At 34.8% G+C, this 134,891-nt stretch overlaps 4 protein-coding genes across 5 annotated transcripts; 1 reads left to right on the top strand and 3 right to left on the bottom strand.

The window, feature by feature from the left end:
• Positions 1-32,091: 32,091 nt before the first annotated feature.
• LOC123564516 (uncharacterized) lies at positions 32,092-43,458 on the bottom strand. Its single transcript, XM_045358162.2, has 2 exons — positions 43,357-43,458; positions 32,092-33,136 (listed from the first exon to the last, which is right to left on the bottom strand). The coding sequence occupies exon 2, from the start codon at positions 33,123-33,125 to the stop codon at positions 32,271-32,273; it is 855 nt and encodes a 284-aa protein (XP_045214097.2). The 5' UTR covers positions 33,126-33,136; positions 43,357-43,458; the 3' UTR covers positions 32,092-32,270.
• A 209-nt stretch (positions 43,459-43,667) lies between these two features.
• Positions 43,668-49,800, bottom strand: LOC123564517 (agrin-like). Its single transcript, XM_045358163.2, has 6 exons — positions 49,781-49,800; positions 49,393-49,527; positions 47,577-47,759; positions 46,535-46,641; positions 44,196-44,376; positions 43,668-43,778 (listed from the first exon to the last, which is right to left on the bottom strand). Exons 1-6 carry the CDS (start codon positions 49,794-49,796, stop codon positions 43,711-43,713), a joined length of 690 nt encoding a protein of 229 aa, XP_045214098.2. The 5' UTR covers positions 49,797-49,800; the 3' UTR covers positions 43,668-43,710.
• A 7,241-nt stretch (positions 49,801-57,041) lies between these two features.
• LOC123562884 (ovoinhibitor-like) lies at positions 57,042-67,536 on the bottom strand. Its single transcript, XM_045355472.2, has 6 exons — positions 67,382-67,536; positions 62,198-62,362; positions 58,615-58,821; positions 58,078-58,196; positions 57,646-57,823; positions 57,042-57,223 (listed from the first exon to the last, which is right to left on the bottom strand). Exons 1-6 carry the CDS (start codon positions 67,398-67,400, stop codon positions 57,156-57,158), a joined length of 756 nt encoding a protein of 251 aa, XP_045211407.2. The 5' UTR covers positions 67,401-67,536; the 3' UTR covers positions 57,042-57,155.
• Positions 67,537-80,621: 13,085 nt separating this feature from the next.
• Positions 80,622-111,619, top strand: LOC123564514 (isatin hydrolase-like). 2 transcript variants are annotated; one of them, XM_045358161.2, is made up of 5 exons: positions 80,622-80,926; positions 94,515-94,713; positions 95,172-95,365; positions 105,478-105,659; positions 106,275-111,619. In XM_045358161.2, exons 2-5 carry the CDS (start codon positions 94,529-94,531, stop codon positions 106,584-106,586), a joined length of 873 nt encoding a protein of 290 aa, XP_045214096.2. In that variant the 5' UTR covers positions 80,622-80,926; positions 94,515-94,528; the 3' UTR covers positions 106,587-111,619. The 2 variants fall into 2 exon arrangements, with proteins under 2 accessions (XP_045214096.2, XP_045214095.2); XM_045358160.2 differs by lacking the exon at positions 80,622-80,926 and adding an exon at positions 87,377-87,507.
• The last annotated feature ends 23,272 nt before the right edge of the window (positions 111,620-134,891 follow it).

Genomic DNA, 134,891 nt, shown 5'->3' with positions numbered 1-134,891 from the left:
AAAACATCCGACCTTATATAAATTATTTTCAAACTTGAAGATACTGAAGGGATAACGCAGGTTTTTTTCGTGTTATAACATCTGCAGTATTCCGAGGGATTGGTTGGTATCCGAGCCCGTTAGGGCGAGGGTACCAACGATTCCTGAGGGATTCTGAAGATGTTATAACACGAAAACAACACGCGCTAACGCTATTCTAACATAAAACGCATTAAAATCAGGTAAATGAATATTTTGTCCCTCAACGTCGTTAAATTTCCGTGAAAAGCGTGGTAAAGTCTAAGTTGTTTTTCACACCGACATCATTTCCTTTTGAATTATCCGTTTTGGGGCGGCAATACGTTTACACATTGCCATGGAACGCGCATATATAAAAAGGTGTTATAACAGCACGTGGGCGCGAGAATCTCTCTGTTAACACAGGTTTTCTCTCCTGTTAAAACACCCCCGAAAAGTGACAATAACAGCAGTTTTATGCTAGAATATATTTTTACATGATTCATGTGGTGTTACCATTTGAACTTCTGGTGAGTGAAAAATACAATAAAGAGTAATGCAATTATACAAACTAGTTTTATTTACCCATCAGAAAGGAACTATTTTTGTGCTTTAAGATAAAGTTTTTGTAAGACTTCTTACCAACGATAAGCGAAAAGAAAAAAGGATAAGCTTGATTTAAACAATTCCAAACACAAATAATGTCATTATATCTCTTATCTAGATACATACAGAAACAATGCGTATGAAGAAAGAGAGATAGGTAATATAACCTTCTGTAATTATTAGCACTTGGTTCCTTTTGGCAATTTTTTATATAACAATAATGCTAATATATTCCAGCCTTACCAAGTCCGAAAAGAACAAATTAAAGACATCACTACATATCTGAAAACAAAACTAATGACTGTAAGAAATAATCAACATACACAGGTCTCAGATTATCGGTGCACACATCGTGCAAACAAAGAGTAAAGCGTAGTGACCAACTGTAAAAAGGCTGAACAAAAGTGCTAATGCGTCGATAGTTGAGTTGACTACTTTTCACTACAACGCTCAAAAAGCATTTTAATTTACCAGATAATTTAGAATTCTAAATTTCAAATTCAACATAAATTCACTCTATGAAATACTATATATGTAGTATGAATGTTCCTTTTACTTTGAACACGAAATAGAAATATTCAAGTTTGATACTTTTTTCTAAATTTAGAATTGCGGTAATTTTACTTTAAATATTATTGTTATTGCTAATTTTATTATTGAAAACCTTAGACATGCCTACGAAATTAAAGTATTTAAGACTTAAGAAGCTCAAAACAAACCAAATCAAATATATAAACAAAACGAACTATTTTTGTATTTTCAGCAGCGGCATGCCTATACTTAATACATCACAAAGTATGGTGGCTGATTTCTGTCATTTCGTGTTTTCGTGTTGGCGAGGCGATAACACGACAACACGACACATTTTACACGAAAACACGACGTTAAGAGGGCGCCGACACGACACATTTATTTGTCGAGTTTTCGTGTTGGCGGTTATGAATATGTCGTATTGGCGCCTTTATTTGTTGTGTTGTCGTGTTTTCCGACGCGAAAACTCGAAAAATTAGGTATTTGCAGAGTTTTTGTGTTGTCGTGTTTTCGCCCCGCCGACACGAAAACACGACTAATAAATTATTTGTCGAGTTTCCGCGTTTTCGCCCGCCGGCACGAAAACACGAAAACTCGAAAACACGACAAATATCATATTTGTCGAGTTTTCGTGTTTCCGCTTTGGCATCTTCCGTTAGACATGCGCACAAAAATTACTGAACTGAACACAACATAACTGCATGCTAGAAAATTTATGTTTAAGAATAAAAATTGACTCGTGTTCTATGTATATTTCGACCGAATACCATTTTGCTACATAAAAAGATATCGAAAGACGAAGGTCGAATATCAAAATAATATCTTGTCACAATTTAGACCCAAAAATGCATTAGAGGCCACCTCTGCATTCCTATATTTCAAAAATGTCCTTGGACATACTATCTGACCCCCTAAATAGGAGGGCATGACCCCCTCACGTACCTCAAATTTTGGACAAAAATGCAGCAAGACCACCATTTCATACCTATATTTAAAAAATGACAAGGGAGAGACCCTGTGATTCCACTGCCAGGAGGGGGTTAATCCCCGTACCTCAAAATTTGGACTCAAAAATGCAGCAGGGGCCGCCATTTTATTCATATATGTCAAATATTTCCAGGCGGACACGCCCTGGCCTATCTAACATGAGGGGTTATCCCCTTCCGTACCTAACCCCACTAGGCTCGCCGATGCCGCCTTAATTCTTTAACAGTTGCCGCTAAACGCACCCAGTGGAATATTTCTGGAACAGGGTCTGTTATACAAACACTTTGTATTCTTAAAACGATAACTGACATATTATTGTATTGTTTTATAATCTTAGATCTCCTAATGTAGCTTTAGTTAATATAAATAAATTCTGAATTGACGGTTCATTTGAATAGAAAGAAAAATGCTTCTAAAACCCTTTGCCACTGGTTTCAGAATTATTCTACGTTTTATAAGATATATCTGTAAAGTATTTGTCTTCGTGTTGGCGGGGAGAAAACACGAAAACTCGACAGATAAGGTATTTGTCGTGTTTCCGTGTCGGCGGGGCGAAAACACGACAAATAAAGGGCGCCAACACGACATATTTATACCCGCCAACACGAAAACTCAACAGATAAATTTGTCGTGTCGACGCCCTCTAAACGCCGAGTTTTCGCGTAAAATGTGTCGTGTTGTCGTGTTTACACCCCGCCGACACGACAACATGAAAAGACGAAAACTCGACAAATTAGGCATTTGTCCAGTTTTCGTATTGTCGTGTTTTCGCCCCGCCAACACGCCAGCAAGAAATGGCAGAAATCAGCCACCATACAAAAGTGTAAAGTTCCTAGGTCAACTGTGTCTGAAAGAGTTAACGGATCTGTTATATGAGGAAGAGATGATTGGTGCTGTCATTAAACGTGCTGAGAAAGGCATCGGCTACTAAAAGTTCCTCTTTACGTTTTGTGGGGGTTTTCTCTGAAGAAAAGGGGAATCCTTTCAAGCATTACAGGCCATCTGATATGGTAACATGATCTGAAATAAAGAAATCATGCTTTCTCGCTTCGGTCACCTGAAGCAACGACAACTAGTCGCCACAGTGCAATGACACGGAAAAGGATCTCGAGCTAACTGGATGACCTCAAGCAAATGTATGGCCAGAAGGGCTTACACAATCTTCCTAGTTGAGTCTGGAATACGGAAAAAACTGAAATTAACTTGTCACAAAAACCCAGCAAGGTTATTGTTGCTAAAAGAGACAAAACTGTCCATGGTAAGTCAAATGTCTCACTAGAGAGAATTACAGTAATTGCATGTGGCAACGCTGCAAGTAGAGCTATTCCGCCTCATTTCATTATTCCAGGCGAGACGTCTGAATAAAACAAAGAAATTGACTTGGATAGTGTTAAAAGTAAAGAGTCGCTTTTTAGTGGTGTCAATTCTGTGAGTGATTTTGGCTGGACTAAGAAACGTTTTGTAAAGCTTTGGTTTAAGAAGACGTTCTTACCAAATATTATTGATCTTTGACATGTATGGCTCTCATAGAAGTAGTTTTTTGAAACTATCTTGTCAAGAAAATATTATACCAGGTGAGCTGCCTGGCCATGCCAGTAATTGGGCGCAACCATTTGATCGTGAAATATTTAAATAATTGAAATCTGCCTGGAACGCAGAAGTCGACGAATTTGTTAAGCAAACGCGCAACACATTAGTCCACTCCCTGTATATGAGGTTATTTGGTAGAGCATGGGAACCATCATAGCCTTAGAGAAAATTGTTAATGGGTTCAGATCAACAGGGATATTACCCTTTATTATGGAATAGAATTAGGGCAAAAACTGCATTGTGCTTTCGTATATCCAATCTTGCGATTTACATGTATGCATTTGTGATTCTTATCTTCACATGCTTCCTTCTGACATCCCATTTTGCTTTGTTACATGACCATTTGTGCATCCTATGTTTGCGTGTTTCTCTCTGATATTCATACATGCTTAATTCTGAGAAATGATCTGTGCTTGCTTCTTTTTTTCCAAAATATTCGTGTTGCTTCCGGACATGCTATAATCTGACAAACTACATCCATCATTCGTCTTATTTACTAGTGGTTACTTGCATTGTGTCTTCTTTGGAAGGTCAATGGTGTATGCTAACTGATGAAAAGAACGTAAGTGGTTCCTTAAATGTTTAAATGCAAGGCGTTTTGTTGCTTACATATGAATTTAGCTGTGTGTTATGATGCGTTGTGACAACATACATTTTTACATTCTCAAATTCTTGTTCAAGTGGAGATAACCCCCTTGTACTAAAATACGGAAACACACGAACTGTACCGAGAGTGTTAAGACTACACATCCGGTAACCGGGCAAACAACAAAATTATATTGTTATCTGAATCCAAGTGAAATAAGCATTGTTTCCGAAACACTACCTTTACTATTGTGTAGTTAGCAGATATTTTAGCGCGCTTGAAATAGCCTACACAACAAAATTATGTCAATTGAATTAATTTTCTCCACATACGCAGACGAGCGTATATTTGGTAGCCTTAAACTGAGATGTATTATCCAAATGAATATTAAACGTACAATTTAAGAAATGTAAATCATTTTTGATGTCTACCTTGCAATGGAGCTGTCGTGACACAAAAGTTGCTTTTAAATGCTGCATTTAACAAGAGCTGCCCGTAAAACAGCCAATGCTTGACTATTCAAATTGTTGTCCCAGAAGCAGGAATATTACCCTAAATGTTAAAATATCTATAGAGTTTCAATCCAGTATCTGCATTTAAGATTTGGAGGTAGTAACTTGTAGGCAAAACTTTAACCAGGATTTTCTAAGTCTAAAAAGGGGATGATTTGGCCAAAATATACGTCAGAGTAATGGGACTTGATGCTATCACCTAGTTTCATAACCCCGAAGACAACTGTGAAGTTTCAATTCAATATCTGCATTAGTTTTAAGTCTAAAAGGGGGCATAATTTAGCCAAAATACATGTCAGAGTTATGGAACTTGACCAAGTGAGGTTGGTAGTTGACCTACAAAAAAAGGTTTCAAAGCTATACGCCTTAAAGTAATAGCTATATGTACTTTGCAGGAAAAACTTTAACCAGGATTTTCTAAGTCTAAAAAAGGGGAATAATTTGGCCAAAATACATGTCAGAATTATTGGACTTGATGCTATCACCTAGTTTTATAACCCCGAAGACAACTGTGAAGTTTCAACTCAATATCTGCATTAGTTTTAGAGATAGTAACTTGCCCGCCAGACTTCAACCAGGATTTTCTAAGTACAAAAGGGGCATAATTTGGCCAAAATGTATGTCAGAGTTATGGCACTTGATGCTGTCACCTAATTTTATAACCGAAAAGACACAGGCTAAGTTTCAATTCAATATCTGCATTAGTTTTGGAGATAGTAACTTGCATATAAGACTTTAACCAGGATTTTCTAAGTCTAAAAAGGGGCATAATTTAGCCAAACTACATGTCAGAGTTATAAGACTTGACCTAGTGAGGTTGGTAATTGACCTAGAAGAAGGAAAAATAAGTTTCAAAGAAAACTTTAATCAATGTGTGACGCCGACGCCGACGCCAGGGTAAGAAGAATAGCTAGACTATTCTTTGAAAAGTCGAGCTAAAACGAATGGTATCTCAATTGACTTAATGCAATAAATAAGATGCGTACATATTTAATTATACACAGGCCTTTTCGAACATGATTACCGGACGCCTAGACAAATCAAACAGGTTAGGTCCGGTCACCGGACTCATAGCCAAAATGCGCAGTGTCGTACTTTTTCCATGACTTAGCGGAAGCTTCCGAGTACGAATATAAAAGCACCCTTTGGTATCATAATGAGAAATGTACATTATGGTAACCTCATTATGCTTAGTACTATGCTGCATTCTGCATTTTGACAAGTGAGATTGCGTTTGTTTAGAACTTTATTAGCTATTCATGCGTACGAGTAAGCACATTCAGCCTGTCCAGGAGCCACTTCTGTCCATATTATCAGCATATAGACAACATAAACACACGGGGAAGGTGTGTCTAGGTTAATCACAAGCTAATACACCGAGTGATGCATGTCACATTGCAACATGACCTAAAGCAAGATAATGTCATAGACTAATGAAGAAGTAACCATGATATTAAAATGAAACAATTAAGAATGTATGAATGTCAGAAAGGAACGCGTAAACATAAGATGCACAAATGGTCATGTAACAATGCAAAATAGGATGTCCGAAAGAAGCATTTCAACATGAGAATAAGGAATGCATATATATATATATATATATATATATATATATATATATATATATATATATATATATATATATATATATAAAGATTGGATATACGAAAGCACAATGCAGTTTTTGCCCTAATTCTGTTCCATACTTTATTCCAGAAGCTTTTCCCGACTCTGCGAAGTGAATACTGTAATTATACATCACTATCAGAATGTCAAAACGCACCCAAAATAATTAAGCCACAACTCAGTTAAATGATGTTCCGGAGTACAACTGAAGAAATTGAAACAGATCTTATACATACTGAGTCTGTGTGCACACCTATCAGATTTATATCGTCTATTTCTGCGGTTTCAGAAGACATACACACACTTCTTCAGGAAAACGGCACGAATCCCTTCCTTCCGATATTATACGACCTTCACATACCTACAGACGAAACACTAACGTCTGTAATATAGAAGTCGTAGATTTGCCTTGTGCTGTTGATTCTACCAGCGGGATGAAGAGTACCAATGAAACAGACATGTCTGTTGAAAATTTCACAAGCATACCTGGTCTAAAAGCTTTGGAAGTCATTGAATCATCGTCGTCACCGGAAATACTTGCTAAGTACTGTGAGGCCTACTTGAGCGGCATCAAATCAAATGAGAAACTATTTGAAACGTTGAAAATGTACAAGTTAAAAGGTAATACATGTACACCATGTCACCCTTTGACATCCAGCAAAGTAATGGAAAATCATTTACCGATACCCAAGCTACCTGTATACAAAAACACGAAAAAACGCAAACAAAACGGCCCAAAGTATTTTATTATTATATCGGTCGACGAGGAGAAAAAGGGAAAATTGAATAGAAAAGAAAATGAAAAGCAACAACGTGTAAAAAGAAAAATGCTTATAGCTATACGCTCCAACAGCAAACATACAAAGCCCAAGATAAAATTTCCCTAAATGAAAACTAGATACACCAGAGCTCACGCCGAAAAATAGTAATTTTGTATGATACACTATTTTCGTGCTGATTATACATGCAAAGGGGAGCAATAGTCTGACTATTTCTGGTAAAATCAAGCTAATCCTTATATCATAGATATAGAAAACAGGTAAATATTTAATGGATGTCGTCAAGGATGTGTAAAATCCTTGGTAACGTGATAGAATTGAAATAATATATCTCATTTAGTGACTTGCTCTCGAATAAAGTCATTGTTTGTCGTTCAGATGTGTATTATTATATCACGAGGGCCAATTCTTTCGCATCTGAACTCCAAACAATAATTTTATTCAGCGACAAATCATTGAATGAGACATATTATTTCATAATTACACGCCACGTACCCGGATAATCTTAACTCTGTTCAGCGACCCTAACTCAGTGCCAACATGGCTGACAGAAAGACGATGTATGTAGTTAATTTCCTTGTCTTTTTTTATGTTTTTATGTGAGTATGCAATGTTAGCGTAAAACTTTTGATAGTCATAATATCCTGTATTGATAACATGTTTTGTGTACTAAATATTTCAATCGAAATGTCACATTATGTGGCTGGAATTCATTAAAATGTACTCAAAAAAGTCTTCAAAATGAACATGTTTTATGTTTCTAACTGTTTTAAAGTACCAGAAATTGCAGTAAGACCTTACTTATTAAATGTATTAGTTCCATAAATATCTCTTTGATAATGTTTAACAGTATCAAAGTTTGAAATTGATTTTTATAGCTTAAAAATTGTATTGATTATGAGGTGGGTTTAAATTTGCGGATAATTCCTAACTGGTATAGGAAACAGTGCTGGATAAATACGAACATAGAATGGATAAACACCTAACCAAACGAAAACGGCTGTTCGTCTGTGCTTTTTTATGGACTGTTGATGCTCGAAGTTCTTTGATCTACCCACCCCTGCAGGGATGTGGGATTCCTATGTCCAACTTATCCGACTCGTGAGTTGTTTTTTTTTTTGCCGGCGGACAAGTGCATTTTTTATTCTGTGTGTCTGCGGACAAGCATACTTTTTCAGGTATAAAATGAGAAAACATAAAATATCATTTAGATTGTGTGTTGCTTCAAGTGTATGGAGGTGATAAAGATAATGGGTTTTTTGACTAGGTCTCGCGCACACTGTAACTCGGTGACTATGATAAAATATCAGAGAAGATTTAGATACAAGAAGATTTATTTAACGTCGGATAAGTATGAATATATAACACTAGCTTAAAGCTATTTTCCGGCAAACACATGTAAATAAGCTCAACATAAGTAAATCAGCTGTAATAAAATGCAAATATGTTAAGCACATTAAAGCAAATAAAGCACCTGGCGCTAAGTAGATAAGAAACAAATCACAAATTATCACATACATGTTACAGCGCATTAAAACAAAATAGCACTTAGGTACTAGCAAATAAAAGGGAAAAGAAGTTTACCACATACAGCTTTAGCACATTTAAAGCAACATGAAAAAAGATTAGCTGACACTACACAAAAATAAGAAGAGTCACATTTTACAACATGCATTTAAAAAAAAAAAACATAAAAGAAGAAATCATATACATGCTAAAGGGAACATAAGAACTACTTAAAGTAGCTGAAGAAAAATATTTGCATCGTCAGCATATAGCATTCTGTAACTAAAACTCAAAAAGGAAAACAAGGGTTACACACAGAGAACTAAAAGGACATTTAAAGACATCAGAAACGTAAACAACTTTAAAAAAGTATTATGACAAATTTGTAAGTAGAATTCCAACTGCTGAGACAATAAGTCACTGTCAAAGGAAATATTTGAGCCAGTAGTCAGCCAAATTAAAATCAAAAGCACACTGAGATCGCAAGTATGACTAAAACAAGTCGGAACGTTTTAAGAGTCTTTCTCTGAATTCATCTGGCTTTGCAACATTGCGTGGGCAGTGTTTCGGGCATGACCTCAAAAGATCCCGAACACTGCTTACGCGATTTCAGACTTTTATAAACGTTAAAAGGCAAATATTTCAACAGCTTATTTTTTACCACAGTTACTGTGATATGCTTTTCTTTTCATTGTCCTAAATAAAGAACTCGATCTCCAGTCTATTTGCGCTTTCATGAAGGTTTAATATTACAAATCAGAGCAAGTGAAATTTGACTATGGACAAGTGGATTTTTAAGTTCCGTGGACAAGTGAAAAATGTAAGGACACCCACACCCCTATCCCGTCAGTCCATGCATCACTCCCCCACCCCACCACACCACACCACACACACACACTTTTCTTCCCTATTTACCGTCTGAAAAAATATCATATTTAATAATTAATCATATATCTAATCCCATTTAAACAATTTCAAAAATATTCCATTAGCACCTCTATAAAAATCTCTTACACTATACGATATACAAGATTTGAAACAAACACAATTCTTCTGAAACAGTGTATGTGTGTGTGTGTGTGCGTGTGTGTGTGCGTGTGTGTGCGTGTGTGTGCGTGTGTGTGCGCGCGCGTGTGTATGCGTGTGCGTGTGCGTGTGTGTGAGAGAGAGAGAGAGGGAGAGGGAGAGAGGGTTGGAGACTACAGAACTTCGAACATCGGTGGTATTAAATAATTTCTTATATAAATATAATAATTTTGACTTTTATACTGAGTTATTTTTGAGGGTTTATCCAGATTTTTCCAAACATTGCTATTTGCATAATATTAAAATTATGAAAAAAATATTTGACTGTAGTGGGCATACATATAACATCTTGTAAAATCAATGACAAAGTTTGAAGACAATACCGCTTATAAAGTAATGTTTACAATAATCACACCATGTACATGTCAACTCATTCATTTCTATAGAATACTAGTCAGTTAGGTGTTTATCCGTCACGCAATTTCGTGTAAGTTAGGTTTTTATCCATTCCTCATGTAAACTGAGTTCGGTTTTTATCAACTCAAAGTTAGGTTTTTATCCCTTTTCTCGCTGTCAGTACATTTGAACATGTATTGCGTCAACATGTAGTGGGTTAACAACATAGTGTAAACGGGCCTATAAAGCAGTATATCTTTGCTTTCAAACAACAAAATAGTCGAGGCATCAAAAGCGTAGAAGTATTTTTAAAGATTTTTTGTAAAAGTTTTCATTGAAAAAGTTGCCTTGTTCGTCGTTTTTCCACCTGAACACAAGGGTTGATATATTTAACATGATGCATTTTGAAATAAACATACACTTGATCAATGGAGATAGATATAACATCAGAAACATTCCTTTATACATCGTAATTACACAGAAAACAAAGTTGTATCGGCTTTACATCCGCCATGTTGGCACTGAGTTAGGGTCGCTGAACAGAGTTAAGATTATCCGGGTACATGGCGTGAATTATATCTATTCCAAGTACATGTATACATGTTATCTTCCTGATTAAGGTGAACAACTTCTATCACCCAAGTATTTAGCCAAGTAATTAGCCAATCTAATCAAATAAAAGAAATTGTTCTATTTCACTGCTATCAAGTTAACATGGGGAAACACTTGTTAAGTTTTTCAGAACAAGAATTTGGTCACCTTTCAAGGAAAGTGTTTCCGGTAGGTACTTCATAGCAGCGTTTATCCATTAGCTTATGGATATTATCAAAGAAGAAATGTTTATATATCTAAGTTAGATAAGACGAGCCTAAACGTAAGGCAGTCTTAATGATGCGACAATAATGCGCTGATGGCATTAACCAAATTGATATTTCCATTTAAAGTTCGATTAGGGTGTAGACTGCATTTGTCATGCGATTGCCATTGCAACAAGGCGATAATATACCTTCTTGCATACCAGATTGTGGTTTCTGGTGATTACAACGATGCAGGAAAACTCCATCTTACACCCCGGGGTGCAGCAATTATTTTTACGTTAATCCGGATAAAACAAATACATTGATAGTTCCTCTTTGTTTCTCATATTATATTGTAGGGATAACGGATGTTTTTTCATGTTATAGCATCTGCAGAATCCCGAGGGATTGGTTGGTACCCGAGATAAGGGCATATCAGAATCGAAATCATGTATAACAAAATCGTGTTTTACCTAAATTAATACACTCAAAATCGGTTATACGTCGCCAGAATAAATCACTCGGGCTACAACCTCGTGAAATCATTCCGCGGACGTATAACCCCTTTCCATGTATTAATAACGTTAAAATACGGTTTTTCTATACATTATTTCTTAATTTCACGTGGGCATGGCTCGAATTCTAATATGTCGTTTATTTTAATAAGTAGATGAAATAGGAAAACGAATGTATGGCGCCAAATATAGTAGGTCGACGTGACGTCAACGCGTAACTGTGTTTTCACAGTGTTAAAATTCGGGAAGTAACACATACCACGGAATAACTTAGGAGTGAGCAGGCATCCAATGAGTTATTTGTGTGTGCGTGCGTGCGTGCGTGCGTGCATCGTGCGTGTGAGTATGTGTGTCTTTGGGGAGGGGGGAGGGAGTGCTCGTGTGTGTGTGTGCGTGTGTGCGTGCGCGTGTGTGGCACTATTCTGTTACATCATTTCGATTCTGTAACCCTTTTTAAAGGGATTCGATCCTAGTTATATGAGCAATATTTGCTAATTTCATGTTTGTAATAACTAGAGATTTAAAAAGAAAAACGTTTAAAAATCTTCATTATGTGCTTTTTGTAATGTTGTTGATTTCTTGGCCCTGGTTTTGGATATTTAAAACAGGTTTACCGTTTCCAAGAACAACAGAATGGTAATTAAAATTGTACCGGAATCGTAAAGTCATCACATACGAAAACAATACATTTAGTCGTCGTGTATTTTTTATGCAAGAATAGCGACCTTCGGTCTCGGTCACAAACAATCCCGCGGGCTTCTGCAGACGTTATTACACAAAAAAACGTGTATTATCCCTACAATCTTAATCTCTGTCAGTGCGAGTGTACTCGGATGATGTATTTATCTAAAGGTAACTAAAATATATACACGGAATGGTGTTTACTTATCACCGTTTCCGTATTAACTAACACAAAATCAACAGTTTCAACAACATAACGTTCAGCGTCGAAGCCACTGCGTGACATCACAGGTCAATGTAGATTTCTACCATAGTTTGGCAAATGCCCGTTTCCCGTAATACGGTATAAAGTACAAAATTGCGAATTTTGCCATAGCAAAATTGTCATTTACAACACAATTAACATCAACCTGAAAAAGGTAATAACACCCGAAGTGCCAACCGATGGTTTTATAATTCTTCAAAGGTTGACAATATCCTATATCACCCAAGCAGCCATATGTTATTTGTTTTATTGTACTGAAAAACACATCTTGAGATATTTACAAAACTAAAAATTTAGCATTAAAAACCTTCAATAGCAACAGCGTTTGTTTTCTTCAAAATAGGAAAAGCTCATTAGTATAGCAGCATCTGAACCGCCTGATCAACTCATCGGAAACAAATAGGGTCATACGGCTAGGTCAAAGATATTAAAACAGTTTTATAGCATAAAACTGCTGCTCTTGTCACTTTTCGTGGGTGTTTTAACAGGAGAGAAAACGTACGATAACAGAGATTTCTTGCGCCACGTGCTGTTAAAACATCTTTTTTTATATTTGCGCATTCCGTAGTAAAGCGTAAACGTATTACCTCCTCAAAACGGATAGCACAAAAGGAAATGACCTCAACGTGAAAAAACAAAGTAGACATTCCCGCGTATTTCATGAAAATTTAATATTGTTGAGGGACATTCTAGCATAAAACTGCTGTTCTTGTCACTTTTCGGGGGTGTTTTAACAGGAGAGAAAACGTGTGTTAACAGAGAGATTCTCGCGCTCGCGTGCTGTTATAACACCTTTTTAAATACGCGCGTTCTGTGGCAAAGCGTAAACGTCATTCGGCCACAAAACGGATGATTCAAAACGAAATGACGTCAACGTAAAAAACAACTCCGACATTCCCGCGCATTTCGTGAAAAATTAATGACGTTGAGAGCCATTGTATCCATTTATCAGTTTTTATGCGTTTTATGCTAGAATAGCGTTAGCGCATGTTTATTTCATGTTATAACATTTGCAGAATCCCTCGGGATTCTGCAGATGTTATAACACGAAAAAACATGCGTTATCCCTTCAATATTATAAGATTCTTTTACTGGTTGTAGGTGCAGATTGGAATTTCCGGCCTCGAGGGTAACTGTTACCCGAGAGGCGGATATTCCCATCTGCACCTATAACTAGTGAAAGAATCTTTTTCTTGCATACAGATTTCAAAAAATAATAATAAAAATAAAATCAATCCGGCGAACGGCTTTCTTTTAAGAACTATTTCCTATAGCAGCATATTTAAGCGCGGGAAACTAACGTCCGTAAACAGGAAAGACGTCGTGACGTTTCAAAGACAAAATAACAATGTTTAGTTCCGGTTTTGTTTTATCAGTTGCAGCGTAACGTTATGAATTTTTGATAAAATATTGGATTTTATTCCGTTTTTCGAAATAAAATATAAATAACTACATAAATCTTCTACATATATGTAGTTCGTAATACGTCATTTAAAGCACGAGAGTCATCTTACACCCCGGTTTCCAGCACCGGTAAAATACCGGAAATCCCCGTCTGGTATGCAAGAAACATGTTAGCTTTTGGTTTAAACATATTTTATTTTGCAATATTTACAACATGATTACAAATATACAATAAAGGATTGGACAGGAAGCTTTATAAGCTTAAGGTTGTCCTCTCCCTTTTACAACAATGTGCATATATAGTTCATGGCAATAGAAACCTTCAAATGCATGGAAAAAATTACAAACGTTTACTAAAGAATATTACACAGGCGTAAAGTAACTATTTATAAAGTTATCCGTAGTAGGAGATACTGGTATAAAAAAGAAAGAAAAAGGAACAGAAATAGTAAGAAATTGACAACAAAACTAGAGACAATTACATGATGGAGTTACTATCACTTAACACGGTTAAAAGGGTTTGATATGCTATTTTCCATGTAAGCTATTTCTGATATGTTTACTTCTTGTAGATCAAAATCGTTTGGATTTAACAATGTAGCACTGAACAGCAGTAAATATTTCTACGTTGGAATCATCTGATAGGGCAGGACTACCTTGTAAGATAACATTTAATGTTGGAGTACAAAACTGGGATATGATATTGAACAATTGTATTCTTAAGTTAGAATACCTCGGGCATATGAAAAAATAGTGATAAGGCGTTTCTACATCCCCGCAGTCACAATTTGGAGACTCAATAATGTTTTTAGCATAGAGCTCAGAAGATAGAGAGCTGCATTGCGTACGTAGCGTTGTATGAAGTATCTGAGATTTTCTTACTCCTGCCAGAAAGTACTTTGGAACAGTAGGAATGTCATTATTTAACATACGCTTAAAGGATGCTAGAGAACAAGCATTACGTATTTCGTTTGGAAGAGCGTTGAAGTCCCGTATGACTGATGGAAGGAAGGAATTGTAATAAAATGCAGGATGTGTGAACATAGTCTGAATATTTTCAGCATTTCTAAGAGGGTATCTGTGGTCTCTTCCTACATTAGATGGAACAAGGTCTGAAAGATAGGACGGTGTGAGGTTATTTTTCATTTTATAAAACAGCACTAACTTATGTTTTTTCCTTCTGTTTGCAAGGGTTTCCCAGCCAACTTCAGATAAAAGTTTGTCAATAGAAACGAGTTTCGTTGTTCCAGTTACTATTCTTGCTGCTTCATGCTGAATTTTTTCAAGTTCCTGTTTTTCATTTTGAGTGCAATTGTCAAAAAGTACGTCACCATATTCAAGAATAGGTCTAATGAATGATTTGTAGATTACCTCAAGAGAATTTCTGTCTAGCTGAAATTTTAACTTTTTCATGACATTTATTCGCAGCCAGGCTTTCTTTGTTATGTACTCAATTTGTGTAGTCCACCTAAGATCATTTGATAGAAAAATACCTAAATGTTTATGATTATGGACTTCGTTTATTTGCTGACCCTGCATTAATAGTGGAGGATGATAGACTCTATTTTGTTTGCGGGATATCAATAACGACTCAGTTTTAGAAGTTAACTAGCCACTTTGGTTCCCAGTTTGAAATTTTATCAAGATCTGAATTTAAGATAGCAGAAGCAGTATTTAGATTTTCAACTACAATTGAAAGGCTCGTATCATCTGCAAATAACCTTATATGAGCTTGAATATCTAGGACTATGTCATTGATGTAGATTAAAAATAAAAGGGGGCCAAGGATTGATCCTTGGGGAACCCCTGCAGTGATTACTTTTTGAGATGATTTGAGGAATACCAGGATAATAAGGACCCAGAGATTCCAACAGACTTAAGTTTATAAATGAGACCCTTGTGCCAAACACGGTCGAATGCCTTACTTATGTCACAAAATATAGCCCTTATCTCTTTACCAGAATCAATAGCTTGTGAAAATAAATTGTGGATATATGTAAGTTGGTTTACTGTACAGTCACCCGGACCAAAACCAGACTGCAGGGGAGAGAGGATGTTATGTTCATGAAGAAAATTGAAAGTATGTTTGAACACGATTTTTTCAAACACTTTATTGACATTACTTATGAGAGAAATAGGACGGTAGTTATTTACAAGAGAGGGGTCTCCAGACTTAAAAATAGGTGTAACATTAGCTTTTTTCCAACTGTTTGGAACTGTAGAAATACGCAATGAGTAATTAAGGAGGTCACACAAGGGTCCGGATAGTTCTAGAGAAAGCTCACGAAGGATACGATTATTTATACTATCAGGGCCTGCAGCTTTACCTAGTTGAAGAGATTGTAAAACAGATATTACTTCATCTGGGGAAATAGTAATACTAACAAGGAGGTCGTGATCAACAGGTTGTGGGTGTGGCAGCGGGGGTGCTGAGTTCTCACCTATACGTGTTTGACCAACAAAAAAGTCATTGAACAAGTTGGCTTTACCAGGCATATCTTCAATAATTTTATCATCATATGACAAGGGAGGAATAGAGGAGGAGGAATATGGTTTTATGAAAGATTTCAAACAAGACCACCAAGTTTTGTTGGTTTGAGATTCTGATTTTAACTTTTTAGAAAGAAGATCCATCTGTTGACTCTTTGCAACACGGATTTTGTTAACTATAAGATTGCGGAGGTTTCGAAATTTTTCCCAGTGATACGGAGTATTTCTTTGTCTTGCCTTTCTATAGTAACGTTTACGTTTCCTAATTAGTAATCTGATTTCATTCGTGAACCAAGATGGTTCACCCTCTCTGATCAGTACTTTTCTGTTCGGGATACATATTTTGGCATTCTCAATAATTTTATTTGCAATGTTTTCCGTGTACTTATCAATATCCTCATGTTTGAGAGAGTCCCAGTCAAATGTAAATGTTATTTGCCTAAGTCTGTCGTAGTTACCCTTATCGAATATCCAAACGTGGCGGTAAAATGGTGGAAATTTTGTCTTTTTAAGGTTTAAAAGTCCATAAACTGGGCAGTGGTATCTAACGTTTTGAGGAAGAAAAGGGTCACCAACGCCACTTATGTGTATTAAGTTTTTATTTGAGGTAAAAATTAGATCAGTGATTGAGGATGATGTCTCAGTGAAATGTGTAGGTGTATCAATTAACTGCGTCAAGGAGAACTGGTCACTTATACTACTGACTTTTTTGTTAGAAACCTGGTTGGCTATGTTAAGATTAAAGTCACCGGCAATAATGATGTTTTCAATACCTGTATCAAAAGCAAGATGAATAGAGTCTAATATCAAAGAGTGTTGAAAGGCATCAGTATTTGGTGGCCTATAAAATGTACCAAAAAGAATATGTTTGTTAGAAACTACTATTTCAATCCAAAGACATTCCACACCGTTGATTTCAAGATCACGCCTTCTTCTATAGTATAGATACTGTTTTACATAAAGAATAACGCCTCCACATCCGTCTGCTCGGTCCTTTCTCTCAGGAAGTGAAAAAGACTCCAAAATTAATTTGTCGTTAGGAAAATCTCTATGTAACCATGTTTCTCAAAAAGCTAAGATATCGAAGTCCTTTAGCTCTGCATAAAGGGAATCTAACTTTAAAGCTATACTTTGAACATTTCAGTGGATAAAGGAGATGTATTTGGAGAGATCAATATGCTCCGTAAAGGTCGATAGTGAGGATGACGACGATATGGAATCATTCGATCCTGGTCCTGGGTTTAGATGTACATCATCTGATAAAAGTATAAGTGAATGAATAAATTTGGACCGATATAAACAGTATAGCAATAGAGCCAAAGAGCAAGGATGAGAAATATATGTTTTTAATCTGCTTTTGGCTGACTGGGTATCTGCGACTGTTCAACTGAACCTTAAGGTTGTGTAATGTTGTATAGGAGAAGAAAAGATCCGAAATTATAGCAAATGGCAGATAACTATCTCAGCAAGAATAAAACAATAACCATACCAGAAAAAGAAATCTGAATTTAACAGGCAGATAAATTCCTCTCATGGTGGTAGATGACTTACGTTTCATAATTACGTTACTGCAGAACACAGCAGAAGAAACAATAGGAAAGCCACCATGAAAGAGAAAGTCCTGGTAAAAACTTTAGGATAACATATCAACAGGTAGTACAATACAAAACAATACTGAGTTGTTGTCAAAACAAAGGAGAAAAGAAACCAAAACAAAAAACAAGAGAAAAGTAAAATCATATTTGTAGAGAAGGAAGATAGATTATACTGGAATCAATGCAGTTGACTGATATTTTAAGGAATAGGATTAATTTTGTATAAATTAAGGATATAGTGTGAAATTCAGCCGCTGCAGGTCTATAATGCATGGTGTTTTATGATGTTTAAGTTTTAGTTATGAAGTAAAAGTAGTGAATAGAAAGTATTGCTCCTGTTCTGTTAGATCATATGATTAACGTTGATAATAAAAAAGAAATCGGCTTGAAACTGCAGAATTAGCCACAAAAAAAAAATAAAAGAAGACATACCATACATGACCTCGTAGTTTAAGCCTTATGCCATTTTTTTGAGTTACAGAGATTATTACTTTATGTAATCTAGTAATTATTGAAGTTTAGACTTCTGATGAAGTAAACTTTTTGTGAACAATACTAAAATAAAATGACAAAAGTGAAATTCTAAATAGGAAGTAAAGCTTATATAGTGTTCTATAATAAGTAACAATTAAAGATAAAAAAGAAAACATCTTGAAACAAGATGTGCCATAACAGAAACATACACAACATATGGTCTTGTGAAATGTGCCGTTAGTTAACAATATGGGGTACAAGTAGTTTTTAGAATAAAAACAATGGATATTAATTTTTGTAATCTAGTATTTATATGAACCTTGTTTTGTAAAGAAATATCATTTTAAGCGAACAAACTTTATTTTGACACAAGTGTGGAGATTACTAAGAAGTACAGTTTCATACAATTAGCATCTGATGATAAAAGGAAAAAGAAGAAAAACATTGATACAGACTTAGCCATGAGAGAAAAACAGTAGACCTGGCCTCTTGGGATACGCTGTAACAACATTTTTACTGTTTTTCCCCGAGTTTCAAAAAATATTAACCTATTGTAGTGCATCAGTTGCTAAAAACCATGATTTTGTAGTGAAATATAAAATGTTAGCTTTTCCTGCCGAAGCATAAAAATTCTACTTTCTTTAACTATTATAAACAAGTCAATTTGACCAACGTCTCTGATACTTTAAACGACGTCGACGTCAAAGCTTTATTACAGTACGGTAGTGTATTATCAAATTTATGCATTGGCTGTAATTCACTCCCGTGACGTCAAACATGTGATAAATTCATTTATTTGGGTTTTACGCGTTTCATGCTAGAATAGCAATAGCACATGTTCATTTCGTGTTATAATGTAGGGATAACGCATGTTTTTTCGTGTTATAACGTCTGCAGAATCGCGAGGGATTTGTTGATATCAACGTTTATTTTATGCTAACTAATGAAATACTGCATTCTATCAGTTAAATATTTTCATATCTCATCACTCACACTGTGAAAATATGAAATCTATATTTTCACACTGTGAGAGATATAGCTCCACCCCCTCATTACATTGTGTATGAATTTTAAATTATTTGCTTAAAACAGGATGAAAATTGTAGTCGCACTTTGTTCTTTGTTGTTTATTTCTCGATTCAAATTATTTTACTTAAAGAGAATTCCATAACGTTATGCAGCAAAAAATAAAATAAAATGGAACTTTATGTTGTATGCGTCTTTATAACGTCACAGCACGTCTGACATCATGTCTGTTTACGCGCGTCTTTTTCCCGCGCTGAGGGGCCTCCGTGGCCGAGTGGTTAAAGTCGTTGACTTCAAACCATTTGCCCCTCATCGATGTGGGTTCGAAACCTCATTTGGGGCGTAGAATTCTTCACGTGAGGAAGCCATCCAGCTGGCTTACGGAAGGTCGGTGGTTCTACTCAGGTGCCCGCTCGTGATGAAATTATGCACGGAGGGGCACCTGGGGTCTTCCTCCACCATTAAAGCTGGAAAGTCGCCATATGACCTAAAATTGTGTCGGTGCGACGTTAAACCCAACAAAATAAATAAATAAATTTTCCCGCGCTGAGATTAAAATAGTTGCAAAATGCAAATCTCAACGTAATTGAGCATAAAATAAAAAGAAAATTTGTTTGTTTTCGTGAATATGGAATATATCTCACCTCGAAATGAGAAAATTTTCACATTTTCACTCGCGCTACGCGCTCGTGAAAATATTTGAAATTTTCTCATTTCTCAGTGAGATATATTTCATATTCACGAAAAACAAACAAATATCCTCTATATACCGAGGGATTCTGAAGATGTTATAACACGAAATATTTACATTCGCCCTATTCTTTTCCATTGAAGCTTTTGACGTTCATTTCGTATGAACAGCAAAAGGAAAGGCGCGAAAGTTACGTCATCTCTGCTTAATAATAACCGACCGCTGTTTTGACGACGTCCGGGTATAGTCAGGGAGAACGTTCCTCAGATGACGTCGCAGTTGTTCCATCTGGTGAACAGAATGGCCGGGAAGATGATTTAAATGTTAAATGCTACAAATTTTCTTGCATACCAGACGGGGATTTCCGGTATCTTTACTGGTGCTGGAAAAATCCATCTTACGGGTGTAAGATGACCCTCGTGCTGTAAATGACGTGTAACGAACTATATATATGTAGACTGAGATTTATGTAGTAATTTATATTTTATTTAAAAAACAGAATAAAAATTCAATACCTTGATAGTTCCTATTGGTTCCTGATAGTACATTTCTCGATTCAAATCACGTTATTTTATCAAAAATTCATAACGTTACGCTGCAACTGATATAACAAACGGAACTAAACATCGTTGTTTGTTTTGAAACGTCATGACGTCTTTCCTGTTTACGGACGTTGGTTTCCCGCGCTTTGTTTAAATACACTGCCATAAGAAATAGTTCTAAAAAGAAAGCCATTCGATTGATTTTATTTTCATTATCATTTCTTGAAATCGGTATGCAAGAAAAAGATTATATCACTGGTTATATGTGCAGATGGAAATATCCGGCTCTCGGGTGACTGTTTAGGCGGTAACTCGACAGGGAGCCTCGTTACCGCCTAAACAGTTACCCTCGAGGGCGGATATTCCCATCTGCACCTACAACCAGTGAAAGAATCTTATTATATGCAATTCACAATGTTAAATAGTTTACAAATGGAAAGGAAGTATAATGTAAATATAAGAAATGAAACTATTTTATTCGGTGTTCATGCGAAATGAACGACAGAATAGGATCGGCAAATTAAACATGAATCGCTCATTCTGTCGTTCATATCGCATGAACACCGAAAAGAATCATTTCATTTCTTAAATGAACATGCGCTAACGCTATTCTAGCATAAAACGCGGAAACAAAACTAATAAATGAATACATTCTCCCGTAATGCGTTTACGCTTTGCCACGGAACGCGCATATATAAAAGGTGTTATAACAGCACGTGAACGCGAGAACCTCTCTGTTAACACGTTTTCTCTGTTGTTAAAACACCCCCGAAAAGTGACAAGAACAGATATTTTATGCTAGAATGTAAGGGTAATACACGTTTTTGTGTATTAACGTCTGCAGAAGCCCGCGGGATATGTTTGTGACCTCGACCGAAGGTCACAAACATATCCCGCGGGCTTCTGCAGACGTTAATACATAAAACAAACGTGTAGGGTCGCTATTCTTTCAGAAAAAAACATTACACGACGACTTAATGCATTGTTTCCATATGTGATGATTACGATTCCGGTACATTTTTATTTACCATTCGGTTGTTCTTGGAAACAGAAACATGTTTTAAATATCCATAACCAGGGCAAATATATCAACAACACTACCAAAAGTATTTTATCTTTCAAGGTTTATTATATGAATTCTGAGAAAAATCAGGTAAAAATATACCGACTGATACTAACAAAAATCATAAATATAATACCTAAAAACGAGCAATAGCACAAGTTACACGCGATACTTATTCATTCACAATTATTTACAATAACTGAACAGACGCTTTGTAAAGGGAGTGAACTCTAAGAGAAGCTAGTGCGTACATCGATGGGGCAGTACGTTTGGGGTTGGAAACTGATACAGCTAAACATACTATGGATTACATTGTATCTATAATGCTACAAGACGAATTGCCTTGTTTGCACACGATTTTTCTCCCGTTTATACATGAGCGGATCCAGTGAAAAAAGTAGTTTTTATGCAAGAATGTAGGGATAACGCACGTTTTTTCGTGTTATAACATGTGCAGAATCCTGAGGAATTGATTGGTGCTCAAGCTCGGTAGGGCGAGGATACCAACGTATCCCGAGGGATTCGGAAGATGTTATAACATGAAATGAACATGCGCTAACGCTGTTCTATCATAGAACGCGTAAAAACTAATAAATAGAGGATATTTGTTTGTTTCAGTGAAATATCACGTTTACGTCATTTCTGTTGGAATAATCCGTTTTGGGACGTTATACGTTTACTATAAGCCACGGAACGCGCATATATATATATATATATATATATATATATATATATATATTGTGGTTGTGATTTAGTTCGTATAATACGAACTTGTAACCTAGCGGATCTCACGTATGGGAAAGTCAACTGTTCTGAATATGATTATATCCCTTAATGCAAATTATCTATATATATATTCAATGTATCCTCGAGATCCAGTTAACTTTCAGAGAGAGAAAATATAGCTTCTCTGTTCCCAATTAGTTAAAAAGACTAAACTGTCACTACTGATTTGTGAGACATGAAAACAGAGATTAGAGTATATATATGCAAATGTTGAACCAGTACGAATGTGTAGTACAATTCGCGTTCGTATATAAAGCAGCATCGAAACTAATTCTATTGGGCTAGTGGACTTACTGTGTGCGTGTTCGTTTGTACTAGTAGGCGCTTTGCCGTAATTGGTCTGGTATATTGTGGTGGTGATTTAGTTCGTATAAATTCTCTCTACTATATATATATATATATTCTTGCATAAAAACTACTTTATTCACTGGATCCGCCCATGTATAAACGGGAGAAAAAAATCGTGTGCAAACAAGGCAATTCACGTGCTGTTAATACATGATTTTTATTTTTGAAATGCTTTGCCAGGGACGTATGTATGTATTTCTGCGCAGACTGATATTTGGCATCTGCATCTTGTTTCTTCCATAATAACCTCTTCTTGTAGCATTATAGATACAATGTAATCCATAGTATGTTTAGCTGTAGCAGTTTCTAACCCCAAACGTACTGCCCCCATCAATGTACGCACTAGCTTCTCTTAGAGTTTACTCCCTTTACAAAGCGTCTGTTCAGTTATTGTAAATTAAATAACTGTGAATAAATAAGTATCGCGTGTAACTTGTGCTATTGCCCGTGTTTAGGTATTATATTAATGATTTTTGTTAGTATCAATCGGTTTGTTTTTACCTGATTGTTCGCAGGATTCATATAATAAACCTCGAAAGCTAGTCACTAGCTTCGAACTCATCCGTACTCTGTTTGTTCGTACTCAAAATAATTCGAATGTAAAGTTGTTATTCTTAAAAAAGTTGTGTTCCTGTTTATCAAATTTTTTAGTTACAATGTATTTATTTTATGCTTATTGGTGAAATACTGGAAAATAGCAGTGAGATATAAATGGATATCACTCACAGTGCCGAACTTCTTTTTTTCCAGATAAATTATCTCCCTTTAAATATATATTCTTTAATTACCTCCCTTTGCTGCCTTTAAAATTACTGGATTATACTAATACTCAAGCCATACACGAGTCATGAACTGCTAGACAATCCTATATAGAACAGGCTAGCTATATAATTAAATTTGCAAAAGAAATAATGTTACCTTTGTCAGCTTGGTTGCTAGGCCTTGCCATAATTTCATGTAGCTACAGATATATGTGTGTTTCCTCTACTTTTTTCCATTGGTTCACTATCGTGTGGTAGATTTTACTGGCGACAGCACATTTAGTTGTTGTTTTTCTTAGTTAATTATCACAAGACATCAACTCAACCTTACGTAATATGCCAGCATTTACTTTCCCACTCCAAGCCCAGCCAGTTGTGTTCCAACTTCCATGCATTTTGTTATGCTATGCAGCTCCTAGATCAATATTTCCTAGCTATTTCTATGGAATCCATGATGATATTTAAGGTCGATCCACACCTTAGGACCGGAATGTAGAATTTCGACGGAAAAGTATGAAATTTGGCTCAAATATAGATCAGACTCTATATTTTCAGAAGGTATGCTTTTTTTTTCGATTTTACGTTTGTGCGTTTACGTTAAAAGCGCCATCTGGTGGCACCCGATTTTTCACGTCAATTGCTCGTTTTTCTGTCATAATTTCAATAATATTTTGGCAATTTCATTATTGTTTTCGTTTGCGCATTTAGTTGTCTGTTCAAATGTATTTGGCAAAATTTAAATGTATTTAGTGCATTATAAGACCGTCATTTTTCTGAAAACAAATTGGCTGACGCCGAAATCGTTACAAAATTTGTACGTGCAAATTCACGCATTTTGTCCTATAACTTTTTTTCCGTGCGATCAAAGTGTTTCGTTTTTTGAAAGCGTCTGTGGTAATGTTCACCCTTTAAAATTATCAAATAAATAAGGCATGTGTTCTCGTTGGATTTTTTGCTAAAAATCTTTGAAAATCATAGTTAAATGTCGAAAAGCGCGACGTTTTTAAGGACATTCTTGCATAAAAACTACTTTTTTCACTGGATCCGCCCATGTATAAACGGGAGAAAAAAATCGTGTGCAAACAAGGCAATTCACGTGCTGTTAATACATGATTTTTATTTTTGAAATGCTTTGCCAGGGACGTATGTATGTATTTCCGCGCAGACTGATATTTGGCATCTGCATCTTGTTTCTTCCATAATAACCTCTTCTTGTAGCATTATAGATACAATGTAATCCATAGTATGTTTAGCTGTAGCAGTTTCTAACCCCAAACGTACTGCCCCCATCAATGTACGCACTAGCTTCTCTTAGAGTTTACTCCCTTTACAAAGCGTCTGTTCAGTTATTGTAAATAACTGTGAATAAATAAGTATCGCGTGTAACTTGTGCTATTGCCCGTTTTTAGGTATTATAATAATTATTTTTGTTAGTATCAGTCGGTTTGTTTTTACCTGATTGTTCGCAGAATTCATATAATAAACATCGAAAGCTAGTCACTAGCTTCGTACTCACCCGTACTCTGTTTGTCCGTACTCAAAATAATTCGAATGTAAAGTTATTATTCTTAAAATAATTGTGTTCCTGTTTATCAAATTTTTAAGTTATATACAAAATTATGTTTAATGTAACGTTTGTAATAACTAAAAATAAAAATAAGATGCTCAAAAACCTTCAAATCACCCTTTTCGTAGTGTTGTTGTTATGTGCGCCCCGGTTATGGATATTTAAAACATGTTTACCGTGTCCAAGAACAACAAGAATGGTAAATAAAAAATGTACCGGAATCGTCAAGTCATCACATGAAAACAATGCATTTAGTCGTCGTGTAATGTTTTTATGCAAGAATAGCGACAATACACGTTTGTTTTGTGTATTAACGCCTGCAGAAGCCCCTGGGATATGTTTGTGACCTCGACCTTCGGTCTCGGTCACAAACAATCCTGCGGGCATCTGCAGACGTTAATACACAAAAAAACGTGTATTATCCCTACATTCTTGCATAAAAACTACTTTTTTCACTGGATCCGCCCATGTATTAACGGGAGAAAAATCGTGTGCAAACAAGGCAATTCACGTGCTGTTAATACCCGATTTTTATTTTTGAAATGCTTTGCCAGGGATATATGTATGTATTTTTACGCACACTGATATTTGGCATCTTTTACAATGTAATCCATAATATGTTTAGCTGTATCTGTTTCCAACCCCAAACGTACTTCCCCCATCAATGTACGCCCTAGCTTCTCTTAGAGTTCACCCCCTTTACAAAGCGTCTGTTCAGTTATTGTAAATAACTGTGAATAAATAAGTATCGCGTGTAACTTGTGCTATTGTTCGTTTTTAGGTATTATATTTATGATTTTGGTAAGTATCAGTCGGTATGTTTTTATCTAATTTCTTGAAGAATTTATATAAACAGCTTGGAAACTTGACACTACGTTCGTACTTATCCGTACTCCAACCGCGTGTCCGTACTCAATATAACTCGAATGCAAAGTTATTATTCTTGAAATTGTGATCGAGTCCACCAAATTGTGAAATGATATGAACAATTATTGGTAATTTTATGTTTGTAATAATGAGAGGTAAAAAAATCGCTTAAAAACCTTCAGGAGGTGCTTTTGATAGCGTTGTTTATTTCCGGGCCCTGGGTACGGATATTTAAAACATGTTTACCGTTTCCAAGAACAACTGGAATGGTAAATAAAAAATGTACCGGAATCGTCAAGTCATCACGTATGAAAACAATACCTAAATCGTCGTGAAATACATTTTTATGCAAGAATAGCGACAATACACATTTGTTTTGTGTATTAACGTCTGCAGAAGCCCGCGGGATTGTTTGTGACCGAGACCGACGGTCGAGGTCACAAACATATCCCAAGGGCTTCTGCAGATGTTAATACACAAAACAAACGTGTATTATCCCTACATTATATAACGTCGTTACAGGACGGGCCGTCACAAGGCACGACGTTACAAGATATTTAGCAAGTCAAGACTGTAACAAAAATCGGGGTAACTACAGCTTCAGATAAAACCGTTTTTATATGGGGTTTTTTCAACTGTACAGCAGTCTATTTTATCACAAATACAGACTTTTCAAACTGATATTATTTTTGATACGCAGACATAGAGCTTTGATGTATTGTGTCATTTATTAACGCGAGTAAATTTCTTTTTTGTTGTTGTTTTTATTCACGGCGGTTGAAAAGGAAACCCCTGTTTCCTCAAATTTCATTCAAAATTATCAGTTATGACTGAAGCAATAAGTTTTATGTTCAATTTATTATTATGCAAGCACCTATTTAGACATGGAACATAATCACCGTGATACATCACTGGAAGCTTTCGACAGTTTATAACAAATGTTATCAAAAATGTTTCAGGGAAGATTATCTATAACAAGTTATTTCTATGTTTCTAATCAAGGACATAACTACAATTCACAGTACACAGTGCTCTATTTAATGTATTTCAACTTTCACATATTAAATACACAAGAAAATACATGTAACTGGATATTGTAATTTAGATTATTTCAGCACGCGGCACAGTATGTAAGAGATCAGGTAAAAAAGTAAGCGTAACTTATATATTTCAATGGACCAGATTGAGTTGAAAGATGTCAAAGAATTATATAAAATAATTATTATGTTTTCTATTATGGTGTAAAGCTTATATAACAGCGCGTGAACTTTCTGATGATTTAATCAGCACGTGAACTTCTTTTAATTTCATCCGCCTTTCAAAACTTTTTTAACACAAAAATAAATAAGAGTCATAGATGTGAATTATTTTGTACAAAACAATATTCCTTAGCCGCAACTTTGCTTTTACCATACTTTCTCTGTTTTTGTGACGACGATCTGTTTGTATACTTTCCTGTGACGTCATACTATTTTGTTATTATACTCTGATGAAGTCCAATGGACGAAACATGTTAGTTTTGAAGTAAAAAGTATATTTCTGGAGTTAGTTCTTCGCTTTATCTATTTCTTATGCATGGCTGTACAATTTGACAGTGTTAAAGGTCCATTACTAAGGGAAAGTAAGTTGGCAATTTTTTTCATAGCCAGTGCATAGACTTCTGCAAGACACTAAATAATGAAGATTGGCAGGTCAAAATTTACAGAAGGTCTTTGGAACTCAAAGAAATATATGTGTATTATGTTGAAATTTCAATGAATCGACAGAATGACCCCCCAGGTCTTTTTAACTTTCTTCATACTTCATAGAAAAATAATTGTACATATACTGCGATTTATTTCGAATTTCTACATACCAACTTTCATTTTCCAATAAATTGATATAGTTTCTGTGCTTTTTAAAAGAAATTAAAATGTTCACTTTCCTTAGTATTGGACCTTTAAAACAGTAGCACAACTGTTCAGATATAAATGAAAAACATTACCAAGTAGCAAAATTCATATGACCGACCTTGAAGTTTGACCTTGATTCCTATGGGTTAAACGTTTGACTTTACGAAATTGAAACGAAGTATTCATCTTCTGGGTGATGGAAAATTGATACTATAAAATCACTTAAATTATAACAAAAAAACCGCCCTGCCCACCCAACAGCGTAATGATAGGAATGGGATGCGCATAAAAATTGTGTTTTAAGGAAAATCTATCACACATTTTTACCCTTGTAAGCGAGAATGCTCATTTCGAACCTAATACCTGAAAAAATGTTGACAAGCGCATGAGGTGCGAATCAGAAATGTGTCACATGAAATTCTGTTACGCTGTTCTACCCATACTGGCGGTCATTCACCATATTTCAACCGATTTCTGAACGAAATGTGGAACCGCGCGTGGATGTACATCAGAAATGTGTAACATGAAGAATGCGTCAAACACTTCTACATTTGCTCATCAAGTTTCAGATCGTTACTCCAAGAAATCTACAAGTCAATTGTTTATGTAGTTCACCACACACTCTTTTGATATGAGGGGCCGTAAATCAGCAAAGCGTCGCAAGATTTAAGCATAGACACCGACGGTCAAATTGACTCCGAAATAACCGTCCCACAACTTCGTTGGGTTTGGCGAGGGGGAGCGGTGCGGCCAAATACTAAGCAAGGATCATTTAGATAATGACATCATCTCTGTGAAGAGCTTTAGCACTTTTTTTCAAATTATAAGCATTCTTTTAGGTATAGAACAAAACATGTAATGATCAAAGTTAATTACCGTATACCTGAAAAACTATTTCTAGCGAGCCCATTTTCTGTTCTTTGCCAAGCTCTGTTTTTCGATAATACTGCTTGAGGATGATTATGGGGTCACCGAATTCATTTTCGCGTAAATTAACGTTACGCTACCCCTACCCCCAGAATCTTAAGATAGCGAAATTGAGTATTTTTACATGTATCTCCTCCTTTTAGGATAAACCTACTATTTTATTTTTGCGAGTAAAATTAAATCAAAATAGCCTTTAAAACTCTGTTACATTAGCGAAATAATTTCTGTGTAGTGTTTAGATTATATTCAACATATGAGAATGCGACAAAATCAACACCCCATTACCCTTTGCGCTGAATTACATTACTCTACTCCTACCCCAAATAAAGAAGCATAATTCAAAGGATTTTCTTATTCTCGTGATCAAGACAAACTCATTTTTAACCTATTTTAAGTAGAATTTAATCAAAAGAGACCTTTAAAACTATAATTAATGATTTTATTCAACGTTACAAGTGAAATGATTTATCTCGCAAGTTAATGATAATACATGCCAACTCATGTATCGATGCACATTACATTGTTAACATTTACAAAAAAATAAATAAAATAAAATAAAATAAACGATAGAACATAGTGAAGATCCTTTATTTGAATTATCTCAACCTTTTAATTTTAACAAGTACCTGTATAGAATTCCATCAGAGGTCGCTTATGCCATAAATATTTTATTAGTTAATATAGGTATCTTCTTAATGAAGCAGATTCGAACGACAACCAGTCTTCAGGGCAGGTAACCTAACCAGTGTTCCTTGATTTTGTATTCTCAACAAATAACTTCTATCTTCACCACATAAATCAGAGAGGGGGGAAGAATAATTTCGGACTAGTGCCTTCTATCAAATCGTCACGCCCTACCCGGGGAACCGAACTCACGATGCACAGATCTGCCCTCCTTCTACTGAGCTAAGCGGATTGGGTAAAAGAAAGAGTAATGAATACTGAACTTGTAGAAGTAAGGATTTATTGCAAATAGCGTCTGTGGTATAGAATTTCTAAGTAATGAAAAATTAACTCTGACCTGTAGAACAAAATTACGCCATCAAATTATGTGAACATATTTGTGAAGCTTCTCGTTTTTAATAAACAGTGTGGTCACTAAAAATATAAACTTTAACCATCTGAGAAATAATTTTATCTGCCACACCGTTTAGAATTATTATTAGAATATTACGGTACTGTAGAAAATACAGTATTCTGTTACACTGTATTAACGGAACATATTTAGCACGGTAACGTCATTGTTTCTACAGTCTTACGCGTCGCGTTTTTCGGCATTTAACTATGATTTTCAAAGTTTTTTTAGCAAAAAATCTAACGAGAACACATGCCTTTTTTATTTGATTATTTTAAAGGGCGGGTATTTAAAGGACATTGTCTTTCGTTCTAATCCTGTCCATACAAATGTAATATATGCTTATGTAACTATATGTACATATATATGGAATAAATATGTTTAAACTAAAGGGCAGGTACAGCAGCAGACTATTTAAAAAAATGAAATACTTTGACCGCACGGAAAAGAAGTTATAGGACAAAATGCGTAAATTTGCACGTACAAATTTTATAACGATTTCGGCGTCAGCCAATTTATTTTCAGAAAACTGACGGTCTTTTAATGCACTATATACATTTAGATTTCGTCAAATACATTGGAACAGACATCTAAATGCGCAATCGAAAAAAAAAAATAAAATCGCCAAAATATTATTGAAATTTTGACAGAAAAACGGCAATTAACGTGAAAAATCGGGTGCCATCAGATTGCGCTTTTAACGTAAACGCACAAACGAAAAATCGAAAAAGAAACATACATTCTGAAAATATAGAGTTTGATCTATATCTGAACCAAATTTCATACTTTTCCGTCAAACTTCTACATTCCGGTCCTAAGGTGTGGATCGACCTTAATTCTGCAGCTTGATTTTCCATGGACATACGCCTATTCCACAGTTGTTTAGATTTTTCGTGTTGTTTTTTTTTAATCTGACCTTCAGCGTGTGTTTTGGTAAACAAAGCAAGCTTCCGGTTATTCAACGAACTGACGGATTGACCCGAAAAGATTTAATTATGCTTCTACTTAACTAACGGCATTTGTCAATGTCTCTGTTAGCCGCGGACTGTGTATTTTTACACAAAATATTTAAATGCAGTTTTTGTTTGTCGCCTTCTGTTTTTAAATACAAAATGGCGTCGTGTTGATTTAATGAACCTAATCACCAATATTCGATATTAATGTGCCTAAGTGTCCATGGTAATTTAGCGGATGTATCATATGTAACACGGTAGCTTAAATAAATCCGAATTTCGTCATAAAATATTGGATTTATATGAACATTTATGCACGTAATAAACAGAAAATTCGTTGATCTTCACAAGCTAGCATAAAATAAAAAGAAAATTTGTTTGTTTGCAGTGAGATATCGAAATATATCATCACCAATAAGGGAGACAATTATGGTATTTTCACTCAGGCTCCGCCTTCGTGAAAATATTCAATTGTCTCCCTTATCGGTGATGATATATTTCGATATCTCACTGCAAACAAACAAATATCCTCTATATACAAAATTATGTGTAATGTAACGTTTGTAATAACTAAAAATAAAAATTAGATGCTCAAAAACCTTCAAATCACGCTTTTAGTAGTATTGTTGTTATGTGTGTCCCGGTTATGAATATTTAAAACATGTTTACCGTTTCCAAGAACAACAAGAATGGTGAATAAAAAATGTACCGGAATCGTCAAGTCATCACATATGAAAACAATGCATTTAGTCGTCGTGTAATGTTTTTTTTTATGCAAGAATAGCGACAGTACACGTTTGTTTTGTGTATTAACGCCTGCAGAAGCCCTTGGGATATGTTTGTGACCTCGACCTTCGGTCTTGGTCACAAACAATCCCGCGGGCTTCTGCACACGTTAATACAGCAAAAAAAACCGTGTATTATCCCTACATAAAGGTGTTTTAACAGCATGTAACCGCGAGGATCTCTCTGTTAACACACGTTTTATCATCTGTTAAAAGACCCCCGAAAAGTGACAAGAACAGCAGAATTATCTAGAACATCCTCAGAATCCCTCGGGCTCGGGCACTTACCAATCCTCGCGATTCCGCAGATGTTATAACACGAAAAAACATGCGATATCCATACAATCACACGTCGATTTTGTTCAAATTGAATCCCTTTTTGGTGTATGGAAATTTCATATCTAGTGTTTACTTCATTTATAATAAAAAACATTAATCTCTTGAATTCTTTATTTATTTATTTATTTGTATGATATTTGTTCCATTACTTTTGTTATCGTACTAAACATCTTTTTTTTTACCTAGATGTGTAACTTTACTAGAAAAATAAAATAGTTTTTATCTCAAAGTTATTTTGAATTGTTCCGATGTAACTTAAATGCTAGAAACTAAACAATTTATATTTCACTCATAATCAGAAATAACACATCGAAGACTGACCCACTTCCAGGACGCCCAGCATCCTTTCCCGCAGCACGATCCAAGCAAACCTTTCCATGTCTTCCGCATTGCTGATCTAACAAGTAGTGCATCTCTGATTGGCTGCGCGCATCTTTTATTTCTTTTAATTGGACAGATGTTAACGTACGAAGACGTCCATTGGCCGCTTTCACCAGAACATAAACTGTCGTATTTTCTCAAGTGATACTTTCGTCTGCGTTTTGATCGTTGCCGTTTAGCATTAAGTTTACCTAGCAAAACATCAATTTCAGCATATTTTTCTTGTATCTCTTGTTCAATTGTGGATCTTTCGTCTTGTTTGTACTTTGCAGGGTCATAAACGCCAGGCAAATTTGCTGACGTTAATTCTCTCTGGCTGAGACCTGGTTCCGGTGCAGAAATTTCAGTAACAGCACTTTCGCTGTCAAACGTGTTAGTAATGTCAGAAAATTTGAACTCTTTGGTAAGCCATGAGAAATCTGGCATGTCTTCTATCGGTACTAAAAAGTCTCTACCTTTATTTAAATAATCCCCCGAACTTCTGTAATCATCTGATTTGCTTTTACTTATTTTATTTAGACCCGCTTCTTCAGTGTTTCTTCTTTTGTCTACTGACTTAACTTCCGATGATTTAGACCCGTTCTTGTGGTGTCTGTGTTTCTTTTGCTTCTTATGTTTGTGCTTCCGTTTGCTATTGTGTCTGTGTGAACTGTATCCAATATCCGGGTCACTGTTGATAGCAGAATATGAGGATGTTCCCATGGTGTCACTCAGTTTGTGACTGTGTGCACATCCGTGTGAAGGGACCAACACACTCATTTTACTTCAGCCTAAAATAAAAAGAAAAATGAGGTAGCTCAGCGTTGTGTCAAATTTGACGTCATTGATGGATATCAAAGTATTTTCATTATATACCTCCTTACTAAATTTGTTTCCAAAGTTTTCTGAGTTAATGATGTAAAGTACGATAACTTCTTTTCACGTCGGAAAGAAAGACCAATTCTAACATACTCGTTTTATTCTCCGTTAAGTTACAATTTAACCAGAAATGTCAATGTTTTTCCTATTGACGTCTGAATTTCATATCGAGTGCGTGACGTCACTTAATTAATTGTTTCTTCGCGTTATTCTATTCAGACTATTGATTCAGAAAAAATTTACATAATATTTACCTATGTAGAAATATATGTAATAAAAAGATTATTATCTTTGCATTGAGAAATATGCACTCGTTCTTTGGCGGATTAATATTACGCTCACAAAGTCGGGTAATATTTCCGCTGCAGATCTCGTGCATGCCGTTCTCGGTACAAAACTAATTAGTTAAAACATACCTTATTGCCCATTCACTATTTACAAAAAATATAGAACAATTATTGAAACACAAATAAACAATCAAATGTGTCGGCCCACAAGTTCTTAAAATATTAGGTGACGACCCTCCCCGACAGTTATAATGTACATGTATTACTTGGAATAAGATATCTTTAAACTAACAGATATAATGCGAAACAAATAGTATATATAGACCTTTGATATGAATAAAAGGGAGAGAGGACGGGAAGGGGAGGGGGGTCCAGCTCTTTGGAAAGTCAATCTTATAGTTAGACATTTTAATATCATTTTTAAGTAGCTTTAAATCTATAAAGATATAAATTTGGTCTCTTCATGCGTGTATCTACCGCTGCTGGAGAGGAAGTCCTCTACTTTATGCGGATGAAAAATACGAGTATAGGTTCAAAACTTATAACCTATAATTATTTTACAGAATTAAAGATAGAAATTCGCGCGAGTCTTTAAGAAATGCAATAAATCCACAGTTTTGTTTTATGTTTGTATAGATACCAAATGACTGTCACTTTTATCGTAAATTTCAACCAGATAAAAGATCGATATCGCCCAGTCAGGCGTTTTCAAGGGGGATAATTTTATCGCTAAGACGGCGAACTTAGCCAAATTGTTGATCATGCTAAGTTTTAAACAAAGTAGGTTTTGAATGCTGGCGACAAATAAACAATACTAAGACAAGTTTAGACATTTTTGATTAAAGAGTAACTTTTGTTGAAAAATGCACGTCACCAGAAACGGACATATGTGGACAAATGTGGAAGTTGTTCGGGCATAGGGCACTGTATTATTCCGGCTGATGACCGACATGGTGTTTAAACATTATTAATCTATGTTTGGATAACACATTTTTCGTGTTATAACATCTGCTTGGGTACCAACGTATTCCGATGGATCCTACAGATGTTATAACACGAAATGAACATGCGCTAACACTATTCTAACGTAAAACGTGTAAAAAAAACTACAAATTGATATATTGTCCACATCATGTACATGAAATGCGCGAGAATGTTTGCGTTACTGTATCACGTTGACGTCATTTCCTTTCGAATTATTTATTATGGGGCCGCTATACGTTTGAGACGTGCACATGTAATAGCCAAACTGTCTGTTAGTACACGTTATCTCTCTTGTTAAAACAACCCCCGTGAAAACTACAAAGCAACAGTTCTGCTAGAATACTGTTTAAATCACCATTTTCTTCACAGAATGTTTTAAATATCAGATTTAATCTGAAAAATCCAAATATTAGTTTTACATTAATCTAAAGGTCTCCGTAGTGCCAATGATTTTTTTTCTTTTCTTTTTTTGAAATTTCAAAAATATTTTGAAGAATGCTTATTTTACATGGCTGAGTGGAAGATGCCTTATTCAAACTAATAAGATCTTTGAAACTGTAAAAAGCCTGAAAGTTCATATTACCGCTCTTCTTTAAAGTGATGTACAAATGAAATACCTAAAGAGTAATCAAGCAGACTATTATTTAGAAAAGGTGGATTAAACAGTAAATGAATTCGACGGCCTCGTTTGTATAATTTCATAGACATCATATATATTTTTCAATTATTACATACGCAAAAACAAGAGAATGGATAGTGTTTCCCAAATCATGTTCAATCTAAAAATTTGAACAAAATACTGCAAAAGTCGTCTTTAAGACATGCAAATTATTTTCATGTCATTAGATGCTTAAAGTCTGTTCCACCTATTACGTTTACCTCGTTTCTGAATTATCAGTATCGATAAAATCGTCCAAAAAACATATTTATATACCATACATCAATATCTCTAGACCTTTTTTTTCATTTTTTCAATAAAGTGTATTTTAAAGATATAATCTTGGATTTTTCTTTTTTTCCCCATAGGCCGTAATGCTATATGACGTTACGTCGACTTTCCAATATGGCGGCGTCCGTAGCGCAACAAACTAGGGGTCAACTCAAAATTAAAACGCCCGAGTTAATATTTGAAAATACTGTGTTTGTTATCGTATTATGCTAATTCTTGGGGAATTCATGTCAGGCCACCTCAACATGAATAAATAAATAAATAAATAAGAAAATAGAAAGAAACAAACACAAAAATCAATGGCATTCTAAAAACAAATGTGCGTGCGAGCGTCTCGATATTTTAATAACACATGGGTATTCTTCTTATATTATGTTTTCTGTTGTTAGACCGGAAAATTATAATATAACTTGACTTCTGTGGATGTGACCTAGATAGATATTACCTCCCGGAAGTATTTTTATGGATTTAATTAATAAAAGTGGAAACTAAACTTCGCAGTCCGTCAGGATATTCCCTTTCAATCACGTCACGTTAATCTGAACGGACAGGACAAGGAAAAAAATGTTTTAAACATAAAATGGTTAGATGTCTTCTACTCGAAATATTTGCGTTGAAATATGTTCATAGTTACAAAAACTATCTTGACCGTTTAGAAATACAAATATTGGGTTTTCCTAAATAATTTTGTTAACATTTCTGTATTTTTTAGTTATATTTAGGACCCAGATCTAATTTATAAAGAAATATCAGTTTATGTAAATGTTCCACTGAAAGGCCAAATTTTTATATTGGACCAGTGACGGAAAACATACAGAAAAGTAATAACGTAAACAAATTTTTTCTTTAAGACTCCATATTTATGTTGCATGTAAACTCCTTTAGTCACCACTGTGGATAAAAAATGTAGAACGGACAATGGCCTCTTTTTCAAAGGTAACAATTTAACGTTTTACTGACAGGGTGTAAAATTCCACTCGCCCGCTCGCATTGGTGAGTTAAAGTCTGAGTAGGACGAGTGGACCTCGCTGTATACTCGACCGATCCGGCGAGTGGTCTTTTACGTCCTTACTTTACCAAAATTCAGAAATTACAACTCCAAAACCTCAACAAACTTTGAGATGGTTCAGTCGCTACCTGGATTGACTGGAATTTACCCGCGAATCGTAAAGATATCAAAACGTCATTCCGGTAATTTTCCATTCCACAAGCACGTGCGACCTGTCGTATTAAATATCTAATTTACATTGACACGTACACAAAAACCGTGCGTAGTGCATTCATTTTTTAGCCCACCATCATCAGATGGTGGGCTATTCAAATCACTCTGCGTCCGTGGTCCGTCGTCCTTCCGTCCGTCCGTCCGTCCGTCATTCCGTCCGTCCTTCCGTTAACAATTTCTCGTTATCGCATCTCCTCAGAAACTACCACGGGGATTTTGACCAAACTTTGTCAGAATGATGTATTGGTACCCTAGTTGTGTCCCCCTGAAAATCAGACTGGTTCAACAATTTTTGAATTAGTTATGGCCCTTTGTTTATTTCTATAATTTACATAGATTTATATAGGGAAAAACTTTGAAAACCTTCTTGTCCAAAACCACAGAGCCTAGAGCTTTGATATTTGGTATGAAGCATCATTTAGTGGTCCTCTACCAAGATCATTTAAATTATTTCCCTGGGGTCTAATATGGCCCCGCCCCGGGGGTCACATGGTTTATATAGACTTATATAGGGAAAAACTTTGAAAAACCTCTTGTTCAAAACCACAGGGCCTAGGGCTTTGATATTTTGTATGTGACACCATCTAGTGGTCTTCTACTAAGATTGTTCAAATTATTCCCCTAGGGTCAAATATGGCCCCGCCCCGGGGGTCACATGGTTTACATAGACTTATATAGGGAAAAACCTTGAAAATCTTCTGGTCCAAACCACAAAGCCTAGGGCTTTGGCATTTTGTAATGTAGCATCATCTAGTGGTTCTCTACCAAGTTTGTTCAAATTATTCCCCAAGGGTCAAATATGGCCCCGCCCTGGGGGTCACATGGTTCATATAGACTTGTATAGGGAAAAGCTTTTAAAATCTTCTTGTCAATAACCTACAACATTCAGATTTGGACCACATGTATGGTTTTGAGTGGCAAGATGAACCTTGATATGAGTTGACCTTGATTTTGACCTAGTGACCTACTTTTACATTTCTGTAGCTACAGCCTTCAAATTTGGACCACATGCATAGTTTTGTGCACTGAAAAAGACTTTGACCTTATTTTGACCTAGTGACCTACTTTCACATTTTTGAAGGTGCAGGCTTCAAATTTGGACCACATGCATAGTTTCGTGTTCTGAAATGAAATTTGACCTTGATTTTGACCTAGTGACCTACTTTCACATTTCTCAAGCTACAGCCTTCAAATTTGGACCATATGCCTAGTTTAGTGGACCGAAACAAACCTTGACCTTTACATTGATCTAGTGACCTACTTTCACATTTTTGAAGGTACAGGGTTCAAATTGGGACCACATGTATAGTTCTGTGTTCCGAAATAAAATTTGACCTTGATTTTGACCTAGTGACCTACTTTCACATTTCTCGAGCTACAGCCTTCAAATTTGGACAACTTGCATAGTTTTGTGTACCGAAATGAACTTTGACCTTAAGATTGACCTAGTGACCTACTTTCACATTTCTATAGCTACAGGCTTCAAATTTAGACCACATGCATAGGATTGTGTAACGAAACAAACTTTAACCTTGACATTGACCTAGAGACCTGCTTTCACATTTTTGAAGTTACAGGCTTTAAATTTGGACCACGTGCATAGATTTGTGTTCTGAAGTGTAATTTGACCTTGATTTTGGCCTAGTGACCAACTTTCACATTTCTCAAGCCGCAGCCTTCAAATTTGGACCACTTGCATAGTTTTGTGTACCGAAATAAACTTTGACCTTAAGATTGACCTAGTGACCTACTTTCAAATTTCTCAAACTACAGCCTTGAAACTTGATGCACATGCATAGTTTTGTGTACAAAGAACTTTGTCCTTGAAATTGATCTAGTGACCTACTTTCACATTTCTCAAGCTACAGCTTTCGAATTTGGACCACATGCACTGTGTTGTGTACGGAAATGAAATTTGACCTTGAGCTAGTCATTAAGTCTTGAAATTTGGAACACTCAAAAATGGCACATTGGTGGGCGCCAAGATCACTCTGTGATCTCTTGTTAACATTTTCGCTTCAAGTTTTCAACACCTCTTGAGAAATAATACCATTTGAATTCTATAATGATTTTAATAAGATATCGACAGAAATGTAGGCAAAATTCTATAAAAACGGTCGAATTTTCATATAATCATTTGTAAAAATTCAAACAGCGCGATCTTAGTTACTTATTTCTTTCGAAAAGTAAATAAATGATGAATACTCTGGGCATAAAATTCAGACTTTTGACCAGAAAGAACAAAAAAACAGAATAAAAAAATCTTAAATAATGAAAAAGCGGCAGCAATTACAATACATAGAGTAAGACGATTTTTGGCAAACAGATTTCTGTTAGTGCGGCAGAATAGGTTACGTGACCTCGTGAACGTAAATAGAAATGCGATTTTAAAATAAAGCAATGTGATGTCATTGCGGTTTTTATTAAGTTTTAAATGAATCTTTGTACATGTATTTTTTTACCAACAATTTAAAAGTTTTTTTTGTCAAACAATAATGTAAATTCCTTGAGGGCAAATAGGTCACAGAGGTAGGATATCCGCTATAGTAACTATCGTTTGAGACATTTACCTTTTATACGGGATATAGCACATTCGCTTTTGATAACAAATTAAAGAAGAAACTTTTTATTGATTTCTATTTCTCAGCAATTTTAAAGGTGGTTAATCAGATTTTGGTCAACTTTCAGATTTTTTAAAAACTTTACCAACTGATAATTTACACTTATTTGTGTTTATCAAGTTCTTAATACACATCAGATTTTCACTGGAAGAATTTTTAAACTATGATTTTCCTATCCTGGTTGCCCAACCAACATACATTGCCTAAGGAATGTTATGAATATAAGCACTACTGTATTAGAGTTGTAAAAGATTTGCATTGACAAGAACATATCTTGCCAAATTCATTAGAAATACAAGTTTATAAAATTATTATTACCTCCCTTTGTCTATCTTGGTTGCGCAACCCAGATAGATTTAAATAAATCAATTCCAAAGCTACACTTTGTTTCAAAACTTGCCTTTTGTTTCAGATAGTTGTAATATTCCAATATATATCAAATGCAAATGTAAAACTAGAAATTATATTGAAATTAAAGAAATAATCCACGTTTTAAACGCTTTTGTATTAAAGGGAGATAATTACAAAATTTCTTAAGAAGTAATAAATCATACATTTCCAATAGGTATCTAACTTTATGTAATGGGTCTTTTCGTTCCTTAAATAAATCTCTAACAGAATATATAAATACTAGAAAATGTGAAAAATGTCAGAAAATGTTCCTCAAAATTAATGTGATTGACTACTTTTAAGAACCGATGCGGTACGATCAGACAGTGATGTGTCACATGGCGCGAAAAAACATGACGTAATGCCATGACAATCTCGAGCAGAAATACCGCTCTGATCTCCACTTCAGATGTCAAGATACTGACACACTTCTTTTAGCTCTTTGAGGGGGTGTAAATTGATCATGAAAACAAGGGCAATTACTTAGTTTATCAACTGAATAATTACCGATAATCTTTAACGTTTTTTTTCATCTCTTTCAACACGGGTGGATGGACGATGGTTATTGTGTCCAAATTTTTTAGACATTTTTCAAAATAAATATTTTTCGGGAAATAATACTATTGTACATAATACTCCTTTTATAAAAGTGACAGTATTAAAAGTGTCAATTATTAGGGCGAGTGGCTGTTCACTAAGGGCGAGTAGATATTACTGGCTATTAGTCCTGCAGGGCGAGTGATGTGAAATTTTTTTTTACACCCCTGAATTTAGTCTAAATTCTTATATAAATGCTCTCTCAAATGGGCTTTTTCTGTTAATTCTAGGAAAAAAAACTCTTGTTTTAGTTAAAAGTGCGGGAAACGATGGGGGGGGGGGGGGGGGGGGGGGGGCAAAATACATGCTGTACACCGGGTGTCCTTCAGGTCCCGCTGCTCCTACGCCTATGTTACACTTTTTGCTTATCATTTTGATCATTCTATCATATTTTCTTCGATCGCGCGCCTCGTCACGTGCCAAATGTTACACGTGTGAGCACCGACCGAAAAGAAAAGAATTATCAATATGTCTCCGTGGACCTTATTAACAAGACTTTGTGCCAGAGACAATAATTAATCTGTGCTCGTTAAATCCAGAAAAAAAATCTGAAGTTACGTAACACTTGCGACGATTGCGCTCTTACCTTTGTGGAATTTAAAAGCATACTCCAGACTGCAAATTCAACAGGAATATAGGATATATAAAAATAATGATTAGAAACAAAAAGAAAATATCAAACCTTTGTTAAAAAAAACCCTGACTGGAGTAATGTAAGACTAAAGCAAAACTTTAACGGAAAGAAAACAAGTTTCAGCTTGCATTAGCGTCAATTATTCATGAATGATTTGAAAATAGTTTGTAGGCCTAAATGTTTAAATCTGTTTCTGGACATCGTAGCTCTGATGGACAATAAAAGTTGATAAATGATAGTTCGGGGATATTTTTTATAATTGAAATCGGCGGTTATGAATAACAATATTTTACGTTCTATGACTGCTCTCTGGACTTTTTACCAGTTATTTAAGTCAAATGTAAATCTGGCATAATAAAGATAATAATAATAATTTAATAAAAACAGAGAATGGGTTCACGATCCGATTTCGCTTTCACCATCGCCTTAAAATATCTTTATTTCCCGACAAAAACCGTATTTTTTTCACAGTTATTCAGATCATATGAGATAGATATTTGACATGGATATAGTTAAGGTATGATCTTACACATTTAATACTAAACCTTTTCAAATCTTCAGTAAAATACGGAATAATTACCTGTCATAGGTGTGAATTTCCTGTTCACCAACATGTACATTAATCACACGAGGGCGGTATCGCTCACACGAGTAGGTACCCGAATAACCAGTGTGTAGCATAACACACGTCAAGATTTCTATCTTCTATCGGCTGATTGTACACCTATGTAAATTTTCCCTTGTGCGCCTCATATAAATCTGCATAGTGCCAGCAATACTACGTCATTTATCTCATACGTCATAAGTTTCTTTCAAAGAAAAAGAAGCATACACAACCGGGACTCGATAGGGTGAATATTGTGTTCATTGTGAAAGAAATTGGATATGTGGCGGACTGTAAATACTTCATTAAGGATGCTAAAATACAGGTTATCTTTGAACCATGCGTTTGGAAATGATGTTAAATTGAACAAGTCATCGTTTCAAGGGCATGGTGCGATTGATGCCTGAATTTCATCGATGTGTAAAAGAGCTTGTTTGTTTACAACTGATTCATTGAGGATTGGATAGAGCTATTGAAGACTTGGAAGAATTTTGGAGTGTTTACAACTTTGATAGGTTAAAAGTGAGTCAATTTACATTTTTCTAGATCTAAATAACATGTTTTTTTAAACACAAAATTTCATTTCACTCATGCATTCACTTGTAGGGAATTGTGAACGAAATGAGTTTTGAGTCGCTCCCGATAAAATTCACGAGAATTTTCCCTCAATACTTCAAATTTAGAGAGCAAACTCCAATGGCGACAAGAAATTACAATGGGAGACTGCCGTTGAAAATATAAATTTGTCATTTATTTGGATATTTGGCAAAGCAGAAAAAAATCGTTAAATTTCTCGAGGGTGACTTTTTTTTAGTTTATCAAACCATGTTTACTTTGCCGGTAATTGTCGTAGTTTTGTCATATGACTCCAAAGTTGGGGTAAACCTTTGGAATGGAACAGACTTTAGATGCAAAAAAACACCAAGATATTATGGTTTTCGCAATTTAGATAGCAATCGAGACAATACTTTTGCTTAGCAAAGTTTATATGGTTAGCTTTGATTCTTTTTAGGAGTCTAAGGTAATTGGAAAACGGTTCTGTGGTTTACCAGGTGCAGCTGTGGGTCAGCTACCCATAAAACCGTCAGCAGTTTACGCATGATAAAAATGCCTCAAGTAATGATGATATCATGTTGACTTCGCATCCGCAACTGCGTCCGGTAAAGAAAACGCGTCATTCCATAAAATAACTCAAATTACATATCTAAATAATATCATCGGTGTAATTATTATTTAATGATAATAATAATAATAAATGTAAAAAATATCATTGTTACTGAATTATATATCAATAAACAGGGTTTTCGCAAATTGCGGCTTTGTTTCCAGGAATATATCAGTCATAACATCCTCGAGTTTAAAGTTTTTAAAATAAACAAAGAAATGTTGATTTTGTCATCAAAGTGTATTTTTTCCTCTGTAAAAATCGGGCAATATCACAATTTTGAAAACTATTTCTTATTTAAAATTTTAAAACATTTTGCAAGGACATGCTGCTTTTTTAACTAAAATATTTTTGGGTAGTTTCCATTTTAGCGGTCCCCACTGACTTTGACTGTTTATTTTAGGAGGGTTGTGTTTAAATTCTTGTTAAAATAACATAGCGTTGGTATGGGGCCAGTAGCACTAATGGAAAAAGCAGGGGTGTGGGGGCGGAAACCTTTGTTACGGATAAGATGGCTCTAACAGTAGAATGATCTACTTCATTTCATTTCAAGTAGGAAATTTCGTACTTAAAAAAAAATGTCGTGATAGAATTAAGGTTGAACATACTTCATGTAATTAGTTGGAAATAAGATTAGTTTGTCTACCATATCATAAAAATTAGAGATAAATGTAATTACCTGTTAAAGTTCTGATACATTTCCGTCGGATAATCAGCAATGTTGTTTTCCGGAAGTGACGTTACACAAAACATGACGTCCCGCTTTTTTTAGTGATAACGTACTATTACGTATAATTATAAATGTCAGGAAATACAAGAAGACTAAACAAAATATTTTATTTACAAAACTGACATCTAAAGTTTGAAAGCGTCTCATTTTTACTGGCGGGATACTCTCTACCAAAAAGATAACCCCGTACTGATAAAACTGTAACCAGATTACTATTATTCGTATTTTTGTGAGTAAATGAAAAGTAAAATAACGAAAAAGACAGTTTTGCACTTTAGATAAGCATGTATGTACAGAAACACATTATCCCACAACAGAGGAGTGATGACAGCTTCCAGTGTGTTGGATGTAAGTTATCAAATGTGTCGATGCTGAAATAAATGCAATTACATGTATTAGTTCTTTAGATTCGTCAAGAAAAACAATTTTAAATAAATATCAAGAAAAACTGTTTCGGAATAAAGAGAAATAAATGGTTCTTGCATGAACAAAAACTGCCGTAACTCCTGTTTACAGAAAAAAAACAGATGTGGACCGCAAAAATAAAAAAATATACCGTTCACTCTGCAGAAGTGGGAGCGTCAACATGAAAGAATTATTTTGCTTATGTATGATTTTGAAAGACTCTTATAATAAAGTGGCTTAGATTGTAACCCTGCAGACACTCTGGTATTTTACTATTTTTAGTGCTAATCATGTGCTTGGAGTCTGGCAGATTACACGATATACTTGTATAGAGTTTGTTTATTTTTTACTAATATTATAACAAGAAAACAAACATTACTTACTGACTGTGCCCTGTCTGTAAAGCAGCTCACAGTACCGGCATGCATCATAATACGTCCGTCCGTTCATCAAACATACGCTCTCCGCCGAATGGTGGTTGTGGCATTTGAAATTGAGATGAAGCGCAGTTGCATTTTCAACCGCAAGCTCAGAAGTGTCAACAACATACTGGGAACAGTTTAGCTGAAAACATTTTAGGCAACTTTTTTTAAAGTTTAAGTTAAAAATCATAATCACGAAAATTACTACCAAAATCGGAATGTTCCAGATAAAGTATAATTATTAGCCGGTTTTGGTCTGCGGTCATTTAAATTGTTATTTAGACGAGGATAAGTCTTGTAATTGCTATGTAAATGTATACTCAATAAGATGCTTGTATTTTAGATTGTCACGCAATATGACATGACTCAATAAGTAGAAAATGAGATAATGGCTTGGATCACTACTGTTATCCATTTAATAATGTTTTGAATTTGTATTTGTACTTAGATGGCACCTACAGTTACATTTTAGCAAAATTAGTTTTCATGCCAATTGTCACCAGAATTGAAAAAGGATTTAGAATAGAGCAAACTTCAAAGCTACTTGCCCACAGTTTGGGTGAAGTTTTTCAACGTGTTCTTTTTAGTGTATGCCAAAGAAAAAAGACTGCTCCATACTTATTTAAGTTATGGCCTGGACAAGCTCTAAAATGACATTTGACCCCTAACTGTGACATTGACCTTTGAGATAAAAACCTGGGGTTTGCACATGAATCTTCGTCTCATTGAGTTAAACATTCATGCCAAATATAAACACTATTCTTTAATGCATGTCAAAGTTATGGGCCTGACAAGATCTGACATCACCTTTGACCTCCAATTGTGACCTTGACCTTTGAGATAGGAACCTGGGGTTTGCGCTTGACACTCTGACTCACTGAGGTTAACATTCATGCCAAATATAAACAAGATTGCTCCATGCATGTCAAAGTTATGGTCCGGACAAACAAATCCGGACACACGCACGCACGCACATACATTGAACAGTCATTTGGACGACTTTGTATTCGCTTCCGCAAGCAGGCTCGACAAAAAGCAGGAAGACTGTTATTTTCTCCATTATTTCAAAAGCTTTGAAAAAGGTAACTGTCTTCTGCAAAATATTTATACAAAAAGTTAATGTGAAAAAGTAGTTTTTTGTCAAATTTTGAAGTCCGAAATTTTTAGCAATTTAGCTAAACTTGTGCTCAAAAGTAATTTTTTTTCTACAAATTTAGACTCAATGATCTATCATTATGTATATTTGCAAAAGAAAGCTATGTAAGAAATAATAATCATACATAGCTATGTACTGGGTCTAGGGCATTGTTATGGAAAACAAATCGATGTAACAAATTCATTTTTTATATACATCGTGTATAAATTACCATTTTCGCCAAAATAATGGGATGGTGTACTTTTCATCACAAAAATATTTCAAAATCAAATTTTCTTCATACCTGAAACCCGTTTTCTTGGCAGTTATTATAAAGAAAAGATGAATTTCACTATAAAAATATATCATTTCGAATATTTTGGGTAATTTTTACATAATTAGCATCTGCTTTTTTCTTGTTTATTTATATTTTTTTTAATTCTAAAATATATTAAATTTAGAGCAAAAATGATTACCTATATTTTGATCGGTTATTCGAATAAGTGAAATCGTTTTTAAGCACTTGGGAAACTGATATAACAACTGCATTTTTACAAGCACTTGTAGATTCGTCATAAATTGACAGCTACGAAAGATCTGACAGCTTTATTTCATAGCTTAAAAAAAATTTCCTATACAGACAATTTCTGGCTGAAGTCAACTATATTTCTTAGTACATAGAAAATAAGTTACTTTATACGTAGAGTGCAATCCTCCTCTGGAGCTTAACCACTGTAGGTCAACACATTCTACTGTTATTAAGTAGAAACTGTTGTCAAACTTTAGATCACTGTGACCTTGACCTACTGACCTCAAAACAATAACAGTCATCTACTTACCACAGATAATCATCCCTATGAAGTCTGACGGCTGTGGGCAAAAGCGTTCTTTAGTTATTAATTAAGCGGAACTTTTTTCAGCCTATAGGTCACTGTGACCTTGACCGTTAACCTACTTTTCCCAAAATTAAAGAGATCTTTCAATAACTACAACAATAATTCTTTGAAATAAGACGACTGAAATCACTGTGAAACCAGTTTCTGAACGGAAATTAAACGGTCTACCGACCATCCCACCGACTTTGCGACAATGAGCAAATTTGAAGTGGGAGTGGTGGCATAAAATTGTTACCACTTAGTTTTATTTGACAGTGACTGCTTTATACCTGCACTGCTGAACTCAGATCGTAAACACAAGCGCCAGTGTGCAGTAAACGTAACGGTTTGTGTGGGGAATGGCGACACCTGACCATCATGAATTCACATACGCTGTCTGGAGGAGAAATAACATAAGCATGTTTACACATAGCAAAAAGTAATGCAACCACAGACCACAGGATGAGATCTGAAAATTCAACAGAAACATTGATACCAGTGCGAGAAAAATGTAGTTTCTGCGATTTTCTTGGAAGAGTACGGCAATTTTCTTATACATTCGTAACACTTTATCACATGACAGTTTAAGTATTTCACTCGAAGAAAACGAGTTAAATATCAGTTTAGTAAACTTTACAAAATGATCGAATTATTCCTGCCCGTAATACCTGTTGATGACATTACGGGAGTATAGTGTTAAAGACATTAATTACTAAAATATAGTATGTGCTAAATACGTGTGCAAGTATCAAATCAAGGGACAAATTGCTTTGCGTGTCGTTCTATATAATTAATAAGTTTAAGTGAAAATCAACAAATCAGGGTTACTTATTGTGTTTTTTACGAATTAGAATATTAAAAGCAACTAACCCCCGAAAATTAGTAAGAATCCTGATGAAAGAATGTCTTAGTACACTTTGATTAGGATCTTATGAAATTTACAAGTATGTTGTATATGTGCGATTATATTGGCAAAATATTTTGCAATAAACCACCAACTAATGTAAATTGTGTAAATTTCATAAGATCCAATATACAGTGTGCTGACATTTTCACTAGATCTTTCATAATTTCGGTGTTGCTTTGAATTATACTGAAATATAAATTCATCCAAAAATAATGTGAGCCATTTTTGATCTTCACTAAATCTTATTAATATAATCACTGAGGACGGCAAACAAATTGTCCCTTTGATTTGATTTGCACGTTCATTTTAGCACATATACTTATTTAAATTAAAATGCTTTAAACTTAGTGCCCTTCACAAATGTCCTATTCATGCGGAGGAATTTCGATGCATTTTCCTCAGTACTTAAAAATATATACCCTTACCATATGTAATGTTGTTTGATGCACAAAGCAAATCTACATCCTTGGATTCACATTTTACAATAGGGTCTTTTAATACGTCACATGATGTATTCAACGTAATGCACTGGCCCGTGCTGTAGACCTCCAGAGGAGTACCATTTTTTGTTGCGACACACTTGGCTCTATCAAATTCACACATTGAGCCTGCACATGGAAATTTAACATGTCGTTTTTTTTGTTTGAATACAAATAACATGCTACAACCTAAAACTTGATAAAATTAAAGAAACAAATTATGGAAAACATGAAGCAAATAAAAGCTGACACAGTTTTCAATGACAGTTTCATTCGATTGGTCTTTCGCGAAACAATGGTGGCTGACGGCTGATTTTGTTATTTCGTTGTGTTGCTGTCACCTAATGCGCATTTTCTCGACAATCTATATCTTGTATTTGATCACCAACCACCAGCCAAGAAACTATTTTATCTTGTCGACTATCCTTCGCGTATTTTCTGAACTTGGACAAAACTAATGCCTAGTAAAACAAAATCCATATCTTGCCGTCTACTCTACTTCGTTGGGGCATCCGTGACTGGGTGGTTAAGGTAGCTGACTTCAAATCACTTGCCCCTCATCGATGTGGGTTCGAGCCTCACTCGGGGCGTTGAATTCTTCTGGTGAGGAAGCCATCAAGCTGGAAGGTCGGTGGTTCTTCCCAGGTGCCCGCTCGTGAGGAAGTAATGCACGGAGGGGCACCTATGGTCTTCCTCCACCATCAAAGCTGGAAAGTCGCTATATGACCTATAATTGTGTCGGTGCGACGTTAAACCCAACAAATAAATAAAACTGTACTTCGTAATCCAATATTTTTTTCTGTCTGAATCGTCACTGGACAACTGAATGGTAAATTGTCACACACTGATACAGCCTAAATTACGGAATACTGTTTTGTTCATATCTTACCATCGCCTATCGCCTAGTTATCAAAGCACGATCATGGTAAAATGGTAGGATTGTAGGATGGCGATGGTCGGATAATATACTACCTTCTATCGCTATTCTACAACCATATCATAGCTATCATATCATCCTACTATCCTACCATCTTACCATCGCTTTTCGCATTTCTACCCGCGTCATATTTAATGACCATTGCCCTATACTACAGTGCGCATAATAACCAAAATGTAATGACAAATGATACAAGAAAAGATTTATCAAAATCCAGATGGTTTGTGATAGAAATGATCTCTTTATTGTATTAAGAGAAAATCATTTTGACGCCAGCGATGTGGCAGCCATTTTGCTTTTATTGGAATTCGGGAATATGACGGCGGCAGCACGTGGCGTTTCTTGCCTCACCAATTTAACAAAGTTGTGAGGGGCGGTGTTCAACAGGACGACGTTTTGCATGTCAGAACTAAGTCTTTTAAAGATCGATTGTTTTTCTTGCATTCCGTATCATACAAATAATAGAATAAATGAAATAAAACGAATGACTCTTTACAGCATTATTTTTATAGAAGCGCGGAAACTGTACGACCGTATAAACAAAAATGACATTATGACAACGCAACTATCAAGGTGTTCGATTTTTAACCCTGTATCACATAAAAAGTAATTATTGCCACAAAATCCTGCATAAGTTATGTCTTAAAACATACAGCACGAAAGTCATAGTTTAAGACGGAGTTCTCCAGCAGCGGTGAAAGCATCGTAAAATCCAGTCGATGATGCAAGAGATTTTATTGTATAACATTAATACCAACCCTTATAATAACAATACAGTCGGATATGACATAGGCTGAAAAAAAATACAGAAACAAATGTTTTCACCGTATAATACGCCGTCAGTTCCGCAAATATTGACTTCATACATATCATCTTCACATATCTGGTTGCAAGGTTCCCGTCTGGAATCAGATATTCCTCCGCCGGCCTGAGATCCAGCAGCGATACACAGAGCTATCACTAAGAAAAACAACAATGAGATAATATAGGATCATCAGTAAACATTACTGTTTTCTTAATGATTGTTAATCACTTTTTCTGAAACAAGATTATGCGTTTCACGACGTACACGTGTTTTGTCTATCTAATACTAAAAAGCATGTTTAAAAACTTCTATCACTGTTAAACGAAGTTTTGTACAGAACTTCTTTCAATATGAAATATATAGGAGCTATGTAAGATTCTCATAATAATTCAACTTTTAAGAGCTTACAAAACACGTTTAGCATTGTCGCCTATACTAGCTACACTATCTAGTTTACTTGTACTAGTATGATGGTATTTCATATGGAATTCTACGGAATTCCGTTAGGACCATCGCCTTTGAATGTGTTGATCTGAATGAGATATTCGATAGTGAGATGATGAAAACGCGAAATCACGAAACTACGATAACGAAAAACAACGATACTACGATTATGTTAACTCGATAGTACGATGATGAAAACGCGAAATCACGAAACTAGGATAACGAAAAACAACGATACTACGATTATGTTAACTCGATACTACGAAAACGAAAACGCGATAACACGATAGTACGATGATAATTGTGCGATAAACTATAGGGTTTTCACCATCGTTCCATCGCGTTTTCAACATCCTAATGGTTAGAGACCACCAATTGTTTTCCCATAGACTTACATTGTAACATTATGGCGTGTACGGCCTTCCATACATAGAAACATGTATATCTAATTACAAGTTTTTTAAGAACTGTCTTAGTTCTACCAAAATATCGGACGAAAAACATATGAATAGTGAATCTTTATTTAAGTAATTTTCGTGTGAATGAGATGACCCCCTGTTTACATCATTGACATGGCGGGAGAAATTCGTTTGATAAAACTTTTTTTCAATACACATAAAATGTAGCAAATTTTGTCAAAATGTATAATAATAAAATACTGTAAATGCAGTGAAAAACTATCAATTTTGAAAAAAATAATCACTTCCTGGGTTTGTTTACATGACTGACCAATCAGAACGCACAGACGTTACCTTATTCCCAGGTATACACTTACCTCATTCCCAGTAAGTACCCTGTACTTTTTGGAATTGGTGGTCTCTGACCTATAATCATGATGTTGCGTTTTCGTTATCGTAGTATCGGGATTTTGCAATTTCATTATCGTACCATTGCGTTATCATCGTCGTACTGTCGCGTTATCATCATCGTACTGTCGCGTTATCACCATCGTACTGTTGCGTTATCACCATCGTTTTGTCGCGTTATAAGCATCATACTGTCGCGTTATCACCATTCTCATACGACAACTTTGTGGGTAAATGCCCACTTGTCTGCCAGTTATTTATAAACTTGAACACCATATATCTGACAAACTAGAGACGTGTTCCCTGGAAGACTTGGAACACTCGTGTCGCCTGCATTCAAGCAGCTGTCGTAAAAGGGTCATATCCAAGGTTCACACCTTTGACTTCAGTGACCTTGACCTTTAGCTAGCATGGTTTGCTTGTGGGTTCTGCATAAAACCTTCAGGACGGTATTATATCACACAAGTTTCATGATAATCCTTCCAATACTTTATGAGAAATAGGGCAGCCATGAAATCCAAAGGTTCAAACCTTTGACCTTCAATGATGGCCTTGACCCTGAGCGCCCGTTCAGCACTTTGTCTTGTGAAGGGGAACATGTCAGTAACGTTCATTGATGGAGCAGACATAAAAATCAAAGGTCCGAACCTTGACCTTGACTTGTGACTTTGAGCTGGTAAAATTTAGATGTTTCTTATAAAACAACATTGTGCAGCTTTCGTACGTTTTCCACCCCAAAATCTATTCAGTTACTAACCATGTTACTATAATAATTGCTACAAGATTATCAAATCTGAACCATTTTTAATATTAAAAACACTTCATTTTCATATAATGTTAGTATTTATACTTCAAAAGTTAACAAATTACCATATCAGCCTATTATTTTCACAAATACACACGATGTTACGATGATTAAAATGCGCTAGTATATCGCATAAGCATCATTGTACTATCGTATTATCGCATTTTCGTTATCGTAGTATCGCGTTATCATCATCGTTTTCGTTATCGTAGTTTCGTGATTTCGCGTTTTCATCATCATACTATCGAGTATTGCGTTTCAAATCAACACATTCAAAGGCGATGGCCCTAACGGAATTCCGTAATTTCAAAGGTCATAGTACTTAAATATCGTGTTATCTTGGCTTGCTAATTCGTGTCAAAGATGGCAGCAAAAATCTAAAAAGAGTTTCAAATAAGTTTAAAGGTAACACAATTTTATATAAATAGATAATGACTAGTTGAGAAAAAGAAATTCTATAACAGTGTGATTTTTCCATCATTTCTATGTCTTGTGGCCGTATTGTTTCAGCGCGAGTTATACAAGTCAATTGATCGGATCTATGTACTTACAAATGCTCTTCAATGTATGAATGCATGTAAACATTCAAGCGTTCGACACACAGACTTGAGTCCTTCTTTCACAAAAAATTATTGTGTATGCGTACTTTCCGGTCGTACGAGGACCATTTTCTTAGACATGTGGTCTCCAACACAGCAAGTCGTTGATTTCTATATGCCCTTCTCAAATGCATTCATTTGACTGGCCCATATTTCGTACATATAAGAAAAAGCGATATCACAAGAGTCATTATCACTTTTGCAGGTCAATATCGCTTTTTGCGGACCCGCGCGTGCGTTCATTTCGACCAATCAAATCAGCGCATTTTAGAAGTTTATATAATATAAAACGATAAATGCTTAATATTAATTTTCTAAATTTTCTACAAAAGGTAGTATTATTTATCACTAACATTACTATTACAGCTTTATGACTGATGTATCCAGCCTGCTTTCGTTCTTATACAGTTCTTTCTATCTCTTCACATAGCTCCGTACTAACGAAAAGATATGCATCGAATCTTTGTTTTTGTTCAATTTCTTTTTTTAAATTAGATAAAGGATTGAAACACAATTGTAATGAATGACGTCTTTGCTGTATTCAGTACAAATATCACCAAAATCCAACAATGCGTAATTTTAATTAGGGTACTGTCATATCCACTAGCAGTAAAAGGTAGCTTTATTTGCCAGCCGATTTGTTTGGATGGCTATAAAAGTGTTGTTTGGTTCTTTATTTAACAAGCAAACGTGGACTTATGTAACGGTGTCTCTATATATATTAACAAACTTTTAGTTTTGGAATGTTACGTTTGTGAAGAAGTTGAACAGTAAACGTAGTATCATAGTGAAGAATACCCTAAAAGAAAGTTTCGTAGGAATAAGACTTTGGAATGAAAACAGTCATTATAACATGACTTGAAGAGAAAACTGTAAATGCATTTCGATTTTTAGAAGTTTTGTGAAGATGGAATTCATAAGTAGTGAAAATTGATTTTAAAATACGTATACTGACAATACTTAAAACATGTTAATTCAGGAAGTAATGTAATAAACATCCTAAAATAAAAATAAAAAGAAGAAAGGTATTTATTAGGAATTTGATTAAAAAGTTACAAAATTCTACAACCACTTAGAATATTTGAACGGAACATATTTATCTTTTTCTGGATGTTTAGTTACATTTATATTTACCAAACAAATAAGGGTCAAATTGTCCCCTTTTCAACGACGTACTTGCTTACGATAAGACGACAAATCATTTAGTCAAAGTAAACAAGATTTTTTAACAAAATAAGGGCAGTTTTCAAAATACTCCGGCATTCCTTAGGGCCTATATATTTTGAGCTTAAAAACAACGGAAGAAAGATACTACGATGTTGAAACTGAAAAACCGTAACTAAGATCGTGGAAAGCCGAAACAACGATAATAAAAACAAGAAACTATGATGGTGAAAATTTGATACAACGAAACCACGATGGCGAAAAGTCGTAATTATTTCGTTCTTTCGTCAAAGTACATTCGACTTTTCACCATCGTTGTTTTGTTGTTTTGACTTTTCAGCACCATGGTTTCGTTGTTCCGAGTTTTCACTATCGTAGTTTCGATTTTTGTCGTCATAATTTTGACTTATCACTACTTTAATTTTGCATTTCAGATGCCCATGCGCAAAGGATTAATAACAATGGAGTCTTCAAACGATATGGATACGCTTCAGCTTGTGTAAAGGCAAACAGACTTGTGCGCATGGGTGACAGGAAGGCGATACAAAGATGTTGAAACCTCGAAACTACGATGCTGAAAAGCCTCGAAACTACGATGGAGAAAAGTCAAAACTGCAATGGAAATAGTCGAACAACGAAACCACTATGTTGAAAAGTCGAAACAACGGAACCACGATGGTACCAACTACTTTTTTGTTTTTCACCATCATTGTTCCGTTGTTTCAACTTTTCAACATCGTGTTTTCATCATTGTGGTATCGCATTTTCACCAATTTGATTTTTCAACATCGTAATGTGTCCAAACTTCCTGCCACTGCATAAGGTTTCATAACTCTAGGTGAAATATTTCTTAAGATATATGCAGCACAACTTTTATGCACTTCAAGTCTTGTCTGGCAGAGTGAAATCCCAAAAAGTGCACAACTTTTCAATGTATAAAACAATCAATCCTCTAATATTTATGACTCCAAGTCGAGCACATGTTTAGTTACATGGGAAACAAACTTGTATGCCATTAATGCATATTTTTGATTATGTTAAGGGACAAAACTCTGGTCATGCAGAGATAAATACTCAGGTGCACAAAGATATTCCTACATGATTTCATGACTCTGTTTTAAGATATATGCAACACAAGCTTTTAAAAAACTTCATGTGTATTTTTCACCTAGTCAAGGACCATAACTTTCGTCTGATTGAGTGAAATCCCAAAAGAACACCAGTAGCGCAACTTCATATACTATGTAAGAGTCCTTTAATGCTTTATGACTCTATCACCCTGCTCAGACTACAGTTTAAAAGTGTGGATTAAAAACAAGAGGACCAAACGGTCCTAGGTCGCTCACCTGAGGAACATCTGGAATAAAATGTAATCTCTGATTGTCCATACATAAGGACACCAGATGACCTACATTCAAACTTTACATAAATTTGATCAAGACAAACAATTTGATCAAATTTTATTAATATCCGGCGTTTAATGCAGCCCCTATAGCATACACAAGGTTTTTATTTGATTTGACCTGGTCAACCAGTTCTTGACTCTAAATGTCTCCTCAATCGAACTTAACCTAGATTTCATCAAGACAAAACATGTGATAAAATTTCAGTGAAACACCAGCCCTTATTGCATGCACAAGGTTTTTCTTCGATTTGACTGGGCGACTTAGTTTTTTACCCTATATGACCCATATTCGAACTTGACCTAGACTTCATCAAGAAGATCATTCTGATTAAATTTCACAATCATCCATTGAAAAATGCAGCCCCTATCACACACACACACACACACACACACACACACACACACACACACACACAGGTTTTCTTTGATCGGACGGTGGCCAAGTTTTTGATCCCAGAAAACCCATAATCGAACTTGATCTGGATTTTTACAAGATAAACATTCTGATTAAATTCCATAAATATTCTGTGAAAAATGCAGGCACTATTGTGTGTACAAAGGTTTTCTTTGATTGAACCGGGTGACTTAGTTTTTGACCCCAGATGACCCATATTCGAACTTGGCCTAGATTTTATTAAGACAAACATTCTGATCAAATTTTATGTGGATCCAGAGAAAAAAAAATGCAGCTCCTATTGCAAACACACTTTTTTATTTGACCGGATGACCTAGTTTTTAACCCTCGATGATCCATATCCGAACTTGACCTAGATTTGATCAAGACAAATATTCTTTTCGAATTTCATATAGATTCAGTGAAAAATGCAGCCCCTATTACATACAAAACATTTTTCTTTGATTTGACCGGGTTACCTAGTTTTTATCCTAGATAACCGAGTTTCGAACTCATCCAAGAAATCATCAAGGCAAACATCATGACCAAGTTTGTAACGACTGGACATTAAATGTTACCTCTAGTGTTCACAAGGTTTTCCTTTGATTTTACCTGGCGACCTAGTTTTTGACCCCAGAATCGACCGAGATATCATCAAGACATATATTCTTACAAGTTCCAATAACATTGGACTTAAAATGTGGCTCTTAGCATGTTCACAAGGTTTTCATTTGATTTTACCAGGTGACCTAGTTTTTGATACAAGATGACCCAGATTCAAACTTGGCCTAGAGATCACCAAGACAAATATTCTGACCACGTTTCATGAAGATACACTAGATGATGTGGCCTCTAGAGTGTTCACAAGGTAAAATATTGACAAGACCTTTGAGCACTTCGTGCTCAGATGGTTTAAAAATTAATGTAACATTAAAACAACCTAAAAACTACGTCCAGAAGTAGTTTTAATGTTACATTTAAATTTAATCTACATCTTTTTTTCACTATACATGTGAAACATTGCGGTTTTTAAATCTATTTATGCATTTCCCATCAAATCTGACATTTTGGCGGTAGAATATCGCATGGTTCTCCTTCGTATATCTGCACGATAAAGCAGCAGTGATTATGAATATTGATGACCCCTGCATGTTTATTCCACTGAGTAGTGTGAATGCAAACTAGATTATATTTTAATGGCTTTTTTATCTTAACCACCAATTAGAGCCGGCACTAGAATAATACGGTTGTACAGTCTGAACACGGTATAAGCAAAATACTTACTACCTACAAGTTTGCGTGGCATGTTCTTTTCAAAAAGTATTTGTAAAGTGTATATAAGCGCATCGTTTGAAATTCTATCGTCTCATGAGAAATTTGCGTTGGGCATTTATGTGAGGTATGATAAAAGTTTGTATGCCCTTTATATGCATATGTTTTACTAAGTCAAGGCTCATAGCTCTGGTCTGACTGAGTGAAATCTATAACAAAATCTAAGGTGCACAACTTCGCGTGCTTAATATTCCTGTAATGTTTCCTTTTCCAAGGTCCTAGTTTTGGAAATACAATCAACACAAATTTTAGGACTTTTTATGCATATTTTTGACTAAGTCAATGGTCATAGCTCTGGACTGGCTGTGTGAAATCCCAATTTTAAACATCAGGTTCACAACTTCACATGCTGAAATAACTATCCTACAAGGTTTGATGAATCTACAAATACTTTTTGAGACATGCGTGACGCTAATTCATACCTGCGCAAATGATTTTATGCTAGTATGTGCGTATAAGATTATTTCACTGGTTGTAGGTGCAGATGGGAATATCCGGCCTCGAAGGTAACTGTTTAGGCGGTAACGAGGCTCCCTCTGCACCTATAACCAGTGACAGAATCTTTTTCTTGCATACCGACTTCAAGAAATAATAATAAAAGTGATTTTGCCTTTTCGACCAGTGCAGATCAAGATCAGCCCGCAATCCATGTTATCGTAATCGAACTGGTTGAACAAGTATTTCATTTGGATGTAATTATTAAACAAGCAGAACAAGAAATATTAATGACATGTGAGTTTTATTTCTGTAAAATGTGTGATCTCCATAAAACTTTTATTACAGTAACAAGAAAATATAGAAACTGTAGAACTTCTGGGTTGTATCGCAGTTGTATTAACCAAATATTTCAGCGCTCGTGCAACGGCCATCGTGGCGAGCATATGTTACGAAACTGTTCTTGGCTAAAAAGAAAACAATAGTTTTAAATGCAGATCGTTCTCCTTATGATAAGTTCTTTTTATTTTCTTAATGCAAACTTTACATATGTTTGACCTAACAAATTTTGATCAATCTATCGTGCCAGCAGAGAGCAAATCAGATTTTTAAAATTTAAAGTGTGCAACACTAGATCCACTTAACAAAGAAGATGACAGGAGAGAGAGAGAGTACAATTGTAATGCAAGAGAAAAATCGTAGTTTTGTTAATATATTTTTGGCTATGAAATAAGTTATTACATGATTTTCAGCATCCACATTCCATCAAATATAAATCATTGAAAAATATCGATTAACTTCTTAAATAGAAACAAAACTATATGAAAATATACGATATTAAAACTTGCGGATATGAATAAAGTCGCTATAACTATTAACGGGTACATACGTAGGCTATGAGTGGCTATCAGAAAGTTGCAGTACATGCATTCATTTGAGTAGGTTCTGCCATCTAGTGTGCAAATCGGGTGATAATTCTTAGGACAAGCTGTTCCGTGGGGGTAAACATGTGCACCTCCCTCTATAGCGAGTCCTGAGTTCGACATCGTATAATGTGAGCAATTCACCTGAAAAAGGAATAACATAAAATTAATAACGGATGTAATGTAAAACCATAATGTCAAACATAGGTTAAAGACTTTCGACCATGTATTTCAAAGAACATCAAGCAATTAGGGGATGTACGTTTAAACGGCAACCAGAACTCATGATGGTTGTCCATAGTTTAATAACAGTCGGTTTCAAATGAGATTTACGTGTTGGTATTAATGTTTATCTAATGATATTGTCTGCTGCACTTTTTATTATATATATTTCTAACCATTAAAAGGTTTGCTGTATCAAGCTGGCACTCGCCAGTGTGGAGCAGAGTCAGTGGTTCGTAGAGTGTTGGCATCTGTTCATTGTGGCACTGGGCTGTACGGAACTCACATACACTACCTACAAGGTAAATTGGTTCTACACCATTATTTTTACATAATATTATATATAATGCTATAAAAACAACATATTTTCTTTTTTTGGCACTTGTCCGTAAATTGAACAAGTAACACTAGTACAGAGTAAAAAGTGATGATTAAAACACTTTTAACGCTAAATACTGTAATGCTCATTTAAAAAGCTGCCTATCGGCTCGGGTGTTAATACATTTTTCGGATTGACAATATCAATAACACCCTCACTGTCATGTGTTATTTATATACATGTAATATACTTTAAAACACCATCTCAGAAGAGAAGCTATCCCCGCTGTATTGCAAGTGTTGATGAAATGTTGTTCTACTTGTGTGTAAGGACTACTGATACTAATATGCAATGGTCACGTTCTAAAAAATAACAATAGCTAAACTAAACTGACCATAAGTTACATTATTTGAACCACAGATAGGTTCAAACCCATCGCCACTTCCGGTGTTCATCAATATACGATGCGGAAAACATCTCGTCTGAAGAGCAACGTCACAAGTTGAGTCTAAGGTCACACAAGCCCCGTAACTTGTTATACCGAGTACATCTCCACTCTTTGCTGCCTTACACTGGGCATTCTGATACTCACATTGCGTTTCTGAGAGAAAAAGAAGTATTTTACATACTGATATATTCTCAAATAGATATATAACCACTGCAACCTGTATACGTGATAAATTTTATTGCTAGTCTACTGGACAACAATAATCATAACGGTAAAGTAAAAGAAACATTTGCAAAAACGACGCATGGTTTAAAACAATAATTAAATGGGGTTTTTTATTTTTTTTGTTCTCTTACAAAAAAATGCCATTTTTGGTCAAAATATTGTGTTATTTTGAAATTTCACACCGAGGAATTGTCCGCTGATATACAAAATCAGTCGCATTCAGTTCGTTATCCACTCGGCGGAAGTAATCATGAGAAGTCCCTGGATGCATTTGACAAGCATCGAACGTTGGCTAGCTAAAATCGTCCGACAACATAGATTTGAGCGGTGCCATGAGAAAACCAACATAATGGGTTTGCGACCAGCATGGATCCAGACCAGCCTGCGCATCCGCGCAGTCTGGTCAGGATCCATGCTGTTCGCTTTTAAAGCCTACTGTAATTAGAGAAACCGTTAGCGAACAGCATGGATCCTGACCAGACTGCGCGGATGCGCAGGCTGGTCTGGATCCATGCTGGTCGCAAACCCACTATGTTGATTTTCTCATGGTGTGGCTCATTTGTTTGTTTGTTTTGGGTGTAACGCAGGTTCTCAGCAATATTTCAGTTGTGTAACAGTTGGCAGTTAACCTAACTGAACAATGTAGCAATGCAAGGATAATACACGTTTTTTTTGTTGTTGTTTTTTGTATATTAACGTCTGCAGAAACCCGCGGGTATATTTGGTCGAGATCACAAACATATTCCAAGGGCTTCTGCTCCCTACAAACATAGTGAATAACATCCAAGATTTATACGAATTATGCTAGAAATTAGATAAAAGCATACCGGCATCACCAACATGATTATCGCACAAGTTGCACGCAAGTCAGTACATTCACGGTTACCGACAAAAACTGAACCAATGCTGAATTCCAAAAAAAAAAAAGGGATATACACACAGACGCTTGGGTTAGGTGAGCTGCTCTGGCCTGCAAAAATCTCTTGCTTTTCCATAGTTTTTTTTAATAAATTATCATACCATCACTCACCTAACCCCAAGCGTCTGTGGATATACAGAGGAAGGAGCGAGTAAGTACATTGTTTGGGGCACTGGCGCCAGATCAGAAAGAAAAATGCCTCTGTACATGTTATACCCTACCCCTAGGTATTCTATAAGAACCATGGTCATGAACGGGAAAATATACTAACCCAATTCAATCGCGTATTTCGTACCTAAAATACACAGTTCAGTAAATGTGTACTATTGATATTAAACAAGCGATAATTTATCTTCCATCGTGCACCAGTCACAGTGTCTCAATATTCCATATTGCAGAGATACTCCATATATTTTATGCTTTAGTCAACGTTACAGAAAAAAACTTGCGTGAAGTCCCCTAATGAACATCCGGCCTAGAGGTCACGACAGTGTGCACATGATAAACGAAATGTAAACAAAAACAACAGAATGCAATACTAATCCCCAACGATAACGTGGTTCCCGCCGAAACGCGAGGACGAGTCTAATTCATGATAACGGATGAAATAACCATTCATAATGCTTGCACATTACTTGACAAGTAACGTCAATGTTCACCATTATAAGACGGAGTGTCATGCGTAAGAAGCAGGTCCCAAGGTCAAGGTCACACTTAGAGGTCAAAGGTGCTGGTGGGCTCGACATTCTGCCCGTGGGCATACTTGTATTTGTATATATGTCTTTATATAAGACACTAGTATGTTCATTATTTGCATGGCTTAGTGCATTTAATAATATCATCTTTGTTATGTAATACACCTTCCGATTTGCCATCTCGCCTTTAGATACCTCTATCGTGTTGTCACAGAGCTCATGAAGGAATCTTAATTTTTATTCAAAAGTGAAAAAAAAAATAAACGTTGATGCTGAGTTTCGAACCCACACGGCAAAACATCTGTTGAATATGGACTGTATGCTTTACCACTGAGCTAATTCTTAACTGGTACAAAACCTCGAAATATTTAGATTGTAACATGTTAGTAAAATGTTGAATTCCCTATGTTCCATTTTAATCTATTTATAGTCATGTTTGTAAATATCAAGTTATCGTTGGGGCATAGTATATTCACAGTTTTACGATAAGACTCGAAATGATGAATGAAATTCATCTTGTATATGATTTTGAATTTGAAATCATACATTGGTATAAATCTATTCTATTTATTTAATTCATTTTGCACATTTATGCTGCATATAAACATTTTAGCGTACACGTGTAGTAAAATGACGACTGACAACATTTTTACATCATCCAATCACAGCGTGTCTGTAATCTAGACCGGAACTTCATCAGGGAAGTTCAATCAAGTTTTTTGTGTACCACTGAAAAATCTGTAAACTACACGTTGTTTTTCTAAGATAAGAAGTATTGAAGAAATATGACCGGTACTCAACGGAAGATAATTACCACTTGTTTAATATCAGTAGTACACATTTACTGAACTGCGTGTTTTAGGTATGAAATACGTTCTTGAAATGGGTTAGTATATTTTCCCGTTCACGACCATGGTTCTTATAGAATACCTAGGGGTAAGGTATAACATGTACAGAGGCATTTTCTTTCTGATCTGGCGCCAGTGCTTTGAGGCAGTGCGTTTTGTGTTGGTAAATGATACAGCAAAACATACTATGGATTAGATTGTATCTTTTATGCTACAGAAAGAGGTTATTATGGAAGAAACAAGACACATATACCTTATGGATAAATGTCCGGCCCTGGAAAAGCATTTCAAAAATAAAAATCGTGTATTAACAACACGTGAATCGCCTTTTTATACGCGATTTTTCTCCCGTTAATACACGGGCGGGTCCAGTGGAAAAAAGTAGTGTTTATGCAAGAATAGACATTTATTTACGAAAGAGTATCGGCTGCTTATTATTACATTATTTTTACACGTTTCTATGTCGCGACCTCTCTGTTATTTAGCACTTATATAGTGTATAGTCTACCGTCAAAGGTAACTAGACATCTTAAAGATTCCATAGATTGTGCTGAAATGACAAATTTTATTTTCAATTAAAAGCTAAATTTGACGACACGCATTTTCAAGAAACATTGATTATATATGACGTAAGATGTGTACCTTTTTTCACCGCGATAAGAAATAAGCTACGTGACATAAGGATATAAAGGCTGGGGCTAAAATAAGATTTTCACGTGGAATGTCCCACGTTCCCTTTCTTGAGTTTTCTCGCTCTAGAAAAATATTAATTCATATGACCGGCCTCAGAGTAGACGCAAATTTCTTTAAACCTTACAAAGGGAATTGAGTCCTTAACTTACTGTACAATTTTCCGTCAGTAGCACAGACGGACGTAGTAGCGTATGATTCCTCGTCACAGATTACGTCACAATGTGCCTGTCCATAATATGATGACGCAGGGCCGCCACCTGGCAACAAAACCTGCCGGATATTGCCACGCACAGTCCCCAAGCACAGTAAAATACCTGAATAACGTAAAAACAAGTCTGAAACATTAAAGCTTAATTATGACAAATATTCAAGGTCAAAATAAGAATAAATAATAAAAAGTCAAATGTAAACTACTTTACTTCACCTTTTTAGACATAATCTACATCTACAGTGTACTGTCCACCAATTTAAAAGATCATTAGGGGCAAAGTTATAAAGAACAGCAATTACTAAGATTAAAAACATAGATAAAGATTAGAAGGTTACAGTTGCCAGCCCCTCAGTGAATAGAATCATACTGGGGCTGGACTGTATAAGAAGGGGAAGACCATTCCAGGAAGGAATTGTTCTTGGAAAAAAGGAATTAGAATGGTATTGCGTATGAGATTGTGGGATCAAGGGATCATGTTCCTAGTAGGTGCGAGGTGGTTATGGTCAACCGCAATAAGGCTGTACTTTATTTTAAAAATATAATAAAGGAATTTTTGATGCGGCGTTGTTCAAGGGATTACCAGTTGAGATCTTTAAGCATTTGGGTGACACTACATTTTTACCATAGTTGTTACATACGTAACGAACTGCAGGTCGTTGTACTCGTTCAATTTTGTATGTGAGGGATTTGTGCCATGGGTGCAATATAGAGGAACAGTATTCAAGCTGTGGGAAAACATAGGTGTTGTAAGCTATTTCTTTTACTTTTCTGTTGTTTGTTTTGACATTTCTTTTGATGAATCTAAGTGAATTACTTTCGATGTGATGTTATCAATATGTTTTGACCAACTGAGATATTTATATAGTGTGACGCCCAGGTATTTAGCAACTTCTGTGGTTTTTAGTGCTATATCATGGAGTGTATAATTGTAGATGATAAGTTTTTTCTTTCTAGTTATCTTCAATACTTCACACTTATCCGGACTGAACTCCAGTGGCAAGTCCTTTTCCCAGGCTTTCTAAGGAATGGAGATTTTGTAGGGAAGGGTTTAACCGTCAGATAGACAATAGTATCATCTGCAAAAAGTTGTGACTTACTTTTGATGGACTCTGGAGGGTTATTTATATAGGCTAGGAAGAGACAAGGCCAACGAATGATCCTCCAGAAAGAACAGGAAGTTCATCTGAGGTGAAGCCATCCACAACTACTCTTTGGGCTCGGTCCTTAGGAAAGGACTTGATCCCATGGGGTGCTAATGGGTGGACTCCCAGGGCGTCGAGCTTATGAATCAGTTAATGGTCAACCTTTTCAAAGGCTTTACTAAAGTCGATGACGATGACGTCAGTCTGTTGACCATTTTCAAGATTGTCAAATACCTCTTGTTTTTCACAGCTATGCTTTGTCCCGAAGCCATGTTGATACTGGCTAAAGAGATCATTTCTGTCAAAGTCGGACATGATATTTGAGACAAGAATATGATTATGAATAATTGGAAGACATTCGGCTAGATTAGCCACTAATTTAAAAGCAACTTGCAAAGTGAATTTTAAAAATAAAACTGCTGTTAAATATTTATTTTTATTTGTAATCATTATTCTTTTATTAACAATTATATCGTTATATTAGAGACTTTGCTTCTCGGCAAAATGTAGTACTGATCGGTTTTAATAGTATTGCCAATTGACTCAGTTAGCAAAACATGTGTTACTAAATGACCCACAATATATCCGTGGATTTTAGTGGTATCATTAAAATAATAACTTGAGCTATCGAAGGACTGCAACGCTCCCAATGAAGGTCAAAGTTAACAAGCGTGTGAAGTTTCAATCCAATCAGTGGGTACTAAGATACAAGCTTAATCAAAATTTACTAAGTCCAAAAAGGGCTTTAAAAGAATAGTATAAAAATGCAAAATAGAGTTATAGAACCTATACACTGCATGTCATATCATCACAGTTAACACCTGTGTGAAGTTTCAATCCATTCCCGTTAGTGGGTACTAAGATACTAGCTTACATACGAACACTTAACCAAAAATTGCTAAGTCGAAAAGTGGCATAATTTTTATGCTTTTTATAGATTGAAGGAAAAATGTTCAAATTAATTGTTCACTTGTAAAATCGTAGTTTGTACCTATGCCCATATATGCAACACTCTATAACATAGTCACACCCGTGATCGTATAGTTAGTAACAAGTTCAGTTACAAGTTTTACTACAACTTTTATTCTTATTTCATGTTTACTCGGATAAATACACAACAGAAAAACCGATTCCACAGACTTTTAGATCTCGTCCAAGGGACTTACAGTAAAACATCTGATTGGCATTTTAAGTTAAGTTATAACTTCTATCTACTTTGGTGGCATGACAGATATTACACATCACGTACCAATTAGAATATTGATTAGATAAACATCATATATATATCACGTTGACGTTACGCCCCGCCCGAGGATCGAACTCACGACCCCACGATCCGTAGACCAACGCTATTAGTTTAATCTACAATTATTTGACGCAGTGGGAAGGGCTGCTTATAATGTTGGTATAACTTAAAGTCCAACCCATTTGCTATTTTCATACTTCTGTATTAGATATGTGTATATTATGTATATAATGAAAATATGCAATAGAATATGATTAAACTAAATATATATCACGTCTGAATTAACATATTACTAAAGTTATTAATTATGAATTAAAATGTACGTGATAAAGCTTGGGGAATATAAGACAAATGTTAATAAGGAACCTGATGTAGCACTCATATAACATCTGTTGTTTACAACTTCGTAAATAGAATTCGTGATCCTGCAAATTTGTTACATGTTGAACTTATATATACGCCCGGTATAACCTGGTTTGTTGGAACATTCTTTTGTTGATGATCTATGATCGTTCCAAGATCCCAACAAAAGAATGTTCCAAGATCCCAGGTATATATAACGGCACTTCACGGAATGAATAGAATTACGTTCCAACATACCAGGTGTAGTAAGGATATATCCATATATCTACATATATATATATACCATTTAAATAGGCATCAAAAGTCAATAAAATCAATCACAAAACAATAATTCATATACACATGATAATACAAATATGCAACAAACTTTTTCCCGAAAAAAATCTGCCTCGGTGTTTTTTCAGGTCTGGTTACGGCACTGTATTCCGTAACAGTTACTATTACTTCAGACTAATTTGTAATTCTACCCTGTCATGTTGTGTTTTATAAAAAGGAAGTTTAACTTTTTTTTTCATACTATAAAAGAACAAACAAACGACAAAATTGCTCATTCCATAGCAACAGTCACTGTCCGTCTCCTTAACAACGTTATTACCGAGTAGGAACAACCACTGGTTTTAGTAACTGTGCTCAGCCGTATCATTTCATACCATAACATTTTATATAAACATAAATGTTAAGAAATATACAGAACGACGTTTTCTTTTTTTGGCTTTGTTTCATTCGCGTCCAAACAAACGACGTCTTGGTGTTCTGTCGAACGACGGAAAGAAAACAACGCCAAACATGAAAATATCGTTCTGGCGTTTTGGCGCGTTCCGGTAGAGCATGCGCAGTGTTGTCATATTTCATAGGCTATATAGCAGTAATGCGGTCAAAAATGTGCTTCCGTGGTGTAGTCGAAAGAAGTCCCTAATGAATCGATCGTAATATTTTCATTTTTCGCGCAATTGCGCGTAAACCTGGGGCCAAATGGGCATTATTTCACTCGTGGAATGAATTTTACATAAAATAAGACACTTTTCATGCTAATATTCGCATGTTTTCGAGTTGTTTACTTGAAAACTAAAGTAGGGTTTATATTATGCGGACCGCTTTCTGAAATGCGGCAATATGAGGGTACCTGAGTTCAGTTGACTTGCATTTCACTGCATACTATTTAACACCCCTTTTTCTTTTCGTTTTCTTGAAGCAAATGTATGGATATCTTTTGGAAAATAGGTCTACGACGGAGTGAAAATCTAGACACTGTATCAATATTGTTCTGAAGTAGCTGAATTTTATATGAAACAAAGAACAATTGCAAAAATGCCGAAAATTAAATAAAATAGTTTTCTTGCGTGTACAATTACTAGAGTATAATAAAGGGCTCATTATAATATCGATGCCAAATGACAAATCACGCTGTATAATGTAAACGTTCAGTATTTAGACTATTTACTGTGTTTTAAAACATAAAGTTACTCTCAGAATCTATACTTCTTTCATCCAGATTTGTTTACTAACACTGCACATGCTCTACCGGAACGCGCCAGAACGCCAAAACATTTGGCGTTGTTTCGTTCCGTCGTTCTGACGGGGACGACAGAACGCCAAGACGACGTTTTTTTTTGGGGGGGGGGCCGTTTTATAAGTGTCGTTCTGTCGAGTTGCATTCTTCGTTATTTGGGGGGCGCCAGAACGACAGAACGAGACAACGCCAAATGTGAAAACATCGTTCTGGCGACACTGGCAGAAATCAGCCACCATAAATTTCAGTTCAATTGATATTAGAATGTTTCTTTTTACAAAATACAATCATTCCATGTCTTTAATTTACAATGTAAAACAGCGGTAATCTTTCTTGATCTTTTTCTGTGTTTTTAAATATTTGATGAAAGATTATCAGTTTCACAGAAATTTTAAATGATCAGGCATTGACTTTACCATATCTATTCCGTACAAAACTTCCCCGGTGTTCTCAAATAAGCGCCTGTCTGCGTTTCACAGAAAACTTTAAAGTAGTTTACAATGACTTCTTTGTGTAATGTCTTATTTCAGCTGGGTTTATAGTCATTATAACAAGCAAAGATTTGAAGCACTTTTCTGAAATTAACATTATTTAACTCGTTTGCTGGAGTTTTAGTTTTGGAGAAGTTACGCCTCCGAAGTTCCTAAATGGAATATATTTTGGAATTGTGATTTTGTTTGAAAAGGAAACAATTTAATCAGTATCAATTAATTTCATGATATATATTGGTCAAGTTGCACTTATGTACCTTGATATTTATTTTCCCACCGCTGACAGGTGCAAATTATAAAAGAATCTAAACTTTAGTATATTATTACAAATGATAAGCAAATAGTAAATTGAAGTATAAATTATACTTACATACGATTGATTTCGACATTTTATGTAGGCCTACAAATATAAAGAATAATGAAATAAATGTCTCTTTATCAGATAAAGTCCTTATCTGGCATGGACGAAAACCAGGCCGTCACTGTCACTGTAATTTGATATAAGTATTCTATTAATAGATTTTAACGTTCACTTATCTCGATTTTCATCACGTAAAAGCCAAAACAGTACTTTAATTTTCTCTGATGTCACTTCAAACCTAAATTATGTTAATTCATAGAACTCAATACCGATCCCTTTGGTACAGTGAAGCCATCAGCTTGTGCATTCATAACAAACCGTTTGCTTGCGGTCACAAATATACAACCATATCCATGTACGTGCCTTGCCAGTGGCTCCGAAATAGTGTTAATGGTGATGTAAGGCTGAATACAGTAACAATATACAAGTAGACGAGAACTGTTTCACACATAGTTTGGACTGCTACTAAAGGGCAAGGAATGCCTAAAAAAGTTAATTTGATATGAAAGCTATCCCCATAACGCTGAACAAATTTTTAAAATCGGACCACTATTGAAAAAGATATGGCAGTTTGAAATTAAGGAAAATGGCTGATCGCGGAGACAGCCATTAAAGTGTGTTTATGACGTCATTTACACACTGCTGAATTCTTTAATTAGCAAATAATCTTTAAAATAGATTAATTTCATACGTTTCTTGAATGTATGATGTAAAACATGGTGGTTTTTTTCGTTATAGCAGGAAAAAGAAGACAAATTATTTACAGAAATAAGTAAATACAGATCAAATATGTATCTAGAAATTAATAAATTCGCCATTTTGTTTTTTTGTTGCCATGGGAACAAAATGGCCGCCATTTTTAGTAAATATTGAAATGCTCATAACTTTATCATTTGATAGCCGATTTTGAAAATTATTTCATTTCTTTAAAAGTTTTAGGAAGTCCTAGCAGATGGAATTAACTTAAGAACAACATTGCCTTTCCCTTTAAGGACTTTAGTCAGAGTCATTTGTAAACGTTTTGTGTGCAGACTACAGCCTTTCGTGACAGATGCGGGAATTGGTAATGTTTTCCTTAATTTAACCCATAGTAATTTTACTTTGAAACGCTTGCAATATCAAATGTTTTGATATTTCAAATTTTATTTTTCGACAATGCGATTTTTGGAGATATTTTGGGGCTCTTTCTCACCTTGACCTTGAAGATAGTACAGTGCGTACTTTGCATGCTGCAGTCATGTGATAAATGTCAGGTTAACTTAAAACAAAACCAAGTAAGGCTCTTTTGACCACACTTAACCCTTGCCTTGCAGACAACTTTGGCCACTACAATGATATGATAGATATCAAAGTAATTCGGCATATGGGTAATAGACATCAAATTCAGATATCTGGTGCAGATTTATCTCATGAGCTTCACTTTGAAGATAAATGTAATGTTGTGATAAATAAATTTGTGATGAAATCATATCCTAATCCTAACAGGAAACTTTGATATATAAGACTATCTGATCCAATCTTGATTTGAAGATTTTAGAACACATCCTGAAAAAATATATGTCGCAACATTCACAGTTCTTATTATTGTTTGCAACAGCTACAGCTACATACATTGATTATTACTCTATTTCTTCTTATGAAATTTCACCAATAATACCACTGTTTTTCATCTTAATAACTTTTCACACTTTGAATGAAAAACCATATCTAATTTGACTCCAAAATCAAAAATTAGACTCCAAGGTCACTCCAAGATCTCACTCCAAGACTCCACTCCAAGACTCCACTACATATTTTGTCGTATGCCCCGTGCGGCCTATAAAAAAGTTTCATCAGCATCAGTGTCATTTAGCAAAAACGTGGTTGCATTCGACCGGGTTGTCAATAAGAAGGTCAGACAATTCATACATGTATAAGGATTCATAAATGTCCATTTAGTATATATATTTTACCTTTTGCTATTTTCCTTAAAGTTTTTACTTTAATAAAAGTGTACTGTATTTTTGTCACTTTTTTGTCATCAACATAATGCGGAACATCAATGTAAGGTTTAGCCACCGAGGAACAATTGTTTTATACCGATCTTTTGAAAGTTGCAGACATGACATTAACCACGGGCACATTTTATGTTTGACTCGAGACATTACTGTACTTTTGTGATCTTTGATAAGGAAACGAATTGAATAATTTCTACAGTAGCAGGAGAACAACACCTACAGTTTTGTAAACATGGCACGGTGGTATGTTTTTGTCCAGATTAAAGAAAATAACAGAGGAGAGATATTTTCGGAATCTTTGTCGTGATCAGCGACGAGCTTTATCACAAATGCGATTTCGTTTTGACATTAATCCGTAAATCGGGTGCTATTAAGTTATCACTCCTACAAACCTTTCACGTCAGATTTATTTTCTTTAACGAAATGAAATTACGGTATATGATACTTGAAAACTTGTTCAATAGCATTCGTTTTTAATCTACCTGAAATATCTTTAGTTACATCTAAACATTTTACAGAACATTAAAGTGTCATGATTCTTTAATTAATTTACCTGTTGAAGGAAGGAAGAATAATTTATTTAAAGCATTCAGTTTCGATTAGTTTTCAAAAAAAGTAGACCAGTTTGGATGCGTATCTTGACAGTGATATATGCGTCTGTGAAATAATACCGAGAGTTTATTAAGGTCACTATCTCGTAATTATTTCAATTTTTCTCGTATCATTTCACTCTCATATATAATACTTGCTTGTCTTATTTATTCGTACTTTTTATCATTTCACAGGGTGCATCTAATCTAGAAATCAGTCCTTTTTGGATATTGTATTGTATATTAGTTAGGACTACAATCTGATACCCCAAAATGTCAATGCCTTTATATGTCTCCTGTCTGACCCACTGTACTTACTGTGAAATATTAATCGCACCAGACGTTATATTACACCCTGTGCTGAAATTGACGAGAAACAAATTAGAGATTCAATCCCTTATGCTACGTTTAGATTTCTGTTTCGATTGTATTACTTGACTTGACAGATTGGTTTGCAGACTGTTTGTCATCAGTTTTTTTCGTTTGTAAGTGTCAAGTTTAACCTATTAACTACAAGTGCATTGTGACTTTGTGAAGTAGAGTATTGTAACATTTTTTTGTGTTTTTGAAGCCAAACTGTTACAAAATATTAGTTGTAAACTAAAAACATAAAGAAAAAGATATAGAAAAATAGAAAATAACTGTTATAAAATAAAAATGTCCAACACGACAAAAACGAAAATGTTGCAGCCTCGGCTTAATTGAGCCTGTTCGCGAGACTTCTTTGTTGTCTGCATGAACTTTGTTCATACATGTATTGGATTATAAACGTTATTCATACTAACAGTCTTTAATTTTCTGACCCAAAGATGTGAGTTCATTGTTATATCAGGATTTTGTCAGTGTAGCTGTATGAAAAAAAACGAAGGAAAAAAACAACATCAATACAATGCACATAACTAATACGTGCGCACGTACTAGTGCAAAAAAAAACAACATCAGCACACATATAAGTACAAGCACACGTACTAGTATAAAAAACATCTTCGCACGTATAAACTATTATGTGTGCACGTAATAGCTACTGCGTGCGCACGTATTACTTTATACGTACGAAGATGTTTTTTATCAGTACGTGCATAGATGTTTTTTAAACTTACATGTGCGCTGACGTTTTTGATACCTAAACGTACGCAGATGTTTTAAAACTAATACGTGCGCAAGTGTTAGCAATTACGTGCGCACGTAATAAGTTATACGTGTACACATGTTTTTAAACTAATACGTGCGCACGTCATAAGTTATACGTACGCAGATGTTTTTTCTGCTAATATGTGGGCTGATATTTTTATACCAATACGTGCGGTGATGTTTTTTAAACTTATACTGATTTTTATACTAATACGTGCGCACGTATTAGTTATTATGTGCGCACGTAATAGTAAAAAAACACCTATGTCACCTCTGTGCCACCGTACCTTAGGTATATCAGATGCAAATTTCATATTTAAGAACATGAACTATTACCTAATATAGTTTATGTAAACATAAAATTGACATGTTTATGTGTTTTAACAATACTATGCATTAGGTTTAAATTAGTACACATTAGAAAAACACAGCATAATTGTGTACTACAATTAAAACTTTGACAGATATTCTTTCCACTGTTATTGCATGACATTTAATTATGAATATACTTCTATATGCACGCTTAATTCATATATTGAGTAAAGTTAAAATACAGTAGACTGCATTTGAAGTTAATATGTTAAGTGAAAGATGCCGATATGATAGCAAACGCCCCATTCATTGCCTATGCATGTAGTAGTTTTGCACACTGCTCAAAGGTGCGATTTTTCTACATGTGTAGCAGTTGAGATAAGCTAAGTGCCTGATTCACACAATGTTATTATTCCAGCGCGGATGTTCGCAGTTGAATATTAAAATATATCATAGATCTCGAAGTATATTATGACTGTTATATAATATAACAAGAGCACCGCCTGCGGGTGCCATCGCTCGTCTGTAAGTGCTGGACAATATGCAAGAAAGAGTTATGGTTCTTGGCCTTCCTACTCGTCTTGATTGATGACAAAAAATGTATGAAATTTCAAAGCTAAAGTATTAAAGAAAAGTGAACAAACAAGAAACACTTATTTTCTAAATTAAAAAGGCGCATAATTCTGACAAAATGCAAGAGAGACTTATAGTCCTTGACCTACTTACAAACCATATAATAATAAACAAGTGTACAAAGTTTCAAAACTATAACTCTTATAGAAAAGTAGATCTAACTAAGTACAAAATGCAAATTTTCTTAGTATAAAAAGGGCCATAATTCTGGCAAATTGCATGTTAGAGTTATAGTTCATGGAATACTAATCTAATGATGATAAACACATGTGTAATGTTTCAAAGCTGTAGCACTTATAGATTTTGGGAAAAAGTGGACCTAAAAACAAATTTAACCAAGAAATCAAATTTTCTAAGTACAAAATGGGGTATATAATTCTGACAAAATGCTTTTAATCAGAGTAATTGTTCTTTGCTTACGTCACGTTATGATTATAAATAAGTGTGCAAAGTTTCAAAGCTATAGTTGTTTTAGTTTTTGAGTTATAGTTCTTACCAACGCCGACGCCGACGGTCAAGTGACGACAATACGTCGTAGATTTTTTTCAAAAATCAAAGGAGCTAAAGACGACGTTACAATTTATGCATCTAGAAATAGCGCCTTTCAACTTGATCAAATATTTTTTTTAATAGCATGTTTGAGACGAAATGTCACATCACATAACACTGTCTTAATTTACACACACATATTGAGATGGTTATTCGCTTTTCAGTATAATTCGCCATTATTTGCGTCCTAATGGACCATTTTCGGTCCTGACGTGTATAAACAAAGTAGCGTGACGACCTACCATTATTTTCATAAGGCCTTCTGCCTTCATATCCAAGCATATAACTTCAGTGACCGATCCGGATCATCGCTACTTTACAGTAAATTTTTACACCTAGCCACTGACCACTAGGCGTGACCATGACTATATAAACCTCTAGAACAGCACGGTGTTCTCATGGTTACTTTAGCGACCGGTCATCGTAGTACATGTACACACGTAGACCCAGTGAAACATTGACAGTTGTTTTTTGGTAAGACCACGTGTTGAAATGATTTGAAATGATTCTTGAATTGTTTTTTGACTAGATTGTAATCTTTTTTGAAGTGGCTTGGTTACAGTAACGTTGTTATTATACAACTTTTTCTGCTTTTCAGTATTTTTCGATACGACCTCGTCGTTTTGCGGCCAGCCATGTCTCCTTCTTTCATCTGTCGGCTCTGTATCTGGTGACTTTTACTATTGAAATTATGCCCAGAAAACGGAAAGACGATGTCCTATCTATTCCTTACTCCTCTAGTGAGGAGGAATTTTCTGGCTTTAAGTTCGATGTTAAAAAACAGAAAGCCCCTCGGGGCACCGCAAATAAGAAATTATCCTCCGTTGTAACGAAAGTTACAAAGGGTAGTAACTCTAATCAGTGTGATAAGTCTACTTCCAGTGATAAAGAAAATTCACACAGCAGGGAAAAAGAATCGGATAAAAGGTCAGAAAACGTTATTAATCTTGATAACTTGACATCTGAGTCCGTTGAGAAGTTAAGATCTATCTTGAGTATTCAAAATTCTGACCAAAATCCTCCCCTTTTAGAAAGTAACAATTATAATGAATACAAGTACGACGATGGAGAATTATCGGATACTGACCGCATACCCTTACACAGGGGAAATTTAGCGGATAACATAGGCGATAATTTGTTTAGGGATGGTAATAATGATGGGGACAACCCCGAGGGAGAAGTTGATGAGTTTAATTGGAATCTCCCAAAATTAAAAACCTCTGACAAGGGCGAAGCCATCAGTAATTCTCTGGCAGATTTGATCAACACTGCCTGTACTAACCAATGTCAAGTAGACAACATTATTTAAAAATACAAAGTCCCATCTAATTGCCAATTTATGGGGGCCCCTCGTATAAACGAAGAAATTTGGGACGATTTAAAACAAATGAAAAGAGTACAGACTACTGATAAGTCTTTGCGAGACATCCAAAGTTTAGTATGCACTGGCATGCTACCAATTCTAGAGCTAGCTAAGGTGTTGAAGTCACATATTTCTACCCTTCCACTAGTTAAAGATCTCATTGCTGATTCTATCACTGTCCTGGGTCAGGTGCAGTTTATGCTTAGCGTAAGGAGGCGTTACCTTCTTAGGCCACCTTTGAAATCCAGATATTCGAATATTTGCAGCATAAGAACACCAATAACATCTTATCTTTTTGGTGATGACATTGCAAAAGAACTGAAAAAATGTGAAACAAGTGTAAAAATTGGTAAATACAGTTATAGTACTGGGTATTCGCGGCCTAGACAGAGCACTTTTGGCCCGTTATGGGGCGGTTGTGGCAAACCATACAAAGGCAGAGGTCATCCATATGCCAAACCACCGTATTTCGAAAGACAACACCATACGGTCAATTCGGATATCAGCATAATATTGTGCCGAGACCGTCAAAGAAGAACGTGACCGCTACAGTGACAAATGCAAGTGCCACATGTAACCCAAACTAAATCCCCAGGGTTTTAAAGCAAAGGTAAGCAATGTTGAGAGAGTTTTAAATAGTTTAAATGCATGGAAAGCATTGACATCTGATCAGTGGATTTTACAAACAGTGTAGGGATACATTATTCCTTTTGATGAAAATCCTATTCAGGATAAGTTACCAAATCCAATTGTTTTTTCACAGAATGAAAAAAAAACTGATTGATCATGAAGTTCAAAATATGTTTCAGGAAGGAGCAATTATTCCGGCTGAACATGAAGCAGGCGAATTTATTTCAAATATTTTCTTGGTCCCTAAACCAAATGGGAAATATAGATCAGTTAACAATCTTAGACAATTAAATGAATTTGTACTTTATGAAAAATCTAGGCAGGAAACTTTCCCGTTTGTTTTAGAATGATTGGTTTACTTCACTAGATTAAAATTTGCTTACTGGTCTATACCTATACACAAGGACTGTGTAAAATTTCTTAAATTCTTTTTTGGCAAAACTAGCTATATGCACACATTGTTTTACCATTCGGACTTTCCTCGGCGCCTTATTGCTTTACCAAAACTCTAAAGCCGATAAACTCTTTTTTCCGTCAAATTGGCATTAGATGTTCTTTTTACATTGACGATTCCATTGAAATGGACGCTGATAGACAAGTTTGCACCAAAAATCCTTTGACAATGTATGATCAGTTAGATACTTTAGGTTTTGTGATAAATAAACAAATATCAGTTTTAGTACCCACTCAACGAATTACGTACTTTGGATATATACTTGATTCTGTACTTTCATGGTTTTCCTTCCTGAAGTTAAGAGTTTGAAAATTCTAAAAACTGCAGGTTGTTTGCTTAGTAAGACAAAGATTAAGATCAGGGACTTATCTGCATTCATTGGTTTGTTGATCAATGCTTTCCATGCTGTGTTAGAGGCTCCATTACATAATAGAATATTAGAGAGGTTCAAGGTCAGAGCCTTAAAAGATTTCACCTGATTTTGACTCTCTGGTAGAGCTTGGTGAAAATGAAAAGCAGGAAATTCTGTGTTGGAAACAGAATATTCATGCTAAGAATGGGAAGGAAATTAGGCAAAAGCCTGTTTCACTCTGGATTCTGTCTGATGCATCTAACATAGGTTTTGGTTCATCATACTTAAAAAAAGAGGGTAAAACAGGTGGAAGGTGGACCACCTATGTGGCACAGAATCACATTAACTATCTCGAGCTGCTTGCAATATTTTTTGCATTGAAATCCTGGGCTGTGGATGAGAACCATGTTCATATTGGAGTGCAGTCACAACTGCAATTGCATACATAAATAATTTAGGTGCATGCAAATAAAGCTATGGATAGTTAGCAAAGAGATCTGGCAATGGTGTATATCAAGAAATTTGTTGTTACTGCTTATCATTTGCAGGGCGTGAACGTTGAAGCATATTAATGTCAAGAAACTTTCAGATACACAAATGGTTGTTAAAAGGCAAATATATGCGAGACTTACCTCACAATTGTTCATGCCTAATATAGATATTTTTCGCATCAAGACTGAACGCTCAGGTAGAAAAGTATGTTTCTTGGACACCAGATCCAAATGCTTTATGCTTAAATGCATTTAGTCTTGATTGGTCAGTCTTTAAACCATATGTGTTTCCACCATTTAGGTTACTTGGCAAAGTTTTAAACAAAATAAGAGAAGACCATGTTGACAAAGTTCTCATTATTTGTCCATATTGGACTAATCAAACATGGTTTTCATTGTTATTACATTGTTTGATTTCTGTACCCATCAGGCTGCCGAGACACCGAGACATCTTGACATTACCACACAACGGGGCACACCATCCAATGGGCAAGAATTTACAGCTATTTGGGGCAATTGTGTCAGGAAATCCCTTAAGGATCGAGGAGTTCCAGCAGATGCTGCAGAAACAGTCATTAACAGCTGGCGTATCGGTACCAGAAAACAGTACACAGGAGGTTGGAAGAAATGGACATTTTGGTGTTGTATTCGGAACTGTGATCCCGTTCAACCATCTAAAGAAATGATTGTTTCTTATTTACTGTTTTTAAAGAACACTAGTAAATCCTATAGTGTCATTAATACCCATAAAGCAGTTATTTTGGAGACGTTAAAACTTTTAGATGATAACTACAACAACAGAGTTTTTAATATAATAAGACGTTTCATGAGAGGACTTAAAAAAAATATTCCTTCAAAACCACGATATACATCTATATGGAATGTTTCCACTGTGCTTAATTTACTTGCTGGTTGGATGCCACTTGATTCTTTGTCTCTAAAAAACTTGACTTTTAAGTTAGTGTCACTTTTAGCGTTGTCTACGGCAGCTCGTGCACAGACTTTGAAAGCTGTCAGGGTTGATAAATGTTCTTTTAACAATCATGGCGTTGTATTTAACTGTGGTGATAAGTTGAAGTGTTCATAACCAGGAAGTGATTTTTTCCTTCATTTGAAACTTTATGAAAAAATAGAATTATGTCCAGTTAGGACTTTGAAACAATATATCAGAATGACAAGAAGTCGTAGAAAAGACATGGAACTTTTTATATCCTATGTTAACTTCAAAGCTGTCACTACAAGTACGTTAGCAAGATGGCTTAAGTCAGTGTTGGTTCTTGCTGGAAGAGATACAAAGACTTTTAAAGCTCACTCCTACAGAGGGACATCCTCTTCAGCAGCAGTAAAAACTTGATGTAAAATGTCAGACATTCTAAAAATGGCAGATTGGAGTTCTGTTAAAAATTTCAAACGGTTTTATCTGAGAGATGTTACTATAGTCGGAACAATTACAGTGACTTTGTATTAGGGTCTAAGTGATCTGATTGTAAAATATGAAGAGTGTCTAATGCATTTTATTGCCTTGTTTAGTATGATCAGTGTGTAAATGAACTGCGTGTTACAAAACATAAGATAATTTTTTTTTTTTTTTTTTTTTTTTTTGTGAACTTTTATATCTAAATTGTATTATGTATGGATTGTAAATGATAAAGACGCAGATTTATTTAGGTTTATGTTGTCTCCTTTAAAGATGCTTGGATATGAAGGCAGAAGGCCTTATGAAAATAATGGACCCCCCATCCAAACACTCGTTGTATTAATCTGCGAGTTTTGTAAATTGCTCAGCGCAAATAACCAATTTGCAATTAGCTCAACGATTGGCAAATCCGGCAACCTTAGTCACATTTGTTAAACGCGCAAGGTAGCTGCCTTGGTAAATCAGTCTGCGATAATAGTCATATCGATTTTATCTCACGACAAAATTTCATGAGAGGGCCTTTTATACAAAATTGGTTAATGATAAAACTGGCAAAAAAAAACAGACATGCTTGAAGGTGTGAAATGCCCGAGCCGTTCTGTTTTATTTGTACATTACATTGAATGATAAAAAGGTGATCAACATATTTATGCAGTTATTTACGTCCTTGTTAATTTACATACTATTTCTTTATAAGTTGTTTATAGGGTTGCTTATCGTCATCCCAGGTGTATTTTATAAACACTTATTATTATCAATTTTTTAATGCTTTTATAGTTTAACCTTTAAAACTGAAATAGTAACTTTCGCAAACACACAAATAAAATAGCAAATACTGACATGTAAGTATGCTAAGAAGTTTTCATAAACTCTTGTTAACTCGAGTTATCGTGTTTGACTGTAGTTTGTGCGTTTGGACAGCCGGCAAGCATTAGGGGTTTGATAAACCTTGATCTTTCTCATATGTAGTACACACATGACAAACAAAATATATTAACGCTGAAATATATCAAGAGAATATATTAACTATTTTTTCAAGGTTTTCAATGAGAGGACCCACAATACCAAACCGTCGGGAATGGTTTTACTCCCTCCCTCCCTCACCTACCCTACACTCGAAGCAACGCTGCTTGGTTCAAAAGCTATGCTGCTCAAATCTGGCGCATAGTTCAAAATCATCCAGGTACGCCCCCTTTAAATATGTATATCCAGTTATTTTAGAATGAACATTCACGTACCTTTTCTCCGTAGTTCAGCTAAATAAACCAACTGCAGTTGTATTATACACAATAGAGAGTTTGAGATTTCAAACTTCCCCTTCCCCTTCAACGTCTCTCATATATATTTTGGGTAAAACGTCACCGATATGCGTGTACTTTATTTAAATCACACGTTGCTACTAAAGTTTTCCATGTAATATCACGTAAGCCTAAGACTTCGCTTTATTACTATGCGAAATAAAAAGCTTAGTTTCAGGATTTCTGCTTATTAAGTTATTTGATTATCCATATTTATAATTAGACTAAATTTGATGCGAAACACTATCAATAGGTATAAGAATAATGAAGTTTTGTATGGCTAATGATTTTAACTAAACACATTGAATTGAACCTGGAAGTATAAAGTTATCCACTGATTTTGAGAAACTTTGAGATTTTGTTCAAACTTTAACTTCTACGGCATATTTGTGTCCCCAGGCGGTATCGATTACACCAGATGAGCCTTTTTGTCGTATGAAGTGAAGTTCTGAACGTCCGAAGATGTGATATCACGAAAGTCGAAACTTCATTCTTTTTACATCTACTCTATCCACATACTCGGCATCAAAGACTGAAATCTGGATGGAGGCACATGGCATGACAGTCATTTTACTTGAAAAATAAATAATTACGCGCGATTATCATTTGGTGGAACATTTTATTTTCACATCCAAATAAAATCAATCTGTTTCTGTCGGACACTTAATACGACAGTTGCGTTTTAATTATAAACATAAAATGGTACTAGTAAGACGGGAAATTCTTTTGAAGTATCAGACAATTTCAGATTTATGATATCATGATGAGAGACTTTTCCTGTTAGCCGTATGGGATAACTCTATTTTTTAAATGCATGGAACCAGAGTCTGGCAGAGAGACATTGTGGGTTAATTCCCCCTTTGATTCTTACATTTTACAAAGAAAGTCAGTCTTGACACTCGGTGTGACCCTACCCTACCCCTACCCTATCAAAGTGTAAAAGTAAACAAAATGTTGCATAAATTATAAATTAAACAAATACACAATAGCAACAAAAATCTAAAGAAACGAGATTCGCAATGGACGGACCGTCAGGGGAGGTAACTAGAGTCACGGATTGGGACTAGTCCGATATGAAAGCGTTCAACGTCATGATATGGAAAAATATTGCACGATTGCGGTCCATTGAAACCCAATGGAAAATAATTTTAGGTATGTAATAATCATTTTTATTTCCTCTCGTGTATGATTTACAATCGTGCATTGTATACTGACTATACTGACATAATTTTATATAAAACTTAAATGTTTGGAGCAACACTAACGAGTTTTTACATTGTTCACATTGTTTTATCGTGTTTTTTTTGTTGTTGTTGTTGTTGTTTTTTTTTTGTTGTTGTTGTTGTTGTTTTAGGTAATCGCTCTAATATCGCTGCGATGATTATATTAATTGAAATGTTTTTGTTTTTTTTCATTCAATTTTCATTCTTTTCATTTTTAAAACCTCTTGTAAAATTCCTGCCCTTTCGGACAATTAATATCAAAATGCACGAAAAATACGATCATAATTACGGATAAATTGAATGGGCGGATTAAAAGAAGTAAGGTTCATTCTAATGTTTGAAATCTCAAGGAATTTTAATCGAACTTCAACTTCATACGTTAACTTCGCAAGAGACGTTGAAGGGGAAGGCGAAGGTTGAAATCTCAAACTCTCTAGTGATTTATTTTAAACTTTAACTTACATAAAATGAATAGGCCATTTAAGATATATAGTTGTTATTGTGCATTTATTTTGAAGCGTTATACTTTAATTCAATGGCGGCAGTATCATCTTATTCAGTTGACAAATGTTAACATTATAAAATTTATTATGCACTGTATCATGTTACAAAATTTAAAATAGCTATAAAACTTGAATCGCGGGTTTCTTTTTCAAATTCATTATTCTTACGTTTCATAAAACTTTTCAAACTTGCAATTTTGTCAGCTCAGATTTCAGCAGCGTTGTAACTTCAGATAAGAATTTTTAACTCCATATTAATTTTTTCAAAGTCACAACAGTCTAATCAAACATAGGTATTTACTTAATCAAAGCATGTTATAATAACTGACAGAAAGCTTTCAGTTAAATTGTTTGACAGATTTACATTGATATTACGCTACTGTCCTCAGATTATTTAAGTTAGAGATTTTTTTGTAATAAATGTGCAAATTGATAATCGATTTTAAAAGTGCTTTGTAGCTCTAAAAAGACTAAGTATTATGGGAGTTAGTTCTTAAGATAAAGGACCTAACAAAACGTGTGGGGAAAACGATTAAAAAGAGGTGATTGTTGAATCCCTTTTCTCGTGACATGGCATCATTTTCAACTGGGGGAAACAAGAATATTGTCTGGTAACTATGCTTACAACTATTCATTCACACATAATTCTTCCTGTTCGTCATCCTGTTTATTTTCGTAAAATGAGTAATACCTAGCCAAAACGTTTCATTGGGTCGTTGTAATTAAGTTTATATTTTAACTTATAAGCATTTATAACTTTAATTTTGTATTTATATCAAGCATATAAATCAACATTTATGCAAAGTAGTAGATATATCACTTCATGTTCACTTTTCTAAAAACAGTTTAGCGATACCTGCTACTTATTACCTTTTAGCATGAAATAATTTTCGGTATGCCTATCAAACAAAAAGGTGATAACTAGTAGTTAACACCTTTTTACCATTTTAAAATGAACATTTTTACTTCAGCCCATAGTAAGGCCTACAATGATGATATGGACATGGGACCAAGACCAGTATATGCGCACTGATCTGTAGTATTCAAACATTTCAAAAAGGTGTTAACTACCAATTATTTCCTTATAGCACTACGCCATCGATATAAGCTTTCATTAAAACATTAATTTTCAAATTATAGGAACAAAATCCACAAGATTACTAAGTACGATACTGACATATCTCACATATGTCACACAGTTGTGACGTCGTAGATATATGCTATAATTCGTTTCATACTTTTAATAACAAATCTATTCGAAAAATACTTACTAAACCGAGATCATATTCTTCAAGAACGGCTGGTAATTCGTACACCTGAGGCAAAACTAAACCCGGAGACCCAAAATAATGGCCAATCAAAAAATCAAAATTCAACCTAGGCAGAAAGATCGACGGAAGCAAGTGCCTCGGTTGCCTCAATAGTCGCTACGGGCCATGTTCTTAGAAAGAATCTAGTTCACAATATATTTGGTGAATATCTTAAAATTGCCTAAATTGTGTTGTCGCGCTGGGAAAAAACCTACACAAAGCAAGCAAACATTTGGTGGATATCTTCAAGAATATAGGCTAGATATTTATTATCATTGAAAACGTGTTAGAATGAATTTATATGTCTCCATCAGTGATCTTCTCGTAAATAATATCTGTTGTTTTATCTTCTTTATGTTCGGGTGCATGCGTGCGTGCGTACGCGCGCGTGTGTGTGTGTGTGTGTGTGTGTGTGTGTGTGTTTTCTTCGTTCGAGACGTACTGTTATATCATGAGAGCGCCATTTTAACTGTAACTGAAAAAATATGCTACTTATTATCCTTTTTTAGCTTTTTTTGCTCAATAAATGTGTTAGAGATTACTTCTGTAATGTAATGTGTTACATGTCTTTTGATATTTCCAAGAAGTAAAAGATCTTTTGATTCTTATGGTTATGTTTGACAAGTCTACTTCATCTTGTAATCCTATCAAAAACGAACATAGATTCGGTGTACCAAAAGAATGAGTTGCGTTTAATGATGGGAAATCATTTATTCCATTTATATTGAATGTATACCTAAATAATGAGCAAATAGGTACGCAGACTGCACTTGTGTATATTATGTATTTACTTTTTTAGATTGTGTTCAGACCCTGTGTTTTGTTCGCAGAAGATAACTCCCGAGGCTATTCAAATTTTGTATGATTATGTCCCTTTTCTTATCAAAACACTACTCAGAGCCAAGACTGATGAAGTCACATGGCCGTAGCGACTATTGGGGCAACCGAGGCACTTGCCTTTGTAAATTTTTCTGCCTCATCTGCCACGGTTGATTTTTCTGCCTCTGTTGCCTCGGTTGATTTTTTGTCTGGTCAATATTTTTTTGTCTCAAGGTTTGGTTTTTGCCTTAGCTGTATGAATAACAAGCCGTTCTTTAAGAATCTGATCTCGGTTTAGAAAGTATTTTGCGAATAGATTTGTTTTAAAAATATGGAACAAACTATAGCATATATCTACTACGTCACAACTGTGTGTATGTCAGTATCGCACTTCGGTTGGTGCGCGCATTTCAGATTAATGTTTTCAATATTCCACAGTACTAGTCAGTAATATAAAGGTCACTCCTAGGTGCGTAACGTGGCACACTCAGTTACTCTGCTGATTGCTGAGTAACATATGCAATCAAAACCTAAAAATAACAAGAGGGTCATGATGACCCTATATCGCTCACCTGTTAAATATGCTACATGCAATATATGTAATGTCTGTGCCATTTGGTTCCAGAAGATTTTAAGTTTCAAACTTGGCCTAGAAATCATCAAGATAAATATTATGTGCAGGTTTGTATCAAAGCATAAATGAAACCTCTAAATGGTTGAAAGGGCCAAACTAGAAAATTTTACCCCTTTCAGCGGCAGTTACTCTAGAACCGATAATGGAATCTAGCCGATTTTTGCACCGTAAGTTGTGTGTAACTGTTATTAAAATCGAATGAAAAATGTCACTTCTATCATGTTCACAGGGTAAAAATAAACAAATGATTGCTCTTTCAGGGGTCAATCAGGGGCCGTAACTCAGGAACCTATGATTGGATCTGATGGATTCATCATGGAATCCAAGATCTATCGTTGTTTAAGATATTTTGCAAGTTTTTATTAAATCAAACCATAAATGAAGTCTCTATACGGCTGCAAAGCCAAAATAGCAAATTTTGGCTCTTTAAGGGGCCATAACTGTGGAACCCATGATGGGATTTTCGAAAGGTACTGAGATATTATACCAATACAAGTTGTGTGCAAGTCTGATTAAAATCGACTGCTAAATGTGGTATCTATCGTGTTCACAAAAACTTGTAGAAAAACGACGGACGAAGGGCGATCACAAAAGCTCACATTCTCACTACGTGACAGGTGAGCTAAAAAGGGTAAAAGGTCGAAAGAATCAAAGAAACAGATCAGGCGAGGTATGAGGCTAGTGCCAATGTTTGGGCATATATTAGTAAACTGTATTTTTGCAGATTTGTAAATTTCGAGAGAAAAAAATACAGGACCGTAGCTTTGCTAATTTGTTTGGTCTTAAAGACCACATACCTCCACCTCCTCCCCTTAATAAATACTGTTACAAATCATTGCGCATATTATTTAGATTGCATCTATTTTGGACTTCTACTTACCAGGACATGTTTGAATAAATATCAGATCTCGACGTTTCAGTCGTTCATTTTTAATGTAATTTATTAGCTAGTTCAGTGATTGATAAAACATATCAGCTGCATATGCATGTCTGAAACTCTGGGATACTGTCAAAAATAAATGTACTTGAGTATAGATTTTAAATTTGCCTAATACAGATTTTGGTACTCCTAGTCCTACAGCTTAGTATATATTTTACATTGTCATTCATATAATAATTCCTATTGTACGCCCTTTTATTCAACGTGCTCAAATGTAGATGATACCATAGTGGTTTATATGAACAAAAGTTTTACCACTATTACAAAAAGTGGATGACAGGTTAACATAATTTGATATCCTTTCATGATCCTTTCATGGTTCAGACACGTCAGTAAAGACAATAGTAATTTAGTAATCTTCAAAAGATTTATCAGATGTAATACTGAGTCAAGTTTAGCGGCCAAAAGTATTTACTGTATCAAAATAACAGTACATGTTAACAGATACATTTGCATCATAATCTTAACACTGCTTAAATGCAAAAGTGTCTACAATACTATGGAAAAATGATCCGATGAAACTGCTTTTAAATGTAAATAGCGAAGTGATGCCGCAAGGTAAGTCTTTTTCCTTGATCGCGGCCCGATCGCGGCCCGATGAGGACGAGTATTTGCACGCTGGGGAAAATATTTCATGATGGACCTGTCAATTCTTTACTTGTGGGTGAAACAGGTTTCATAAGCGTAAATACGACTAGCTTCTACTGATTATAAAACATACCGTACGATGTGTTGTGAATTAACTGTTGTTGTACTTTTAGTAGTTTAATCGCCACCCTTGTTTAAGAGCAACATTTAAAAACACGTTTTTTTCATCTTCAAGTAATAAGTAAGTTGACTCGCCCAGTTTAATCAATCTAGACGCATAATCTAACTGTTATATATAGAGCGCTTACTTCACTCGATCTACATTCGGAACATTTTCACGCGTTTCGGGCTTTATCGTATATTTAACATGGGATTTTTGAACCGTCCAAAGATGCTGGAAATGTTTGTGTCATTGTTTTTTGTTTTTTAATAAAAGTGTTACTGCTTTCATTGTCTACCACTTTTTTCCACCCTTGCCTGAAAAAACAGTAATGAGTTTGTACACTGTTCAGACAATTTAACCAAAAACAAGTTTACCTGCATAAACACAAAGCATGATATGTCACCATGCGCGGATCCAGGAGGGGGGAGGGGGGCGGGACCGGGCTCCGGACCCCCTCTGGAAAATCTTTAAAAAAGGACAGAAGACCAGAAGGAAAGAAGATGTTTTTCGAAAAAGGCAACATTAGGACTGCATGTAAAGTATATGCGGCTGCTCCTACATACGACCCCGACATAATTCATATTATTTATGTAAAAGAAACTAAGAATTTAACCTTCAAGAAAGCTTGATTTTATCATTTTCCCAAATTTAACAGGTTAGTCCATAAAACTGTTCCAGAATGCAAAAAATGAAGTGCTAAATTTCAAAATTTCCAGGGTGGGGGGGGGCAGGGGATGGACCCCCTCTGAGAAAATTGGCTGTGTCCGTGCATGGTCACTATACCTGTCCAGTACTGGACATTATGGTAAACGCTTCTTTGCTGCACAAATGACAATTTCGCAACTTCTGTCCGGTTTGTACAAATTTCTGGCCGCGATAAACCATTTGACTTGTTTTTTAGTTGCTTGGATCTCATTACTTGGTAATATGGACATAAGTTGCAGTGTCATTGCATTTGTAAAACAGAATGAGATACAAAGCTCTTGATAAATGCGTTCGAATAATCTAAACAGACAGAAACCTTAATACTGTAAATGTAAGGAAATTCAAAAGATTGCAGGAAAAAAAAAACGTCTTATATCAACTGGAGATGTATGTAGCTACTTTTTTTCCAATAAGAGCGGCGGAATAAGTTTCCCGGCAAATTCTTCGATAGAAATTATAGACTTAAATTCTCAAATTTAGAATTTAAACAAACAATAGCAAAACTTATGTACTGTTTACCTGTATCACAGTTCAACATTAAATGTGTGACAAAAAGTGTCTTTGAATCTTCATTTCATCTCACACCTCATCACCTCAACCTTCAAATTTTATTTATTGAATTTCTTTTTTTTTATATTGCATTGTCGAAAAATGACGATATACCTGTGCGTATGTTAGTTTGCTGAACTACGTGCCTGTCATGTGCATTATAGATATACGCAGGCCATACTGGCCAGTCGCTTTTACAAGAAGCCACAAGTTCTGTGGTGAGTTATACTAGTATCCAGTCTTTTTAGTAACATCCTTGTCATTGTATGAAAGAAGACCTTTTTATAGAAAACTGATGTCCTTTTCAGCATTAGAGCAACATTAGGCGGCACTTTGATTGTAGGGAAAATTGTTGAACATTTTTACATTTAATTTTACTAATATGAGATAAATCAGAAACACCGTAAAGAAGAATTTTATACATACACCTCCCAAAAAGTAATTCCTGAGACCTCCATCGCAAGTCAGACACATTACAAATGAACCATAAATCGGTATTAGTACCCGGGGTAGATCGCGGAGTAAAAGGGTAATTTTACTCTTTTATATAAAAACAGCGCACCAAAGTTTGTTGTTTTATTTTTTTTTTCATATCATTTATCTTATTTTTCTTGGGGGAGCCCCCACAAACCCTGCTATGGGGGAGGGTGGGACGCAACCTCCCTAACTAACCCCTGTCGACGCTTTGCCTTTACCATTCAAATTTACCAAACAACCACGAACAAATGCCTTGGTAAAATTTAGTCTCTTACTACGGCCACGAGTCAGAATATATAGCAGAATTATTTTTCTATAAAAGATTATCTAGTCGGTAGCCAGACTAAGTATGTATTGAGTGTTCTTCAATAAATTACATTTATTAAATCTTCATAAAGGTCTAAACAAATTTTGAGTAATTTATTATTCATAGGTTGGGGTAAGTTTACCTTTTATATAGTATAGACAACTGCGTTTTAAGAAACATATCTATACGGTTGCACCGTACTATGATTTCAACCAGAATGTCAACGAAGAGAAGTACATGTAGAACATTGAACTTGCAAAGAAGAGCTTACTTTTGCATCCAGTACAGAGTAGAAAGTTTGGTACCACTAAACGTTGTTAGAAAACTACCGAACGTAATAAACTCTTTAGCAACCTAAAGTAATTATGCATACCGTCTTTAAAATCTGCGCTAAAATACAAACTACATTTCTACAGGAGTTTACACATGTTCATATTTTCTACAGACAAACACTTAAATTTTGAAAAGAGGACACGAGTTCAGAAGGGTATATAGAAAGACTTAATTGGTATACTTTTATGGGTTTATCATTTTGTTTTTTGTTTTGCCTGGGTGACTTCCCTGCTACATGTTACGCTGCAATGAATCTAAAAATTTAAGTTTACTTTTTTAATACGTATACATTTTCAAATACAAAGATATAGAGTTTTTAGGACTTGTCATAGTCGGACTACATTTGGATTGCTGTAAAATATAAAAGGTAATAACATTTTGATATTGACATATTTGATCAGTAGATATTCTCAAATATATATTAAAGTCTTACAAGAGTTCCTTTTTTATGAACTTACAACACTGAGGAAAGTCTTACTTGGTGTAAAGGTATTTGAATTATTAGGGAAAATCATTAGAAGCTTTGACAAAGAAGTTGACAGCAAGTTATCTTTGTTTCAATGCGACCAGCGCAGTGATAAATAATCAAGTTTTGATTGCATTCAAAAAATTTGCCACTGAAAGACGGTTATTAAGTAAAACGCATTTCTGCAGAAAATTGAGTGTTGACACTTGATTTATAATTAACTTTAATGAATGCGGAATAGTAAATTCCGGTGACAGATCCGGAGCCTGTTATTAACATATAGCAAGCAAACTTCATATAAACAGTAATTGAGTAGCATCTTGATTAATATATCAGACTGATTGAACGTACACTGAATTTCATTTTCCTATGAAATTGGAAAGTATGATACTAAATAACAAATGAAGTTTATTAGATTAACTTACAGTTTATTTCTTTCATTTGAAATAAACCGATGTCAGAAAAGCCAGTTTCTGAAATGTTTAAAAATGTTTGTTTCTAATCTTATTTATAGTCGCCTCCTTAGAGCCCTATAAGCGACTCCTCCACAAAAATGTTAGCAATGAGAGTGCGAGATACATTAGATGCTTCTCTGGTTTCTTGTCGTGTCAGTTTTAAAGCGCATATACACGTTACTCTTTGCCCAATCTTTGTTATTTTTGTTATTTTTATTGGAAGAGTCGGAAATCAAACTCACGATCCACGGTTTTGTAACCAGATTATGTTAACACTGGACCGCCGCGCCCGCTCTTTGATATTTATTCGTTTACTGTAATAAAAAGCCATTTGGCGATTTTCCAGCTTCAGGTATAGATGCAGAACCCAGGTGCAACTCCGTGAATTATTTCATCACTGGCGGGCACCTTGGTAGAACCATCGCCCTCCGGTAAGCCAGCTCGATGACTTCCTCATATGAGGATTTCAACGCCCTTGGCAAGGCTCAAACCCACATCGGTGAATTTGTTTTTGTTTTGTTATGTTTAACGTCACACCGACACAATTATAGGTCATTTGGCGACTTTCCAGCTTTGATGGTGGAAGAAGACCCCAGGTGCCCTTCCGTGGATTATTTCATCACGAGCGGGCTCCTTGGTAGAACCGCCGAACTTCCGTAAGCCAGCTGGATGGCTTCCTCACACGAAGAAAGTGAGGCTCGAACCCACATCGATGAGGGGCAAGTGATTTTAAGTCAGCGACCTTAACCACTCGGCCACGGAGGCCCCTCACATCGTCGAAAGGCAAGCGATTTGAGAAGTATATAAATCTCTCCTTATTAACTCCCTGGGGCCGAAATGCGGCTATAGGCGTTATATTTTCTACCCCTGTAGCGTCGATATGCGACTATACGCGCGTTATCAGGACTCCCCAGGACGGCGATTGACGAGTATAGTCGCGGCACCGAGATCATGATGATTGCGATAAGTACTTGTTGATTTTTGATAATCCTGACAAAAGCAAAATTTCTTTGCATACTGGCTATTATTTCTTTGATGTAATAATTACTAGTTGTGCTAATAATTAGTTCCCTTGTTAAAATAAATGTCTGTAACTATGCGGTAATGTAAATGAAATAAAAAGACGATCTCCGCTGTGTTTCGTTCATACTGTATTTCAAAAGAGTAAAATAATGTCGTCGGCCAGAAATCTTTCTTAAAATGATGAAAATATTTATTTATTATCATGCTGATTCTGAAATATCAGTTCGGATGATGATTCCGACGATGCGATTCCATTATCAGATAAATGAATGGTCGGAAAATGTTAAGTTTTAGAAGGCTGAAATATTGGTACACTTACATTACATACGATACAAATGGATAAAAAAATAACACAACAAAGCATGTTTCATAAAATACAAAAAAGTATATGTAAATAAACGCATGTTTGTAACTTAAATAATTATTCAAAGATGGATGTAAATATTACAACTTAACTGTCTCAGCGCGTGACACACAACATTTGTGTACATGTTTAGAAATAGATTATACATCAAAATAAACCACTGATATTAACACAAAAACGGGTGTAAATTTATGTAATGCTGATGTAAATATTCAGTGTTAATGATGCATTTCTATTTATGGGAATTCAATGTTCAAATATCTATTAAACGCAGTAGGTGTGTTAAAATTATGAATATTTCGAAGTGAAAATTTCAATGTATATTTCAGTTTACACCCAAGTTAATCATGATTTCAGTTTACACCCAAGTTAATCCCTGCATTATTTCAACTGACTGTATGCGAGTGTGATTATGATAAGGTTAGATAATGTTCTTCGACGTCAGGTGGTAATTCTTATCCCGCCGCAGCAGGTATGTTACGATATCGGCCTCAGGGAGTTAAGATGTATTGTAGTTTGTTTAATCATGTCACATTTATTGTCAAAAAGATAAAGTTCACTTTTATAAAATGTTGATGGCCAAGTTAGTGTTCCGTAGGAAAAAGAAAACTAATATTTATATCATTAATTCGTGACGATAATAAAGTGAAATATTAAAATCTTACGCCGTCGATACTGATGGATATGAAAAGGAAAGTTTCTAAAATGTTTAAAGATACTTAATGCGCATCTTTCACAAAAATAGTTTATTTTTAGATACTAACTTTAAATACGGAAAATCCTCATCTTGACTAATTACTAACTGAGTGTGCAGAGCTGTATTCATAACAAAATGTCTTGTCATGTATGGCATTCATTTATTAAAACATCTTCCAGTTTATTAGTGTTAGTATACATTTATACTGAGCTTACCTGTGCATACATTTTGCGTGTACTGCTTTAAACCTTACACATCGTTCTGTTTATGCATACATTTGCATATTTTATGGTGATATGCGTTTAAATGAGGTAAAATATACTACCCACTTAGGAATTAGACAGGAAAGTCAATATCCGCATAGAAGAACGCTGTCAAAAAGCAAAAAATCTCCTTTTTCGCAATGGCTAGCCTCGGGCTACATCCACAAGGATTAAATCCCGTAACAGCAACCAGTCTGTACAAAAATGTTATCGTACCAATTACCATGTATGGCTCTGAGTTATGGAATGGTTTGACAATAGCTGATATCGATAGAATAAACCGACTACAACATTTTGTTATAAAAAAGATTTAATGTTTTCACGTCTCAACACGCTCGGATATGTGTGAAGCCATGCTAGGAATAAATAGACTCTCGTCCGAAGTCGAAAAAAGAAAATGTCTGTTTCTACACAGAATATTAACCCTAACTACTAAGTTACTAACAACTTATTCGTGCGCTAATACATTATGCATGTGGCAGACGAGATGTCGGTAATAAGCGGGTTCATCCCTGATATTTGCAAACTGCTAAAAAAAATTACAAACTACAACACATCAGTAATGACTACTTCTCCGACAGGACATACTGCCTAAAATGATATGGAAATCAAACGTTAAGGGACTATAAGTAGAGCAGAATATACATTGTGGCAGGAACGTTTAAATGAAGACCCCGAGTTTGATTATTTCAAAATAATACAGACTGACATCAAACCCACCATAGTTTATAAAGTGTATGAAAACAAATCGCACAGACTTAAAAGAGATATAATAGCAAAAATATGGACAAGATCCGTAGACTTAACAGGAGACTTATGTGTTAACTGTGATATGCCATTCGTTGATTTTTTGTTTCACGTTATAACAAAATGTTCAATTAGTGCTGTACGACGAGAAATCTTTTTCAGTGAATTAGATACAATCCTTACAGACAATTGCATTACAAGTATCAAATCGCTTAATAAAAAAATGTTTACAGTAAAATTGTTGAGAGGCATGTCTGAAAACGAGTTAGAATATTCGCATTACGGAAATATCGATTTGTTACGACTCATATGATTACATTATAGACTGTTTGATTTTGATATCAGAGAATTAGAATATTGAACGAGTGTTAAAAAACAATAAGAAAAAGAAAACAGTAAAAAAAAATTGACATGGAAGACTGAGCAGTAGAACACAGAATTAGCTTCTTGATATTTATTCTCAAATGATATAGTTTCATACATTTAGGCATTTCTGTTGATATGTCATCATGATTGTATATAATTATTACTTTTGTACTTTGATATGCATGTTTGTTTGATATTTATTATGATTGTAATATGTAATTTCTTGACACCAAAAGGACGCCGGTTTGGGGGCAAAACTGTGCAAGAAATCTGAGTGTTTTTGGTAATTCAAGGGCCATAATTCCGAAATGCCTAAGCCGATTTGGCTAGTTATCGAACTTGGACGAGCACTTATTCGCAGACACATTTAGTTCAAGTTTGGTGAAGATCGGATGAGACATGTTCGACTTAGAGTGCGGACAAGCTTTGTGACAGACACACACAGAGACAGACAGACAGACAGACTGGAGTAAATCAATATGTCTCCCACACCACTGTGTGGTGGGAGACATAACGAATATCATTAACTATGTTCTTCAAAATAAGTTATATAAACGAACACAGTTTTATCTATGTTCATTACTTTTTCAATTTATTTTTATCGACGCTTCTGTTGGCCGATGATTAGTTCTGTACTTCTATTGAAAACTATAAAACTATAAATTATTCTATGGTCTTAATTTGTAGCAAACATATTTATTTATTTATTTATTTATTTACGCCTCATCAATGTACATCAATTACTTATACAGTAGTCTTCAGTTTTTTTTTTTGTTTTTCTTTTGTTTTTTTTTTTTGGAGTGGGGGGAGGGGGGGGGGGTGCCTGATTCAGTCTGTCTGTATCCAAGGGCTAAAGACATGTTGGTGTGTATATACATGTAATGTGTAATATCTACATATTTTTCTTTTTAGTAGATGGAGATTTTACTGTGAATTGTATAAAATCCTTTTAAAGTTTTAATGATAGATATAAAACTTATAAAAGTTTAATTCTGTAATAGATATTTGTTCTCCTAGTCTCTCATATTTCTTTTAAGAAAGGTTTGCATGAATATTTTATGTGTAAATGTAACATTTATGCAGAGTGAGACTATAATATACATATTTTATCTCTTATCTTATCTTACATAATAAAACAGTGTAAATTGCACAAAGTCATTCAATTTTGAATTACATGAGACTATTTCTAAAATAAACACTTTATCATCTTTCAAAAGATAATTCTTATTTCAATGATATTAAGAGAAGCAAGGAATATTCCCTTTTGTAATCTAAGATATTCATATACCGTTAAAAAAGAATAGATGATAAAACCATGTACATTTCTTACATTATCTATGTAACCCTTATCAGTTGTGACTTGAAAACATTATTCTAGCATGTGTAACCTATGTGAAGTATTTACATATCAACACTAAAAGACAAAACAATAATGTTAATCTTACAGAGAGTATTTGCTAGATATAAGAAAGACGGCAATTACTGTCTGTTAAAATGTAGTTAAAACAGGGAGTGTACTCGTAAGACCTTCTCATGACAATCTAAGCAAAAGCTGTTATAATTAAATATATGATTTAAAACATTTATCATCTCATATCAGATATGAGAAAGACTAATTAACATTGCTTTTATGTATTTAACTAAGATATATTCTAACATTTAAAAAAAAAATTATATTACAACAACAACAACAACAACAACTACTACTTTTATTTGCGATCAGGTTACATAATTGTAACAACATGATTAAATAAATTCCTCAGACTGTGGGAATGTATTACAACAAATATATCATATTCAAAAATTTTCGGAGAGACGAAAGTGCAAAAAATACACAGGACATACCAAGTAAAATCCAATCAGTTTTGAAAATCAGATTGTCATTACCGGGCAGCTCATCAATATCACTGAGTACTACAAAATTGCTGTTCATAATGTCAGCTTTTTCAAACAATAACCTGCTGTCATCTAAATATGTAGGATATTCTAAACGTACGTGTAATTCAGATTATATAGCTTTTGAACATAATGGGCATGTTCTATCATATTCAGGTAAATTTTACAATACTGTAAACAAAGTCTTCCATTTCCACATAGATCAGCTCTTGCTAAATCTAGATGCGGAGTAGCAGTATTGTAAAATTTACCTGAATGTGATACTCAGTGATACTGATAAACTCATCCACCCAGATATGATTAGAACTATAGCAAAAGATAAAAGGTAAGGGTAGATTTCTCGGAAGCACAGAGCACCACAAACACAGCCACATAGTTATAGAGTAATGAGTAATCAATGACAAGTTATATATATTTTCGTTATTCGTTATATTCTTTCATACTTTCATGTTTTTAAATAATAGTCCTCTGAGATCACGTGTCTTTTATTTATTATTTGAATTGGTTCTCATGTTTATGTTTTAAATGCATACTGGGAAACTGAAAAGATACTTGGTGACAACTTTAGGCAGAATACTGCCTGCTTGCAAAAACTTTTAATATACAAAAAGAACATGACCTCAACAAAAAATGTTTTCTGTCTTTCGTCTTGATTTTCATTTATAATGAGATCAACACCATTTTTACCTGGCCTCAGTACCATATTAAAATGTATTAAATTATTACAAGAAGATGGTAAATACTTATACATTGAATCAATTTTGTAGAAATAATTCATTTTAACCCATGCTGGACACGATTGATTTTGCCTTTGCGACCAGTGCAGATTATGATCAGCCTGCTCATCCGTGTAGTCTGATCATGGCCTGCACTGTTCGCCATTCAGTCCGTATCTTTTTAGTATTCATCCCTTTTAACAGTTAATGGTACTGTTTAAATTGAAAGATGGACAAGTTCATTATAGAAACTTAGCAGGGTAAAGGTTAATCAGTTTAGATGTTATCGCTCTTAGAAGATGCAACTCTTCAGTAACATTTCCCAACAGGGAATGAAATCGACAATTTGACGAAGGAAGTTATCATAACTTTCCTTTCCAGTTTGTCATCACACCATGGTACTGAAATACTGTTTGTTGCTGTTTACAACTCTCCAGTTCATTCAAGCCCGCAAGGTTGTTGACTTAACACATACTTATGATAAAGATGTTCCCAAATATCCATTAGGCTGGCTTGGTCTTGAAAACTTCACATACTTTAAAATGGACACCTTGGCTGCGCAATTCATTGATGAAATGTGGTGAGTTCGAATTATAATAAATATTACAAATTGAAGAATTGATTTTGCGTGAAACTTAATAAAATGTCTCGAACCAAGTTACAATGCAAAAAATTGCGAAACGTTCTTAAGATATCAGTTCATAAAAAGTATGAATTGATATACATTCAAAACAAAATAGAAACCAGAAAGACTTCTTACATATACAATGAAAGAAATCGATGAATTAAAGTTACTTTATCTAAAGTTAATCGAGATGAAACGAAAAAGATAATCACATTTTAGATAGGAGTTCTATAAATGTTTCTGTGGGTAGACCTAGAAAAGTAAATGCGTTTGATTTATCGATCTCTTGGATAATCAGTTCTTTGTAGTTGAATTACCTTATAAAAGTATCAAATTTTCTGTAATTGAGCTAAAAGGTGACAAAAATTATTAATGTTTTAAATATAAATGTAAATATCGTTTATATTTTTCAGGATTGCATTCAAAAAGATTGAGTACTACGAACATCAAGGTACACACATAGACGCCCCGATTCATTTCGGCAGTGGTCGGCAGACACTTGAAGAGATTCCGCCTGAAAGGCTTATTGGTCCTGGAGTAGTAATAGACATTCGCAACAAGGTCACGAATAACTCTGATTATGCTGTAACTGTACAAGATATTCTAGGTATGTATTGGTGTTTTGTTGTTGTATTTTTGGCATTAATCATGTCCTGTAACAGTAAATGTTTTTTGTAAGGTCCAAACTATGCTGATTATTCTGTTACTGTACAAGATATTCTTGGTATGTATTTGTGTTGTTTTTAGCTCACCTGTCACAAAGTGACAAGGTGAGCTTTTGTGATCGCGCGGTGTCCGTCGTCCGTGCGTGCGTGCGTGCGTGCCGTCCGTCCGCAAACTTTTGCTTGTGACCACTCTAGAGGTCACATTTTTCATGGGATCTTTATGAAAGTTGGTCAGAATGTTCATCTTGATAGTATCTAGGTCAGGTAACAGTTTGTTTTGTTTTTTAGGGGACGTGGGTGGCATTAATCATGCCCTGTTACAGTAAATGTTTTGTAAGGTCAAAACTATGCTGATTATTCTGTTACTGTACAAGATATTCTTGGTATGTATTTGTGTTGTTTTTAGCTCACCTGTCACAAAGTGACAAGGTGAGCTTTTGTGATCGCGCGGTGTCCGTCGTCCGTCGTCCGTCGTCCGTGCGTGCGTGCGTGCGTCCGTCCGTAAACTTTTGCTTCATGGGATCTTTATGAAAGTTGGTCAGAATGTTCATCTTGATAGTATCTAGGTCAGGTTCGAAACTGTGTCACGTGCCTTCAAAAACTAGGTCAGTAGGTCTGAAAATAGAAAAACCTTGTGACCTCTCTAGAGGCCATATATTTCACAAGATCTTCATGAAAATTGGTCAGAACGTTCATCTTGATGATATCTAGGTCAGGTTTGAAACTGGGTTACACACCGTCTAAAACTAGGTCAGTAGGTCAAATAATAGAAAAACCTTGTGACCTCTCTAAAGGCCATATTTTTCATGGGATCTGTATGAAAGTTTGTCTGAATGTTTATCTTGATGATATCTAGGTCAAGTTTGAAACTGAGTCACGTGCGGTCAAAAACTAGGTCAGTAGTTCTAAGAATAGAAAAACCTTGTGACCTCTCTAGAGGCCATATATTTCATGAGATCTTCATGAAAATTTATCAGAATATTTATCTTGATGATATCTAGGTCAAGTTCGAAAATGGGTTATGTACCTTCAAAAACTAGGACAGTAGGTCAAATAATAGAAAAACCTTGTGACCTCTCTAGAGGCCAAAATTTTTATGGGATCTGTATGAAAATTGGGCTGAATGTCCATCTTGATGATCTCTAGGTCAAGTTCGAAAGTGGGTCACATGCCGCTAAAAACTAGGTCAGTAGGTCAGATAATAGAAAAACCTTGTGACCTCTCTAAAGGCCATATTTTTCATGGGATCTGTATGAAAATTGGTCTGAATGTTTATCTTGATGATATCTAGATCAAGTTCGAAACAGGGTCATGTGCGATCAAACCCTAGGTCAGTAGGTCTAAAAATAGAAAAACCTTGTCACCTCTCTAGAGGCCATACTTGTGAATGGATCTCCATAAAAATAGGTCAGAATGTTCATCTTGATGATATCTAGGTTAAGTTTGAAACTGGGTCAGGTACCTTACAAAACTAGGTCAGTAGGTCAAATAATATAAAAAACCTTGTGACCTCTCTAGATGCCATACTTTTCATGGGATCTGTATGAAAGTTGGTCTGAATGTTCATCTTGATGATATCTAGGTCAGAGTTGAAACTGGGTCAACTGCGGTCAAAAACTAGGTCAGTAGGTCTAAAATTATTAAAATCTTTTGACCTCTTTAGAGGCCATATTTTTCAATGGATCTTCATGAAAATTGATCTGAATTTTCAAATTGATGATATCTAGATAACGTAAAAAACAGGGTCACGTACCTTCGAAAACTAGGTCAATAGGTCAGATAATAGAAAAACCTTGTGATCTCTCTAGAGACCATATTTTTCAATGGATCTTCATGAAAATTGGTCAGAATTTTTATCTTGATAATATCTAGGTCAAGTTTAAAACTGGGTCACTATGTCAAATAATAGAAAAAACGACGTCCTACTCAAAACTAGGTCATGTGGGAAGAGGTGAGCGATTCAGGACCATCATGGTCCTCTTGTTTGTTTTGGCATTAATCATATCCTGTAACAGTAAATGTTTTGTAGGGTCAAAACTATGCTGAGTATTCTGTTACTGTACAAGATATTCTAGGTATGTATTTGTGTTGTTTTTTGTTTTGGCATTAATCATGTCCTGTAACAGTAAATGTTTTGTAAGGTCAACTATGCTGATTATTCTGTTACTGTACAAGATATTCTTGGTATGTATTTGTGTTATTTTTTTTGTTTTGGCATTAATCATGTCCTGTAACAGTAAATGTTTTGTAAGGTCAACTATGCTGATTATTCTGTTACTGTACAAGGTATTCTAGGTATGTATTTGTGTTATTTTTTTGTTTTGGCATTAATCATGTCCTGTAACAGTAAATGTTTTGTAAGGTCAACTATGCTGATTATTCTGTTACTGTACAAGATATTCTAGGTATGTATTTGTGTTATTTTTTTTGTTTTGGCATTAATCATGTCCTGTAACAGTAAATGTTTTGTAAGGTCAAAACTATGCTGAGTATTCTGTTTCTCTACAATATATTCTTGGTATGTATTTGTGTTTGTTTGTTTTGGCATTAATTATGTCCTGTAAACGTTCAAATTTGAACTATAAGAGACTATCACAAAATATTACAATATCAATTTACACATAACACATAGTTAAGTTAACAAATACGACGTGTAAAAACCGAGAAGCTGGCATTAATCTTGGCTTTTTAAAGGCCTTAAAACTGCCATAAAGAAAATACAATGATCTTAAAAAACTGAAAAGCAAAGTATGCACTATTTACACATGTAAAATTGTCTTCTTTGTAGTATTAAAACTGCCATAAAGAAAATACAATGATCTTAAAAAACTGAAAAGCAAAGTATGCACTATTTACACTTGTAAAATTGTCTTCTTTGTAGTATTAAGAAGCAGGTTTTGGCTAAAATTATTACCATGTTATTATCAGTAAAAAGCAATTTCATTTTATCACTATTACTTAAACTCATAAAATTATTTGCAGAAACCCTGGCTCTTTCAAGCAGAGTATTTCTTATGTCACTGTACAAATTACAGTCAAGCAGTACATGGATATCATTCTCAATGTTCCTGTTATTATTGTCAATACAAAATGGGCAGAATCGTCTATCAGCAGGCAAAACTTTATACCATCCAGTTTCAATGCGCACTGGAGCAACTCCTGCTCTAAATTTACACAAAGCTGATCTATGACATTTTGGTATTATCATATTACAACACTTTTCGACAACATAGTCCTGTTTAAATGTACAATAAGTTCTAAGTTTGTTACCACCCCTTTCAGATGTACCCTGAATAGCATTGACCTGATTGAACCAATCGTTTTTAAATTTTATAAACATCGCTTCTTCCATGTGTTTAACAACTTGTTTGGTTACAGGTACTGATAAATCACCATACTGTGATAAATTATAATGACACAATTGCTTACGCACATAATGGAACCAGTTTTTACAATTAGCAGATTTACTTTTAGCCCAGGGTGCTATTCGCTTATTAATTCGAGAAGAATTAGTAGTCGATAATCGCACCCAGTAATTAACCATCACTTTCCGCTGACGAATGGACACTGGTATCCAACCCATATCGGCAGAGACAGCCAAATTCGGGGTATATTTTCCAACTCTGAGAAATATTCTCAAAAAATCAACTCCTATAATACAGGGAAAGGTTTTATGACCCCAAACTGAAGCCCCATAACTAATAACTGGCCAAATTACAGAGTCATACAGTTTAGTATAGACATCATATGGAACACCACCAGTAACCTTAACTTTGGCAATGAGTAAACCCAATGCACGACCAGCACTCTGAGCCACCATCTTGGCAGTAACATTAAGATCTAGATATTCATTAATTCATAAACCAAGATATAGGTAATTGCTAACATATTCTAAAATACTGCCGCCACATGTAAACACAGTACTACATCTAGGTACAGACTGTGTACGAAAATGGACAATACTACTTTTACTGACATTTATCGACATATCGTTTCTGTCAGACCAATCATTTAAGGCGTTTAACAAAGTTTGAAGGTTCTGTTCACTATCTGCTATTAACACAATATCATCTGCATAAAGTAAAATGCATACAATATCATCATTTATCTCAACGCCAATATTCAAAGATTTATAGTATACAGTAAGGTCATTTATGAACAAATTAAATAATATAGGTGACAGTGTACAGCCTTGTCTTAATCCACAATTTACATCAAACCAATCAGTTTTATGGGCATTTACTCGGACACAAAATGAAACAGAGTTATATACGGACTTAATGGCAAGTAGCATTTTACCACAAATACCCATATTTTGTAATCTATGCCACAGCTTTTGTCTATTTATACTGTCATACGCTGTTCTAAAGTCAATGAAATCTGTATAGGTAGACAGCTTGCATTTTTTGCGAGTTTCTATAATATTTGCTAAAGATGATATATGATCTATAGTACTTCTTTTCTTTCTAAAACCATTTTGCTCCTCTGCTAACATGTTGTTACTCTCAACATGAGAATTCAACCTATCGTTCAAAATTCTACGGTAGACCTTATAGATCGCCGAAGCAAGGGCATTACCTCGATATGAAAGTGGATCTCTTGGATCTAATGTCGAAGATTTAGGTTTGATAATACATTTACTCCATATAGACGGTACAATACTATTATTGAAACAGAAATTGAATAACACATGTAAAAAGTATACAGCAGTATCATTATACAACACTTCTGCTCGAATTTCATCTACACCATATGCCTTGCCACGTTTTGCCTTCCATATAGCCTTCTGAACTTCAGAAAGGGTAATAAACCCATTAAAAGACCTTTGGGTACTTTCATTAGCATTTACCTCATCCATATCAAACATTTCATTACTATTTCCATTTACAAAAAGAGAGTTAAAATCATTTCTCCATTTATTCAACACATTTTTAGTAGATGAGGTCACTGTTCCATTATCTAAAATAACTTGCTCTGGGATAAGCTTTTTCTTAGTTTGACTTAAACCAATTTTACCAATGGACTTCCAAAAATTATTTTGATCCACCTCACATTCATCTAACAGCTTAACCTGCATGTTGTACCAATATATCCTCTTAGCCTTCTGCACTTCACGGTCAAAATGTTTACGTATTTTAACAAATTCTGTCTTAAAAACATTCTTCAAATTTTTACTATCACAAGCAAACCACCTTTTCTCTGCAATACATAGCTTTGACCACAGGTCAATGAGCGACTCATTCCACCATTGTTTACCAGGTCTATGTTTCCTGTAGTTACTGGAAATACTAGGATTAACAATCTTATGTTGGATACTTGAAAACATATTACTCTTAACTTTTTACACCAATCACGATATACATCATCTATATTATTACTATTTACCTCATGACTTTCTAACTTATCAATAAGACTACTTATTTCATCTAAAACAGCCTGGTCACTCAAAAAAAGTGTTTGGAACATTCTTCAAATCAAATTTAACATAACTAAAGTCACTATTTTCAGAATTTGCATCAATATTCCATGAAATTAAAGAATGGTCCGGAATGCTTGTAGGAGCAATATTTGCAATATTTCCGGTTGCTGTTACCATGTCCGCTGTCAAACATAAATCACTAAATCATTCTGATTTAAGACACCTAGAATAGTCCGAAAATGGTCAGACATTCTTCGCTCTGACAAAGACACATCATGGTTAATAAAAATTTGCTATACTGCCGACTTCCTTCCAACCTCTTCTTTTGTTGCATAATCTTGCATTTGTCATCATGCGATTTGAACTGCGCTATGACCACTCCTGGTTTCCTAGAGTTTCGGTTCTTTTTTCACTCCGCTTTTTCACATTCCACCCCTGATACCTTCAAGCCATCTTTAATCAAAGCATCGACTTTGTTGACACTGTTTTCAGAAGCAGACTCTGGAAGTTCCCGGATGACAACATTCAATGAAATGTCCTCCTGGTGTTTAAATTTAGCTGATACACTCGACACATCCTTTAATTTGTCATTAATATTGTCAAACTCAGCTGCTACCTCAGCATGAATATCACGCTTTACATTGTCTATTTTTACCTCAACCTCTTTCCGTATCTTAGCCACTTCTGTAGACACTCTCTTATCAAGCAGTTTTGCTACTTTTGAAGAAATTTTCTGTTCAAGACCATTCTCAAGCAGGTCCATGCGCTCGTTTAACGCTGAAAATTGCATATTTAGATCTGCAGATAAATATGCACTTAAGTTCCTGGTATCAGCCACACCCTGTTCATGTATTCTAAATTCCCAGAGTTCCCAGATAATTTAGCATTTTTCACTTCCGAAACTCTGATGTATTCCTTTTCTTTGGTGATCTAACTCTGTTCACCCTTTGCGTTGACATAATAGAGTCCACATACTCTGCTGCATCGGTCTGAACCATTCTATCTTCTAATTTCTGATAAAAATCACACCGTTAATAACTGATAATGATAATATAACTTTAGAAATTCAATAACAACAATATGACTGTCTATTCCGCGAGTATTTCCACCACTAATGCCACAAAAAAAAGGAAAACACTGACCGTGGAAACTGGCGATAGACAGGAACAATCCGGTGCATGATTTAACAACTCTCCGGGTCGAAAGTCCGGGTCAACAAATTCCACCACAACAGAGTGCAAATACACAATATCCTCTTGTTTCTAGTTTATATGCTCTCTAACAATGTTCATGCACCTAAATAAGTCTTTTTTGCGTTCTTGAAACTCTTCCAATATTTTTTTTTTTTTCAAAAATTTAGCACGTGAGTGAAAATGGCGGTCGTTCCAAAACCCGTACCGTACCCCGTATATGATGTGTAATTATTTTTCACTCTAGTCTGGCCTATGATTAATTATTTCGTGCATTAATAAACACCCCTTTTACACAACAGCCTTGAAAGGGAAATGGGTTGTAAACCAGCCAATGTCCAACAGATAATTTTTATTAGTAATTACTATGTCAGACTATCTACAACTACTGTGTCCAGACTAAATAATCGTATGACACTTTGGGCAGAAATTAAAACAGTTCCTCATGTAAAAATGGTTTTATACTAATTGAACACATTTCGCAAGGTGATTTCTAGTTTTTCTGCTGATATTTCTCAACCTATTTTGTGTCTGCAGTGCATAAATGTCATTTAATAGGACCATTGATGTAATTTCAACTGTAGACAAGTTGATATTTATATTATCGAATGTTAGTACTGCTAAGCACATGATTTGATATCCTCTTGTGTTAATTCTGTTGCAGTTATTGTGTTAGTACAATTAAAACACGTTGGTTAAGACTTGCGTATATTTTAATGGGCTTAAAAGCTGTTAGGAAGTAACGATAGTTTTTCCACACTTTGTTTGCTTTTCCTGCCTTGAAGACAGGTTTTGGAAAATGATCGCTACGCTAAAAGTGAATGCAGTTTTGTTGTGTCTAAAGTCGTACAAATATGTATATAAGTTTATCTGTATCACATATTTGAAGGGAGATAATTAAATTGAAATGAAATCTGTATCTTTATGAAATCTGTACAACCATCAACATTGACACAAAATATTTAAGAAAATAACACATGCGATATATTTAAAGCAGTTTTGGATACATATCTTTCGCGGTGTGAGGTTCATTTATATTCGTAAACCGAGCGTCCCTCGAGGTAATGTCAGAAAAGCCAAATGTAAATTTCAAAACCATCAGTTAATCTAAATTAAGCTGAAATGATACATTTTGGAAAGCGGGGACGTTTAATGTATGCAATTGTCCTATTCTAAAGTGTTGTCGAGTTATACATTTTGTCCTCAATCGTTGTTTCACTGGAGAAGTTTATGGTTTGCTTCCCCTAAACCCCGTCTGTCCGTCCGTCCGTCAGGTCAGTCAGTCGGACACTCGCATAAAGTGGGATCCTTCCATACCTTTGCAAGTACAAGATATTTTTCATGGAATTTGGAAAGACAATGTGAAGAAATGCAAGCTTTTTTCTGTTTGTCCGTCCGTTCGTCCATCTGTCTGGCCTTTTGCAAGTCACAAGTAATAGATTCTATTATAACTTAAAAAGTTAAAAGCTTTAAAAACTGGGATGGAAAACAACACGTAGAATACACATACCATTTTGTTTTGTCTCTATATTCGTCGGCCGTCTGGCTATTAATCTGTTAGTTACAAATAAAGATCCTTTGTTAACTTCAAACGTACAAAAAAAATGTATTCTTGGAACCTGACTGGTTGAACATAGGTTACTGGTAAACATGCAGGTTTTTCAATGAAGTTTTTATTTAAAAGATGTGTACACATGACAGCAAGTATGACGAATGCTCCTTCCGGTAGAGCACTTCTATTTTCTGGGCAACAGTCTCTTTTCATTGAATTATTGAAATATTAGAATGAAATATGTGGGGGTCTTTTTGTCAAATGAAAAATATTAAATACATTTATTACTGTTATAAAACTACATCTGAATGCAAAAGAATATGCATTATAAATAATCTGGAGATATTACAAAATATAAACTTCCATAAAGACAAATATGTGTATAATTGCTGCATCACAAACAAGAACGAATCTTTATATTAAATATGCAACAAAAATCTTTCAACATGCTAAATGTCATAAAATTATTTACCTTTTCTTCAAATAAACTTTGCTATGTAAAGTGACGTTACGCGCTCAAAATTGATCAACTTATGTTAGACTTAAAATAAATCTATTACCAGAAAGTTCTAACTGTCTATCACTGCTATACACTAAAAAGGCAATCAAATTGAAGATGCAATGATTTATATTTCGAAATCATATAATATTCACTAGTTGATCTACAATCATACGAATTGTTTTCACTACTCATCAAGCTGTATTCACTATCATACAAGCTGTATATACTTCATACGAACTGTTTCACTACATCATACGAGTGTTCACACATCATACGAAGCTGTTCATACAGCATCAAGCTGTATTCACCACTCATACGAAGCTGTATCACTACACATACGAGCTGTTTTACTACATCATACAGCTGTATTCACACATCATACGAAGCTTTTTCACTAATCATACAACGTTCAATACGAACAAGCTGTATTCGATCATCGAAGCTGTATTCACAAATCATACAAGCGTTTCATACATATACGGAGCTGATCACACATCATACGAGCTGTATCTATATCATACAAGTTTTTACTAATCATACGAATTGTATTCACACATCATACGAAGCGTTTTCACTACATCATACGACTGTATTCACTACATCATACGCTGTATCACTACATCATACGGAGCTTTCACTACATCTACGAAACGTTCAATACACTACGAGCGTATTCACACATCATAGAGCTGTATTCACTAATCATACGACTGTTCTACATCATACGAAGCTGTATTCAATCATTGATCAACTTTTTCACTACATCATAAATACATTATTTCAAAACAGCATACGAAGCTGTATTCTGCATCATACGAAGCTGTATTCACAACATCATACGAAGCTGTATTCACTACATCATACGAAGCTGTATTCTATATCATACGAAGCTGTTTCACTACATCATACTGTACACTACATCATACGAAGCTGTTTTCACTACATCATACGATTCACTACATCATACGAAGCTGTATTCACTACATCATACGAAGCTGTTTTCACTACATCATACGAAGCTGTATTCACTACATCATCCGAAGCTGTTTTCACTACATCATACGAAGACGAAGTACACTTTTGCCAGTAAGTGTGAATGCAATTAATATCAAATATGTATTGGCAGAAGGATGGGAAGTAATCTCTTCACAAATGATTGTCCAGGAAAAACACTCGTTGAACTCATCTAATGATATTGATGTATTAAACGTTTATGCATTAAAACAGTTAATAAAATATGTATAAGGAATCATGACTTTGGTTTATGTTTGTCCGTTTGTCAAAAATCAATGAAGTTTGAAAGATAAGTTTAATTTGTTAATTTTTGCTAAACCTGTTGATATAAATCAGAGTAGCCAACTAGAAAAATTTACTATATTGTTTCATTACAGATCATGAAGATGAATATGAAAGAATACCACCTAATGCTATAGTGTCATTAAACTCGGGCTGGGCACAAAAGTATCCGAACGCAAATCTGATATTTGGGACGGAAAATACCTCCGATCCTACCACATTCCACTTTCCAGGTTGGAGTGTGGAAGCCTGTGAAATGTTACTTCAGGAACGTCAGGTATATGCATAAATACACAGTAAATATTCTAACATATCAAAAATGAAGAGGAAATATATGTACATTAGAAATAGTTTAGTAAAACATTAAAACTTATAAAAAAATGGAGCTAGATTTACAAACTATATAGTCGTTGAATATTTCGTGTGTAATGAAACGGCAGCCATTTCGACACAGAGAGACGTCCTCTTCTTTCCTTATATGCTTACATGATCATATTCAGATAATGTAAATCGATGACAATCATATCTTGTTGGTTATAATATCATACGAGTCTTAGTTTGAAACTAAAGTAAAAAAATCTACAATTAATTATATATAAATATTTCACAGACGGATAAATACTGTATAGAACTCGTTGTAAACTTTATTATTTTCTAATTACACTAACAAATGAAAATACATATACTTTTAGCATGATGTCCCTAGGGGTCAGATTGAAATATATATGTTACCTAGTTCTCGTAAAACTGGGTGTTTTGTTTGTTTGTTTTTTTTGTTTTTAGTTTTGGTTAAAATATTTCATTAGATTTTATCTTTCTTTATCGAGAAAATAAGTCAATCTTCATAGTAATATGAAAATTCTAACCTCATTACTTTATGATATCATGTCAGGTGTCCGTGCTTGGAGTGGATACACCGTCAACAGATCCAGCCCAACCACCAATCTACCCATGCCACATATATCTCCAGACTAACAATGTGCCGCTACTAGAATACATTGCCAATCTTGATAGTATCCCGCCACGTGGTACAACAATTGTTCTCGGAGCTCCCAAAGTTCGAGGTGGCACTGGGGGGCCGACCAGAATCTTTGCTCTCATAGACGATGACCAGGAACAGGAAATCACGTCGAATTCAGCATCTAGGAACTTCATGTCTGCAATTTTCGCTTTTATGTATCTTAATGTGTTCAGATTCTGTTAGAACGAATGTACCGATAGGTGAACAAGCAAAGAATGGGTTCATATGGTTTACGTAAGAAATTTGCGCACAATGTTCGGGAATTGTGGAAATTTATGATAGCATGTAAAATGATTCGGTTTTACTATATGTACGTTTAACGTAATAGAAAGGTTATATAAAGCATGAAAATCTTTGTCGCAGATTGAAATATCTTTTCTGAATTGCAACATGGAAACACAACCGAACTTTCATCTTCAAAATTCGTTTTAAGGGAAGGAAATCCTCAATCATGAAAACTTAACGTCTACCATACTTTGTGAACTAAATTTTCTTAAAAAGTGAAAATAAATTTTATGTCGGAAGGATCATTTATAAATGAATTTTAAAGAAAAATGTCCGACCTGCAATTGTTTTGATACACTGTACTTAGACTATCATGCTTATATACTTTATTATTTTACATATTGTCCTTCCAATATTGGATGGCGTCATTTTCATACGTAAATCCTTTGTACCCACGTAGGCCGAACATGTAAAATTTAGTAAAATCTATGATAAATGAAAATAATGTTGTAAACAGACCTATTATATATTATTTAGTGTATAATTATGTAAGAACTGGGTAGTTGAATATCCAATTGAGTATCCAATCATCTGAACGATGATCCGTAGTAAACCAAACTATAAACCAGACGGCCGGCATTTTTTTATTTTTTAATCACCACATAACTATACATCTTGCATTATATTGACAGACGAACTTTGAAAAAAAGATAATATATTAAAAGTATATAACAGTAGCTTGGGGTGATGTATTTGGCTATAATGTATTTGCCCAAAACTGGATCGCCCGATGTGCTCAGGCTACTGTTGAAATGACTTAATTACTTTACACATCCATAAAAAGTATTTTCAAGAAACACCGTAACAGAACAGCTCATTCTTTACTTGGGACACTACCACCTTCACCAAATTTACTTTATTATCATATGGAATATAATGATCTACACGATTTGGAATGTCATGTCCGGCAATTGGTTGTAAACCAAATGCATTCCTGATTTGAGAGCCGTTTTTAATTTGTTCTGAATAATATACTGGTAATGGGAGGTAACTATTACCCTCTAATGATTTGTTTACCGTCGTATTTATCTCCAGCTTCATTAAAACACTTCCATCTCTTTCAAAATTTTGATATTATGTTTTCGCTGGAAAGCGTCAGTTATTATATCATCACTTTGCAACATTTAGTGAGATTAATCTAGATGTAGGTTCGACATAGACAGCATCGTTTTTCTGATTATATTTGATGAAACGTATATATAATGTTATGAGCCATTTCATACCGTTAACTGTCATAAGGTCTTAAGACGTTCAGCCAAAATATCCGTTGTAATGTTGTGTCTTTGAAAAACTGCAAAACATTCCCTATTTTTTAGATGGATCTAATGTTGTGGATTGCTCACTATCATCTTAAACACTTGTTTCACCAGCCCCATACTGCTGCTTCCGATTCCTCTATGTGTCACAGTCCTTGTACAGCTATTACATACATCTGTTCTCCTCCCGAAGAATCTATCATTAAGTGGGCATTGACACAATTTGCATTCCCTACCCTGATCACCACAGCAAGAGCAAACTATTTTTCCTGGTAAAAACTGCATGCATTTAGAATATCAAATACAAGGCTTCTATGTCTTGAATGTATGATTTTTTTTGGACATAGACCTTCATCTTGATTTATTGATGTTTTTTGTTTCGCTTGTTTCTCAATTTGAAAGTAATTTGAATTAAAATGTATGGGAATCCTTTACACAACATCCTTTACTTGTTTATCAAAAATTTTGATTGCTAATTTTAAAAATCTACAATTTAAAACAGAGAGTTTTAACTCAGTTAATAAACGTAAATTCTCTTTTCAAACAGTCCGAAAAACAGAACCCCGTGTAAAAATATACTTTCTAGTCCTCCAATCTAAATATAACTTCATCTTTACATTCTGCAATTTCCATTCTAAAAATAATCGCACCCACTTAGTGACGCAGAACTGTCCCTTGCCGTTCATATATCGATGATAACAGCCAAGTTCAAATCAATGAAACAACAGGTACGTAATTGAGTAAAATGGTATAAATAGGTATAAATAAACCTAGACTATATTTCATGACAAAATATCTGAATATCCCTTTAAGTAAAATATATTATTTTAAAAAGCAAAGTAATCAATTATAATTATCTTAGCAATGTTTTGAAACATTTTTGCTTTTCAATATTTTCATTTGAAGCACTTAACATTATATTTAATCTGTTAATTATAAGTTATTCATTTTGAATATTCCTTCGCTAAATATAAATGAATGTGTATGTATGGCTTTTCCCACCATTTAGCAGTCTTTTATCACGGGTGGTAAACCCGCAATCCAATTCCTGCTGGTAATACGCTTTAGATGGGTTGCGCGACGTTCGGTGCTGGTTTTAATAAAGACGAAATTGAGGTAGGTGAAGTTATGTTTTTGCTCAGTATGACATAACTATAAAATTACAAAAAAGCAAAATGCTATTCGACACAAATCATCATTCTATTAAAATATCTGCTTTGTAATTTAGGATTTAAGCTACATTTACACATATCTAGTATTTCATGGTTACAGAGTGCTACTAGAGAATTTTCTCTGTATTTCTGGACACATTTTCTGTCGAAGTATTGCTGATACAAGAATCAAGATGTACTTCTATCGAACTGTTCCTACTATGGTCGCGCGAATGTGTAACATCAAAAATAAGGAGAGCGCAGATCTATGTATCGCAGGGTCGTGAGTTGGACCCTCGTGCAAGGCGTATGATCTCCACTGTGATTAAAGACGTCTTGTGTCATTCGTTTGTCCTTCACCTCTGATTGATGTGGAAACGTTGACACTAACGGAAAACAAGTTACTACGGATACCAAATCTGTGGTTAGGTTAACTGTCCACCTAAACTAACTGAAATACAGTTGAAAACGAAGCTAAACCCAAAAGACCAACATTATGTTTCTTGCTCTTGTTTGGCAGATATTACATGACGTGTATATTTTTTAACCTCAATATATATGAGCTGCAAACTAGTGTATGTGGCGATTATATTTTGTTGCAAACATGGGATGTTTGTCTTTCGTCGTTCCATTGGATTATCTTTTCGGCCTAGCCGGTTGGCCGCAAACTGCTAAGGACACTGGCTGCAAACGAGCGTTCTTGCCTAAATGAATAATGAAAACATAAAAGAAAAGAAAAGGAAATTTACATAGTGGAATTGTGATTGAAAAAGGACAATTTAATTATAATTAATATAATTTAAAACAAGCAACCCCATTCCCGTGGCGCATCCTAATTTCTGATGAATTTTTTGCCAATCCTTTCCCAAAAAGCAACATTTTATTTGAGTATATGTAATATTCATGATTGTATTGCACGTGTTTGATCATCAGAAGCGTCATATTTCCAGAACGTAGGCACACGAGTTAGGAATTTGGCATTTTTCATTATTTATATTTTTGCCTGTTCGTGCCAGCAGAGTTTTCGTGATCTTTATTCATCTTTTTTTCGAATAGCATTTGCTTTTTTGGAAACATTCGTAAATGTGTCATTATCAACGAAATCAAGAATCCACCTACCTCGATTTTGTATATCCTGATGCGCGACGCCAGCACCGGAAGTCGCGCAACCAATTTTTAGCGTATTCCCAGCGGGAAGGGTTTGTGTCTTTACCACCTATGTTTTTGTTAAAGAGTTGCAAATGTTTTAGTGATAGACTACAGATTCGTACTATGGCTAGTTATACATTTATTACGTGTGCACTATTATTAACCGAACTTACAGTACCGTTATACACAAGTAACTGATGATTTTTGTTTCCATAGATGTTGCGTAGTAGTTGTTCTTTTTTCAAACACGAAATTTGTGCAAAGTAAATGCTTTACAAGTAACCGCAAAAAGAAAAGCTCAGTGAAATGTGGACTATGAGTATCTGTGCAAATAGCACAGACCAAGAACATTTAGTTGAAATATGCACTGAAATTTTTACTGGAGTTCACCAATAATATTTATAACTTGTATGCTGTTCTTTTATTATGTCTCATGTACTGTGTATCTTTATTTAGTTTCCTATTGACTGATATGTTTTATTTTAATCTAGAAATATATTAGCTGCTCGAATAAACAAGATATCATTGTCAAAGAATTGTTCCTTGTGTTAAAAAAAGAAATGTTAAAAGTTTTAATACATTCAGATGTTTTAGAAGCAGAAGCTTCATTGATCTATAGCTTAAGCTTGTTTACTCATAATCAGCTGTATCTCACTGCAGAAGGTTCAAACCCGGCAAGTTTCAAATTATTTTTATTGGGAAAACAATTACGTTACTTCCATCCCAGTGTTATAATATTTTCTGGGCTTTTTGGGATCATATCTATGTAATACAATTCGGCTGAAGCCAGTGCTAGGGGATGTGAGGGGTGTTGCACAATCCATTACCTCTCATAAACAGACTCAATCAAACCGAGTCTGCTGTTATTTTGCTTGGTGGCATTATATGCTTTCAAGGGTCTTTTACACAATTTAGTATCTATTGAATGTAAAAAAATAAAACATTTCGTGAATGAATACAATATCATAAAATTGACATCTTCTGAAGTTAAAATAAGATTTTTTTCACTGTAATTTAGTACCATGGTGGGATTTAAGAGTGAGGTTTGACGCTATTGATCCAGTTTAAACTTTTGCCACTTATCATTCCAAGGTGATGGTGCTCTACTATGTTCCTTCATCGTGTGTTTGTGTCTGTCACTTAATATTTGCTTTTAATTATTCCATTCATCTTTTGTTTTTGTTAACGCGTATTTTTTTTTTTGTTAAAATGTTGTCCTGTTGCTGAATAAGCGCTTTTTACCTTGTCTAGCAATTATCCTCTACAGGGACAAATCTGATCAATACAGGCAAACCTTTGATACGGCCAATTTCAGTTCTATTAGCTGCTACACTTGCAAAAGTGATTGATGTAATTTAGACAAAACGTATCTATAATAATGTACTGTTTCAAATGTGTACGAATTAAACACTCGGATTATATTTTCTAAGTTTTTTACCACAAATGACCGGCAGAGAATTTTCTCTAAAAGTCAGTCAATATTTGAAGAAATTGTGACCTTTCATAGAATTCCTTTTCAACGACTAATTAAAGGGATCCTGAAGACCAAGCATATAATTTAATGGAAGTGTCCCTGTCTTTGGGTTTTCCTTAGGGTATAATGAGGTCATTGGTCAACTGAGTATATTCACAAATAAGTTATACCGCTATACACTTATATAATTTTCATTTATCTCCCTAAATAGGTTGAAACATGTCTTAATGACTTTAAATATCTTAAAGTCACCTATGATGTCAAAATTGGTTAATGTTCGACAGCTAAGTTCTTTTTATATATGGATCAACTGCGGACATATTTTTGAACTGTCTGAAATTTTAGAAGTATTTACTTACCAAACGCACTTCTTAATTAATGATGATAGAAAAAAAGTTGTGTATATCAATGTAATGACTATATGATGGGATTGCAAATGCATTTTCGGGAATTCAGGCAGCACTATTACTTATATTTAAATTTTGTGCCGATAATTTATATTACACTTTTTGAGGAATGAGATTCTGAAGGGAAAGGCATTGTATGTATTGAGAAAGACTGCGATCATAAATGAAATATGCATAGATATATGATATCTCATATTAATTGTAAAAATATAGTATCTAGTGGGGTATTCCTTGCATTTTCCCATAAAAATGATAATACCATGTTCTATAATTTGTGATGAGATGTGTCCAGATATCATATTGGAAAAAAAGGTCGAATCGTTTACCATGAAAATCGGTCAAAATTCTGTAGCAATTTTTTTAATTTTTTGTAAGAACCATGTCTGAACACACATTTTTAGTGAAACACTATGTTCGAAACTGCATCTTCCTTTGTAAGTAATATTTACATATATGTTATTCTTCTCCAGCATCTGAATCATTACACCATTATATCATTGTGACAATCCGTTGATGTTAAAACAGGATCATTTCAGACAAACATTGAAAGATTGATCTGGTTACACAGGTAAGGAGCACATGCAGTTCAAGAAATAAAACATGCTTTAGGATTTTAACTAGTTTAAAATGTAAAACTTATTCTTTGATTTGCTTTTATTTCCTCTTTTGTGGTTTATATAAACACTGTCTGTGTGAAAATAAATACAAGTTTACAATATGAAAATACTGATTCATTCAACGTTAAACAGAATAAAGTATACATTACGTAGTTACTTTTTATTTCTCTGAATTTTACTAATTTTAAACATAAAAACATAGAAATATATCAACATGAATAATTTCAAAAAGTATGTTGGCTGTAAAATGTCTCCCCGTACTTTGACTCAGTGTTGTTATATTTACTGGTCCTTCTAAAGTACTTTTCACTTTAACAGAATTCTGCTTAAGTCAATGCCAGGGTTCGTGAATAATGCTGCATATTTCATTACCCCTCATGAACAGACCCATTCAGAAGTCTATTATTCTGCTTCTTCAAAAGCATCTTCAGATAAAAATGGGTTTTGAGCATCAATGCAACAAGGAATTAGTTTTTCAAAAATCAGAGGAGCTAAAGACGACGTCAAAACGTATGCATCTAGAAATATTGCTATATTCTACTTAACAGCATGTTGGAGACGAAATGTCATCTAGTACAACTGTCTTAATTTACTTATACAAATTAAGATAGTTATTCTCTTTTCTGTATACATTGTAATTCGCAGAAATTATATAATTCGCAACTCTTTCGCGACACGTATTACCATTTCCGGTCCTAACGTGTATAAACAAAGGAGCGTAGCGACCTATCATTTTGCATATAATACTAAATTTTACAATAAAAGACGTATTAGATTAAAAAACAAATATTGCAGAACCGTGTTTTAAGGCTATTTATACATTCCGGCCGTTATACGTTGTACGAAATTATTACGCCCGACGTATAACCGCCCATCGTGTATAAATAGTGTTAAAACACGTTTTTTGCTATAGATTATTACTTAAGTATATTGTAAATACTCTGCATACCTACATTAAAGCCTACATTTGAATGTAATTAAACATTTTAACAGTACAGATACTCATTTCTATAACACCTGAATGAAATGTTTTCTTGTTTTCTATTTCATAAGTAAAATGTAAATGTCAAGAATGGTCTCGTGTAAATAAAGAGGTAACGAAAAAGACTGTTTGCATTCAATGTCTTTAACAACATGCATTAATGAATTTGCATGAATTAGTGGGCGTTTTTCATTATCACCTTGTATGTTAGAGACCGTGTTCTAATAGTAAAGTCCGCGGATAACAGTAGATCCTTTTGAAAGTGTTTTTCCGTTCATGACCATTGTTCTTATAGTATACCTAGAGGTAGCGTATAAAATGTACAGTGGCATTTTCTTTCTGGCGTGGCGCCAGTGGGTAAAGTTACAAAGGAATCTGTATGAATAGAGGTCGGGACCTATAGTTTTGAGTCCTAAAATATCCGGGATTTTCGAGTTATTGATCCTCGAGTTATCGTGTTTGACTGTAGTGTGTGCGACTGGACAGCCGGTAAGGATTAGGGGTGTGATAAACCTTGTTCTTCCCGTATGTAGTACAATCATGATAAGCAAAATATATTAACGCTGAAATATATCAAGAGAACGCATTTCTTGTGAACTATTTTTCAACATTTTCAATGGGATGACCCACAATCCCAAACCACCGTAGCAACGCTGGTTGTTTCAAAAGCTATGCTGCTCATATCTGGCGCACAGTTCAAAATCATCCAGGTACACCCCTTTGTATATGTATATATGTAACTTGTTGATACAGAATGCTTCCCCCCCCCCCTCCCCTCTGGGGGAGACATATTGTTTTTGCCTTGTCCGTCCGTACGTCACACTTCATTTCCGATCAATAACTGGAGAACCATTTGATCTAGAACCTTCAAACTTCATACGATTGTAGGGCTACTGGAGGAGACGACCCCTGTTGTTTTTGGGGTTACTCTGTCAAAGGTCAAGGTCACAGGGGCCTGAAAATTGAAAACCATTTCTGTTCAATAACTAGAGAACCACTTGACTCAGAATGTTGAAACTTCATAGGCTGATTGATCATGTAGAGTAAATGACCCCTATTGTTTTTGGGGTCATTCCGTTAAAGGTGAAGGCCACAGGGGCCTGAACATTGAAAACCATTTCCGATCAATAACTTGAGTACCACTTGACCTAGAATGTTGAATCTTCATAGGATGATTGGTCATGTAGAGTAGATGACCTTTATTGATTTTGGGGTCATTCCGTCAAAGATCAAGGTCACAGGGGCCTGAACATTGAAAACCATTTCCGATCAATAACTTGAGTACCATTTGAACCAGAATGTTTTAACTTCATAGGATGACTGGTCGTGCAGAGTAGATGATCCCTATCGATTTGGGGGTCACTCTGTTAAAGGTCAAGGTCACAGGAGCCTGAACATGGAAAACCATTTCCGATCAAAACTTAAGAACCACTTGATCCAGAATGTTGAAACTTCATAGGATGATTGAACATGCAGAGTAGATGACCCCTATCGATTTTTGGTCAGTCTATTAAAGGTCAAGGTCACAGGGGCCTGGTCATGTAAAATCATTTCCGGAAAATAACTTGAGAACCACTTGACCTACAATGTTGAAACTTAATAGGATGATTGGACATGTAGAGTAGATGACCCCTATTTATTTTGGGGTCACTTCATCAAAGGTCAACATGTCACAGGAGCCTGAACAGTGACTTGAGAACCACTAGGCCAAGAGTGTTGAAACTTAGCGGGATGACTGGACATGCCAAGTAGATGAACCCTATTGCAGCCAACCGTCAGTGTCTCTTTGACTTTCGCTCCTGACCCCTATTGACTTCTTGCCTATAGGACTTTGCATTGGGAGAGACATGCGCTTTTTTACAAAAGCAATTTCTAGTTTTCTGTTACAGTGCTTTCTTTTCAATAACCTGTTGACAAACTGAGAACTAGCTAAGACATGCCGCGCTTTGTGTACTCTACTATGTCAACATAGATTATTTAAATTCAACTTTTAAATCTAGATCAGTCTAGATCCGTGACTTGCGGGTGAAATTATCAATATCAAAACTAATATTCCTTTCTCAAATGGGTATTTTTTCTTAAATATATAGCATCTGTGATTTGTCGTTGAATAAATTCATTGTTTGGAGTTCAGATGCGAAGGAATTATATCATAAGGGCGCAGAAAACTTTTAATATTATTCCGATTCTAACACATTATCACGGAAAATTATGGACGTTTTTGACTATAGCCGCTAAATATTTGCCAATTTTTAATAGTTTTCTTTGCCAGCGCGCATTTATGACAGTTGACGCTATTTCGGAATAACTGTGACAGTGATTTTTTGTCGCATAATAACACACAGTTTTGAAGTCTTTTTTAGAAATACAAATCGTGACGTGTTTTTTTACCCTTTTTTGAGTTTATATACTTTATTGCTTTCATATTTTTAGCTTGTCTAAGAATTTATGTTTATACTATCCAAAATTAGCCATATCCCGTTCAGTCTCGATTATGCTGAACAGTAGCATTATTAAAGGAACTGAGAGCTGATAAGCTTTTACAAATGCTTATCTAATTTGAAGTCGCAATTGCAATACGGATGATTCTAATCTTAGAAAGACTTTAGTTCACAATATAGGTGGTGAATATCTTAAAATTGCCTAAATTGTGTTGCCTGGTCCCAACCCCTCCCTACCCAAAATGCTTAACTTACGGGAAAACTACAATTAACACGACCCGTTTTGGCAACTCATTCACTGTTCGTACGTCTTATAAATTATGTCATTGCTTCAATCGCCATAGCGGGCAGATATTCAGTGGATATCTTAAAGAATGTAGATACATGTATTTGTTATCATCGAAAACGTGTTTGTGTGTGTTTCGTTGGGTGGAGTTTTTTGCTTTGTTTTGTTTATTCGTTTAGAGGCCTACATTTACACACCGGGTATTCGGCTACCTACTCGTGTGAGCGATACCGTCCTCATGTGATTTATATACATGTAAGTATACTGGATATTCACACCTAAAACAGGTATTTATTCCGTATTTTACTGAAGATTTGAACAGTTTTATTACTCACTCTATGTCGTGAGTAAATCAATTATTCACTAACTTCATGTTCCTAACTACAACAAGAAATATCTTTAAAAACGATGGTCAGCGAATTGTAATAAGAAAAGAAGTTTATGAATTTTTCATCTAACATTCATCTTTCATCTAACATTTTTCAAATTGCAAAACTAAACACCGCACTTGAACAATTTAAATGGTTCTCTTTTAATTTTCGCAAAGGTTTCGTAGGGTTGCAATTTTGTTTCGTTTATCCTTAGACGAATAATTACAGCAGTAGTTTGATGAAGATTCATGAAGCGGTTCATGAGAAGAGGTCATTAAACGTGTTTATTTTTTTAGCTAAATTGGTCCTTATCTCCAATTGTAACAAAATAGCAGGAGACCTTACGATATTGTTACGCATCGAGTTTGATAAAAATCCATTACATTTTAGTGGTTAATGCGAAGAAAGGCATATCTACTTTTAGCTATAGTGGTCCATATAGGGCCCAAGTTCCTATATAAACAAATTTGGAAGAGGACCTTATAATGATGCTCCAGACCAAATATGACAAAGATCCACCAAGTTGTTCATGAGACGCTGAATAAAGGCATTTCTAGTTTTAGCTCTAGCAGCCCCTAAAAGGGGTTAAATGTCCCAGCTGAACAAAGTTGGCTGCGGGCCTAATAAAGATGCTACAAATCAAGTTTGATTAGAATGCATGAGAAAAAATCAATTAAAGGATTTTTTTATTTGTTATTTTTATTTATTTCCAAAATAGGCCAACTGATCCCGCTTTAACAAATGCATATTCGCTATTCATGAATCTTTGGACAATGAGGTCACACCTATAAAAAAAGTGAAGGTCAAGCAAAACATACAATTGTAATTATTTCAATATTTCTGTTTCATAAGCAAAGTTTGACCGTAGTCATATCACATAGAGAAACTGTATGCAGCGTACCTTCATTTCAGAGTACAGTTCAGTTATTTAAGTTTAATTACGGTCCATCCGCCCTTTCAGACACAATGAAGCATATAAATGCCCCGTAGAGTATAGACCGCGAACATGCCCCTTTTCATGTTCTTAAAGTATGTTTTGGTTCTAATGTAGGGGTATTGAGTACCACTCTGCAATTTCCAGAGGGTTTCGGTCAGTAAGCAAAAATTTAGTAGCCAAATTGAGACTATAAGTACAGCGGCCAATGAGACCTAAACGTACTCCAGTCAGGATGTTACAGTCTGTTTTTTGGGAGTGCAAGCTCTCGGACCGGACCAGTCACGCGTTCCTAGCGTAGACAATATAGTAGGAGAAGGAGAAGGCGAAGGCGAGCCGAGCTGTTTTTCGGACCACTGGAGTCTCCCGCAAATCCATGCCACCCAGGAAAAGCTAACGCATCTTGTAGCCACTCCTGTCGTATTCGTTGATGGAGCCCCTTGTCTTCGGTCTGTGCTGTGTCAACCGGTCTTCACCCTCCCCTCTAAGAGAAGCACGTTGAGCGTACCTTCTCTTTTAAGGCTTGGGTCGTTGATTGATGAGGTTCCATCTCTGGCCACGGCTGGAGCGACTGTTCTTGCCACTTGTAGAACACACCACACGTCCCTTTCGGAGCCACTCATTTTGAATTTGGAAAATGGTCTAAATTGTATGCCAAATGAGAAAAAGATTTTACTAAAAAAGTTGCCAAAAGTAGAAAGATTTTTTTTTTTTTTTTTTTTTTTTTTATAATATAATATGTATATAATTACTTAAAATATGCTAATATGTATTTACAAGATATGAAAAAACCGAAGACAACACAATACTGAGCTTGAAACAAAAATTTAATTGTGTTTGTTTTTTGTTCTGAAGTCAATAGGAGCCTATTTCTAAACTAGCACTGGATGGTAGATTTTTCTTTATTTTCATTATGTCATATGTTTTTGTAGTATCAGGGTTATTCCCAAATAGTTATAGTGTATAAACCGATTGTAGCACCTGCACTTTTTCTATATTGCCTGTCATTTTTCTTCTTTGCGTTGCAGTTTGGCCAAAAATTTGTAACGACAGGCTGTGTTTGGAAAGCTATATATTTCATAAATGCTGTTATATAGGCTCCATTTTGGATTTTTGCAATACCAGAGTATTTATCTTACTTAAATTGCTCTTACTATTGTTCTACATTGTTTGCTTTGTTGGTAACAGACATGCATTTTCTTCTTTTTGTTACAAAAAACGTCGAAATATCGTTTGATGACCTAATTTCTGTAATATACTGCTACTGTCTTTTGATTGGCTGAAAAAATTACTGCCTTAATTTGATTGGTTCTTGCTATTGCTTCAGTACTGTGTGTCTTCTTTGCATTAAATTGTTATTAAATTAAGCTATACACAACATAGGTTTGGCAAGATGATATTCCACTGGGTATTTGTTATGAGTGCCTTTCATTGTACCTTAGAGGGAGCAAACAGTGCACGGTGGGAGCCCAGTTTCATATCATCTATAATGTACAGTCAGTATCCAGCTCATAAGTGGGTTTTTTAAAGAAATGGGCCAGGGTATCACTGTGGCACTTTTCGGTTTTGTCCTTCTACTGACTGAACATCTGCTTTACCTGTTTTTATTTTAGTGTAAGAAATATAGTAATTACTCGGTGCAGACAGACAGGTTAATATAAATTATATCAATTATAAATTATATCAAGTATTCTGGTCGGGAGGTACGCCACATGGTTGGTTTTTTGTTGCCATTTTTACTTTATTTGGGTTGCCCTGCAGACATATGGAAACCATGTATTGTACCTCCCATCTTATGCATCTGGCCTCCAGCTCATAAGGAGACGACCATAGTTCTTTATTTGTTAGGCATTTTTGGTCTGGGCGATATGCTTGGGGTTCTGTGGCATATTAACAGACCTGTCTTTCAGCCAGATGCACACTTGACCTTACTTGGTGTATTACTTATATTATGATAAATATTTGATTTAATCTTTTTATTCTGTTTTCAGTTTTCTTTTGTAGTTCTGAAAACAGTTTAGCTAAGGCCAGAAACCGGATAGTAATTCTACAAATCGCGACAGAGATGACAAGAGCTCTAAGCCAATCAGCGCTCTTCTCTCATTTGCCGTGTTCGGCTTGAAAATGTAAACAATCTGATAAAATATACTTGTTACTTTGATCGCGTTTTTTGTTGTAGTATATTGATCAATTCCATCAATATTTTCTTTCCACAATGTGAGAGGACTTTCTTATCGAATAAGTCCTGTAAGTATTATTATCTGTGTCTGGTTATGCCAGACCGGTATGTTATTTTCTTCATTTCGTTAGGTGCATTTTTTTTGTAGACTTACAGTAAAAAGTGAATATTTGTTGTATGGCATCATAACGGTCCATTTTCATGTATTTAAAAACTTTCTGCACTTTTCATATTATTAGATAAATGCATGTTTTCTTATTATTGAATGGTTTTGATGATTAGGCAATCAAAAAAGGAATTTGGTCGGATGATACTAGGCTAGGTGGGTGTTATTGCCATTATTTGAGGGTGGGGAAGCCTTTAGTCCTTTGGGCCCTTGCTTTGTATCATCCTTGGTATGCATCCAACATCCAGCTCATATATATATTATGATAGGCTAAGGTATGATAGGCTGTTGGCTATTATGTGGGACCTGTCCTTCAGTTGGATGCATACTTGACCATTCCACCAGTACTATCTTTACTTCTAATTATTAATATTAAAGTTAAGAAAAGAGAATCTAAAATCTATACAGTATGATACTACTGTGTACAGTACACTTATGCGTTGAGCTTAGGCCTAAAATCGGATAGTAAATTTACCAATCACGACATAAGACACTAGAGCTCTCATCCAATGAGAATACTCCTTTCATATGCCGCTTTCGGTACGATAATGTAAACAATGAAACTAGATTGATATTGTCTAAAATTGGGTATCATTTTGTCGGTCACTATTGGTTTTAGTTTTGCCTTATTCTACTGATAATTCAAATAATCATATTCTATGTGTTTTTCTAATAGAATCACTTACTAAATAGTGATTCTTACGGCTAATTTAGCCAAACTGATACCTCCTTTTCTTCCTTATGTTCATTGTTCGAAATACATTTCTGTGACATAAGGTTGCCTATTCTCAATATAATTAAAGTTTGGTCAGCTGAAATTGGTATAATCAGAATTAGCCTTTCGTCGAAATCCGAAAACACAAAGACTGTTTCTGCTATACATATTGCCACATGAGTGCAAAATTTAGCCTTAAAATTATATTAAAGGTATTTGGATGCATATTTTATCATGCATACAATATTATCTTTACTTCCAATTATTAATATACACATAATTAAGCAAAGAAAAGAGAATTCCAATAATACATAGTATCGTATGATCCTACTGTTTAGTGCTTTTAGCTTAAGCTGAAAAACGGATAGTAAATTGACCAATCACGACAGAAGAGACAATAGCTCTCGTCCAATCAGAGATCTCCTTTCATCTGCCGTGTTCGGTATGAAAATGTAAACAATGGAAATGAATCTGGGTATCATTTTATCAGTCCATATTGCTTTTAGTATTTGATTGATTCCACTAATATTTCAAATATTCACTGTCTGTATGTTTTTCTACTGGGATCACTTACTAAATAGTGATTCTTAAAGCTAATTTAGCTAAATGATAAACTGATACCCTTTTTTCTTCGTTATATTCATTTTTGAGATATCTCGGGTGTGAAAAATTCTGTCTTTATACCCGATTTAAGCTATTATTGTTTATATTGTCTTTTAGAAATAATAAAAAATGTAAGGTATTACATAGTTTTGAGGTTTCTTTATGAAAAAAGTAATTCCAGAGTAATGAGATTCAGTCATTATATAGCATATATATAATAAAACAGATTTCAACTGTGTTCAATATTTGCATACCATACTAAAGAAAAATATTCATATATAATAAATCAATTAAATAATTTATAACAAAAATGTCAAAGCAAACAAGTACTCATTTTAATATGCAATCTGAATAAGTCACAAAAGCAAGAAACCTTTTCATATACAGACGACAATTGTAACAAGGGAAATCTTTTAAAAAGCACTTCTCTACATAAAAGACTCTTATCAAACCCTTATTCATGTGATACGCAGACCGTATTCAGCTCTTTCTTTAATTTGATATATGTTGGTATTTGAACAGGTTTTTATCATATTTATTAAACTTACTTATCATTTTGAGATATATCAATATTCTTGCTAAATATACTGAGCCAAAGTTAGCTTTAAAACTGTGAACAGCGTCGTTTAGGATAAACGCTTTGTCTACATTTCACTCAGCGTAGCACAATCAACAGAGTGAAAGAAATTGACACTCTCGTCCAGTCAGGCAGAGTGTTGCATAAATCTTCCATTTTGATAAATTATCTATAATGCGTTATCAAGTAGTTTGATTTGCAAACTGAAGTCACGTGGCATAGGTAACGAAAACGAATTTAGACGACGTCACCGAAAAACAATAAACAATAATATAGGATACAGGTCTTAGTATTTCACGGCATTCCAATGTACAAAAAATACGAATATATTTGTCTTGTAAATGCCAGTTGGTATGATGTTGTGCGATGTTGTGCGATGTTGTAATAATCGACCAGTAGAATTGGGGGAAATGCGGTTATCTTTATCTTTGTACACCACTCAGCCTGAAATCATACTATCAAAATTTAAGGCAAACATACAATCAGATGTTCATGAAAATCTAAACTGTAAAAATGGGTTTCTATTATGTCCCGAATGAAACAGAAAAATGTAATAACTTGAACTCATCAAATCTAGAATAGTTAAACAGTAATAAGATGGCCATTCAGGTCTCTTGCAGCTTCTTTTAACAACCACAAAATAAAAATTGTTTAGCGTGTAAAACAAAACATTCTTTCAAGTTAGAATCAAAATAAAATGAAAACTAGCTCAAAAGAGGATAGCGACAATTTTGATTTGATAACGAAAGAATAACATTGTATGGGAAAAAAAGCATAAAATATATCGATATAAAATTAAATGCGTACTTGTGAATGTTACTTTTCTAAATGTAGATAACGAGTCTGGCATGAAGAATCCAAATATTCTTATATAATGCTAAATGTATATCTGCCTTTAATGTTCTAATTATACACGACCATTTACTCAGTAGTAATACTTATCAAGAAACTGTTCATATCTAAAAACTCTTGAAATATAAGGATATACCTTTAAGATACGTAATTGTGAACCTTACTTTCTATAAGAAAGTCTATAAGAACTTAAAGGTTATGTACTGTCTGGCCTAAGGAATCTCTTCAGAACTAAATGAATACTCTTGTATAAATCACAGTCACAAAGTCACAAAGTCAAATCTGCCTTTAATATTCGAATACTGCTACAAGCCATCAACAATAATTATCAAGAAACTCGACATGTCTGTCAGGGTGGGTGTGAGGGAATAAACAAATAATCAAAATACTTGTTACACTGTCAAATATTCAACCTTGAGCGAAGAGTTATCAGTCAACAATCACTTAAATAGTGCACTGAAAACATGAGAAAATCGTGAATTGTAAGAAGAAAACGCGGTAAAATAATAACCCGGGAACTGAGACAAAAATAGTTAGCAGACGATAAAAAACGTGTATAATTTCATTTATTATATACCTATATAAATTCTGTAAAAATCGGCTTGTATTTCACAATTAAATATGAACAGACAGACAAAAAATTCCGTATTGTACCTTTTAATTTCCGTATTGTACCTTCCGTATTGTATGCTCCCGGACTATTTTCATTAATATGCATGACCCGGCACATTTCTATAAATAGCGCACATAAAAACTTTACTAAGTTCCATTTGATATCGATAAACATTGAAGATTTCGTTCAAGAACAAAACAAGAATCAAAATGGCAAAGGTATATAATAAAAGGGTCATTATAACAGTAGCTAGATCTGGGACTTTGTATTCGGCTCTCGTGGATTTTGCAAGGTCGGATCACACTCGGCGCTTGCGCGCCTCGTCAGATCCGATCTGGCAACATCCACTCGAGCCGAATACAGCATCCCAGATTTAGCTACTATTATAATAATCCTATTGTATTGAATGTGTAAGAACATACCTTAACTATATCCATGTTAAATTTCTATCTCATATGATATGAATAATTGTGAGGAAAAAAATACGTTATTTGTCGCGAAAATGAAGATATTTTAAGGCGATGCTATCTATTTTCATAAATAATGGTATTATTTAGGATTATATTGGGAACATTTTGTTAAGAAAATTAAAAGCAGGTACTCTGTGCGTTAGCTATTGCTTTCGTTTCATAAAATCTGGAAGCACAGTAAAATTAGTGCGTGTTTTTCGAAGACATTTTGTAGAAAAGGGATACCTCTGACGATGTACCATGATACCATCCTCGTTTTTTCTGCCATCGAGCGGATACCGTCCTCGTTATTGAAATGAACATTACATTGACGCAGACCCCTTTTCTAAAATTTAGCGATAATATGCAATGACCAACCAAGATAAAGATAGAGCTTGGGTCTTCTATACCATTGCAACCTATCTTTATTAAAATATCATCTTACCTGTTTTGGCGTCTGTCGTCATGTTGTGAATACAAGTATTGCATATGTTGATTATGAATCTAAGAGACGTACGTTAAAGTATGAACAAACCAATCTGTGTATATTGTATGCACTTGTAGATAAGTCGCGTAATGAGCACTACCTTAATGGAGGGTGCGCCTACAAACAGAGGCGAATATTACCCTATACGATATAAGGCAAATTGATGAAGTTGAAACCTCTCACTATACGCATGCATGCGCAGATCAGGACAGGGGGTCCGAATTCCCTTTCGGGAAGAAAATGAAAGTCTTACCATACGCGCAGGTATACGGTGCGTCCACAATTTTTGTCGTTTTTAGAAAGAAAGAACTTCAAGAAGACGAGAGGATAGAATGTGTAGGAGTAGAGGGTGTGTTTTAGGGAAGGCTTAATATTGGTGAAATACTGCCAACATGGTCCACTCTCACTTCTTTTCATCTTAAACGTTTACATTCTTGTCATATAGATCTACTAAATGTCGGGTTTCACATGATGTACTCCATCATTTAGTTCTTAAAAAGTACCAAGCTCCTCACAGCGGTTACCTTCCAATGCGTTCATTTAGTGTACCGTAAGGGGAAGTAATCGCTGCGGGGAGTTTTATAAATGTTCACTGACATAACGAGGATGGTATCTATGTGCAAACGTCAGAGGTATCATAAAAAACAGCGACAAGGTGCATATAATTGAAATTTTATCAACAAAAATAAATTTCAGGTATAGGATCCATATGTTATGTAGATGAGTATGTATAGTTCTACCAGGGAGAGTGGCAAATTGAGTTATCTTAACTTTGAGCATAGAAAGATACGTCTCAAAACGTCAAAATACATGAATTTCGATACATTTCTTCAAATTCTATAGTCATATCAATATTATAGATGACTAATATTTCACCAGTACTAATTAATGTCTATAAAATGTTCAACATCCATAATATGTGCCATACGCTGGCACTGTTTTTATTTACCCTAACAGCCTACATGTATATAAATCACACACGGACGGTATCGCTCACACAAGTAGGTAGCCGAATACCCAGTGTGATTTATATCACGGAGCGTCATTTATACTGTAACTGAAAAAATATGCTATCTTTTGGTGCATACTTATTATCCAACTTCTGGCTTTTGTTGCTCAATAAATGTGTTAGAGCTTATTTCTGTAATGTTATGTGATACACGTCTTTTGATCTTTCCAAGAAGTAAAAGATCCTTTGATTCTTATGGTTATGTTTGACAAGTGCATCTTGTAATCCTATCGAAAACGAACATGGATTCGGTGTACCAAAAGAATGAGTTGCGTTTAATGACGGGAACTAATTTATTCAATTTATATTGAATGCATACCTAAATAATGAATAAATAGCTACGCAGACTGTACTTGTGTATATTTTGTGTTGAGTGTACTTCAATAAATTGCATTTATTAAATCTTCATAAAGGTCAAAACAAAATATGATTATGTTATTATTCATAGGCTGGGGGTAAGTTTTACCTTTTATATAGTATGGACAACGGCGTTTTAAGAAACATATCTATACGGTTGCACATGAATTTTGATAAGCCATTTGGTCATCTGTAAATCTCAGTTTAGAGAGATAATGACCTGAGAAAGAACAGGCATGGGTTGAATAATCCTATTTGTTCATATTTGCTGTTTATCAAACAGTTGTAGTATATATGAATACTTGGTCAAAGCAATCATCAAGTTTTTGGTCACAGTATTGTTATATTGTCTGATCTGGTACATGTAGTCCTTTCAATCTTAATTACTAGTACACTTTCTGGTGGTGAGAGGGTGTTTTTAGTTAACATTTCATTACCTTTCATGAACAGATTCGGTCACAAAAATAAAAAAAGGTTAATGGTTCTAAGGAATAATTTAATATATAACAACTCTGAGATATAGTACGGGGTAACCTTTTACAGTTACCACACGGCACTAAATGTCCGATGTTGTGATTATAAAAGTATTTCGTTTTTGCTATTATCTTGCTTGATTACATTATATCGTTTCAATGGTTCTTTTTAAAACGTCTCTAGAATTAGCAATATATTAAAATCGATGGACACTTGAGTTTAAATATACTTTTGTACGTGGTCTATGATTTCAGCCAGAATGTCAACGAAGAGATGTACATGTAAAACATTGAATTTGCAACGCAAAGAAGAGAGCTTACTTTTTGCATCTAATACAGAGTAGAAAGTACGGTACTACTAAGCGTCGTTAGAAAACTACTGAACGTAATAAACTCTTTTACACCTTAAAATAATTACGTATACCTTGCGCTTAAATCCAAACTACATTTCTACAGAAGTTTATATATGTCTTATAGAGTTTATTCATATTTTCTACAGGCAAACACTTTTAACTTTGAAATGAAAACCCGAGTTCAGGAGGGTATATAGAAAGACTTAATTGGTATACTTTTATAGGTTTTATTTTTTATTTGCCTGGGTGACTTCCCTACCATATGTTACGTTGCAATGCATCTAAAAAAAATAAGTTTGACTTGTTTAATACTTTTTTTTCAAATACAAACATATAGCGTTTTAAGACTCGTTATAGTGACTATTTTAGGATTGCTGTAAAACATAAAAGGTAATAACATTTGATGTAGATATATTTGATTATTAGATATATTCTCAAATATGTATTAAAATTTTACCATAGTTCCTTTTAATGAACTACAACTCTTAGAAAGGTCCAACTTGTATTTAAGGTATTTAGAATAATAGGACATTCTTTAGAGGCTTTGACAAGAAGTTGACAGCAATTATCTTTGTTTCAATGCGACAGCGCAGTGATAAATAATCATGATATTTAAGTAAAGAGAAAACAGAGCCACGCAGTTCGTTGTATCATTTCATCACGGACGGGCACCTTGATAGGACCATCGACCTTCGGTAAGCCAGCTGGATGACTTCCTCAGTCATATGAAGATTTCAACGCCTCTAGCTGGGCTCGAGGTGCAAGTGATTTGAGAACTCCCTGATTATCAAGATATATTGTAGTTTGTTTAATCATGTCACAGTTATTATTAAAAAGACGTTCACTTTTATAAAATGTTGATGGCCAAGTGAGTCTTTTGTAGCATGCATGGCACATTGTTTCCATAGGGCATTCTACATCTTCTTATGAAATGAGTACAGTACAATTAAAAACTATGAATACAATACAGGAAAATTATTATTACCTTCGACATTTTAAGAATTTTGACAAAATTGAATTTAAGTAAAAACTAATCATATCTCCTGTCTTCTTTAGTCTGTGTCAATTCAATAAGTTAACAAAAATGTCTTAAGGTCTGCTGCACATAGATCTGTTGATGTACTAATATTGTTGAACAGTTCATGCATAACATGACAAAATGATCATTATACTTTTCGTTATCATACAGATGAATTTGGTGATAATTTAGTGCATGATCAGCAATAGACGTACATTGAATTTAAATTTTCAGTTTTCAAAAGTGATAACAAAAATTAATATACATACTTAATTTAATGCATGACTTCTGCATCCTTATTTTGACAGGTTTTTAATAAATGTATCTACCCACACATAGCAAACTTCAAGTTTTCTCACACGAAACGTTACTTTTTTCTTGTTAATGTAAACAACATCTATTAATGGCAAACGCAAATTCAAACTGCGTAAATGACTAAATAGTATTTCAGTATCCAGATTTGAATATATATTTAATTGCAACCATTAAAAAATCTTCACGCCGAGAGTGTTATATTTAGCTATTTTTTCTTACTTTAGACATCGGCTAAATAGAAATCATTGGCTAAACTTCTGTACTAGTAACAAATATTTATACTGTGTTTAGCTATACATATATTTTGTCTTATCTTAAGCCTGTTGCTTAGTACTGTTAATTGTATGTTTACATAAACTATATGTAGTAACTGTTCATATTTTCAAATGTAAAATTCGGATCCAGTATACCTTTGAGATATGGTCTGTAGCTTGTTTCCTCTCGTATCTTTGTATGTTCAAAACCCCGCACGAGGTGTAATTTTTTTTAATAAGAGTAAGCCATCAAGCTGGCTTTGTGAACACTTCATGTTTTTATCAAGGTACCAGTTGATGGCTAAAGTCATGTCCGAATGAAGCACCCGGGGTCTTCCACCCAACATTAAACACTGTTTGTCAGAATAATTTGCATATCCGATATATTGATAACGTAACACATAAGCACAAATAGTGCTTGACTTCCTTTTCATGATGTCATTGCTATAATTATTGTTGAATTGGTGTTAATAAAAAGATTTGGGTCATTTAGGCTGATTTGGGTTCATTATGGCGATAGCTGGATCCCAGCATCATATATTATATCATATCAAATAGTTAAAAGGAACCAGATATTTGTTAGAGCAAGTACTCGTTGTAAAATACTATGTATAAATTTGGACCAATCAGAAACAAGTTCTATAAATAGCACGCCTGCTAGGGTATAAACAGATAGATGGATGACAGAGAGATCATTCGGTATCCAGCGATCGAAGAAAACACATCGAGGATTCAACTAATAATTTATCCCAGTCCCTTGATAGGGAAGTAATTGCAATTACACTGTCAGGGCGGATACCAGCGCAACACCAGCACCGGACTTCGCGCAACCCATTTTAAGCCTATTCCCAGTGGGAATTGGACTGCGCATTTACCACCCGTGAGATGGTGATGCGCGACAGAACGTTGGTGACACTACGATTGTGAAGCGCGACAGTGTGATGGCGAAGCGCGACTGTACGATGGTGAAACGCGACAGTACGATGGCGAAGCGCGACAGTAAGATGGTGACACAACGATGGTGAAGCGGCAGTGCGATGGCGAAGCTCGACAGAAAGATGGTGAAGCGCGACAGTGCGATGGCGAAGCGTGACAGAACGACGGATTGTCACCATCGTACAGTCGCGCTTCGCCATCGTTCTGTCGTGTTATCGTCATCGTACTTTTGCGCTTCGCTATAGTACCGTCGCGCTTTTCATCGTACGTTGTACCTTTGCCCTTCGCGTTCATAGGGAGCAGGCGCTGGCCCTAACGGAGCACCGTTGCTATCCATTTACTTTTAAGATGGTTTTATTTCATCTCAGACTTTGTTTGTTATACAAACGGAAAGGCTATCTCATAGCTTTCGTTGATGAACTACAGAATGAAGTAAAATTATTCCTAGTTCAGAAACAATTTAACAATCTACAACAGAACGCCAGTCTGTACGTAGTAAGCTTTGCTCTAGAACCCCCGTCGTTCCTGCAACGTTTTAAAAATAGTGTATCCACTTTTGACTCTATAACAAATCGTCTAGTCGTTATTTTGTAATGCCTATAAACATGTTTTATCGAGTTTTGGTCAGAGTCCGTGGACATTCAGAGAGTAGAAAAGTCTTACTTGTAAAAAGATGGCAGTAAAGTTGGTAGGCAGTTGGTAGTTGGTAGTTGAACATTCGAATAACCAACTACGTACTAGTTGCCAGTTGGTTATTCAAAATGTATAGGCAAGTCTGATTACCTTTTAAAACATAATGATGAAAAATCATTCTTATCCATGTTTTGTTCTTTAATATTAATCTTCATTTCTTAAAATGCACTCAGCAGTCTCAAAAAGTACCTTGGGAGCCAGTTGCCAATTCGCGATATGTTTCAGAAAAGCTTCTTTTTTTCAGTCACAAATTGATAAAATCATTCAATATGACATTTTATATGGTCTTTCATATCAATATCTGACACTTTAAACGTAAAGATCAGTCTTGGAAACACTCAGGAGAGCCAGTTGCCAATTCGCGTGTGAATAACCAACTGCCTACTGGTAGGCAGTTGGTTATTCGACATTTTACATACAGTGTTTTGGTAGAACATGATAAAAAATTTATTCTAACCCTTGTTTTGTTCTTAAATGATAATATTTTTTCCTTTAAATGCTTTCAGCAGTCTCAAAACACCGGAGAGCCTTGGGCAATTCGCGATATGTTTCAGAAAAGGCGTTTTTTTCAGACACATATAATAAAAAATTCTTTTTCATATATTTTTTTCCTTTGTATCAATCCCCGACATTTTAAACGATGGGTCAGCTTGGAAACAATCGGGAGAGCCAGTTGCCAAATTTCGCGGGGAATAACCAACTGGTTTCCGGTAGGCAGTTGTTATTCAACTTTTTCGACAGTCATAGTTTGATCAAAAAAGATAAAAAAACAACAGTCCTGTTTCTTCTTTAATGTTAATTTTATCCTTTAAATGCATTCAACTGTTCAGAATGCACCAGGCAGCCAGTTGCCAATTCGCGTAGTTTCAAAAAAGTCGTTTTTTTCAGACACATATGAAAAATAATTTTTTTTACAGATATTTTGTTTTTTATATCAATATCAGACATTTCCCAAAAAGATAGGTCGTTTTGGGAAAACCTCAGGAGAGCCAGTTCCAATTTCGCGTGCGAAAAACCCCAATCCCCTAGGTAGGCGATGGTTATTCGACATTTACTGACAGTCATATTTTTGGTAGAAAAACATGATAAAAAATTCTTCTTACCCTGTTTTTTTGTTTATTTTAGTTTTTTTCTTTAAATCATTCAACAGTCGCAAAACGCCCCAAACACCCAGTTCCCAAATTTTGCTTATTTTTTCAAAAACCCCGTTTTTTCAGACACAAATGAATAAAATAATTCAATTTTACATATTTTTTTTATTTGTATAAAATTCCGCCTTTCAACGTATAGGTCAGTCTTGGAAACCTCAAGAGAGCCATTTCCCCAATTCGCGTGCGAAAAAAACCAACTCCCTACGGTGGGCAGTTGGCTATTCGATTTTACAGACAGTCTTTGTTAGGTCGAAATTATAAAAAGTTCAATCAACCCTTGTTCCGTTCTTTAATTTTAATATTTTTCCTTTCAAGTTTTCAATAGCTCAAAATGCACCGGGAGACCATTTTCCCAAAATTACGTTTTATTTTCAAAAAAGCCTTTTTTTCAGACCATATGAAAAAAAATTCAATTTTAAATATTGGTTCTTTCATACATACCGACACTTGCAAAGTATGGCGTCTTGGAAATATCAGAGACCCATTTGCCATTTCGCGTGCAATAACCAACGCCTACTGGTAGGCAATTGGTTACGTCATTTAACGACAGTCAATTTGGTCGAAAAAGATAAAAAAAAACAATCAAACCCCCTTGTTTTGTTTTTAATTTAATATTTATTCCTTTAAAATGCATTAAAACAGCCCCAAAATGCACTAGGAGAGCCAATCCCAATTTGCGTATTTTTTCGAAAACCCGTTTTCAGCACATTGAAAAAAATAATTCAATTTCATTATTTTGTTTTTCTACAATATCGACTTTCCAACGTATAGGTCGTCTTAAAAACACTCGGAGACCAGTGCCAATTCCGTGCGAAAAACCAACTCCCCTCTGGTGGGTGGTTTTTCGACTTTTTTACAAAAACCCTTTGTTTTGTTGACATGAAAAAAAAATTATTGAAACCCCTTGTTTTGTTATTTTTTTTAGTATTTTTTCTTTTAAATGCATTCAACAGCCCCCAAAAATGCCCCAGGGGAGCATTTGCCATTCGGGAATTTTTTCAGAAAAGCCGATTTTTTCAACCATATGCAAAAAAAATTCATTTTTACAGATTTTTTGTTTTTTTTATATCAATACCCGACAGGGTCAACGTATAGCACTTCAAAAAACACTCAGGAGAGCCATTTCCCAAATTCGCGGCGAAAAACCAACCCCTATGGTAGGCGGGGTTATTCGACTTTATACAGACAGTCATATTTTGGTCGAAAATTTAAAAAAAAACAATCTAGCCCTTTTTTTCGTTCTTTAATTTAATATTTTTTCCTTTCAATGATCCAACAGTCTCAAATGCCCCAGGGGGCCATTTGCCAATTCGCGTTTTTTCAGAAAAAGCCGATTTTTTCAGCACTATGCATAAAAAATTAGTTTACATATATTTTGTTTTTCTATAAAATTCCAATTTCAACGTATAGGCTTTGGGAAAAATCGGGAGAGCCTTTGCCAATTCGCTGCTGGTGGGCAGTTGGTTTTTCGACATTTTAAGACGTCTTTTGTGTAGGTCGAAAATGATAAATAATTCTTTCTTTCCCTTTTTTTGTTCTTTAATTTAATTTTTATTCCTTAAAGGGATAAATAAAATAATTAAAATTTTACATTATTTTTTTTTCGTACAATTCCGAACTTTACGATAGGTCAGTCTTGGAAAACTCAGGGGCCATTCCCAAATTTCGGGGCAAAATAACCAACTGCCTACTGGGGGCAGGTGGTTTTTTCGACATTTCAAAGCATTTTTTTGGTAAACGATAAAAAATTCATTTTTAACCCTTGTTTTGTTGTTTTTTTGGGGTTAGATTTTTCTTTTAAATGCAAAAACGTCTCAAAATGCCCCAGGAACCATTGAAATTTGGGATATGTTTCAAAAAGCCTTTTTTCAGCACTATAAAAAAAAATAATTCAATTTTACATATATTTTGTTCTTTCGTATAATATTGACACCCCAAAACGTATAGGTCAGTCTTGGAAACACTAGGAAGCCGTTCCAATTCGCGTGCAAAACCCAAACTCCCTACTGGTAGGATTGGTTATTCGACTTTTTTGACAGTCTTTGTTTTTTGGTTTTTAAAAAAACATGAAAAAAAATCATTCTAACCCTTTTTTGTTCTTTTTGTTAGTATTTATTTTAAATCATTCAACGTCTGAAAATTCACCAGGAAGATTTGCCAATTGCGATAGTTTCAAAAAAACCCGTTTTTTTAGGACACAGGCAAAAATAACAATAATTAAAATATTTTGTTTTTTCATATCAATTTTTTAAAACAAGTAGTTTGATCTAGGGAACACCATGGCATGTCAGTTGCCAATTCGTTGGGAAATTAAAATCCCCTGCTGGGAAGTTAGAAAATCGACATTTCAAGAAATCCTTTTTTAGTTAAAAGATAAAAATGTGTTTTTAAGATTTTTTTTTTTATTAAAATTTGCATTCAGTAGTCTTCGAAGGCTGGGGGAACCAGTTCCCAATTCGCACTTTTTTCCCAGAAAATTTTTTTTTACACACAAAAAACATAAAAAATTGTTTTAATTATTGTTATTATCTTTTTTATAAATACAAACATTTTCACTAAGTGACCAGTCTTGGGAAAAAAGGGGAGCCAGTGCCAAATTCGCGTGCGCGTGGTTATTCGCACTTAAAAAAATTAACATTGTTCGAATTCAACGATTTAAATTTTTTAAACTGACAAACTACAAGAAATATTAGGGTAGCCACTTAAAACAATTAATTTATACCATGCAGAAAATTTTTCCCAGACCCTGTAGAGTTATGGGGTCACAGGACGTCCAATTATGTTATTGTGTGTTTGTTTGGATGATTTTGTCTGAACACGTATTGTTAAGCTAAAATTTTTTTGGGGGAAAAGCGCAAATGAAAGGTAAGTGTTTTATATTAATTCATTTATGCTCTAATTAAGCACGACTTTTGATATTTTTTATTATCTGAAATATAAAGTACTTTTTTGAATGTATTAGATTATATTTTGTCATAAAACCAAAACAAGTTTAAATACATGGTAAAAAAAGATTTTTTCCCTGTTTGCGTTTTTTGAAAAACTTGTTTTGGCGCGGGGAAACGAACAAAAAATTCAAATTGTTGGCTTTTTATCAGTTTTCATTTTCATAGGATATGTCCTTGTAGACATATAGAATAACAACGTTTAAAGGGGAAGAAAGTAGTATTATGCTATAAAAAATTGCCTTAATAAAGAAGTGCAAGCCCCCCCGCGGAAAACAACTAAATTGCACGGGAATATTACATGTTGATTTGCGGAGGAAAGGGAATGGAAATATTTAATATCTTTCCTTTTTTTAATTGAATGGGAAAAAAATTTGAAAAAACAAATGGAAAATTTTAGAGAAAGCTACTATATGAGCTTTAAAAATTGAAACATATATTATAGTTGAAAATATGTATTACCTAGCCACATTAAAGTTTTGCATTTTACCTTTAAAGCGGAATGAGATTTAATATAGCTAGATACACATACTAGTGCTAGAAAAACGTGATTAAATTTAAAACCCCCAATTTTTTTAAAATAATATGGCAGTGAGTTTTTTTTTATTGATATTTACGGTGAAAATACTCGGGTGAAAAACGTTTTGGGTTGACAAATCATAGCACGTCCCCGCATCGGCGGGGGTGAAAAAAAATTTTTCGGTTGACAATATAAAATAAAAACCCTCACGCATCGGCTGGGGGTTTTGAAAATACTTTTTTGGGTTGACTACAAAAACACCCTCACGCACGGTGGGGGGAAAAAAATATTTTTCGGGTTGACAAATCAAAAACCCCTCCTGCATGGGGTGAGGTTGAAATACAGTTTTGGGGGTTACAATATTAAAAAACCCCACGCATGGGCTGAGGGTGAAAATACAGTTTTGGGTTTTGACAATATCAACGACACCCTCACTGCTGGGCCCGGATAAAAAATTCAGTTTTTTGGGT

The sequence above is a fragment of the Mercenaria mercenaria genome, chromosome 2, assembly GCF_021730395.1.
Source record: "Mercenaria mercenaria strain notata chromosome 2, MADL_Memer_1, whole genome shotgun sequence".
In the NCBI taxonomy this organism is placed as follows: Eukaryota; Metazoa; Mollusca; class Bivalvia; order Venerida; family Veneridae; genus Mercenaria; species Mercenaria mercenaria.
This window is presented reverse-complemented; position numbering and strand designations above follow the sequence as displayed.

Excerpts from the sequence above, each read along its gene's own strand:
- LOC123564516 (XM_045358162.2), bottom strand. The coding sequence starts at position 33,125 with ATGAGTGTGTTGGTCCCTTCACACGGATGTGCACACAGTCACAAACTG.
- LOC123564517 (XM_045358163.2), bottom strand. Across the intron at positions 47,760-49,392 it reads AACTGACGGCGTATTATACG|GCTCAATGTGTGAATTTGAT; the intron begins GTGAAAACATTT and ends TTCCATGTGCAG. Across the intron at positions 43,779-44,195 it reads TTACAGACAGGGCACAGTCA|CATCGACACATTTGATAACT; the intron begins GTAAGTAATGTT and ends CATTTATTTCAG.
- LOC123564514 (XM_045358161.2), top strand. The coding sequence starts at position 94,529 with ATGGTACTGAAATACTGTTTGTTGCTGTTTACAACTCTCCAGTTCATT. Across the intron at positions 94,714-95,171 it reads CAATTCATTGATGAAATGTG|GATTGCATTCAAAAAGATTG; the intron begins GTGAGTTCGAAT and ends TATATTTTTCAG. Across the intron at positions 105,660-106,274 it reads TGTTACTTCAGGAACGTCAG|GTGTCCGTGCTTGGAGTGGA; the intron begins GTATATGCATAA and ends ATATCATGTCAG.
- LOC123562884 (XM_045355472.2), bottom strand. Across the intron at positions 58,822-62,197 it reads TACTGACGGAAAATTGTACA|AAACGCAATGTGAGTATCAG; the intron begins GTAAGTTAAGGA and ends TTTTTCTCTCAG. Across the intron at positions 58,197-58,614 it reads TTCAAATAATGTAACTTATG|GTAGTGTATGTGAGTTCCGT; the intron begins GTCAGTTTAGTT and ends TTTACCTTGTAG.